The 144,179-nt window shown below is 44.1% G+C and overlaps 1 protein-coding gene across 1 annotated transcript; it reads left to right on the top strand.

Annotated features, from left to right (window-relative positions):
• Positions 1–75,807: 75,807 nt before the first annotated feature.
• CPM (carboxypeptidase M) lies at positions 75,808–141,472 on the top strand. Its single transcript, XM_014860677.3, has 9 exons — positions 75,808–75,889; positions 76,116–76,278; positions 112,521–112,618; positions 121,774–121,946; positions 123,341–123,525; positions 124,244–124,414; positions 127,178–127,330; positions 134,919–135,067; positions 136,855–141,472. The coding sequence occupies exons 2-9, from the start codon at positions 76,119–76,121 to the stop codon at positions 137,095–137,097; spliced, it is 1,332 nt and encodes a 443-aa protein (XP_014716163.1). The 5' UTR covers positions 75,808–75,889; positions 76,116–76,118; the 3' UTR covers positions 137,098–141,472.
• The last annotated feature ends 2,707 nt before the right edge of the window (positions 141,473–144,179 follow it).

Here is a 144,179-nt window from a genome sequence, read left to right as displayed (position 1 = left end):
TATTGGATAGTGCAAAGATGGGAAGTTCCCATTGTTGCAGAAAGTTCTCTTGGAGTATGCAGCTCTAGGAGGGAGTGCCAGCTGGAGGCCCAGATCCATTCAGACAAGCGAAAAGTCCCATTTTCACGCGAGGGCTGCAAGCAGTGGGGGTAAGATCTGAATATTGCTTAGCCTTGTATTTCAAGGGGAAAATGCCAGACCATAAAGTCCTTTCAGCTGGACTCTGAGTGTCCCTGAACTTCCACGTCATTGTGGTTTAAAAAAATTGAAGCATAGTCTAGCCCAGAGACAGGAGTCATGACTTCATTTTGCCAGATCTCAAGATAATGCTTCAAATCTCCCCCAAAATGCCATTTTACTGTTAACCAGTGAGTCAAGCACACACTTGGAATCCTGAAGAATGTTCACTCAGTACCTTGCTGAAGGGTCAAACTTTATGTTCCATTTGAGGGGGAGGAGATTCTGAAGACCCTCAGCCACAAGAATGGGGCCATGCTCCTAGAGGCCTGGGTCCATCAGGTGACTCAGACCAACACCTAGTGCCGTGTGGCGCTCTCTCCTGTCGTCTCACCACCTCAAGCCCCAGCACATTCCCTTGGTCATCTTCAACCCTATCTATTCCACTCCTTGTCTTGCCTCCTTTTATATTCAACCTCTGGCTTGAGCTGTTGGTCATTCTCAGCCATTTCAAGCTCCACCAGTAGACAAGGGATAGGGTCGGGTGGGGTGGAGCGGAGGTATCAGTGCTCCCCAAGGCAGTCTGACTACAGGGCCACAGAATAAAGCACCTAAAAATGAACCAGAACTTCTATATTGTAAAAAAAACCCACAAGCAAACACAAATTCTCCTGCTGGCATGTTGCCAGCATCTCATTATGCATGCTAAGAGTTTTCTGTCCCCTCCCTAGTCTTGAGTTAAATTTTACAAAGCTGCATTTTGTTACTTTAACCTCAGTGGTAGTTGAGCTCTAGGAAAGGAGGCATAAAAGGCTTGTTCTGCCACATCAGCGACCTTGACTAACCCACAGGGTCACAGCAGGGGGCTGCATCCTCAGTGCCAAATAAAGTGGGAGAGGTTTCTGAAGATTCTCATGGGAGAGTCTTAAATTATCCAAGCAAACAAGAATGACCCATTTCCAAACAAAGGGAGTTAAAAGGAAGGTTGTTGACCTGCAGTTTAGTTCAAGGGCTAGTAAACTGCCCAAGTCAGTGTTTGGGAAGTTCTTTACATTTTAGAAAACCAGACCAATAATCCTTCAAGCATCTCTTTGTGCAATTTATATCTTTTCTCCTGGGCCTTGCCATCTCTAGGATAATGTGTGCTCATTCTGGAAAAACCCACAAAACTGTGGAATCTGCTGTGCAAATCTGACCAGAAGCCCAGTGTGTAAAGGAGATGGGAGTGAAGCTGCCCAGGCTGAGAGGGGAGCCCAGCCTGCCCCCTCGGAGTCTCCAAGGAACCTCAAAGCCTTGCAGAGCCTGTTAGAGCCTCGCTGTCCAGCTGGACTCGTTGGAAACCTCGTATCAGACATTTCAATGTCAAGGATGCTCAGATGAGGGAAGATTATCATCTGTCACTTGCAAAAAAAGTTTGTAAAGGATATTGGAAACCATTATCTCCAGGACAAAGCAAGCTCACAGATCCCAGATTAAAAAGAATCATTCTTCCAAATGTTCATTGTTCTTTTGCCCCACTCATGCAGAGGAGCAGATTCTGTGCGGCTTTAGTTTGTTTTAATGAGTCATCACTATGCCTTTTCCTTTGTGGAAGGAGAGGGTGGCTTGTGTACGTGTACAGTCAAGAGCACACACTTGTGTATACTTTCTTGTGCGGCACAGACCACACAAAAAGATTTATAAAAAAGTAACTATCTCTGGGTGAGGTCAGCATTATGGCAGAGTGAGTTCTCTGGGCGATCTCTCCCCTCCACCATACAATGGAAAAGACATTCATACTCCACCAGGGGACGTCCACACAACACAAAAGATGTCTGAGAGACTCACACAGCCCCATGTCAGAGGGCAGAGAGGCTGGAGCCCCCCTTTGGAGGAGGTGGAACAGGGTAAGAGAAAACTTCACTCCCTCCCCAAAAGACTGCAATCTGGGACTGTGCACGGCCTCTGAGAGGGAAAGAACGAGGGAGGGGATGCTCATTCGTGGGAACATCAAAGGTCCCCGAGGTCCCTCACAGCTTAGGGGAAAGCCCCTACTGAAGTGAAAGCTAACTCAGGGGTGACTTCATCAAGCAAACACCCCAGGAGAGCAGATAGCAAGTAAGCCTGCGAGAGCACGCAGAAGAAAACACCTGTCCCAGCAGCGGCTCCAGTGCCCGGGATCCCAGGGGAGCACAGAGGGCTCAGAATACATGGCTCTTGACCCCCAAACAGTGGCACTAGGTGGTAACAGTGACCAAACAATACCACAATGCACAAAAACAGAGCCACACCCTCTAGCAGTATCAACAATTATATTAAATCTCCAGACCAGAGAGAAAATGACAAGTACCCAGAAATCAGTCCTGAGGACACAGAAATATGTAATCTAAATGACAGAGAATAAAAAATAGCTATCATCAAAAAACTCAACGAGGTAAAAGAGAATGTAGAGAAACAATTCAATGAGCTCAGGAGCTACTTCACAAAAGAGATTGAAACTATACAGAAGAATCAATCAGAAATACTGGAGATGAAAGACACAATTGATTAAATAAAACAAAATATGGATTCCCTGAACACTTGAGCAGACATCATAGAGGAGCAAATCAGCATAATTGGGGATAGGCATATTGAAATGCTCCAGATAGAGGAGGAGCAAGAACTAAGACTAAAAAGAAAGGAAGAAAGTCTCTGAGAAATATCCAACTCAATTAGGAAATGCAACATAAGGATTATAGGTATTCAAGAAGGAGAAGAGAAGGAGAATGGAGCAGAAAGTGTGTTCAAAGAAATAACAACAGAGAACTTCCCAAACTTAGGGAAGAAGATGGAAATCCATGCCAGGTCTCCTAAATATGTCAATGTAAAAAGAGCTACTGCAAAGCATTTAGTAGTGAAGCTGGCAAAAGTGAATGACAAAGAAAGAATACTCAGGGCAGCAAGGCAGAAGAAAATAACCTAGAAAGGAACACCTATCAGGCTTTCAGTGGATTTTCTCTGCAGAAACCTTACAGGCTAGGAGAGACTGGAATGACATATTCAAATCTTTGAAGGACAAACACTTTCAGCCAAGAATACTCTATCCAGCAAAAATATCCTTCAGCTACGATGGGGAAATAAAAAACTTTCCCAGATCAACAAAAGCTAAGGGAGTTTGTAGTCACAAGACTTCCCCCTCTACATAAGAAATCCTCAAGAAGGGCCTCCTACCTGAAAAAAGAAAAAGGGAGAAAGAGTTTATAAAGCATGGAGTAAGGAGATAAATAGGTAGACAAAGGCATAAAATTGTAGCTATACATCAGAACAGGTTAGCAAATTCTCAAGTATAACATTAAAGATAAAGGGAAGGAAAACGCCAAAAAAAAGATAACCTTGTCATTCTAACCACAAACTCCCAACACAAGATGGAATAAGATGTGAGAAAAACAACTTAGGAGGGCAAGAGGAGAGGGACTGAATCGGTTTAGTCTAAGGATATAAGAGGCCATCAGAAAATGGACTCTTACCTTCAAGATTTTGAATACAAACCTCAGGGTAACTACTAAACAAAAAAGCAGAACAGAGACACAAATAATAAATAAGGAGAAAACAAAGAAACACAACATAAAAAACTATATAACTCAAATGGTAGATCAAAATACACAGGATGAGAAACAAAGGAAATGCAGGAGAACCAGAAAACGAGTGACAAAATGGCAGCATTAAGCCCTCATATATCGATAATCACTCTAAATGTAAATGGATTGAATTCTCCAATCAAAAGACACAGAATGGTAAGATGGATTAAAGAACAAGACCCAACAGTATGCTGCCTCCAGGAAACACATCTCAGCTCCAACAACAAACACGGGCTCAGCATGAAGGGAGCTACTCCAAGCTAATGGCAAACCAAAGAAAGCAGGTGTTACAATGCTTATATCAGACAAAGTAGACTTCAAGATAAGCCAGATAAATAGAGACAAAGAAAGGCAATACATAATGATCAAAGGGACACTCTACTAAGAAGACACAACACTTACAAATATCTATGCACCCAACACAGGATCACCAAAGTACATAAAGCAACTATTAACAAACCTAAAAGGAGACATTAATAATAATACAATAATAGTAGGGGACCTCAATACTCCACTCAGATCAATGGATAGATCATCCGGACAGAAAATCAACAAGGAAACAGTGGAATTAAATGAAAAGCTAGATCAGTTGGACTTAATAGACATATATAGAACACTCCATTCAAAAACAGCAGAATACACATTCTTCTCAAGTGTGCACAGAACATTCTCAAGAATAGACCATATGCTGGGAAACAAGGCAAGCCTCAATAAATTTAAGAAGATTGAAATAATAACAAGCACCTTTTCCAATCACAAAGCTATGAAGCTAGAAATTAATTATAAGAAAAAAGCTTAGAAAGGCACAAAGATGTGGAGACTAAACAGCATGCTATTGAACAAGCAATGGATCATTGAAGAAATTGAAGGAGAAATCAAAAACTGTCTGGAGACAAATGAAAATGAAAACATACCATACCAACTCATATGGGATGCAGCAAAATCAGTACTAAGAGGGAAATTAATCGCAATACAGGCTTACTTTAACAAACAAGAAAAATCCCAATTAAGCAATTTCAAATTACACCTAACTGAATTAGAAAAAGAAGAACAAACAAAGCCCAAAGTCAGCAGGAGAGAAATAATAAAAATCAGAGCAGAAATAAATGCTATTGAAACAAAAAAGGCAGTAGAAAGGACCAATGAAACAAAGAGCTGGTTCTTTGAGAAGATAAACAAAATTGCCAAACCCCTAGCCAGACTTACAAAGAAAAAGAGAGAGAAAGCTCAGATAAATAAAATTAGAAATGAAAGAGGAGAAATAACAATGGATAGCACAGAAGTACAAAGGATTATAAGAGAATGCTATGAAAAGCTATATGCCAAAAAAAATGGACAATCTAGAGGAAATGGATACATTCTTAGACTCTTACAACTTCCCAAAGCTGAACCAAGAAGAAATAGAGAATCTGAATAGACCAATCACAAGAGATTGAAACAGTAATCAAAAGCATCCCAAAGAATAAAACCCCAGGACCAGATGGCTTCCCTGAAGAGTTTTACCAAACTTTCAGAGAGGATTTAATACTATCCTTTGCAATCTATTCCAAAAAATCAAGGAAGATGGAACACTTCCTAACATTCTACATGGCCAACATCACTCTGATACCAAAGCCTGACAAGGACAACACACAAAAGTAAAACTACAGGCCAATATTGCTGATGAACATAGATGCAAAGATCCTCAACAAAATATTGGCAACCCAAATACAGCAATACATCAAAAGGATCATACATCATGATCAAGTGGGATTTATACCAGGGACACAGGGATGGTTCAACATCTGCAAATCAATCAATGTGATACACCACGTTAACAAACTGAGGAATAAAAACCGCACGATCATCTCAATAGACACGTAGAAAGCATTTGAAAGGATCCAACAGCATTTATGATAAAAACTCTTAAAAAAATGGGGATAGAAGGAAAGTACCTCAACATAATAAAGGCCATATTTGACAAACCCACAGCCAACATCATACTCAATGGGCAAAAACTGAGCACTATCCCTGTGAGAACAGGAGCAAGACAAGGATGCCCACTCTCACCACTCTTATTCAATATAGTACTGGAGATTTTGGCCAGAGCAATAAGGCAAGAGAAAGGAAGAGAAGGAATCCAAATAAAGAGTGAAGAAGTGAAACTCTCACTGTTTGCAGACAACATGATCTTATATAGAGAAAACCCTAAAGAATCCATCGGAAAGCTATTAGAAATAATTAACAACTACAGTAAAGTTGTAGGGTACAAAATCAACTTACAAAAATCAGTTGCATTCTATACTCTAATAACAAACTTACAGAAAGAGAACTCAAGAATACAATTCCATTTAAAATTGCAACAAAAAGAATAAAATATCTAGGAATAAATTTAACCAAGGGGGTGAAGGACTTATGCAATGAAAGCTATAAGACATTATTAAAAGGAATAGATTATGACATAAAGAGATGGAAAGAGATTCCATGAACATGGATTGGAAGAATAACATAGTTAAAATGTCCATACTACCCAAAGCAATCTGCAGATTTAATGCAATCCCAATCAGAATCCCAATGACATTCTTCATGGAAATAGAGCAAAGACTCCTAAAATTCATATGGGGCAACCAAAGACCCCAAATTGGTAAAGCAATCTTGAGAAAAAAGAACAAAGCTGGAGGCATCACAATCCCTGACTAAAATATACAACAAAGCTATAGTAATCAAAACAGCATGGTACTGGTACAAAAACAGGCACACAGATCAATGGAACAGAACTGAAAGCCCAGAAATAAAACCGCACATCTATGGACAGCCAATCTTCAACAAATTAAAAGGATCTTTTCAAATACCATGTCTTCTCAGACAGGGGAAACAAAAGAAAAAATAAACAAGTGGGACTTCATCAGACTAAACAGCTTCTTCAAGCCAAAAGAAACCTGGATCAAAACAAAAAGACACCCCACCAATTGGGAGAAAATATTTGCAAATCATATATCCGACAGGGGTTAATCTCCATAACATGCAAGGAATTCACATAACTGAACGAAAAAAAAACAAAGAGCTCCATCAAAAGACAGGCAGAGGCCAAGGCTGGCCCAGTGCAGAGCGGTTAAGTTTGCACGTTCCACTTCAGTGGCCCGGGGTTTGCCAGTTTGGATTCTGGGTCTGGACATACGCACTGCTTGGCCGTGCTGTGGTAGGCATCCCACATATAAAGTAGAGGAAGATGGGCACGGATGTTAGCTCAGGGCCAGTCTTCCTCAGCAAAAAGATGAGGATTGGTGGGGTAGCTGTTAGCTTAGAGCTAGTCTTCTTCAAAAAAATGGGCAGAGGATATGAACAGACTTTTTCCAAAGAAGATATACTGATGGCCAATAAACACATGAAAGGATATTCAACATCACTCATCATCAGGGAAATGCAAATCAAAACTACACTAAGATACAACCTTACACCTGTTAAAAAGGCTACAATCACCAAGACTAAAAATAACAAATGTTGGAGAGGATGTGGAGAGAAGGGAACCCTCATACACTGCTGGTGGGAATGCAAACTGGTGCAGCCGCTATGGAAAACAGTATGGAGATTCCTCAAAAAACTAAAAATAGAAATACCATATGACCCAGCTATCCCAAACAACTTGATTTCAAGTTGTCTGTGTTGTATCTACCCAAACAACTTGAAATCAACAATCCAAAGTGACATATGTACCCTTGTTCATTGCAGCACTATTCACGATAGCCAAGACATGGAAGCAATTTAAGTGCCCATTGACTGATGGTGGATAAAGAAGATGTGGTATTATATACACAATGGAATACTACTCAGCTGTAAAAAAGACAAAATCATCCCATTTGAACAACATGGATAGGCCTGGAGGGAATTATGCTAAGCGAAATAAGCCAGACTGAGAAAGACAAACACCAGATGATTTCACTCATATGTGGAATATAAACAAACACATGGAGAAAAAAAACCATTCAGTGGTTACCAGGGGAAGGGGCAGGGGTAGGCACAGGGGGTGAAGGGGAGCACGGATATGGAGACAGACAAGAAATAATGCACAACCGAAATTTCACAATGATGTAAACTATTATGAACTCTATTTAAAAAAATGTAAAAAAAAAAAGAACAAATTCCACCAATTCTCCATCACTTCCTGTTCCTGTGCTGTCAGCTCATAGAGCAGCGCCTGGCCTCAGATGCAGGCCAGCTGTGCTCATCCATAGGCTGGCTAGGTAACTGGCCTTAGACAGGAAGCAGGGAGCAAACAAAAAAAGGAAATATCTTATTTTCAATTTACAAAACATTTTAGAGATTATTACTTACAGATTATCACCTTTGCATTTTGTTTAAGAATGCATAGTATTTTGGTACTAGGAGAAGAAAAAGAAGATATTGATGCCAAGAGCAGCTACAGGACGATAGAAAAAGAAAAGGAAAATGATCATGGGAGTTTCGTTGTATTCTTAGAGGTAATTCTCGTGCCGTAAGAAGATTGTTCAAGGCCTTTTCTGCTTTTCTTTATACTTTAAATTACGACTTAAAAGGCTTTGTTCTTTCTTAAGATTTCAACTTATAAATCTTATTGCATTTACAAGTCTAGAAGAATTCAATAATCATTTTAGAGTTTTTACAGCTTAATTAAATAATCTTTTAAGCATTTAAAATGACATTTATAATTTTAATACATTTAATTACTTTATGTTTTAATTGTCTGGTTATCAAACACGTTATCACATGTTTACATAGTTCTTATACATCTACTAAATTAAACTTACAAAAATGGTTAAAATTAAGTTCTTTTTATTATCCAATTATTGCTTATAATCCAAGTAAAATTACGTAATTTCTCTGAGATCCAAATCAATTAACTCTCTCTAAATTGGCATCACAACTTACCAGATACCTTAATATGCCAAATTCTTAAATACTCTAAGTACTTAAAATACCAAATACACACAGACTGTCCTCAACTTCACATGACAGTGTAAATAATTTGGGTTGTATTTACTTCATCATTTCTGTGTTGCTGTCTTGCCCGAGTGCACCGAGGTTCCTGTTGCACCGTCACAGGGCTTGAGTCTTTTCCTTAATCCTAATGGGTGGCTGGAGCCTGAACCCTATCAATGGTGATCATCACTGCGTTCCATAACTTTCAAAAAGAGTGAGTGTCCCTGAGGTGAAATCACATCCTTACCCACTTCTTCCCTCTGTTGCTGGAGATCTGTGACTCCCCTAGTTATAACTGACTCTTGCATTTCTTCGGCTCTCCTAAGATATAAGTGTCACCCTAGTTCATTCTGCTTGTCTTGAGGGTTGGTCTGAGTGGTAACAAATAAAATCATGCTAATTACAAAAAGCAAAGCAAAGTTTTAGAGGACTGAAAATCATGAAATATAAGCCGTATCAGGGAAGCTGTGGAATTAAACGAAATTATGGAGATGCCCTGAGAACAAATAACTTTAGGGACATAACGCAGTCACAGGTTAAGGAAATAACTAAAACACAGTTACTGGGTGCTATTTAAGACCATTCAGACCAGGGTGTGTCATCCAGTGGAATTGTAAGCATGGAACTAAAGAGAGGAAAAAATAATGTTTAATTCTGGGTCAATGACCAGAAACTCAGTTGTGTCAACACTGCTAAATATTTAGCCACATAAATTTATAGCTCTGCTACCTGAGCCGGATTAAATCCAAACAGGAAAGTCCTCTGGGTTGTTATTAGAAAATCTAGGCCACTATTTAAAGTACAGAACATTCTGTTTTTTCACCACAGACCAATTGCATTAGAAAGTGCACATTTCCCACAGCTAACATCATACTCAGCAGTGAAAGTTTGGAAACTTTTCCTCAAAGATCAGGAACAAGACAAGGGTGCCCACTCTCACCCCTCCTATTCAACACAGTACTGGAAGTCCTGGCCAGAGCAATCAGGCAAGAAAAAAAAGATAGCAGAATTGGAAAAGAAGAAGTAAAATTGTCTCTATATGCAGATGACATGATTTTATATATAGAAAATCCTAAAGACTCGAATAAAGAACCATTAATTCTAATCAATGAATTCAGTAAAGTTGCAGGATATAAAGTAACAGACAAAAATCAGTAGCATTTCTATACACTAAGAACAAATTTTCTGAAAAGGAAATAAAGAAATCAATCCCATTTACAATAGCATTGAAAACAATAAAATACTTAGGAATAGATTTAACTAAGGAGATGAGAGATCTCTACTTTGAACACTACAAGTCAATGATGAAAGAAACCAAAAAGGACACAAATAGATGGAAAGATACTCTATGTTCATGGATTGGAAGAATTAATATTGTTAAAATGTCAATACTACCAAAAGCCATCTATAGATTCAGTGAAATCCCTGTCAAGATTTCAATGGCGTTTTTTACAGAGGTAGGAAAAACAGTCCTAAAATTTACATGGAACCACAAAAGATCCCAAATAGCCAAAGAAATCCTGAGAAAGAAGAACAAAGCAGGAGGCATCACACTTCCTGATTTGAAGCTATTCTATAAAGCTATAGTCACCAAAACAGCAAGGTACTGGTCTAAAAAGAGACAAATAGACCAATGGAACAGAATTGAGAGCCCAGAAATAAATCCAAGCATATACAGTCAACTAATATTTCATAAGGGAGCCAAGAATATTCAATGGAGAAAAGTCAGTCTCTTCAATAAATGGTGCTAGGATAATTGGATATTCACATGTAAAAGAATGAAACTGGACCCATATCTTACTCCACTCACAAAAATTAACTCAACGTGGATTAAAGACTTAAACCTAAGACCTGAAACCATTAAACTCCTAGAAGAAAACATAGGGGAAAATATCCTTGACATGTGTCTTGGTAATGATTTTTTAGATATGATACCTAAAGCACAAGCAACAAAAGCAAAAATCAACAAGTGGGACTACAGCAAACTAAAAAGCTTCTGCACAGCAAAAGAAACCATTGATAAAATGAAAAGACAACCTACAGAATGGAAAAAAATATTTCAAACCATATAGCTGATAAGCAGTTAAAAGCCAAAATATATAAAGAATTCGTACAACTCAATACCAAAAAGCAAATAACCAAGTTAAAACATGGGCAAAAGACCTGAATAGATATTTCTCCAAATAAGATACAAATGGTTAATAGGTACATGAAAAGATGTTCAACATCACTAGTCATTGAGGAAATGCAAATTAAAGCCACAATGAGATATCACCTCACCTGTTAGAATGGCCATCAACAAAAAGACAAGAGATAACAAGGGGCTGCCCCGTGGCTGATTGGTTAAGTTCGTGCACTACACATCCGGACCCAGGCTCTTGCCGGTTCAGATCCTGGGCGCGGACATGGCACTGCTCATCAGGCAAACATGCCACAACTAGAAGGACCCACGATTAAAAATACACAACTATGTACCAGGGAGCTTTGAGGAGAAAAAGGAAAAGTAAAATCTTTAAAAAACAAAAGACAAGAGATAACAAATGCTGGAAGGATGTGGAGAAAAGGGAACCCTTGTGCACTGTTAGTGGGATTGTAAATTGGTATGGCCACTGTGGAAAACAGTATGGAGGATCCTTAAAAAATTAAAAGTAGAACTACCATACGATATAGCAGTTCCATTTCTGGGAATATATCCAAAGGAAATGAAAACACCAACTCGAAAAGATGTCTGCACCCCCATGTTTACAGCAGCGTTATTTACAAGAACCAAGACATGGAAACAACCTAAGTGTCCATCAATGGATGAATGGATAAAGAAGTTGTGGTGTATGTATACAATGGAATATTATTCAGCCACAAAAAAAAAAAACAAGGAAATCCTCCCGTTTGCGACAATGTGGATGGATCTTGAAGGATTATGCTAAGTGAAATAAGTCAGACAAAGAAAGACAAATACTGTACAATCTCTACTTATATGTGGAACCTAAAACAAATAAACAAACTCATAGAAAAAGAGATCACACTGTGGTTACCAGGGATGGGGGCTGGGCATGGGGTGAGAGTTGGCGGAAGGTGGTCAAAAGGTACACACTTCCAGTTCTAAGATAAAAAAGTCCTGGGGATGTGACGCACAACACGACGACTGCAGCTCACACTGCTGTATGACATGTAGGAGAGTTGTTAAGAGAGCAAATCCGAAGAGTGCTCATCACAAGGGGAATTAATTTTTTTCTTTCTATTGTATCCATATGAGAAGATGGATATTAGCCAAATCTCTCGTGGTCATCATTTCACAATATATGTAAATCAAACCATCATGCTGCACGCCTTAAACTTACACACTGATGTGCGTCAATGATTTCTCAATAAAACTGGGAAAAAAAGGAACGTGGACTTTTCATGTAACCTTTAATATATCCGTTCTGCTTATTCATCTACTTATTTATGGATATTAGTTACCACTCTTGCCCAAAACAATCAGTGGCTTAATACAATGTAAGTTGAATTCATGGTCATGTCACAGCTTAGTGGGGAGGGGTTGGGTTCTCCTCCACACTGTCATTCGAGGACCCAAGTTTCTTACATCTGGAGTCTTTTATTGAATCCTCTGCATTCTGGCCAGGAGACGGGAGCAGGAAGAGAACATGGGGAACTCTGGGAGAGGTTCATGGGCCATACCCAGAAGTGGGCTTCCTGGCTTCTGCCTGCTTCCTATGGCCAAAAGTTAGCCACATAGCCTCACCTCCCTGAGAGGGCATCTACTGGGCCCAGGAGGAAAACAGAAATAGCATGGTGAGCAACTAGCCAGCCTCTGCTACATTGTGTCATAGATGTAGCTTAATATCTAATGTTTCATTGGGTAATAATTAAACAGACAAAATTATAAGCAGAATACAAATTGATGGCCCTGGCCCGTGGCTGAGTTGTTAGGTTCCTGCGCTCTGCTTCGGTAGCCCAGGATTTCGCCAGTTTGGATCCTGGGCGCAGACGTGGCACCGCTCATCAGGCCATGCTGAGGCGGCGTCCCACATAGCACAACCAGAGGCGCTCACAACTAGAATATACAACCATGTACTGGGGGGATTTGGGAGAAGAAGAAGAAAAAAAAAATAAGATTGGCAACAGATGTCAGCTCAGGTGCCAATCTTAAAAAAAAAAAAAAGAATAAAATTGATGTGACAGAAACAAAGCTGGTATAATTTTATCATGCATGATGGTCACACTACAGCAAGAAAAGTAATGATGTTCATGCTCTTGCATCCCTTAATTTCTTATGCACCACATTTTCACAACTTTTTACAAGTCAAGACTATGTACAACATTGAAATAGACGCTTGTCAAGGTGAACTGTTGTGTTTTTGCTGTTTTAAAGAAGACAGTTATGGTCACATTTCCAAACGGAAAAGGCTATCAGATCACAGTGACTACTTGATAAGAGCTCGTGTTTATGTAACGCTCCACTGCGTGGAGTACGGGCTTGCTAAGAAGAGAGATAATTTACTATGGTTTGTGTTTTAGGAACAAAACACTTTTAGGTGTGAAGCATAGAGAGTGCGGGGACTGAAGACTTGGCGTCTACTGCGGTAGTCTAGGCAAGCAACAGTGCAGGTCTGACTCAGCGCGGGTTTGGCAGTAAGACCTGGTTTTTCGTCCCTGATGCACCTGCTGTTTGCTCTGAGACCTTGGACATTTTAGTTAACCTCTATAAGCTTCAATTTCCTTATCTGTAAAATGGAGATAATAAGACCTTTCAAAGAGAGGTAAGAACTAAACATCTCTTTCCCTCACTAGAATTTAAGGTCGGTGAGGCTAGAAACTTCTTTCTTACTCATTGTCATAATCCTGGCACATGCTAAGTTCCAAATGCTAGGTAGTTTTAATGAAAGTTTAATAATAATTTACTATTATCATTATCTGTATAAATATATCCAGGAGGCAGCTAAAAATTAAAACTTATAATCCAGGAGCAGTGGACGCCTTAGACCCAGGGAAGAGGGGCCCCTGTGCTGGGCTGGGTTTCAGGGCAATGCTGTTCGTGAGGGGGTCCAGGGACCAGTCAGTCCACAAATAGCTCAGTCAAGGAAGTAAATTTATATCGTTTATTTTTTAAAAGTCTAGTTTACTGATTAGGAGAGAAGTTTTATAGGACTTCTTTTTCAAGAAAAGACACGTTCCCAAATGTTAGTAGTGGTAAACCAAATGGTGACAATGGACGTGATTCTGACAGGGTTCACCCTAACTTTCCTCAGAAGCACGATCGCTCGTATACTGAGGTCATCTGTGGCCATCACTGAGGATGAAGTGCGAAAACCACACTGTATCATTCACAGAAATGTCCCAACTAATGAATCAAGGCAATCATCAAAGCTTAAGTGGCTTTTACATACCAAATGCAAGAAATCAGTGAGAAAAGAATTATTTGAAAGAAAGACTATTGAGTTAAAAAACTGACAGAAGCAGATGTTAACTATTTCACACATAAGCAGTGTTGCAGGCTTCTTATAAAGAAGTATTTGGGGCTGCTAAGACCAAGCATTTGCACTGCTGCCAGGACACGAACACAGGGCTGTGTCGAAGATGCTGGCTTAGAAATGCTGGGTGATGCCATGGCAAAGGGGGTCGCTCGAATGCCATTTTCCAGTGAAACTATAGGTCAAAGTATTTGGGAATTGACTAATATGGAAGGCTAACTCTTAGGAAAAAATGAAACTAGCAAAGTATTTTTCATTGAAACTAGATGAATGCACATGTAATACTGTTACTATGCCCATCCTTTTAGTGTATGTATGATTTATACATGACCATGATAGGAAGAAATTGTTCTTTTATTTTCTCAGCTTCACAGTCAATAAACACAACTGCGAACTGTAGAAAACTATAAAGGATTACATTGTCTATAATGTGTCTGGGGTTAGGATTTTGTGTAGGGTTATATTCTGATGGCACAGCTGCAATGACTGGAAAACATTCTGGATTAGTTTCCCAGTTTAAGGAACTTGTGCCAGAATGTAAATCAGCAGACTGCTTCCTTCTTCAGGAAAGTTTCGCCACAAAAGTCAGCTGAACTAAGCAAGGAGAATTTGTGGATCTGAAACGCCTTTCTTTCACAGAAAGATAATTTAAATTTCACTATGATTTCAGAGGAAAAGTCATTGGAACTGACTACTGATGAAGGATGAAGGATTGAAAATGAATTTTGCTTTTTGAAGATGAATTTTTTATATAAAAATTGTAAATGAATAACCTGAGCTTGTTTATACAGATCTGTAACGGAAATGAAAAAAAGGAGGAAAGATCCCTCACGACAGATTCAGAAATGCTGCTTTAGTGATCCAGTCTGGTACGAGGGGTCCGTGGGACCAAGGGAACGTGCTCACCAGAGCCCCCAGTCCTGGGACCCAAAGAATCCCAGCCTCAAAGGTCCTGAGCCTGTGTCAGGACCCATGCCAGCTTCTCCCCTGGGAGCACACTGCCGAGGTGAACAGTGCTTCCAGCGTGCGAAGCCCTGACCCCGATTTTGGGGTATGTGAGCAGAGCTAGGATGTGCAGGCCGTGTGCACAAGGCCCCTCACAGCTCGAGGTGGAAAAGAAGAGGGCAGGCCAGGGGCTCAGACCAGCTCACTCAGCGCCACCATGTTCCAGCACGAACTCCACAGGGGCCAAGAATTCTAAATTTGACCAGATTGGTAAGAAGGTGTATTTGTCAAGGCAGGATGATAGAACGTATTTACTTAACAGTCGCTGGTTTCGTTCATAACTTTAAAAGTTTTAGACATTTGGAATGTGGGCCTCCATTGTGTTCTTTTGTCTTGGCCCCACAAACAGGAGAGGAGGACTTATGCTGGACATGGGTCAAAACTGGAGCCGAGTGTCTGGCAGTCAGCGTGGAGCGGGGATTTGAAGCTGAAGGAGAGGCAGGGAAGTGTAAAGAGTCACATCCTACATCCAGACTGCCAGCTTTGAATCCCTTATCAGTAACCCACTAGCTGAAGAACTTTAGACTCTCTTTCTGCACCTCGATTTTCTCCTCTGTAAAGTGGGGATGTTGATAGCACTTGCTTCACAGGATGGTTTCGGGGAAAAAATGAGCTCGTCCATGTAAAGTGCTTAGAACAGCCTGGGCAGAGAGTAAGCTCTCAGAACCCCGGGGGTAGCTAGATTACCTGGGGAAGGAATAGAGCCTGAACAGAAGTCTAGGAGGACCTTGGGAACAAAGTCTAGAGACACAGAGAGGGTGGAGAGCGCGTCCCAGCACCCAACAGGCCGGGCAGGTGGTAAGTGCAGGAAATGTGGATGGATCTGAAAAGGATGCTGGAGAGGAAATTGAGACAGCGCTCTTCCCACGTGAAATGCACCAGAGAGGGCAGATGGTGGAGAGAGCGCATTGGACTCAGAGTCAGGAAATACCTTTAAAAGAAGTTTCAATCCACAGGAAGTCAGATTGCAGTCAACTGAAGAATGAGTGGGCAGATATTCCTCTTTTTAGTTGAGCTTAGTAACTCCAGTGGAAACTACTCTTTGCAGAAATTAGACTGTTTAGAGAATGAAAGATAAAACAGTAGCTTGAGGGGCATTCACGGTTGAAAGAGAGTTCTTTTCTGTTGGAGGAAACATGGGCAGACTTGTTGCTAAGAGAAAGAAAGCAGTGGAGAGGAAGAGCTGATTAATGGAGAAAGAATTTAGGAGAATAGGAGGAGAAGAAGTCAAGAGGAAAAGCCACAGGGGTCAGTCTTACAAAACAACATTCTGCCTGAGGTGAAAGGAAACAGGATAATCGATAAGAACACAGAGACATTTTGAGGGGTGATGAGTTGAAGAAGCTCTTGAAGTTTACGTGGGGGATCTTTAATTTCCAGGGGAGCAAGCGAACGTAGCTGACTGGGGAGCATCTTCCTTACCCGCTGTGGCAGGTGTGGTAAGTTGCCTCACTCAGCGGGCCCCTGGCCAGCTTATCGTCCTATACAGAGCGGTGGTTGGCAGGCTATGTGCAGCTCATGGGCCAAATTTAGCCTACTGCCTGTTTTCCTGTGGCCTGTGAGCTAGAAACGGTTTTCGCATTTTTTTATTGTAGTAAAATATACATAACATAAAATTTACCATTTTAATCATTTTTAAATATACATTTCAGTGGCATTAAGTACATTCATAATGTTGTACAACTGTTACCCCTATCCATGTCTAGGATTTTTTCAACATCCCAAACAGAAGTTCTGTACCCACTAAACAATAACTCCCCAGGTGCCTCTTATCCAAGTCCCTGGCAACCTCTATTCTGCTTTGTCTGTGAATGCTCCTATTGTAGGTGTCTCATAGAAGTAGAATCATAAAATCTTTGTCCTGTTGGTCTGGCTTACTTCACTTAACATGTTTTCAAAGTTCATCCATATTTAATAGCATGTATCAGAATTTCATTCCTTTTCATGGTAAATAATATTCCAGTGTATGTATATACCATATTTTGTTTATCCATTCGTCCGTTGAAGAACATTTGGGTTGTTTCCACCTTTTGGCTATGGCGAAAAACGCTGCTATGACCACTGGTGTGCAAGTATCTGCTGGAGTCCGTGCTTTCAGTTCTTTCGGGTGCACACCCAGGAGTGGAATTGCTGGATCACGTGGTAATTCTATGTTTAACTTTTTGAGGAACCACTAAACTGTTTTCCATACTTTGCACCATTTTCCTGTCCCAGCTGTCACAAGGCTTCTGACTTCCCCCCATTCTCAACACTTGTTTTTTGTTTTCTATAGTAACCATCCCAATAGTATCTCTTTGTGGCTTTGATACGCATTTCCCCAAAGGCTGCTGATGTTGAGCACCTTTTCATGGGCTTATTGGCTATTTGTATATTTTCTTTGGAAAAGTGTCTCTTCACGTCTTTTGTCCATTTTTGAATTGGGCTGTTTTGTTGTCGTTGTTGAGTTTTAGCAATTCTTTATATATTCTAGATATTAAAGATGTGTGATTTGCAAATATTTTCTCCTGTCTGTGGGTTGCCTTTTTGCTGTGTTCACGGTGTCCTTTTGCACAAAAGTTCTTAATTTTGATGAAATCCACTTCATCGATTTTTTTCCTTTGTTGCTGGTGCTTTTGGTGTTATATCCAACAAATCATTACCAAACCCAAGTCATGAGACTGCTTATGTTTTCTTCTAAGGGGTCTATGTTTTAGCTCTTACATTTAAATTGCACCCATTTTGAGGTAGTTTTGTATATGCTGTAAGGTAAGGGTCCAGCTTCATTCTCTGGCATGTGGAGAGCCTTTTTCCTGGCACCCCTGGTTGAAAAGGCTGTCCTTTTCCCCACCGAACGGTCCTGATACTCTTACTGAAAATCAGTTGATCACGTATGTGAGGGTTTATTTCTGGACTCTTCACATTTTTAGATAGTTGGAAAAAATTTTTAAAAACGTAATATTTTGTGACATGTGAAGATTTTATGAAATTCAAATTTCAGTGCCCATGAAGAATGTTTTCTTCAAGCACATCCTTGCCCATGGGGTTCTGTGTCGTCTACGCTTGCTCTTCCTTTATAACCGCAGAGCTAAATAGTTGTGACAGGGACCATATTTCTGCAAATCCCAAAATATTTACTATCTGGCCCTTTAAAGAAAATGTTTGCCAACCTCTGTTATAGATACAGGATGAAAAGCTATAAAATGTATTTCCCACACTCTCCCACAGCGAGGAGGCAGACAAGGGACCCAGTTTCTACAAATCAGATTTACTCACACAGATTTGCATGAGGAAGTGACTCACAGAGGCAGCCACACGCAGGGAGATTACATTTTCTGGTAAGTAAAGGAGTGGGGCATCCAGCCCTTCCTGGGAAGTTGGTGGAGGGTCTGGCATCTGATTCCTAGCATCATGAATGCTAAGCGGCTGAAGATGGCCGTGATGGTGCCCCACCAGGAAGGTCCTGTGGTGTGTTGCGGTGCTTTTCTTGGCCTCGTTGTTTCTAACTGTATAGCATCAAATCCCAGTTCTCTGTCCACTCGGGAGAATCTGTGAGCTATCTAATATTTCTTTAACAAATCTCTTCCTGCTTCAACAGCGAGAGGGACCTCTGTTGTCTGCAATCAGGAACCCTGCTGACAGTCAGTAGACAATTATGTTATGCTCAGTAATACTTCCTGAAAAGGGAGTGTTTGGTGAGAAACTCTTACTTCTAATTATGACTTTTCTACCAACTTTTATTGCCTATAACCTTCCAAGATCTGTAAAACTGGTTTAATAGAATTTACAAACCACAAGGAGGATATAACGGAGATTAGCCAAGGAATAGACACAAAAAAGTAAGACTCTTAGTGAGAAACCGTAATTAAAATGGCATATTTAATTGTAGGAACGCCACTCCCCAGACACTTTGATTTCATTGCCACTGAAGGAAGAAGAGATACATTTATGAAAAGGGAGCAAAGAGAAGTGCGTGCCAGGACTCTAGCTCGGCCGTCCTGGGAGTATCTCCAGCGAAGGAAGATGGTTTCTCACAGAGTGGACACGGCTTGGAGGTGATGGAGCCGAGCAGGGCGGGACCGAGGTAGCGGTCCAGACCAGACGGAACCATTCCGAATTCTAATCTCAGTTGTTCCTCTTCATTCAGACCTGCTGCCGTTTCTTCCAGCCAATGAACACACTCTTGAAAAACAAAGTGCTCACACTAGAATACGTGTTGTATTGTTATTTGTATATGCTCTCTATTTTCCCACACAGCCGTGTGGGTGAGCGATGGCGACATCACCACAAAAACAGAACTCCTTCCATGAACTCGGCTGCAGGAATGCGCACGATCTTCAGACCCATGCTTCCTTTCCTACGTGATCGATCTCTCTGTTTTTAGAGATTTTCAATTGTTCTTCCTAATTTGAACATACTGGTCCTATCGAGAGAATATTTCTTTCCCATGTTCACCTCTCCCATAAAAAGGAAAAATTTCTAGTCTTACTCCCTGTGATAAAAACTGGGATAGAGAAATGAAGAAAGTAATTTAAAATGGAATAAAGTAAAAAACACAGACACATCCTAAAAGCTGCCAAGATGATTCTTGAAGAAATCAGAATAGATGGAGCAGTAAGAGAGAAGGTAGGTAAGCCAGCACTAAGTGACGGTGATAGGGGAAGATAAAAGGTCTCACCAGAGAAAGCACTCTCCGGCCGAGGTCAGAGGGGGTTCACTCTTGAAGTCCACGCCCAGTGACCGCATCACTGGACCCTCACCTTTCATAGGCAAAGAATGGCCTGAGCAGTTCCGGTGCCACAACCAGCCAATGACAAGCAACATCAGACAGCTGGGAGATAAGTAACTGCTCGCCCTTCATTTTCAACCTACAATTAGACAATTGTGGGTGCAATTATCTGTGTGCGCAGTTTTGTAACAACAGATAATTGTGGCTAAGGAACTACCTGCATCCTGAAAGGCCCCTTGTAACAAGTTCGTCTTTAAAATCTAAGCCAGTATCTAATTTATTAGTGCAAAGACACCCATGACTTCATCTAATTACGTTTTTATACTTTAACGAGAGCTTTCCCTAGCCCATTTGTGGGCCTCACTGCAGCATCACCAACTGGTACAGTCGTCATTAAACTGTCAGTGAGAAATGCCACGTCAACGATGGACGAGCCACGGATCCTATCCAGACCACACTGGTACTCGACAGCCAGCACAGAAGAGGCGCAAATGAAGGACCCAAACTTGAGTCTAATAACGTGCTTCCTGCTTGGAATATAAAGAAATAGTCCAAAGGCGCCACGTCCAGCAATGCCTGGCACGTGGAAGGTGACAAATAACAATGGCAAGTAATAGGATATATTGGAGTCTATGAGGAAGCCTATGGTGTAAACCTAATTCAGCCTGACCTTGTCTTTCCAAAAGGGCCTGACCGTGGCCATTGAGCATGCATTGTGTATCTGCTTTAGATATTCCCTATGGCAAGAACAAAGGCCCTTGAGATAAAGGTGCAACTTCCCTCCCCCTCCCAACATTGGCTTTTCCTTAAGGATTAAGCATCTTTCCTTAGGCTAGGAACTGATTGCTGCGCTCACCTGTGACCACCCAGCTGGAAACAATAGACTTGCCTCCTGCCACACCCACTGAGAGAGCAGACCCACTACCTGCTGTGTCCATCAAGGGCTGTGCCAACAGGGCAATCTTGTGACTATTGTGGGAGGGACATTTCAATCATATGTGAAACGTCCTGTATGGGGTTATATAACCACTCTGTACACCTCACTTCTTTGGTGCCCTTTCTTCCTTCGGGAAGAAAGGCCCCGGGCCATGGTCCTCAGATTTTAGCTCAGAATAAACTCACCCAAATTTTCATTTATAGATTGGTTATGGATTATTTTCGTCGACAAAGGCACACAGGAGTGCTTCCCGAATTGCCACTGTGTGAGAAGTCTCCCCCGCACCCCACGCAGTCAGGCCGGCCCTGCTGCAGCCCTCAGGAGCTGTGCTGTTTGTCCCTCTCCCCGCGCTTAGGGGCTGGTGGAGGAGAAGCCATGTTGCTGTCATCTTTTCTTCTCCTCAGCGTGTCTCGGTTCTGGTGGCAGAAAACGAACTCAAGTTAGCTGAAGTCAAACAAAACAAAAGGACCGGATGACATCTGGGGTTCTCTTTCTGCCCTCGGTCTCCTCAGTAAAGCCGCCTCGGCCCTCCGTGGCTTCAGCACTGGCCTATCCTCTCTCCTGTAGGTGGGTGTCCTCGGTGTGCGAGGCAGATCACTGGTGGCTCTTCAGCCTGACTGCCAAGGCCTGAATCGGCTGTGACACTTACCTAGTGTTGACGAAAATAATCCATAACCAATCTATAAGTGAAAATTTGGGATGAGTTTATTCTGAGCTAAAATGTGAGGACCATGGCCTGGGGCCTTTCTTCCCAAAGGAAGAAAAGGCATCGAAGAAGTGGGGTGAACAGAGTGGTTATATGGGTTGGGAAACACCCAAACAGGGTGTTTCACATAGGATTGAAATGTCCCTTTTACAATAGTCACAAGACTGCTCTGTCGGCACAGCGATTGATGGAAACAGCAGGTAGGTCTGCTGTCTCGGTGGACACAGCAGGGTGGCAGGTCTGTTGTCTGGAGCTGGGTGGTCACAGGTGAGCTGGATGGTTAAAGGTGAGCGCAGCCATCGGTTCCTAGCCTAGGGAGAGATGCTTATGCTTAAGGAAATGCCAATGTGGGGGCAAGTTGCACCTTTATCTTAAGGCCATTTCTTCTTGCCGTAGGAAATGTTTAAAGCAGATATACAAAGCACGCTCAACGGCCACGGTCAGGCCCTTTTGGAAAAAACAAAGTCAGGCCGAATTAGGTTTATACCAAATGGCTTCCTCATAGACTCCAATATATCCTATTGCTTGCCATTTCTATTCATCACTAGAAAAGCTACTTAGCTGCCTTGAGTCTTAGTTTCCATATCAGTAAAATGGAGAAAATAATAATAATACTGGTAAAGAAAAAAAAAAAGAAAGGAAGAAAGAATAGGCCCCTAGTGGCCCCCATGACAGCAAAGTGGGACTGAATTACAGCCCCGCTGCGCCCGGGGAGGTGACCTTCAAACTGTCGCCTGAAATTTCCCAGAAAAGAAGATGCCTTGGCCTAAAAACAATCCTTTCTTTTCTTTTGCTAGTGACTTCCCGGCCCCACCCTCCTTCTTATAAAATGTCCCATTTTGTAGGACCCCTTGGACGTCCGCCCTTCTCTTTGCTGGATGGCCGGGATGCTGTCTGGTTCATGAATTGCTTAACGAAGACCATTAGATCCTCAATTTACTCGGTTGGATTTTTTTAACAATACCTACCTCATTAGATGATTGTAAAGATTAAATGAGATGATGTGTGTAAGGACTCAGCACAGTGCCTGACACACAGAATGTGCTCAGTAAGTGTGAGCTTTGTTAATATTGGTCTTTCTAAGGAGGAGACAGGGAGGTAGATGGGTCTGACTACAGACAATTCTAGACGGATAACATCCCAGCTTAGTGACCCCAAAAGAAAGAGGGAACATTTACATGCCAGTATGGATAACAATTCCCCAGGATAAACAAATTCGGGGAAGGACTTGGATCAGCTAAGACCCCTAGTGTTCACTGTGTGCCAGCACCATGATAGGTGCTCTGCACACGTTGTCTGTCTGTGCATCGTCATAACGAATTTCAGCACAACTCTATGAGGTAAGTGCTGTTTTCGTCCTCATTTTACAGATGAGCAAACCAAGGCTGAGGGAAGTTTCGTACTGGGGGTGCAAAGACTGGCCACCTTCTTCTGTGAACTGGATAGGAAATGTTTGAGGCTCTGCAGGTGGTATAGTCCCAGCCACAACCACTTAAGTCCACGTCATAGTGAGAAGGCAGCAGCAGACAGTATGGGAGCAAATGCACCTGGCTGTATTTTCACACAACTTTCTTTGTGGGTACCGAAATGTAAATTTTGCATAATTTTCACGTGTCACAAAATACTCTTCTTCTTTTGATTTTTTCCAATCCTTCTAAAATATAAAAGCCATTCTGAGCTCAGGGGCTATATGAAAATAGGCAGCAGACTGGACTTGCCCTGGTCTCTTGTTTGAGCCCCTGGTTTGGTTGTCTTCCAAGGCCACATAGCTGAAAATGGCGGACCCAGCCTTAGTCCAGGGGACGGAGCTCCAGAGTCTGCACCTTTAACCACGGCTGCCTCTCAGTTTGTAAAATGCATTATTGTTGAAGAATTGACTCAACAAGACTGAAGAAACATTTAAGACTTTGAAATAAGCAAAAGGGACTACTGGACATGCTTTCAGTGGAATACGGGAAGAGACCAAGGGATACTCTTTCCGCAGAATGCTGGAGCTTCCAGAAACTATCTTTGTTCTGACCAGATTATTTACAACCCTGTAAGTTACAGAAAACTGAAGCGGTACAAGTATTTTTTGTCTATAGATCTGCAAATAAATTCTATCCAGTGGTGGAGGGACAAAAGCCTATTCTGCATCTATTTGCAAATTCATTCCAATATTCCTGATCTGGATTCTTCTTTGAACCATTTGTAACCTCTGCCTGATTCCTTCAGTAAATGATGAGTTAAATAGAAGCTTTAATATATGTTCTTGTTTTTTTTTTTTTAAAAGATTGGCACCTGAGCTAACAACTGTTGCCGATCTTTTTTTTTTCTGTTTTATCTCCCAAAATCCCCGTGGTACATAGTTGTATACATTAGTTGCAGGTCCTTCTAGTTGTGGCATGTGGGATGCCACCTCAACGTGGCCTGATGAGCAGTACCATGTCTGCACCCAGGACCCAAACCGGCAAAACCCTGGGCCGCCGCAGCGGAGCGTGCAAACCACTTGGCCATGAGGCCGGCCCCTATATGTTCATTTTATATCTGAAAAGCAGTCATCATTTTATCTTTTTTTGAAAATTGTCCTTTTTAAGATAAAGCTGGAAATTTTAGCTAAATAATATTATCAGTATTCTCGTATGTGTTCATGATGTTACGCAGTCCATTTATGGCCAGGCAGCTCTACTTATTAAAAACATATTTCATCTATTAAGTCAAAACTGGCAAACCTATAATTTCACCTCTTTGTCCTATTTTTGCCCCAAGAGCTGAATAGAATAATCCTAAAGATCTGTCTTTTTCAAATATTTAAAGACGTGTGCATTTGGGCTCCTATGCCCATTTCTCTGCTTCCAGCTTTCTCCCCCGACAGACCTTCCTTCCATGACCGACTCATTTAGTCCATTTGCTCCTTTCTGGTTGCCACCTCTCGTTATTCAAAAAGAAATTTCTTTTGCTAGAAAGACTGCAGAATTAGGAAAATGTTTTCCATGCCACCCTCTCCTGACAATACATGTGCACGCACACACACTCTCACTCATGCACTCTTAGAGAATTTCAGTTTTAGGCACTATAGGGACAATGATTAAAAAGCAAAATTCAGGACATATCAGAAACACAAGTCTTATGTCACACCCATTCCTGCTGTTTCTGGGCTGTAGCACACCCTCCTAGTTTGCTACTTCTTGTCCTTCAATGAGTCAATTAGTCCCACCCAGCATGCATGGATGAGCAGCTAGGCCAAGCCAATCAGATTGTCTGCCAAGGGAGTCTGGGGTGGCACCAACCTAGGTCTGCTGAAATGTTTTGTTTTACCAGAATCTTCCTCCAGGTATGGGGCACCCCCAAGAGAAGAGGTTCTTATTTCTCACCCCTCTGCCCCTAAATGCATTCTGTAGGTTTCTGAATAGTCACCTCCATCCTGAATAGTCAGCTCTTTGGGCTTACCTAGAATTTTCTCTGATTCCTTTTCTAGCCTTCAGCAGTGGTTTTCAAAGAGTGGTCCCAGGACCAGCAGCATTGGCATCACTTCTTAGAAATGCAAATTCTCAAGCCCACCCCCAACCTGCTGAAACCAGAGGCCAACTTACTTTGACTATACTCAGTTAGCTGTTGTTTGCAAAAATAGTTAGATAATGTACTCCTAAAGCCCAGATAAAGATAACATCTCTGATGCTGGGGTCGCTGTGGTAATGGGTGAGGTGCCTAAGTTTTTCAGGAACAGAGAGTTGACTCCTTGTCCGTTCAGGCCAATTGAGCCCACCTCCTCATCCACTGACTGATCCTTTGATGTCAAGGAGCTGAAAACTCTACCCTCAGATCTTGGTAATGCCGCCGTTTTGTGAACATGCGTCCTATGGAGAGCCATGAAGCTTGACTAAGCTTACGTGGATGTGGGGGACAGGTCTTGGCCACACCAGGATATGTCTCTTTGGCATGGGGATTATTTGGGACAGGAAAGGAGGCTCTGAGGAGTGGAACTTGCTTGCCTTTTGTTAAGAGACATTTACATTGTAAAGGAGACCTCCATCTGTAAAGGTCCCTCCCTCTCTGTACCAGGAAGAAGAAAGGGGATGACCTTATCTCTAGAAACTCTTAATCAACGCCAAAGGCAAGGACTGAAATCTGCATAATAATCTTATTCCTGTTTCTGGTAACCTCCTGTAACTGACTCCCTCCACCCCCAACATCCTCCTTTGTCTTTAGCTGAATGTGATATTTAAGGTGGGGGCTTCAGCCATTTTGGCTAGTTGTTCAGCTTGCCTGAGCCATGTAGACATGTTATAAAGCTTTGTTTAGTTTTCTCCTGCTATTCTGTCTCATGTGAATTTAATTCGTTCTCCAGCCAGGTGAACCCAGAGAGGGTAAAGGAAATGTCTTCCTCCCCTGCATGGATCACCCATTACCTCACTTCTCCTCACCTCCAATCATCTATTCCCACTTCACAGCACCCCCCCCCCCATCCCATAAATATCCCCAATCCCCATTTTGGGGGGAGACGGATTTGAGATTGGTTCTCCCACCTCCTCGCTTGGCTGCCTTGTGATTAAATCCTTTCTCTTTGCAAACTTATTGTCCTGGTTATTGGCATAATTGTGCAGCAGGCAAAATGAACCTGGTTGGGTAAAACCGCCATCCGTGTTTTAACAATCTTTCCGGGTAATTCTAATGCAAGTTCCAGTTTGAGAACTGATGAGGATTTTTAGGCTGGTTAATTTTAAAACGGTTTATGATGAGGATTTTAGGCTGGTTAATTTTAAAAAACTGCAGATGAGAAGCAAGCTCCGAGGATTGGAATTTGCTTGCTCTTTGAGAGATATTTGCATTTGTGAAGGAAGAGAGATGACCTTGTCCCTAGAAACTCTTAATGGGGAAGGCAAGAACTTAAGTTGGTTGCTGTCTGGCAATCTCATGTAACTGATTTAGGGGGGTGGCTTCTAACCTTTCTAACCTTTACTTAATCCGATTTGACTCTTGTCTAAAAGTCATGGGATCACCCAATGACCAGACCCCACCTGCACTGATACCATTTTAACTTTTTTTCATGTTCTTTCCTTTGTCTTGTAAAGAGATGACTCACATACCCATGCCTTATAAAATTAGCCCTAACCCTCAACTCGGGGCAGCAGCGGCGGCTCTGCCTGCCCATGGGTCCTGTCCCCATGCCAGCAGAGGCAGCAGAAGCGGCAGCAGCAGAAGCTCTGACTGCCCATGGGTACTGTCCCCATGCCAGCAGGGGCAGCAGAAGCGGCAGCAGCAGAAGCTCTGACTGCCCATGGGTCCTGTCCCCATGCTATTCTATTCTCTAAATAAAAGAGCACTACTGCCAGATCTTAAGAGTCTAAGAAATCTTTCTTTTGATTCCTCTGCTCACCTACCCCGCATCAAGAACCACCAGCCTACAGCATCTTCACTAGCAGGGGTGAGGTCTGAGTCCACTCCGTGGCACAATCCTGAACTGGTGTCTGGGCCATTGGTCACAATGATGATCATGTGGCCACTTGTCAGAAATGGCCATCTGAAGCCTGTCAGTCTCTCCTCTGCTTTTATTCCTGGCCAACTTTTCCACTTTTTCTGCTTATAAGCAGGGTGCTGACTGGACTGCTCATCAGGCTCCTCCTGGTCTGAGGATGATCGCACCTCAGGCAGAGAGCAGAGGCAATGCATCCTCGTCCCCTGCAGAAGGGCGGCCTTCCTGAGCCTGAGCTCTGATGCTCCAGCCCTCACATCCTGAAAGACATGCTCTCCCAACCGTGTCCTTGTGATATCGTGAGATAATAAGAAATATTTTTGGTCTTCCTCTCCAGTTCCTGGCACAGAGCTCCTAAAACCCTTGTAATTTCCTAAGTTATCAGAGTTGAAAGGAATGTCTTTTGTTATAAGATTTAGTTTTTGTCCCCAGTTCCTGAAATAGCTCTGGAGCATGAAGGTGAAAGGAGCATCTTCTGTTATTCATAACAAGCTCCTTTCAAGCACACCTGAGTGTATGCTAATGCTAATGAGGTGACTTTTGGACCGCACTAAGGATGGGGCTGTTTGCCGGGGAACCAACCTGTGATTAGAGGGTTGGAACTTTCAGCCCCCACCCCCATTTCCACTCCAGGGAGGGGAGAGGGGCTGGAGATGGAGTTTATCACTAACGGCCAATGATTTAATCAATCCTGCCTGCCTAATGAAGCCTCCATAAAAGTCCTAACCGAAGGGGTTCAGAAGGCCTCCATGTTGGTGAACACGTCCAGATGCCGGCAGGGTGGTACACCCAGACAGGGCTTGGGACCTCCGTGCCCCTGCACACCTTGTCCTCTGCATCTCTTCCATCCTGCTGTTCCTGAGTCGTATCCTTTATTATAAACTGGTAAATGTAAGTGTTTCCCTGAATTCTGTGAGCTACTAGCAAATTACCGAAACTGAGGAGGGGGTCCTGGGAACCACCGATTTGTAGCCAAGCAGGACAGAAGTTGTGGGTAACTTGGGGATTGCCTACTTGGGAGTGGCACCTGAAGTAGGGACAGTTTTGTGGGGCTTAGCCTTGAACCCAGGGAGTCTGACACTATCTCCAGGCAGATGGTGTCAGAATTGACATGAATTATAGGACACTGGGTTGGTGTCCACAGAGAACTGGAGGATAGCTTGGAGTGGAAAACCCACACACTTGGTGTCATACGTGTTGTGAATTATTCCTGCTTCCCTTCTTCAACCCTACAAAATAGGGGTGGGCCTCCAGGCTGGTCCTTTAGATGCAGACCAAACAGGAGCAGACTTCTTACATGCTTCTGTATGTTCTGCCTTCCATACAGTGTACACAGATTTTATTTTTAGCGGGGGCGGGGGGGAACTATTTTTCTTTAAAAAAACAAAAATAAAATTGTGACAAGACAATGATCCCAGTTTTGCAAAAAAAAAAAACCAGTGTTTGTGTGTGTGTAAGATGACAACGGCATTGTGGTCATTACCGGTGATAGGATTACAGGTGATTTTTAATGGTTTATTTGCCTTTTCATCACTTTCCAATTTTTTACAGAAGTAAATAAATAAAAAAGAATACATCATGCAGAACATCTTGGCAACACCAGCCCGGGGAAAAGAGAGTCAAAGCTGCAGTCTCAGCTGTGTTTCTGAGGTTGTGCCCACCCATCCCACGATAGGGACCCCTGCTCTTCTGAAATCCCTCCCAAGTTCGGAGGGTCACCTTTGCTGGCCTGCGCATCCTCTCAGCCTTGGCATGAAAGTCCACTCTTCACTGGTGAAGGCAGAGCTCCTGATGCCAGATGAAACCTCATTTCCTTCTTCCTCCATCCACTTGCTCTCTGGACTCCCTGTACCGTGTGTCTCTTGTTGGCGCTGGGTCAACACAGGAGCCTGTGAATGCCTCTTTGGAGAGAAGAAAGTGAGCTGCTCCCTTTGTCCAGCCACTTGGAGGAACCCCAGCAGAGTGGCCAGTCTCCTCCAGTAGCTTATGGAGATGCTAATGCACCTGTTTTTGTTTCTACCTTCTCTCCCCAGGACTCTCTCAACATTCCCTGGTGAAAAGAGAGCTTGATATGTGGTCCCTCTGCCTGACTTCACTGAGTCCTTCCTACTGAGCTTCTCTGGTGGGAACTCCCCACCAACCTCCAGATAGGCCCATGTGTCTGACTTCCCCTCGAGATGGGGACCCCTGCTACACGGTAACTAACATACAGATAGAGCATAATCCATGCTATATTTTTAATTATATCCTTTAATTAAACCCTAAACTTATTTTTTTTAAAGATTGGCCCTGAGCTAATATGTGTTGCCAATCTTTTTTTTTTTTTTTTTTTACTTCTTTCCGTCAAGGTCCCCCAGTACATATTTGTATATTCTAGTTGTGGGTCCTTCTAGTTCCTCTATGTGGGACGCTGCCTCAGCATGGCCTGATGAACAGTGCTAGGTCCGCGCCCAGGATCCAAACTGGCGAAACCCTGGACTGAAGCGGCGCACGCAAACCTAACCACCTGCCTACAGGGCCAGCCCCAACCCTAAACTCTTCAACTGTACCCTCAAGTAATGCGATTTCAAGACGCTTCAGTTCTCAGTCATCCTTTCAGGACACTTTATAGTGTGTCAGTTGTTCAAGAGAGCGTTATTCTGACACTCGCTACAATGGTAAGGAAGACTTAGTCAAGACTGTTGCAACAGAGGTGCTGCAACGGGGAGAGAGACTCAGCTCAACTCCAAAGACAGCCAAGACAGCTGGGGGTGCCCAGCAGACGGGCCAAGTGAGGGCAGTGGAAGGAAAAGTAGTAAGAAGAGACATCAGGCCTGGGAGGATTCCTGCTAAACTGACTTGGCAGGATTCTGGCGATAACAGGGCTTGGTACGTCAAAGATAGGATAGGGCCAAGGTCAAGGCCTAGTTGGAAAGAGAGCTCAGAGGAGCCTGACTAAAGTTTAATCAAGGAGGGAATCTTTGCCACAATATTGCACGTTCTAAAATGTGGCTCTTGGAGCTGAGCAATGTAACACAGAGGCGATCTGGCCAATGCAGGGTCTAGAAGAGTGATGTCTGTTCTTGATGTGGATGCTAAATTCCTCTAGCATTGAAGGTTGACATCAGCTTGCACAGAACCCCATGATATGGTTGGCTCACAATTAAGATTATAGGCAGCTAAAACATGGGTGTTTACTCACAAGAACTCTCCCTTTCCTATCTACCCATCATCTTGCTACCCAAATTATCTTCCCCAAATGCAGACCTGAGCAACCGCCAATTGTCTATCAGATAAAAACCTTAGCACAGCACGTAAGCCCATCACAATGAAGTTGATTAGTTAGAGTGAATTCCCCCAAATTTGAGAATCTCAGGGTCTAATCCAACTGTCTTCCCTGAGGCAGAGTCCTGGGGAGGTGTATTAGTCAGGATTCTCCAGAGAAACAGAACCAATAGTATATATCGATGTCTAGAAGAGATTTCTTATAGGAACTGGTTCACAAGGTGATGCAGGCCCAGAAGCCCCATGACCCGCTGTCTGTAAGCTGGAGAACCAGGGAGCTGGTGGTGTGATTCAGTCTGAGTCCAAAGGTCTGAGAACCAGGGAGCTGACGGTGTAAATCCTGATCTGTGTCCAAAAGCCCAAGAACCAGGAGCACCAGTGTCCTAAAGCGGAAGATGGATGTCCCAGCTCAAGCAGAGAAAGTAAATTCATCCTCTCTCTGCCTCTTTTCTTCTAGTCAGTCCCTCAAGGGATTGGAGAATGCCCACCCACATTGGGGAGAGCCATCTGCTTTACTAAATTCACGTCTTCAGAAGCTAATCTCTTCCAGAAACACTCTCACAGACACACCCAGAAATAATGTTTTACCAGCTCTCTGGGCGTCCCTGAGCCCAGTCAAGCTGACACATAAAATTAACCATTGCAGGAGGGGGGACGCCTGAGGTAGTGTGAGGGCGGTGGGCTCCTACCCAAGGTCCCAGAGAAATCAGGGCACAGATGCCAAGAGCTGAGTCCTGGAGGGTTGCTGAGATCAAAACCAGCAAGCGAGCCCCGGGTGATGGTGGGTGCTGGGCAGAGAGGAGAAGCTGAAACACCAGCTCCCAATGAAGGAGGTTTCAAGGAAGCAGGGGGAGGCAAAGAGTCCCGCTCAAGGCAGGCAGGGGTAGGCGAGGGTTCTGGGCAAATTCTAGAGCTGGAGTCTAGCTCCTGCAAAGGTTTCCCCCAGATTTAAGCATGGGTCTCTGCGCACGGGACAGGTTTAGTCACAGGGGCTGGAATCGTTCTGACAGAAAGAAATTTTGGATTTTTGAGACTGTAAGGCCGGGCACCTGACTTAGAACAGGGAGAGCGAGGAGGTTTTATCTCCTGTGTCAACTCTGGCAGATCATTGGCTGACTGAGCACTGAGCTGAGAAGGATTCTGAAGACGCATTTAAACTCAACAGAACAGTATGTCCAAATGCATCAGTGACACCTGCCAATATCTGAGCGGAAGCGTGGAGTGACCTGGGAGCCATACATCACTATTGCTGTCACTAGGCAGCCCTGGAGGGGCCCAACCACAAAGATCAGCTGGCACGTCTGCCCTAGGGCCTCATGCCCATGAATTTCTAATATTCACCCCCAATATAAGTTTTATTTTATATCCATCAGCTTTTCTTTTGCTCTTATACATATTTATTTCTTCTATAATTTGGTATAAACGTTCCAAAAGTTTCTCCACTTGTGGCACTTTGAGTGTCTGGGTAGGTTTTCCAGTGTCCTTCGGCCAAAACAAATACCTAGTGCTTCCATTTATTAATTAGTTCTAAACAAGTGACAGGAGATTTTCACATATTGAGGTATATGGGGTAGTTAATCCAAGTTCAAAACCCATTCACTTGAACTAAAAAGCCTGACTTATGGCCTTGCAAACATACATTGTACATCTGCTTAACCACGAAAGTGAAGAAGGCGCTCTCTCAAGATAAGAACGCATACTTCCCCTCCTGGCCCTGCTGGTAAGGCCGGGATGAGCTCCTTTCCCGACATCAGGGTCACGTAGACCTGCTAATTTTCAACTGAACACCTCTTTGAAAATGTATCCTCGTGCATTTAATGTCTTCTTTATTCTAAAAAGATATAAGACTACTCAAACCCATGCTTCTCCGAACGCTTTCTAAGGCCTTCCCGGGTTATAATCCTCTCTCTAGCTCAGGTAAACTCACTCAATTCTCTGATCTCGAGAGTGTTTATTGGTTATTTTGCGTCAACACAACTTAATAAATATTTATGTCCGAACAACTTCGGAGCTGTTTGAAAAAAATGTACATATAAATTGAAAGGGAAAACAATAATTTTATTTCATTCTTAAATAACCAAAATTACTTCTTAATGGCTACGTAGCTTGTTGGGCACTGCATGGTTGCTCAAACTTTGTGATCAGACTTGTTAAAAATGATTAAAGAAGAGGAGTTAGGTGACAGAACTTGAACACTCCACGAAGCTCCGGCGCAGTTTCCATTCCCAAGGGCCTGGCGAGTGGCAGAATGGCGCGGAAGGCAGGGAGCTTTAAGATTGAGGAGCAAGGAAGAGAAAATAAACAAGAACAAGGAAATAAGTATGATACCGACCCTGGGTTTGTAGGCTCTCTGTGCAACAGAAACTGACCAGAGGCACAGCCAAAGTTTGGCAAGGCTTCACTGGGGCTCATGCTAGAGCACGAGGGGCACAGCACAGGGGGGTCGGCCCTGGAAGAAAGGCGTCCCGAGGGTTTTATGGGGTGAGGGAGCGGACTGGCATCCCGAGTCCCCTCTTCTGGAGGTGTTCTGCTTCGCTCTTCCCAGTGGGGTCGACTTCTCATGCCCCGTGGGGGCTGTGGTCCCCACCCCCGCCCAGCAGGTCCAACCCGGTGGTGTCGCACACTCCGCTGCCCCAGGAGGGTCCGGTGTGGTCCTCCGAGCCATTGTGCACGTGTGGGGGTGGGTCGCCTGCCTGGGGGCGGTTTTGTGGTTGGAAGGTTGCTTATCTTGACTTAGAAAGTAGCTGGGCTGAGAGGTGCCAGACCTGGTGGCTACAGGTGAAGGGCAGAGGCCATCCCTATTCTGTCTCAAGTATAGAGCCCAGAGTGGGCCTGGCCTTGGGGACCGGCTGACTAGATATCCTGCGTTTGTGGTCAAGCAGAGCATCTGCAGGGACACGAAAGTCATCCAGATTTTGTTTGGCTGACTTGGCTTCCCGCCCCCCACCATGGGCAGGAGCGGCTCCATCTCGGGCCTGGACGGTTATTTCAGCAGACTGGACTGACAAATAGAAATGGCAAGCAATAGGATATATTGGAGTCTATGACAAAGCCTTTTGGTATAAACCTAATTCGGCCAGACTTTGTTTTTCCAAAAGGGCCTGACATGGCCTTTGAGCATGCATCGTATATCTGCTTTAAACATTTCCCATGGCAAGAACAAATGGCCTTAAGATAAAGGTGCAACTTCCCCCGACACTGACATTTCCTTAAGGATAAGCATCTATCCCTAGGCTAGGAACTGATGGCTGCGCTCACCTTTGACCACCCAGCTGGAGACAACAGACCTGCCACCCTGCTGTGTCCATCGAGAGGGCAGACCTACCTGCTGTGCCGACAGCAGTCTCACAACTATTGTAAAAGGGACATTTCAATCATATGCGAAACATCCTCTTTGGGGGTATATAACCACTCTATACACCCCACTTCTTTGGTGCCCTTTCTTCCTTTGGGAAAAAAGGCCCCAGGCCATGGTTCTCACATTTTAGCTCAGAATAAACTCATCCCAAATTTTCATTTATAGATTGGTTATGGATGATTTTTGTCAACATTTCTTGGTGTAGTGATGGCAGGATTTCAGAGAAAGCCACGGGAGACCACCTGGAATCTACACTGAACTGGCATTCAGTACCAATAGGGGCCCATTGAGCCCCCCAGATTACTGCATTCTTCAGGTGACCCTGGTGAGTTCTCCTGAAACCCAGACCTCCTTATTTTAAGTTGACGGTCCAAGAGTTTACACGAGCTGCTTAAGGTCTTAAGACTAGGTGTCTTAAGGGGTACCAGTGCATCCCCTAGGTAAGAGGAACCTCGGAGGAGTTCCCAGGCCCGAGGAGCCTAGAGGACTCTTGGAGTGAATGCGGAAGGCTGACCTTTTTAATTTGGCTTTAAATTGGAAAGAATTATGTTGATAAAGTCTGAACAAACTGCTAGATAGAGAAATGAGAGACTGAACGTGTTCAGCTCCAAAGAAAAGGGACGCTTGCTCCTCCCGGCCTTTACCAAAAGGCGCCCTTAGGTGACTAAGGACCTCAGTGAGAGTGTCAGAGGATCAATCCTCACGATGTGTAGCAGTCCCATAGGGAACTCTACTCTCATTCATGGTAAATAATTACAGGCTGATCCGGGGATGCGCACATAAGGGCTGGTCACCCGACGCTCTGAGCCTCCACAGCGGTGTTAGACTGCCGGAAGGAGAAACTGAGGCACATAAAAGCATGTTTACGACCTTTCTATAGGGAGTAACACTCACAAGCAGCACACTTTCTGACCCATTACCTGTCCTTAGAAGTTGTTCGGACTTTATAACAAACAAAATTAAAAGAGAAGCAGAAAATTGAGCTTCTAAAGCAGCCTGATCAGGTCCCGAATGGGCAGCCTCTCCTCCCGACTCCGCTTGACTTCATGCTGTGACTGCAATTGCGTAACAAAGGGGGATCCCAAGCCAGATCACTAAAGCCAAAAGAAAGAAAGAAAAAGAGAAAGAGGAAAAAACCTGGGAAAACAAGTTTTTCCACTGCAGTCTGCCATGAGGACACCTAACTCAGAAATCTAAGGGGAATCTTTGTTGTTGTCTGTCCGTGTGTGTCTATATATGTTACAAATGTGTGGTATTTAACTCCGGATGGTACAATTTCTAAAGAGCTCTATTCCGTTAACTTAAAGTAAGCGCTTACAAAAAGCTTTTCTAAATAGAACTAACTCAAATGTCTTTCAAGTTAACATGATATAGATTAATCTTTGGTTAGTGAAAGTTTAAGTTTGTTGGTTTGATTGAAAAGGCATGTCCTCAAGAGTTGTCAGTATTTGAATCTGATGCAGACATGCAGCCTGGGTTTACTAGTCAAATAAGCTCACATTGTCTGTTAGAAATTTCTCAGCAAAATAATAGCTTTAAATGATAACTAATTTTGCCTAATGTCTCATGAAGTTTTGCAGGTAATCTAAACATCACTATTGGGAACAAACGGTTTAGATATAAATGAAAAAAGAGTTTATAGATAAACTTTTAGCAATAATTATAGTTTATGGCATGTGTATTTAAAATAACTTCCAAACTCTTTTTGGTAACTTGAAACTTCGAAGTTTTGCTAGGTTAATGTAAATGAATGATAAAATTCATTGAGTATCTAGATCATCTCTAAATAAGATAGGGTATTGGACATTAATTATTAAATATGTTTATCTACTTTTGCCTTCTTATTGCAGAGAGGCTAAAAATGTTTGGGTCTTTTACTGTAAAGTGGGGCATTTCTAGAAATTATGAAACGTGTTTAAAATGCTAATATAAAAGACAATTCATAATTTCTCACCTTTTTGGTGTTTACTAGGGTCTATTAAAGGTTAAAGAGTTCTAATATATGGGATTAAAGCTACTAGAAGTTAATAAAGAAAATGTATTTATATTCAAAGAAAGTAAGGTATAAGTTTTCAGCAAAGAAGGTATAAAGACTGGAAAATTTTGTTTGATTGGTTAGAAAAGATAAATTTGTCCTAAAGTAATAGGAGGGAAAAAGAAAGACTTTGGACAAATTCTGAATGTAAAGGAAAGTTATAGAAGGTGTAGGGGAGGAGGACATTTCCTCTCCCCAAATGGGGGTTCGTCTGGCTGGAGAATGAATTAAATTCACATAAGACAGAATAGCAAGAGAAAATTAAACAAAGCTTTAGAGGAACCATGGCCCGGGGCCTTTCTTCCCGAAGGAAGAAAGGGCACCGAAGAAGTGGGGTGCCAGAGTGGTTATATACCCCCAAACGGGGTGTTTCACATGTGATTGAAATGTCCCTCCCACAATAGTCACGAGATTGCCCTGTCGGCACAGGGCTTGATGGACACAGCAGGTAATGGTCTGCTATCTCAGTGGGCGTAGCAGGAGGCAAGTCTATGTCTGGAGCTGGGCGGTCACAGGTGAGTGCAGCAGCAATCAGTTCCTAGCCTAAGGAAAGACGCTTAATCCTTAAGGAATGCCAACGTTGGGAGAGGGAGGGAAGTCAGTTACAGGAGGTTACCAGACTAGCACAATAAAATGCAGATTTTAAGTCCTTGCCTTTGGTATTGATTAAGAGTTTTTGGAGAGTAGGTCATCTCCTTTCTTCTTCCTGGTACAGAGAGGGAGGCACCTTTTACAGATAGAGATTTACCTTACAAATGTAAACGTGTCCTAACAAAGGGCAAGTTCCGTTCCTCAGAGCCTCTTTCCCTGTCCCAGTTTATCAAAAGCAATCAACCTCAAATAGTCCTGATGCCAAAGAGACATATCTTGGGGTGGCCAATTCCAGGTCCCCACAAAGGTTTGTGAAAGAGAAATTCTGAAAGGAGTTTTATACATGGTCAAGCTGGCTAAGATTGAAATGAATGTAATTAAGTAAATTGGTTTTAATATAAAAAAGTAAACCGGTACAAAAATTAGAATTTGGCTTTCTCTCTTAAAAGGATAATTTTCTAAACTCTTAGTCTGCTCTTGATAAAGAGGTTATAAAAGGTTTTTTCTTCTCAGTAAGTTTACAAAAGATCTGTATTTTGTTAAGATAATTTCCTATGTGCAAAAAGACAGAGGTCTCTCTATTAAGGTTGTTTTTGCTGTTGTCACTTTGGTTAAACATTATTATGAACATTGTTTCAGTGACCCTTATTTCACGATGACAAGATCAGCAACCTCTTGATCTTATTTAAATAAGTGTTTTGAAAGCTTTTGATATTTTAGACAAGCTTCTCCCTCAAAAAAAAGAAAATTCCAGTCCTGAATAAAGACTGTCTTTTGACCTGGAGGAAGGAAGAGAATTTCTCTGAGGATTTTCAGAGGGCCTCTGGGACTTCTCAAAGAAATTTGTTCTCTCTTCCTATAAAGGAGGGATACTAATCAGGCTTGTTTGGTGCTAAATTGCATGGGAAGCATTGTCAAGTAAATGATGGTAAAACTTAGGTTCTATTGTGTAGGTAAATATTATTCACTATTTTAACCCTGCTACCTTGCTTCCAACATCACAAGGGGAGAAGACCACGACTGCATTCTATTATTTAATTTGGTTTACAAATGGGTCTTATTTAAATGATAAACAAGGATGTTATCAAGCTGGATATGCTGTCTGGCCTCAAGAATGCCTGCTATTTTCTATTAACTCTGCTAACCCAGTAAAAAGATTTCCTTCTACAGGCTTAAGAAATCGCCACAGAAGAAAAAATATATATACATAAAGGTTGCAACAAAAGGGAAAAACAACACTTTTGGAAACTTTCTCCCAGTGGCTCATATGGCCTCTACTTGTTGTGCTATATGCCCAAAGTATAATCCAGAGAAGCCACTTCATGAGTCACAAGCCCAGTTTCCCTTCCTAAGGGACCCCTTGAGGTATGACAATGGGACTTTGTCCAAATGCCACCATCTCAAGGATAAATGTATCTTGTAATGATCTGTATGTTCTCACATCGTGTTGAGGCTTTTCCCTGGTAAATTATTATTGAAAAGGATAATTCCTGTTTGAGGAATTCCTACCAAGTTACACAGTGACTGGGGAACTCATTAAATCTATTTGTAACGTTTGGCCAATAATGCAGCATTTCCACTGCGCTTACCATCCTCGATCCTCAGGATTGGTGGAAAAAACTAACGGCACAACCAAACTTAATTGGCAAAGCTTTCAGAAGCATTTACTCTCTCAAGGCCAAAAGCTCTTGTGCTCGTGCTCCTTAATCTTACTTCTATACTTTTTGTAAACATCGGCTGTCTCCTTTGGAAATAATAATAAAACAGCCTATGCAATTAGGTGAAGAAATATATGAACCAACTTTGCTTAAGGGATATATTACATTGTCACGGTCTTATTGAGGTGCTTAAAAAAATGAAAGCTTGGTAGCTGATTCTTTCACAGAGAGCTCCCAGGACTTATGGATCATGGACTATAACCTGCAGAATTTATTTATCGAAAGAGACATCAAATAAAAGACTCTATACAGCGCTGTTGGAAAGAGCCCTACGAGGAGGAGAAGAAGACGACATCTGTTGTTGACAGCTGTCCCAAGACTCGGACCAGGCCTGTTTTCCCGACCTTATATCTCTTCGTTTAAGCCTTTGTTGTGCTTAGACTGTATACCTATTTTATAATTTGTTTGGAATACTATCATACTTAAAGAAAGTGATTTATTTGGAATAGACTGGACTTCAAGGCCAGGCATTTATCGAGTGACTCCTAATGGAACTCAGTGGTTATGTGGAACAAATCTTTGGCCTTGGCTACCGCCTGGATGGCTAAGACACTGCACCCTGAGTTTCCTTTAAAAGCAGGGAAGGAGTCAGGCTGAGTTAAAACCTGTTCCCTATCTCCCTCTCTTTAAGGCCAGATGGGCTCGTTCAGTATTCCACTGGTACGGCTATATTTGCTCCTTCTTTGGGGCTAAAAGATGTCATTATTACATATGAAGACTCTGACTAAATTTACTCAAGAAGCCCTTAATAATAGTCAAGCAGGAATAGGCTTATTAAATACTGAAATGTCTTTAATGAGAAGGGCTGTCACTCACAACAGAATGGCTTTAGATATTCTTACTGCATCCCAAGGTGGTACATATGCAATCATTCAGACTGGATGCTGTGCTTTTATACGTGATGGATCTTCCAATGTGTCATCTCTGCTAAAGCACGTGAAGAAGCAGGAGGATGCCTTGTGTGATCCTACACCCAGTTTGATTTTTTTGGTTGGCTCCGTTTCAGTATTGGTTCCCTTTTTCAATCCGGATTGCAATTCCTATTTCTATTACTTCCTGGAATTCTTGTACTAGTCATAATGCTCAAACTAATTGTTGTTTTCTTTAATCAGTGCTGTAAAAATAGCATACAAACTAGAGTAATGATTGCTTGACTGCCTGAGATGGTCCATCTATCTTATAACCCTGGACAAATTTCCTTTTCTGATAAGAACTTTACCTAAGAACTCATTTTAAACTAATGTTTTCAAATATGTTGAACTATTATCATTGTTACGGTACCTGTTCTGTGATCATATGCAATGTAAATGTGAAGAGTCATAGAAAAGCACATATGCAATGTTTGTGCAACAATCTAAAATTAATTGAAAATTACGTGACACGTGAAATGCTTCCTCTGGTAATACATATACCTCTGTGCTTGTCCACTATTTCCCCCCAACGTGGACAAGTGGGCAAACAAGTGAGATAAAAGCCTAGCACCGAGGGACATGATGGACCCAGGGCAGGCAGCAACCACCCTGGCACCGAGGGACAATATTTTGATCATCAATGTTTTCTATCGAAAGATTATAGATCAAAAGAGGGAAATGACAAATAGAAATGGCAAGCAATAGGATATATTGGAGTCTATGAGGAAGCCATTTGGTGTAAACCTAATTCGACCTAACTTTGTTTTTCCAAAAGGGCCTGACTGTGGCCATTGAGCATGCATTGCATATCTGCTTTAAAACATTTACTATGGCAAGAACAAATGGCCTTAAGATAAAGGTGCAACTTCCTCCCACATTGGCTTTTCCCTAAGGACAAGCATCTCTCCCTAGGCTAGGAACTGATTGTTGCACTCACCTTTGAACACCCAGCTCACCTTTGACCACCCAGCTCCAGACAATAGGCTGCCACACTGCTGTGTCCACTGAGACAGCAGACCTACCTGCTGTGTCCATCAATCACTGTGCTGACAGAGCAGTCTCGCAACTATTGTAAAAGGGACATTTCAATCCTATGTGAAACATCCTCTTTGGGGGTATATAACCACTCTGCACACCCATCTTCTTTGGTGCCCTTTCTTCCTTTGGGAAGAAAGGCCCCGGGTCACGGTCCTCACATTTTAGCTCAGAATAAACTCACTCAAATTTTCATTTATAGACTGGTTATGGATTATTTTCGTCAACAGGACCCACCGCTTACTCTCCACTCCACATTGCTTTGCACATCTCACAGTGACCCCAGCTTGAGAGGATGTGACCTCGTGCAAGGGACACTGCCTCATCTAATGCTGAGGCTGTGAACGACCTCGAGCTCATAGCTGGCAGCACAAGTATTGCTATGCTTCCCTGAAAGTTTTGTAGTATCCTGTTGCACCCAGGGCACCTTGGAGCCTGGGTTGAGGACCACGGCCTCGGTGGGCACTCCATCCCTTGTATTCTGGCATCTCTGTTTTCCCTTTATAAAATATCTTCCCCAGGCAGCCCCGTGGTGTCGTGGTTAAGTTTGCACACCCTGCTTTGGCAATCCCAGGCACAGACCTACACACCACTCATCAAGCCACGCTGTGGCAGCATCCCACATACAAAATAGAAGAGGAATGGTACAGATGTCAGCTCAGCGACAATCCTCCTCACAGACACAATATTTTTATATATATATTTTCCCCCCACTTTCTTAGTTGAAGACTTATTGGCAAGAGTCACTCAACTAGTGGAGTAGGATCAGTGAGAAGAGCACAAAAAGGTGGTGTTTTGGCTATTAGAAGAAAATCTGAATAAAAATGATGAGAAATGGGGAGAAAATAAACCCAAGAAGTCTTAGAAAATGAGACAAGGAACCACGAACTTACTAAATCATCCAACACATGTCTGAGTATGTCATACATGCCATTTTTCCCCTTTGAATGATGGCCAGCTTCTGGGTTTGGCTTTGACTGACGGCTGGGGTGGACTGGAGCAGCAGGGCTGGGTGAGGCTGTACTCTTGGGGGAACTGAGCTTGTTTGTTTGGTTATGTCTCTAAACACCAGGGAAGAAAGGAAGGAGGGAGAAGGACAAAGAGAAGAAAGGAGGAAGAAATTGTGACTCCCCTCACATAGATCTTATTTTAATTACACGTTTGGCAAATATCTATATTTCCTTGCCTAGAGGCAGGCACGTCAGCATCAAATGCTTTGACGCAGGATGTTAAAGAAACAATGCTGGTCAGAGCTTGGGCTAAAAGGATTGAAGAGTCGCTGGGCTCGCAGGAGTGCCTTCCTTCTGCCCTGTCCTGCCCCTGCTTTGGTGAGGGGCCTTGTCCAGGCCTGCTCAGTTCTTCTCTTGTTCCATTTCAAGCATCTCTGTATCTCACTCTCTGGTTCATTGGACCAGAACAAGGTGAAGCGAAGCCACCCAGGGGTGGGGCTGCTCAGACCGTGCAGACTAGGAAATCCTCCATCTTCCCAGGAGTGGGGACTGTTCTTCTTAACCCAAGAGGAACTTTAATTAGCCAAGTGAATGGTGCCCTCATGGGTGGTTCCTTAAAAAGTCCGTGAGTCATGCTATCAAAAAACAGAAATCCATGAGTAAAGCTGCTTTATTTCCAGATCCCCAAATTTAAGTTTCATTCTGTAGAAATCCGAGCTGGTGGTAAAAGGAGCAAAAATTAATGTGTTTTGCGCCCATTGGTCCCTAATCGGCATTCTCTTGTTCTCATCTCACAGAGCAGCTGTGCCGACACTTCAAGCAGCTGGCGCTCATGTCAGCCGTCGACTCAAGGTGGATAATTTCACAAGCTAAGTTCAACGCTCCAGGCTGGCTCAGGAGCCCTGGCAACAAGGCAAGCGCACTTGAAGACAGCCTGCCGGTGAGCAGAACCAGCCCTCAGCCTACGGAGCAGGAAGTTTCCCTTTTGATAAATTAAAGGAAAAAAGGCAAGGTGTCATATTTTAAATGACTAAGTAGCTATTTCACGCTGCAGCCAAAGCACTGTCTGGTAGACTGCATGGTCGCCGTCATGGTTTTGTTTAATGATGTTTGGAAAGTTGGCCATCTCCAATGTGAAATAGTCAACTCGTTCGCACCATCATCAGGACATGCATTAGCGCCGTGGCATGTGGGAGCTGAATGTGGGGCCGTGACACAAAAAAGAAGCATCCTTTGAGTATCTCCCCGGACCCCAGGCAAGCCTCCAGATTTCAGGAACCAGGAGTGACTACATAAGTGGGATTATTGAAGGTGTGGAAGTCAAAACATCTGCCCCAAATGGTCTCCTTTCACTTTAGGGGCTGTCGATCTCCAAAGCCAAGCCGAGGAATGGAGTTTTACAAAGGCACCGGAGAGGACTTGCTCGCCCTTAACCACGTCAGTAGACAAGCCCAGCAAAGGCACTGGAGGGATCCCAACCACAGTGCCAGCTGAGCTCAGGCACGTTCAGGGTGCTGTGGCCCTCCACTCACAGCTACTGTTAGAGAAGGGGGGCTTCAAATGGAGTCCAGGTTAGACTGCATAAGGAAGTGAATTTAGGGACCGGCCCCGTGGCCTAGTGGTTAAGTTTGGCACACTCTGCTTCAGTGGCCTGGGTTTGGTTCCTGAGTGCAGACCTATGCTGCTCATCAATTAGTGGCCATGCTGTGGCAGGGACCCACACACAAAATAGAGGAAGACTGGCACAGATGTTAGCTCAGAGGGACTCTTCCTCAAGCAAAAAGAGGAATATTGGCAACAGATATCAGCTCAGGGTGAATCTTCCTCAGCAAAAAGAAAAAAGAAAAAGAAAGTCAATTTGGAAACAGGGAAAATATAGGTTCTATGGCTTTGAATTTCACCAAAGAAGAGAGACAAGAAAGAAATGTATAGTAAAATTATTATCTAAACCATACAGAACTCTGAGAGTGTATGAAGGGGTGCCAGGAACCACAGGTGTTTCCATGGGGCCGAATGGACAGTGACCCTGCATGATTCCCACATGCAAGTCAGGGAGGAAAGGAATGAGCGGAGACCTCAGATTTGGGATCTTAGGCGCAAAGTCGCTAACAACAGCAATAATAGCAAACACAAACTCTTTCCTCCCTCACGGCCTTTGACCTTGCTCCTCCTTCTGCACAGAGCGCACTCTCCCTGTCATGGCTGGCTGCTTCTAGTCATTCACCCTCCATGAGCTTTTCCTAACCCTGGTCGCTGTCCACCATAACACTGTGCTTTAAGCCTTCATAGCTCTCACCACCACCCGAATTTATCTTATTTATGATCTGAATATTTGTTAATGTCTGTCTCCTCACTGGTGGTGAACATTTAACAGCAGGCTGTGGGGTGGGGGGTGATGGGAAACACATGTAGCACACAATTTCCAAATAATAACAAAATACACGACACTCTTTACTGCAAATTCTGTATCGTCAGTTGACTCTCCCAGAATGCCTTTGAGGATTTTTGCCAAACTCTTGTCTCTGTAGCCAAACTGTGGTTGCACTTGAACCAGGATTTGACAAATAGTGTTACATCCCAATGTGCAACTCTTTTCCCAATAAAAGCATTGTTCTTAAATCTGCTATTAAACTATTTCTCTCCCTCAAACAAACTATCTCCACTAAATTGGCACCTCTTTCAGCGTCAGCACAGCTTCAGCACTTGTTTGCAACAGTGCTAGCCATCACTTTAGACTTGTGTTGTCGCAAGGATTGGAACATTGGTATTAATAGCTTGCAAAATTCCTGAAAATGTAGCAATCCTCTCTCCTGGGTCAACACAGGCTCTGCGTCCCTCCAGCTTGGATGGTCATTAAGTTCTGAGAGGATGAAGGACATCTGGCACGTATCAAATTTGTACAGATCCTTTCTTAATACAAAACTTATTCATATCTTGGGTTTGATTCTCTTTAATCTTTCTATACCTGATTCTTGGTTTTCCTGGGATGCAAAGACTGGGAAGAGTGCCACCATCCCAACCATGGTCACCCAGCTACTAAGGATGGCGGTCCTCACCCTAATTATTAGGGGACTCTAATGATCTGAGATTTTGGTCAGACGTGAGACCCAGAGCTGCAGACCTCCAAAGCAGTTCTTCTCACTGTTGGACGGTCTTTTTATAGACATTGTGTCATGGGTTTCAGAGTGTTGAAAGGGTTTTGGTCTCCTGAGTCACGCTGTTTAATTCTGCCTACTCACAGAAGTCTGCAGCTTCCACCCAGGCAGATCACGTGCCTGGATGTGGCGTTTCTCCAGCTCTTAAGACATGGAGATGTCTTAGTTTGCTGGGGTGCCTTAACCGAGCACCACAAACTGCAGCTTAGACAACAGAAACTTATTGTCTCACGGGAATGGAGGCTAGAAGTCTGGAGTCAAGGTGTCGGTGGGGATGGTTCCTTCTGAGAGCTGTGAGGGAGAATCTGTTCCGTGTCTCTCTCCCCTCTCCTGGTGGTTTGCTGGAGGCTGTAACATTCCTTGACTTGTGGACGCATCCTCCTGATCTCTGCCTTCATCTTCACACGGTGTTCCCCCCAGGTGCCTATGTCCAAATTTCTCCTTTTTATAAGGACACTGGTCATATTGGATCAGGAACCCACCCTACTCCACTGTGACCTCATCCTAACCAGTTACATGTGCAGTGACCCTGTCTCTAAGGTCCAGTCTGAGGCACTGGGGTCAGGACTCAACATACGTATTTGGGGGCCGGGGGCAGACACAGTTCAAGCCAGAATAGTAAACGCTTTTTCTTTTGGTCTAACTCTAAAGATCTTTGAACTAGATGGGATCCTAAGATAAGTAAATGTTATTTTCTATCTAATAGTTAAAAATGTTTAAGCTTTATGAGATCTTGCATTCTTTCATAGCTTCAGGGCCTCACAGCTCTTAGACATATTTAAAGATATCTCACACGGTTTTGTCTGTCTCGTGGTCAGCAACTCAAGACGTCATTCTTCTAACAACCTGGTTTGAGTTGACATTGTTGGATGACGTGCTATGAGTGTACATTATCTTTGAAATCTACTCTGAAATCGCTGCTCCCATAATTCCTCTAGAAATTCAACAAAACAGTTCAGTGATTATTTGCTAAATCACTCCTTTTGTGGGTGTGTGTGAGGAAGATTGTCACTGAGCTAACATCTGTGGCAATCTTCCTCTACTTTGTATGTGGGACACCACCACAGCGTGGCTTGATGAGCAGTGTGTCGGTCCACGCCCAGGATCCAAACCCTTGAACTATGGGCTGTGGAAGCAGAGTGCAAGAACTTAACCACTATGCCACCGGGTCAGCCCCAAATCACTGCTAAGATAAGCATTTTTCCCCACATTTAACGTCTGAAATCAGAATCTGTTTATGATCGCTGGCATTTTGTAATTTAATTAGCAGCACTTTTTCCTTTTTGGTGGAACATGAAGTAACGGTATGATCTTCATTAACGGTGTCTTAGTTTCAATGAGGTACAGTATTGAGGATTGACAATGTGCAGACACTGCTAAGTATCTGGAATATGAAGATTAGTAGCAGCAAGAAGAGGTAGCTGCCTTCACAGTCTCTTAGGAAAGACAAGTAAACAATGGGCTTCAGTGTGGTGATTTGGGGGACAGTTTCTTCTTGTGGATTCCTGATTCTCACGCACCATCCTTTTCATTCCAATTGCATTGTAACTGCTGGTTTTCTTGCTTCTCTTCTCCTCTAGCAGCTCGAGGACAAGAGCCCTATCTTGAACACCCAGGCCCAGAGTCGATGCTAAATGATGAAATGAAGGATGTATCTCTAAGCCTACATTGTGTTGGAAAGTCTCACTAAGAAAACTTAGAATTTAGTCTTAATTATGAAAAACAAGTCAGGTTTAATCACCTACTCAAACAGGACTCTCAAGCAGGACTGCCCAGAATGCACATCTTTAAGGCTTTTTGCTGCAGCGGCTCTAGGTAAAAGTTGGAAAATCATGGAAAAGTGTAGGATTATTCTGTGGTTTGTACTGATTTCACAGCCAGCCATCGACTGGACCGCAGCATCACACAGAAATGTGGGGCTGGGGAGGAATATGTGGAGTGAGGTCTTCCCTCTCCTTAAGGGTCCTATTGTGCTCCACCATGTGCTCAAGTTCAGACAAACTGAAGTCTAGGTGAGTTTTCACTGGCATTTTGAATAGTTCAATAGATGGACAGTTGAGGAACAGACCAAGATTAAGATTTAATAATGCAAGTGCAATGTAAGGCATGCATGTTAGTTTTCTATTGCTGCATAACAAATTATCACAAATTCAGCAGCTTAAAACAACACACTTTTATTATCCAACAGGTTCTGTGGGTCAGGAGTCTGGGTATGGCTTAGCTGGGTCCTCTGCGAGGGTCTCACAAAGCTACAGGCAAGGTGTTGGCCAGGCTGTGTTTTCATCTGCAGGCTCAACTGGAGAAGCAGTCCCATGCTCCTTCAGGTTGTTGGCAAAACTCATCTCCTTGTGTTTGGATGACCGAGGTCCCTGTTTTCTCGCTGGCCATGGTCAGGGGCTGCTCTCTGCTCTGAAGGCCATCTGCAGGTCCATGTGCCCTCCCCGTAGGCTCTCTGAGAACGTGGCCCTGCACTGCAAAGCCGGCCATGGAGAGAAAATCTCTGACCTAAGCCCAGTCCTCTTTAAAGGACTTTACCTGACTAAATCAGGTCCATCCAAGATAATCTCCCTTTCGATTAACTCAAAATCAACTGATTTGGGACCTTAATTACATCTGCAAAATCTCTTCACCTTTGCCGTATTCCCTTGACTAGAAACAGGTCACAAGTCCCCCCCCCCCCCAGACACAAAATGAAGAGGTCACAAAGGAGGTGAACATTAGAAGTGGGGATCGGGGGGCCCATCTTAGAATTCTGCCTATCTCAGCAAATATATCCCCTCGCTGAAACTTCAGGGCAAAGCCATGGAAAAATAATAGCTATGAAGTTAGCTCCATGGGACTCCAGGGTCCGGAAGAGCCTCCAGAGTCATTGTCTGCCTCTAAGTGAATAATCCTTAACCAGACCTGAAAAATGAATGCTTATCCTCCACAGATCTCCAGGGAGAGTGAGTCTCTGTAATCAGTCTTTGTGGATAATGAAAGCACTTCTAGGAGGGGAGAGCTTTCTGATCCCACATGAGGTCCAGTTCCTTGGTAGAGCTTTCTAGCTTGTTGGTGTGTGGAGTTGGGAAGACTGTGAAGCTAAGAGATCAGTGGAGAAGAATTCTGGGATCACTTATGAATGTCTTCCCAGGAAAAGCTAGTGAGAACAAATATATGATATGGATGCCAATAATGGGAAGAGGACCAGGCTAGAAGATCTCTGTTCTAGTCCCAGCTCCAATCTAGCAGGTGACTTTGAATAAATCACTTCACCTCTTGGCCCTTGTTTCTTCATTTATTTTTTTCTAAAAAAATCTGCCTCCTGGGTTTTCTTGAAGATCAGGTGACATAGCTCAGATGAAGATGCTCAGTAATTGTAAATCGTTAAACAGCTACAGGATGTTATTGCCACCTAACTTCTTGAAAGAGATTATTCCAGCACATCTTCTGACACAGCCTTTGTCTCCAGCACCTTATTTCTGCTTTCTTCAAATCTCAGGTGGAAAATACCTTCCTCATACTTGCCCTTAGTGAACTGACAGGTCCCTGGAATAGATGTCTGGCTTCTCTTACTGACAAGCAGGATGACAATGGCATCATGACTAGTGAGTGAACCCAAATGTCTTCTAATTTCTTTGAGTTTGGTATATTAGGATCATGGTTCACCTAAACAAACAAACAACTCTATTTTAATATCATCATGTGAACCCTAGGATTGCTAGAAGGGCGGACTATACAGCTACATGGAGCAATCTTGGGATCAAAAAAGCAAATATTTGTAAAGTAAACGCAGTGCAATTTCCCTGCACTCTTTCTAAATGTAGGAAATGTCTAATGTCATACCTATAGGCTTTGCTCTTATCCTCCTTCAGTAATTGGTTTTTCTGATATCAAGCAGAAAATGCAACAGAAGAAATTACAACCCACCAAACCCTGGCTACTCAGGGTGGTCTGTGGACCAGCAGCATTGGCATCACCAGAGAGCTTGTTAAAAGGTAGGCTCTTGGGCTGCACCTCAGACCTGTTGAGTAAGAATCTGCATTTTAATGTTTAATGTGCATGTGAGAACATTAGCCTTTCCAGAGCAATGTTCCTCAGCTCTCACCAAACAGCTCGGGATATCCAGCCTTTATCAATGGGTCCCTATTTTACAGGAATTACTGGCATTTCATTATTTTTTGTTGTCATTGTGATTTTATTTGTGTTTATTTATTTATTTCCAGCTTTATTGAGATATAATTGACATATCATTGTGTAAGTTTAAGGTGTACAATGTAATGATTTGATATACGTATATATTGCAAAATGACCACCACAATAAGATTAGTCAACACATCGACCACATACTTACAATTTTGTGTGTGTGTGGTGAGAACTTTTAAGATCTACTCTCTTCCCAACTTTTAAGTATACAATACAGTTTAGTTGACTAGAGGCCCCATACTGTACATTAGACCTGCAGAACTCGTTCATCTTATGACTGGACGTCTCTACCCTTTGACCACCTCACCCATTTCCCCCACCTCCTGCCCCTGGCGTTTTAAACATGATCCAAAATCATTACTCTGACTGCTATTTCACTTTGCCGACAGCAATATGCAATCTGATCTATCAGCAGTTTCTATGTAAGACAAGAGAGCACATTATTAGAATTTTGCCAGCTTGTTTTTTAAAGGTTGAACTTATGACTTATTTGTTAGAAACCAGTTCAATTAGGAACTGATTTGGACTCACTCAGTTTCAGTCCAACACCAATTTGGTGGTGTCACAATGACCAAAACGTGGATTCCTTAATGGTTATAGTATATAGTAGAGCATGCACATAGCTCACTCTTGGCCTCATCCGAGGGATATCCGAGGAGCTCCCAAGGAAACTTGTCATCTTCACATCTAGAGCCCTCTAGGCCTGTGAAAGTGTTTTCTAGCAGAAGCTGAATAAATCAGGGCACAAGCCTGGAAGACAAGACCGTAGCTGTAAAAGAGAAGGAAATGGTGGGAAAAGATGGTCTGGATTTCATCTGTCTGTAGCCCAGGGGTCATGGGTCCTGTGAGCAGTCTCTTCTCCAGCTGTGGAAACAGGCTCAGTCCACATCACAGCTGCACTGAGCACAGGCTCCTCCCAAAGCTTCAGAGAGCAGCGCCAGTCTTGGCAGGATTTCGTGAAGGACCGAGAGAAGGCATAGACTGCATCTCAAACTGCAAACGCCCTCATAAGATTCCCCATCGACCTTCTGCTACCCACCAGCTCTCGGCTGCCCTACAGAGTCACTCTCGGTACATTTCCCTCCTCTACCCCTAACTTTTCCATCTCCCCTGCCCCTTAATATTCATCCTTTCCTGTGAGAACAATGTGGCCCTGTCCCCTATCTTTCTTTGAGGAACAAATGACCTGCAGTCTAACCTCGTGGGTCAAGGTTTGGGTTCCGGAGTTGAGATTCTGCTCATGTAAATTACTCAGCCCCTCTAAGCCTCGCCTTTTTAACGTGTAAATAAAGTGTAGACCCTGAGCAATAAGGGCTGTATCTTGGATAACAAAAATAACGCTTATCTTACGCTTTGGGGGAGAGTCAGTCAGATATTATATGAAAAGGACTTCCCTGATCCCAGTGCCCAGCACAAAATAATAAATGGGTTATAATTATTGAATTACTCCCAGTCTCACTTATTCCATGCTTATGAGGGTCTACCAAACGAAACCCTAAATACTCACTCAATGAGCACCTATTTAGTGACTACTGTGTGCCTACTATTGCAAAAACAAAAGAAGGAAAAAGGAAGTAGGGAATAAACATCTCTGAGAGCCATGTACATGCCAGGCACGTCACATCTATCATCTCATTTAGTCCTGCAAATGATGTGGCAAGAAAGATTAGTGCCCCTACTTCTACGGATCAGCAGACAGAGCTCTGAGAGGTATAACTTGTCCAAAAGGCACAGATCTGAATTTGCATCCAGGTCTGTGTGGCTCAGGAGCCCTTTTTCTTTTATAAACTGCAGTGCCTAACAAGTAGAATATATGATCAAACCTTAAATTCTAAAGGAAAGGAGAGAAGGCAGGGGGTAGATGAATAGAAAAGGGAGAAGAAAGAGAGAAAGATAGGAAGGGAAGACAGGAAAGAGAATCAGATGCTGAAGGAGGGGTAAGAGCGCAGCGAGAGGAAGCTGGGGTGGGGGACACCTCCGGCCCCATCCACAACGGGCAGGTGGAGAGCCGGCACTGGAACTCGCCGGGTCGTCTTCGGTGATGCGTGAACTAGCACTGGCTGAAAGGCGTCACTTCTGCAGTTTACCAGCAAGTGCAGCTAGCAACAAATTATCTGGCCCTGTCCTTGGAGAGGCTCAGACAGAAGTACTTTAGCCCTCCATGTACAATTTAATTCTCTGTCTTATTTATAACTTAATTTTGTACATCCCAATAATTGTTTCATATGGGTTCATCTCATCGCCGTAACCAGACTATAAAAAACTCAGTGCATGTACTTGGTTTACTCTTCTGTAAGAAGGTGGTCATGGATGAGAACACACTTCTAAATTTCATGAGAGCTTTCTAACAAGGATCTGAAAAAGACTAGACAGAACTTGGAGTAGAGAGAGTTATTTTAAGAGCAAATAACACAGAACAGAACAGATAGCCCAGACATAAACCTACACATGTATGGTCAAGTAATTTTTGACAAGTGTGCCAAGAACACACAATGGGCAAAAAACAGTCTCTACAGTAAATGGTGTTGGGAAAACTGGATATACACAAAAGAATGAAACTGGACCCCTACCTTACACCACTCACAAATATTAATTTGAAATAGATCAAAGACTTAAATGTAAGGCCTGAAACTGTAAAACTCCTAGAAGAAAACATAGGGGAAAAGATGTCTGACACTCATCTTGGTAATGATTTCATGGATACAACATCAAAAGCCCAGGCAACAAAAATTAAAATAAACAAGTCAGGACAACATTAAACTAAAGAGCTTCTGCACAGAAAAGGAAAACATCAATAATTGAAAAGGCAACTTACAGAAGAGAGAAAATATTTGCAAACCATATATCTGACAGGGAATTAATATCCAAAATACATATAAAGAACTCATACAACTCAATATCAAAAAAAGCAAATAATCCAATTAAAAAATGGGCAACGGACCTGAATAGACATTTTCCCAAAGAAGACATACAAATGGCCAATAGGTATATGAAAAAATCCTCAACATCACTAATCATCAAGGAAATGCAAATCAAAACCACAATGAGATACCACCTCACACCTGTTAGAATGGCTATTATCAAAAAGACAAGAAATAGAAAGTGTTGTGAGGATGTGGAGAAAAGAGAACCCTTCTGCACTGTTGGTGGGAATGGAAAATTGCACAGCCATTGTGGAAAACAGTATGATGGTTCCTCAAAAAATTAAAAATAGAACTACCGTAGGATCCAGCAATCCCACTTCTGGGTATCTATCCAAAGGAATTGAAATCAGTGTCTTGAAGAGATATATGCACCTCCTTGTTCACTGCAGCATCATTCACAATAGCCAAGATATGGAAACAACCTAAGGGTCCGTCAATGGATGAATAGATAAAGAAGATGTGGGGTATACATACATACATATATATATATGGAATATTATTCAGCCATGAGAAGGAAGAAATCCTGTCATTTGCAACAACATTTGCAACAAGGATGGACCTTGAAGGCATTATGCTAAGTGAAATAAATCAGACAGAGAAAGACAAATACTATATGATATCAGTTATATGTGGAATCTAAAAAAGCTGAACTCATAAAAACAGAGAATAGAATGATGGTTACCAGGGGCTGAGGGAAGGGGAATTGAGGAGAGGTGGTTCAAGGGGACAAACTTGCAACTACTAGGTAAGTAGGTTCTGGAGACCTAATGCACAGCATAGTGATTATAGTCAACGACGTTGTATTATAAACTTCGAAGTTGCTGAGAGACTAGATCTTAATTGTTCTCACCACAAGCAAGAAATGATAGTTAGGTGACATGATAGAGGTGTTGGCTAAAGCCATGGTGATCATCATATTGCAATAGATAAATGCATCAAATCAACACGTTGTACACCTTAAACTTACATACTGTTATATGTCAATTATGTGTCAACAAAAATTCAAGAATAATAAAGAGTAAGTAACATCGATTTTAGAAATATATTGCCAGCTCTTCTGAATTGATCTTGTTGGTCCCATGGAGGTGAGGGTGTCCCCGCAGGGAACGAGCCTGGTCAGCTACCCTGGGAAGAGGTCAGTTTGAGAGGAGGGCACAGACTCTGGGGGCGGAGCACGTGGAGGGGCAGGAAGGACATCCTCTTTGTTCTGCGCCTGGCCAACACTTGGCCCAGTCTTAGGTTATGGAGTTGCCTGGAGCACTCCTATTGATGGGAGGTGGCTGCTCCTTGTCACGGGGTGATAACCTGGGAGGGAGGCAGGGTATGTGCAGAGGACAGGGCCTCAGGCACGGTCCTGCCCGTAGCATCTCTGAATCATTCTCTGTGTCACATGTCCTTTCATCATCCGTACAGTCTGTCCTGCACTGGATCAAGGAGGTGTCCACACTCACACCTGGGTCAAGGTGACACAGGGAAATGCCGGATCCTCCCTGAGGTCAGAGGATGGTGCCCGCAGAGAACAACCAGGTTCAGTAGCCACCGACTGTAGGGGTGTTACCTTGAGGAAGCCACTTAACCAAGCGCTGTCTCAATTCCCTGTTTGTAATATGAGAAGAAACAATAGCTACCTCACAGGGGTGTCAGGAGGATTAGAGAAATACATACAGAGTGACTGGAATCTACGTATTCTTCAACAATTATTCCTCTCATCCCACGTTATTGTAATTACACCCCGCCAGGCATCAGACAACAGGAACATGGCAGTGAGCTAGTCAGCCCGAGTTTCTGCTCCCTGGACGTATATTCTAGTAAGGAGGGAGACAGACCGGCAGCAGATAAATACACAGGCAGGGCCTGAGCCGAGGATTTGGGTGCATGACTTATTCAGGAAAAACCTGTGAAGGGTGAGGGGCGCAGGATGGGGAAGGGAAAGAAGCCGAGCAAGGGCGTGCTCAGGTGAAATCTCACCTTGGCTGATGACTAGGGTTGGTGGCGCGCAAACCGCACCCTCAGGGATGTACTTTGAGGCAAGAGGATGAAGCTTCTGCACCCGGTCTCTGTCAGTCCCTCTGATACTGACACAGGTGCAAGTGTCAGCTGCGGTCCTCACGTGACCTGGGCTCTGGGCGGAACATGGCACCACTGACATCCATTCCCAAGGGAAAAAGTCACATGCCGGCGAGGCTGGGAGAGACTGAACATCAGTGACATGGGAGGGACGGGGATTACTGTAGGTTTGGTGGCCTTGAAATGGGGGGTAGATTCAGAGTTTGTAGAACCTGAAGCTTACAACTTGGGGGGCCCGTCTAAGGTAAAAAACACAGCAAATACAAAACTGGTACAAACATGAGGATTTATTGAAAACGAGAAATCCCAACAAATTACAAATAATAAAAGCTAATAAATACCTCAAACACCACAAAATCCAGGAAAAAACCCAACATGATTTTTATATTAACTCCCTGACGCACCTCTACAATACCTTTTCCTACATATTCTGGCTGTCTATTTTTTGATTACCTTCTCATGTGGTCATGATTTGGTAATAGACTCTATTGAGATAATGAAATATTCTGATCTTTCCCCTAAAACAGTAGACCAAAATCATTTTTTTTTTTTGGTTATTGATATTTTTTTTAAAGTTTCTTTCAGCTTCATAACTTGTTCCTCGGTAAAGTCATGTGACTTTTGAGGAAGGTTGTCAAGTCTGGGGAAGCCTCTGTGAAGTTTTTCTCGTGGATGCGCTATTTGGAAAGATGTCCCCCAGACTAGCTTCCGACTCTCCACATCCCAAGCTCACTCCCCTCCCATGCTCTCCTCACCTGTTGGTTTTGGGTGTCATGGGCCATGTTCATAGGGGGCTGCCTGCTTATGATGATAACAGGCGGTCGGTGGCGAGTGATCCAGGAAGTCCTTACTGTGCCAGGACCTCTAGCAATAATGCACCCGCGCAAGGAAGTGACTGCAAACCCCTTAAATTTCCCCTACACTCAAACGAAACAGACCCCTAAATCAACTTGCTCTTAGCCAGGTCCTAAAAATGCCCACAGCCACTCAAGTTCCACCAACAAGGGGAAGAATGAGGGAAGGACAGTTGGGGTAAAACGAGTGAGTAGCCTTATGTTGTGATGATTGGTGTTAAAATATTTTACTTTTGCAACATTTACAAAAACACACAAACCTGTGAATAGATGGCTAGGGTCCCCACCAGGACTCAGACAGGGGCACACGAGTGAGGGGCTCTGATATGTATGCGTCGTTAGCATCACCTTAAATCCACCTCTGCCCGTGAGGACTATCTGAGGAGGTGACATGGAACCGAAAACACTTAGTTGACACTCAATAAATTATTATGGATTGGAGACTCATGGTGAATTCACTGTGGTCTTTGAAGGCAGAAATCCTTGGCTCTGTCCTGAGACTCAGACCACGTGATGACAAAACAGGGACAGAACATTCCCCAGGAAGGCCTCTTTTAAAATAGAAGTCACCTGCATCAGAGACCCTCCCTAGAGTATCCCATTTGTGGTCATTGGTCACGCAGGCATACAGTGAATGGTACCTGTCTAAGTGTCTGCGTGGTGATGTTGGAAGCAGGAAAGACTTAAGTTGGTGCATGGTTTGGCTGTGATTTGCATCTTCTCTTTCTCTGCCAGGTCTCTGGATGAGGGGGTCCCTGTACTGCCAGATGTTGCTGATGAGGACAGGCCTGCTCCCTTACAGAAAAGAGCTGTGCCAGGGCAGGGCGCCGTCTCACTTCTGTGCCTCCAGCACAGAAGGCATTTGATCCATGTGGCGAGATGAATGCATCACCGCCCATCCAGGAATGCATGAAAGAAAGAACGTCATGCCACTAATTTCTTTATTTTATCTCAAATTCCCAAGGACAGGTAAGTTAATACTTGGTTCAGTTTGGTCAGTAATGTAATTCTTGACCCTGAACGACATAAGAAGAATATTTCTGGTTTTCAGGTCATTTGCAGAAAGCATGAGTTACTTTACATAAATAATTTTCACTGTTGCATAGAAAGCATTCACAAAATAAAGGAGAAATAACACACAATATGCAGTTTTCATTCTGGTTACTCTGCACCAAGATATGGAACAGATTCTCTTTCTTATTTTGGAGGACAACAGAGCTGCTTGTCTAGAATCACTTTCCCTTTGTCGATAAATAAAAGATCTTTGTGTCTGCAAGGATTTCACATGATGCACTGAAAAAAAAAAAAAAGGAAAAAGGCATGTAAAGTTTTCCATAGCAAGTGTGCTCACCAAACTTGTACAAACCACCGAATGACCACGGACCCGAGGGCCACACCACACTCCCGTGCAGCTCACGGAAGGGCTGCAGGATGTCCTGGCGCTTTTTCCTTTGGGTTTCCTCTTTCCTCTCTGGCTTTCCCCCATCCAAGAACAATGAAAGCAACAACAACAAATCACAAATTATTTTTTAATTTAAAGTTGAAAATTTAAAGCTCATTTTCAAGTGACTAACAATATCTCACATGAAGCTAAATTAAGAGCAGAGAAAATATTTTTTTTCCTGTATTCAAACTACCAACCGTGTTTAATAGAAAAGCAGGTTAAATCCTTCCTAAACTTTCTAGGGTTCTCAAATAAACCCTGGATTAAGATAAAAGCCTACTTGACTCTGAAGATTTCAAAGGAGTTAAACAATATAAATATTTTTATAAAAAATTAAAATCTAGGTGAATCCTGAAACTAGAAAATGAAGATTAACTCTGGATCTTTGGAAAAGATCTATATCTATCAAACATCTATGTTTGTAAGGCAGGAAGAGCCTTCGTTTAATTGACAAAGGAATAACAGGGACTGGTGAATGGAATTTTATTAAGTAAAAAGTATGTTAAAAATAATAATAAGTTGGGGCCAGCCCCGTGGCTGAGTGGTTAAGCACCGTTCGTCAGGCCATGCTGAGGCGGCACCCCACATAACACAACCAGAAGGACCTACAACTAGAATATACAACTAGGTACTGGGGGGTTTGGGGAGCAGAAGGAAAAAATAAGAAGATTGGCAACAGATGTTAGCCCAGGTGCCAATCTTTAAAAAAAAAGTCAATCCATGTAGCCTCAGATGACAGCCCGCTAACCAACGGTCCTATTTCTAAGGGTAACTGGAATGGTGTTGAAAGTTTTTGCCTAACCCCACTCCTCTATTTCTCTGAGGGCTTGTCTACTATGTATGCAAAAATCTGGCCTCAGCCTCATCACTGGGGTCTGCTAAAATAAGTTAGCTTTTATCAGTCATTAATGCCCTAGTCTGAATTGGCATTCACACTGGCAAAGATATGGAGGCGAGAACGCTGGGTGAGTAGGTGGGCTGCAGGGTCAAGAAAGGTGAACACAAAAGTTCGCAAAAAAGCAACTGTTCCTGGGAGACAGAAATCCTCTTCCTGGGCAGAACCTGTAGACTGAGGTCACCCGTGGGCTGTGGTCAACGAGCCCAGGGCCTGCCATCCTCAAGGGCTCTCCAGGAGATGTAAATAACCTGCTCCTAGGCCCGTGTTCTCTCCGCCCTCCGCGTGGCGGATGTGTCCCAGGCGCTGCAGCCGGACTCACCATTCAGCTACACGACCTTGGACGAGGTGCGTTTTTGTTTCTGCATGTCCACCCCGTTAAAATGTAACTTTCCCAAGAGTGAGGACTTTAGTTCATGGCCATAAGAAGAGGGCCTCGAGCGCAGTAGCTGCTCAATATTCATTAACTGAATGAGCAGATGAAGTATTGCACCTCTCTGGGCCTGGTTTTCTCGTTTGTAAAATGAGGGTAGTAATAACACTCAATATGACACATACACACAGGCAGCACCAGTGTCAAAATGCACGAACAGCGTTGCCCTATCCAAGGGGTCCTGAGTGTTCTTCCTGCTCCAGGAGGACATGGTTTCAGCACGTGCAGCTGGTGACAAAGGGGACGGATGGAGCACGGCAGGTGGGTCCTCTCAGGGTCATTTCATCGTGTTGACTCGGAAAGTCACTCTGAGTGAATCTGGTCCTACAGATGTCCCTATGCTCTTTTTTTCGTTTTCACGGGCCAGCCTCTTAGAGGTAATGAGATGAAAATGACTCAAGATGTGACTGAGGAAGGAAGGGGGCTGGGAGCGAACTTTTCGGTCACATGTCGCAGTTCTCGCTCTCATTTGATTTCCACAACTTGGGTGGGAAAATATTTTTAGAACCCAGTATGGTCAGTTACAAGGAAAGTATAAACATTGGTGTCTTTCCTACAGATGGCTGTGTTCAGTTGGAAAAAATAATGGAAATATTTTTGCAAAAGAAAACTAAATATTAAACATCAATGAATAAACTTAAGAAATATGAGGCCTATATGAAGAATCCTCTACAACATTACTTGGATACATAAAAGAAAACAATTAAATGAAGAGACGCACTTTATTTATGGATGAGAACATTCGTTATTATAAAGGCATTAATTCATAAGTTTATTGTGAAGTTTTGCACAGTATTTTTTTTTAAAGATTGGCACCTGAGCTAACATCTGTTGCTAATCTTTCTCTTCTTCTTCTCCTTCTTCTCCCCAAAGCCCCCCAGTACATAGTTCTGGTTGTGGGTCCTCCTGGCTATACCGTCTGGGACGCCGCCTCAGCATGGCCTGATGAGCAGTGCCATAGTCCGCACCCAGGATCCAAACTGGTGAAACCCTGGGCCGCTGAAGCAGAGCACACAGACTTAACCGCTCGGCCGCGGGGCTGGCCCCTTTCGCAGTATTTTTCCTGGACCTTTCAAAATAATTTTAAGCATCAACTTTTTAGACTAAACTTATAAAAATAACCAACATAATTTAGAAAAACAGGAAAATATGATTAAGAAAAGACTTGTCCTCTCAATTATTTAGCAAAACATATTACAAAGGTATAATACTTAAAGTATAAGAAATAAGACTACTATTTATTCCATGGTCTACTAAGGGTCATGAACTGCAATTTGAGAAACAGTATTTTATAGATATTAAAATGTCAAAAATGGGCAATTTGGTTAAACATATTTCAGTATGTATAGTTATAGTCCAGAGTACAGGCAACTATTAAAAATAATGTGTAGAACTATATTTATTGGCATGGAGAGGTGTTGACAATTTATTGATATCTAAAAAATTCACTAGAATTGCCCCATTTTGAAAGAAAAAAAACAGTACGTGTATACATGCAGAGAAAACACATGGACAGATAAGTGCCAACATATTAACAAAGGTTATAGGCCATTTGTCTTTAGCGTAAACTTTATTTTCAATTTTGTCGTTGCTGTTGTTGTTGAGGAAGATTAGCCCTGAGCTAACTGCTGCCAATCCTCTCTTTTTGCTGAGGAAGACTGGCCCTGAGCTAACATCCATGCCCATCTTCCTCTACTTTATACGTGGGAAGCCTACCACAGCATGGCTTGACAAGCGGTGCCGTGTCCACACCTGGGATCCAAACCAGCGAACCCCAGGCCACCAACGTGGAACGTGCACACTTAACCACTTCGCCATCTGGCCGGCCCCTATTTCCATTTTTTTTGCTATTATAAATAATATTATGATGACTAACATGAAAAAAAAATTTTCCTGGGGCTGGCCCCGTGGCCGAGTGGTTAGGTTCACGCACTCTGCTTTGGCGACCCAGGGTTTCACTGGTTCGGATCCTGGGCACAGACATGGCACCGCTTGTCAGGCCATGTTGAGGTGGCGTCCCACGTGCCACAACTAGAAAGACCCTCAACTAAAATATACAACGATATACTGGGGAGATTTGGGGAGAAAAAGTAGAAAAAAAAAGAAGATTGGCAACAGTTGTTAGCTCAGGTTCCAATCTTAAAAAAAAAAAGAAAATTTCCAAATTTCAGATGATGCCCTTAGGATAGATTCTTAGAATTACCATAATAAACATTTTTAAGGCTACATCACAAAATTATTTTCTCAAAGGGTTGTAGCAATTTTCATTCCTACCAGCAATGTATGAATGGCTGCTTCTTCATACCCTTACTCATATTAGGCATCTCATTTAAAAAATGAATAGCTACAAAATTTTTAAAAAATATTTACTATTTCAATAGGCTAAAATTTTTTCACTGTTGTTTTAATTTGCATTTCTTTATTTCCAGTGAGGTTAAACTCTTTTCCATATGTTAGTTGCTTGTATTTCCTCTTTTGTGTATTGTTGCAAATGCTGTCTTCCCGAACCACTTCCTTCTGAGTAATAATGGACATTGACACCAAGACGATTCATATGACACAGCTTTTCTCACTCCTGGAGAGTATATTATTATGTACTCTCATGTCAAAACTCAGGGTCTAAAATCTTCTCCCATCTAAAGTCCTACCTTATCATAAAGTGAAGAAAAGTTTTCAGATATCTAAGGAACTATATGCCCTACAGATTTATTATAATCATTCATCGCATTTCTCATCTATACTTGGTACTTCAAATATAATGACTTTTAAACTTCCTTTTTCCCCTCTAAATGTACCCCAAAAAAGTAATTTTAACTAATATGTTGGGCCATTAGTTCAAGGAATTTTATTTACACAGCATAAAATTCCTTTATGAACAACACTGAATAAATAAAATTGTTTAGAAAAAAATTGTGTTGTGTTCAACTGACCTAAAAAAATAACCTCAGCTTACTGAGCTGGAACTGACTGTTGGTCTCTTTCCAGCAGCACCCAGGGCGACCATGGAGCTCTCAGGGCGGACGCGTAGTGCCAAAGGGAAGGCAGTCACAACCTTATTTTCATGAGTTGGGTGTTTTATCAAGTAAACACACTTTAGATCACTGTTTTTCACACTGTGAGTAGGTCATGAAATCAGTGAAGTGGGTCAGACTGGTTTTGTTTTTTTTTTAATGAAATAGAATGAAAGGAAAACACGAGAAAGGAGTATGGCATGTAATAAAGGTGAGTATCACTTCCTATGATGAACCAAGGTGCTACGTCAAGTGCGTCCCTACTATGGGCTGTGATCAAATACGTTTAAAAGCACAGGACTTTAAATAATAGCCAGTGTTCTTCTCATCTAAAAAAAATCCTCAGTTAGCTCTATCTTCACCCCAACAATGACTCTCCATTAACATTAGCCTTTAATAAATTTGTTTTAAAGAGGATTATTCATTTGCCGCTCCCATAGGCTGGGCGTTATTCTGGGCACTGAAGATACAGTGGTCGCAAGCTGCGACCCCGCTCTCATGGAGCACCCGCAGAGCGGGAGCACAGGGCATGGGCATCTGCAGGTGTTCCATGAGCACCGAAAGAGGAAGGAGGAGGCAGGTGGCCCAGGTGCAGTCTTAGATAGGAGGTCGGAGAAGGCACCACCGAGTGGGGGACATTTCAGCAGGGTTTGGCATTTAATTTTTAATCTAATATTTTTCAATGTTATTTTAAATTTAAATGAACATCTTGATAAATAAGAGTGAACAGCTGTTGAGATTTAAAATATATGAACTATTTAATTCCCTATTACGATGTTTAACTTTCTGTTCATTTATATATTTCGCCATTTTTTCAACAAATGTTTATTTTGTGCCTACAAAGGGTGAGCTGCTGTGCTGGGCCTGGGGGTCGAACTGAGAAAAAGATGAAGTCTGAGAGTTGCCGTTGCGGGAAGGGTCCAGGCCACCAGGTGCTCAAAAGAGGAAACAGACAAAGGCAATCACAATGCGAGAAGTGTATCTGGGGCACAGGTAGCAGTTCCCGTCTTGGGGATCAGGGACAGCTCCCTGGAGGAAGGGTGACTAGCCTAGGATTTGGAGGGTGAAATAAATTTGTTGTCACTTGCAAATTTTTAGACTCATGCTCATTCAAGATGGTAGTCGAGACCACAGGCATTTCAGTGATGCTTCGTGAGAAAGTGAGTTGTGACAGAAGTGCCTTTAACTTCACAGAGTACTGGACTCATCCTACCCTCCCTTTCTCTCTCTCTCTTTTTTTTTTTTTTTTTTGAGGAAGATTAGCCCTGAGCTAACTACTGCCAATCCTCCTCTTTTTTCTGAGGAAGACTGGCCCTGAGCTAATATCCATGACCTTCTTCCTCTACTTTATACGTGGGATGCCTACCACAGCATGGCTTTTGCTTAGTGGTGCCATGTCCGTACCCAGGATTGGAACTGGGGAACCCCAGGCTGCCGAGAAGCTGGACGTGTGAACTGAACTGCTGCACCACCGGGCCGGCCCCCTACCCTCCCTTTAAAAAGAATGTTCACATTCCTGTTTCCATTAAATTTCAATCCATAATGATTCTTTATCGTGTAGTCCTAAAGGTGTGTTTCTCTCTGTTTCCTGGCAAGGCAGTGTCCCTGTGCTGTTCCGAGGTGTGTTGTTACAGGTGGAGGGGAGGGGTAACCACCAATCTGTTCTCCTTATCTATATGTTTGCTTGTTTATCTTCCACATATGAGTGAAGTCATATGGTAATTGTCTTTCTCCATCTGACTTATTTCGCTTAGCATAATACTCTCAAGGGCCATCCATGTTGTTGCAAGTGGCATGATTTCATCTTTTTTATGGCTGAGTAGTATTCCATTGTATATATACACCACATCTTCTTTATCCATTCCTCTGCTGATGGGCACTTAGGTTGCTTCCAAGTCCTGGCTATTGTGAATGATGCTGCAATGAACATAGTGGTGCATATATCTTTTTGAATCAGTGTTTTTATGTTCTTTGGATAAATAGCCAGAAATGGAATAGCTGGATCATATGGCATTTCTATTTTTAATTTTTGAGAAATCTGTTTTCCATAGTGGCTGCACCAATTTACATTCCTACCAGTAGTGTATGAGGGTTCCTTTTTCTCTACATCCTCTCCAACACATGTTTTTTCTTGTCTTTTCAATAGTAGCCAATATGACAGGTGTGAGATGATATCTTATTGTAGTTTTGATTTGCATTTCCCTAATAGTTAGTGATGTTGAAAGTCTTTTCACATGCCTGTTGGCCATCTGTATATCTTCTTTGGAAAAATGTCTGTTCATACCCTTTGCCCATTTTTTGATCGAGTTGCTCATTTTTTTGTTGTTGAATTGTATGAGGATGCCCACTCTTGCCACTCTTATTCAACGTATTATTGGAAGTCCCAGGCAGAGAAATTAGGCAAGAAAAAGAAATGAATGATATCCAAATTGGAAAGGAAGAAGTGAAATTCTCAATATTTGCAGATGACATGATTCCCTAAAGAATCCACCAGAAAACTATTAGAAATAATTAACAAATACAGTAAAGTTGCAGGGTACAAAATCAACATACAAAAATCAGTTGCATTTCTATACACTAACAATGAACTAGCAGAAAGAGAAATCAAGAATACAATCCCATTTACAATCACAACAAAAAGAATAAAATACCTAGGAACAAATTTAACTGAGGAAGTGAAAGACCCATACAGTGAAAACTATAGACGTTATTGAAAGAGATTAAGGAAGCCATAAAGAAATGGAAAGCTATTCTGTGCTCATGGATTGGAAGAATTAACATAGTTAAAATATCCCTATTACCTAAAACAACCTACAGATTCAGTGCAATCTCACTCAGAATCCCAAAAACATTTTTCACAGAAATAGAACAAAGAATGCTAAAACTTATATGAAATGACAAAAGACCCCAAATAGCCAAAGGAAGACTGAGAAAAAAGAACAAAGCTGGAGGTATCACAATCCCTGACTTCAAAATATACTGCAAAGCTACAGTAATCAAAACAGCATGGCACTGGCAGAAAAACAGACACACAGATCAATGGAACAGAATAAAGAGCCCAGAAATAAACCTACACATGTATGGACAAATAATTTTTGACAAAGGAACCAAGAACGTACAACAGAGAAAGGAAAGTCTCTTCAAGAAATGGTGTTGGGAAACTGGACAGCCACAAGCCAAATAATGAAAGTAGACTATTATCTTACACCATACACAAAAATTAACTCAAAATGGATTTAAAAGACTTGAATGTAAGATCTGAAACCATAAAACTCCTAGAAGAAAACATAGGCAGTATGCTCTTTGACATCAGTTTTAGTATCTTTTTGAATATCACATCTCCTCAGGCAAGGGAAAGAAACAAAAAAAAAGGCAAACGGGACTATATCAAACTAAAGGGCTTCTGCACAGCAAAGGAAACCATGAACAAACTGAAAAGACAACCCACCAACTGGGAGAAAATATTTGCAAACCATATATCAGACAAGAGGTTAATCTCCAAAATATATGAAATTTTTTAAAAGACCATATAAATTTGCATTTTTTTCTTGTGACTCTTCCTGTCCTTCTGACACCTTTGTGTCAGAAGCTTTTCCCTCCTGACTGCTGTACCAGAGCATTCTTTGGGAATGGCTGTATCAACCCAGTAGGCTGAAATGAACACACTTCCCTAATGCTACCGAGGATGATATCCCCAATCCTGATTGCAGAGCCTCTCGAGCAGCCTTAAACTTACTGACTGGGTAGAGTAAAAAGTCAAGATAAGTAGGCCAAAAAGGAGGCTTTGTTTGTTTTTTCTATATACTTTGTCACTGGGAACCCTGGCCCAGGAGATCCTGTTGCCTAGGTCTGTAGTGGGCCCAGGAGTCTGCATTTTTAAGATGGTCCCCAAGTATTTTTGATAATCAGCTGGGCCTGAGGACCAAGCAACTAGAGGGAAGCGTTGAAATATTTGCATGGACTCGTGTTCAGGACTCATATTCTGAGTGATTCTGAAGCTCTTACGAGAGTTCCAAGTTTAAATTAGAAGACGCTTGCTAGGAGAAACCCTTACACTACAAAATGGTGTTAAAATTTTATTTTCTCCTCCTTGAAGATCATAATTACACAAATAATCCGATTTCCTCCCACAGTTGTTATAGGTAATCAGTAAGCCTCACTGAAAGTGTATTCTTACCTGCTATGCAGGTAGGGAAAGGCAGGTTCAGAATGGTCAGTTCCGCCAGATGAGTCAAGCTAGGAGGATCTGAAATGAAGACTTGGGCAGGGCCAGCTTCCTGAGCTCAAGACCTGTGTAGTCACAGAGGGCCCCACACTTAGAGCCTGTTCTGGGTTTAATGCTCTGCCATTGCCATCGTGAAATTCTTAATAATTTTTTAACAAGGGGCCCCTATTTTCATTTTGCACCGGGCCCTGCAAATTATCTAGCTGGTCCAGGATGTAGGTCACTGAACCCCAATGTGATGCGCTAGCCTCAACCAGGGAAGGGCACATGAAGAAAGAAACAGCATTGTCCTTTTTACTCAAGATTCAATGTTGCTACTTTATACATTTTCGTACTGGTTTCATACATAGTAGCATTGCAATACTAACACTGGAATCCACAGTTTAAGAGAAGCTGGCGCACGTAAGAGTTACATCCAAGTTTCAACAGAAATCCTCACAAAAACAGATGTAATTTTCTCATAAATATTTACAAGTTTCAAATTGTTAGATATTAGTCACCCCATTTATCTTGGTGTTTCCTTGTGAATGAAGTGAATGAAGTCCATCCAGTGTCTACATCTTATTGAGAAAAATCTGTGAAGCTAATGCAGAAGGAAGAATCAAGAACGCCAAAAATAAATGTTTCCATCCCAAGCCAAAGAATGAATCACTTGTGCATTCATCGGTTATAGAAAATGCGATTCCTTTTTTCCAGTTTCACAAGGCCAACACCTATCGGAAACACTAATTCTTATGGTTACCGATTTAGACTAGGTCTCGAAAGCCATAAAAAGGCTGTTCATGGAAAAGAACAAAGAACGTATTTGTATCTGTATCTGAGAATTCCCGCCAGAATCCGTTCCAAATCAGCAGAGTAACATTTATTTTCACATTTGTATGTTTTAGTGAATTTTATAAACCCGGAAGCTAACTGACTTTTGCTTGTAAAGTAGAGATAGAAACTGCCGTTGGGGAGAAGACTGGGAAAATGGGCAGAAGTGACGCGTGTGTGCCTTATTTATTACACGTGGTCATCCTTCCCCTCCAGACATCGCCACAGAGCCGCTTTCCCAGAAGGCACTGCGGTCTGAGGTCTGTGCTCTGCTTCTCCCTTATGCCTCAGGCCCCCGCACAGGGCGGGCACAGGGAAGCGCTCACAGACCCTCTCTCAATTCTGGCCTCTGGGGGGACAACCTCCTCCCCTCTGCTAATTTGTCACGCATGCCTGTCCGGACTGGGCAGTGCCCCCAGGTATACAGCTTTTCGTGTTCTCTCTTTCACACTTTCACTATAATTTATTCGTCCTTGGTCCCACTCCTTCTGATTCCCAAAAATGAAAATAATCTGATTACTAACTCAGGCTCGTGTTTCGATGAATTAGTATATTTAAGATAGCACGAGACTTCCATCCTCCTTTAGGTAATATTTTTTACAGTAACAAGGATATTCCAAGACAGTGGCCCGTGGGGTGGCTATTAAAAATTGAGCTTTCTAGAGAGGCAGTTAGCATTTTAAAAGACTTCTGAGTCTCTTAATTTTTTTTTTAGAGTTTCTTTTCTTTTTTTTTTTTGTTGTGAAAGATTCACCCTGAGCTAACATCTGTTGCCAATCTTCCTCTTTTTAAATATTTTTTCCTCTCCAAGCCCCAATGCATAGTTTTATATTCTAATTTAAGTCCTTCCACTTCTTCTATGTGAGCTGCCACCCCAGCACTGCAACTGACAGACACCAGACAAACCTGGGCCACCAAAGTGGAGTGTGCCAAGATTTAACCACTAAGCCATTAGGGCTAGCTCTGAGTTTCATAATTTAGATGGCAACCTATGGACAGGACTGGATCTTTCTAAAAGATATTTATTCATTTCCTTATTCAATCATCAAACATCTGCTGAGGACTTGGCCTGTACCAGGACACCATTGAACAAGATGACCAGCTCCTTGTCCTCATGGAGCTTACATTCTAGGCCTGTGGACAGGGATCTATAAACAAATAATAAGAAAATACCTAGTAATAATAAGTACTATGATGAAAATAAGACATGGTGATTTGAAAAGAAGTGACTACCAGGGCATGTGCTGGGGCCTGCAGCTGATGGCCAAAGAAGGCCTCTCTGAGGAGATCACACTGAAGTAGAGATCTGAAACGATAAGAAGGAACCAGCCATGGAACAGTCTGGAAAAAGAACATGTCTGGCACATGGGCAGAGCTAGTGCAAAGATCCTAAGGTGAGAGGCACTCTGTGTGTTCATGGGTCTTGTGGCTAGAATGTAGGATGACCAAGGGAGATGCAGGGGGAGAGGTGGCCAGGCGCCAGTTCGCGTGGTCTCAGAGGCCAGGAAGAATCTTTGGGTTTGATTCTGTGCGTGACTAGGAGCCGCTGGAGTGAAGCCGGGGATGACGTGTTCTGCTTCTGTTTTAAATGACACTCTGGCATTTGAGTTGTAACTAGACTACAGATGCCAGAAAGGAAGCCAGGAGGGCAATTAGGGCAGAGACCATGGTGGCTCGGGCCAGGATGGCACCAGGGGAGGTGCCAGCAGCACACAGAGTCAGGATCTCTCCAGGAGATGGAGTCAATAGAAACTACTGACGTATTACATACGGCAGAGTGAGTGTGAGATGCTCATTAGATATCCTGGTGGAATTGTCAAGTAAGCAGTTACATATGTAAGTCGGGAGCACAGAGGAGAGGTCAGGGATAAAAATTTAAATTTGGGAGTCATTGGTGTATAGCTGGAAGTTAAAGCCATGGGGTTGGATGCGTTTATCTGAAGAGAGGGAAAATGGAGGTGAGGAGGCAAGAACACCACCACTTGGAGGATAAGCAGAGAAGTCAGGAAAGGAGCCCTTGAACAGGATAAGAATCTGGACTGTGCGTGTCTCAGAAGCCAAGAGAGGGTAACACTTTAAGGAGAGAGAGTGTAAACTGTGCCAGATGTTGATGAGAGGCTGCATAAGATGCAGACGGATGTGCGGCCCTTGGAGGTCTTTGGCAACCTTGACGGGGCAGTTTCAGAGTGATGGGAATAGAGTGAGGGGGTTGAAGAAATATATGCTGTACTCTTCCAGGCTGGGAATACCCCCAGAGTTGTGCTGATCAACAAGCATACGATGTTCTCAAAGGTGTTTTATTTTTTCTAAACTATGTGGCACACAGAAAATACACAACAAAAAATGTTGTGAAGTTTTCATTGCCACCTACGTAGCTCATAAATTTTGAAATGCCATGAAAGAGCTTCTAAATAACCAGCATTCATAATTTTATGAGGTAGCTCTCCAAGACATCATGAAAGAATAACTAATAAAAGCAATTGTAAAAAGTCTAACAAAAATAGAAAACCGGACTGGGACTAACGCACGCCTGATGAATTTCCATGTCGTAATGCTAACAAAGCTGCCATAAACACATGCTATTGACTTCTGTGACTAAGGTGCTTGTACCACAACAAATCCCACAACTAGCAAAACATTTTTCTAGAATTGGGACGGACTTACTTCACTTGTCGCAAAGTGCTACTGAAATCGTATCATATTCCATTTAATTCAACAAGTATTTTTATTGAGCAGATAGCAAAAGGAAGGAGCTGTACTTGCTGCTGAGGAGACACAAAGATGAGTCAGAAGGAGTCCCCGCCTTCAAGAAGCTAACGAGAACGCTCCCACCGCCCAGCTGCCACCCCCATGGGGGCAGGGACTGAGTCTGTCGGCGTTACCTCTGTAACCAACACCTGGACCTAGAAGGCTCTTATCTGAGTCTGTTCAGGCTGCTATAACAAAACACCATAGACTGGGTGGCTTATAAACAACAGAAATTTATTCCTCACAGCTCTGGAGGCTGGCAGTCCCGGATCATGGTGTCAGCAGATTGGCATTTAGCGAGGGCTTCCTGGTTCATAGACAGACATCTTCTTCTTCTTTTTCTTTTTTTTTTTTATTATTTTATTGGGGTCTTATTGGCTTACAACGTTGTATAAATGTCAGCTGTATATCACTATATTTCAGTTTCTGTATAGACTGTGTCGTGTTCACCAAGAACAGTCCAGTTTTTATCTGTCACATACACATGTGCCCCTGTACCCCTTTTTGCCCTCCCCCGACCCCTTCTCGTCTGGTAACCCCTAATCTATTCTCCTTATCTATGTGTTTATCTTCCACGTATAAGAGAAATCACATGGTATTTGTCTTTGACTTATTTCGCTCAGCACACTACCCTCAGCATCCATCCATGTTGTTGCAAATGGCATAATTTTATCTTCTTTTATGGCTGAGTAGTATTCCATTGTATGCATATACCACATCTTCTTTATCCATTCATCTGTTGATGGACACTTGGGTTGCTTCTGCATCTTGGCTATTGCCAATAATGCTGTGATGACTATAAGGGTGCACATATCTTTTTGAATGATAGATTTCATGGTCTTTGGATAAATACTCAGTAGTGGAATAGCTGGGTTATATGGCATTTCTATTTTTAATTTTTTGAGAAATCTCTATACTGTTTTTCATAGTGGCTGCACCAATTTACATTCCCACCAGCAGTGTATGAAGGTTCCCTTTTTTCCACATCCTCTCCAACGCTTGTTATTTCTTATCTTGTTAATTATAGCCATTCTGACAGGTGTGAGGTGATATCCCATTGTAGTTTTGATTTGCATTTCCTTAATATTTAGTGACAATGAACATCTTTTCACATGCCTGTTGGCCATCTGTGTATCTTCTTTGGAAAAACGTCCAGGTAGCCATCTTCTTGCTGTGTCCTCACGTGGCAGAAGAGGCCAGGGAGCTCTCTGGGGCCTATTTTATAAGGTGTTAATCCCATTCAGGGGGGCTCCTCCCTCGTGACCTAATCACCTCCCAAAGGCCCACTTCGTAATACCATCACGTTGGGCATTAGTTTTTCGACATATGAACTTTGGAGGGACACAGACATTCAGAGCAGGGCAGCGCCCAAGTCAGTATTTGTGAATAAATGAGTGAATTCAAAACAGAGAAAGATAAGTATATCTGGTACATAGAAGGTGTTCAATAAATACTTATTGAACTAACATCCCAGGATACCTTACAAAATCAGTAGGAAAAATATAAGCAAAGGGCTATAGACTAGGACTGTCAGAAAACCACAAAAGGACCACAGAAGGAGATCCTTTAAGGAGAGAAGACTCTTCATTACCCAATCACAGGAAATGTGTTGTTTTGAGTTTGTTGCCTAATATTGAGCCAAATATTCTGTAGGAGCAATGTGGCTCAATGTCCTGGGCTGGGCCCACAACAATAACCTGCAGAGAAAGCTCTTTTCCATGAACTGGTGGTACCTACCTCCCCAGCCTGACCTTATCTTTCTGAGAAATAGCAGTTTTGGTTAGGTCACCTGTACATTTTTTTGTTTTAAAGATTGGCACCTGAGCTAACATCTGTTGCCAGTCTTCTTTTTTTTTTTTCTCTTTTCCCCAAAGCCCCACAAAACATAGCTGTATATTCCAGTTGTGAGTGCCTCTGGTTGTGCTGTATGGGACGCCGCCTCAGCACAGCTTGATGAGTGGTGCCATGTCCGTGCCCAGGATCAGAACTTGTGAACCCCTGGGCCACCAAAGCAGAGCACACGAACCTAACTACTCAGCCACGAGGCTGGCGCCCATCCTCTACATTTTAGATGAAGATAAGCAGCCATCCAACCTCAGCCAAGATACCACGAGGAGAGCAGAGCACAAGCCTCATGTTCTTCCGACCCACCTGTAAGCACAGAGGAGGTGTGCCCGGGTAAGCACAGTTTTCCCCTGCTTCCTTTCATGGGGAGATAGCCAGGCACTGAAGACACCTGCCTGTCTGACCAAGTGACAAGGTGGAACCTCCATGGAATGTTGCCCCGTCTGCCCTCTTCCCAACAATTTGGAGAAGGCAGAGTCTCTGGGAGTGTGAAGAGATCATAAATAGGACAAACTGGGGGAAGGTCTTTCTGTCCCCTCTCCTCAGCTGGTGCTCTGCCCCAGAAACGTCCCAGATGAGAGTTTGGAAGCAGGAGACAAGTCGGCAGAGCCAGCCTCAAGGGTGTGGGACCTGCATGGTCATTCAAGGCCATTGGTTTAATGCCGTGGCTTCATTGTCTTGAAATTCTTAATTTTTGAACACGAGACCTCACAACTTCTTTTTGCGCTAGGCTCCACAAATCATCCAGCCAGTCCTGGAGGTGGGAGCCGGCAAGAAGCAGCCTTCAGAGACAAGCACGCTCAGGCCGGACTCTCCTCTGGGCCTTCAACTGGTGCTTCTTCACCAGTTTCTGGTCAAGTTCTTTCTCCTCCCAAGTGCTCCCAATACCAGAACAGAGGGACCTAGGACTCACTCACCAGGGTCTCAGGGAAGAACAGGAGACTGCTCTCCTCAATTGTGACCTTTCTTGGAAGGCTCATATTTTATCCCCAAAAATGTGATATTTGCATTCTGTTCCTTAATAAATCTGTTGGATACATTTTTTAAATAAGATAAGTTTCACCCCCCAAAATAATGTTTAAGTAAGACTGACACTTCAAGAAGATAAGCCTTCTTTATCGCCTGGATATGAAAGCCTCCTGGCCCCCAGATAACCTCCATGCTGTAGTAGTAGGGCACACACAGGTCTGGGAGAGGCAAAGGCCCTAGCCGGCAGACGCCCACTCAGGGGCTTCCAGCTTCCTCTCTCCTCATGTGGCTCCCCATGGCCTTCACGGGCCGTTCTTCCTTGTCTTCTTTTTAAAAAGTCACAGTGAGGACTTCAGCCCTAAAATTGCTTTGTATTTTCACTCCCAGAACAGATGCGCCCTCATAGCCAGGCTAGCGGGCTCCTGATGAGGCCTCCTGGGTCCTGGCAGGCTCTGCTCTCCTGGGCTCCACCCACCACCCAGTCTCCTCCCTCTGCCCTGCCCCAGACACAAGATCCCTCAGTGGTGAGATGAACGCTAACAACAGCGGCAGTCATCGGCTCCCGCTTACCCCTCAGGTTTACACACGCAGCACCCTCTTAAGATGATCAGGGACTCCTACTTGTCCTTGGGTCTCAATGTAGATGGGAATCCTTCCTTGACATGTCCCACCCCCAACCCCAACCCCACTAACCACCAACACTAAGCCGGTCCTCCCATCCTACTCTCTCCTCCCCTGGTAGGGATACTAAGCATCCTATACTTACTAATTCTTGCTAACTTGCCTGTATCTCCCACTCAACCCCAAGCATAATCGGACAGGGACTTGCCTGCCTTGTTCTCCATTGTATGTCCCAAACCTGTCACCCCATTCCCTGAAACATCACTGAATTATAGACAGTGTTAAGTGATTTTCATTTATCTTCTCACAAGGATCCAAGAAGGAAAGGATTAGTGTTCCCATTTAACAGATGGGGAAAGTAAGGCTCAGAGAGATTGAGTAAGTTGCCCAAGGTCACAGAGTTGGAAGTGGTGCCATCAGGTTCAGTTAAGGTCTATATGTTTAACTCCCTGTGCCAGTCAGAAGTCAATCAGAGAAGCAGAACCACTATATATATGTGATATAGAGTGACAGATTTGTTTTAAGGATTGGACCTTGAACGAGCAATTGTTGGAGCTCGTTAAATGGTCTACATAAGGCTATTGCTGCTCCACACCCACCAGGGAGCCAGCGGAGAAGCGACAGTGTGCCTGAGCCGCAAGGGCTCTGGGGCTCTACCCTGACCTTCTGGGCGTGAAAGAATAGATGCTTCACTCCCACCTTCCAAGCCTTGGGCAAAAGCTCTCTTGTGGGCAAAGCAATGCAGAATTCTACAGGGAAAGGAATCCTGGATTTTCTTATTTCCACTTAACTAAGTCCCTTTAGCATTTCTCCTAAAGCTGATTTCTTGGTGATAAACTCCTTTAGTTTTTACTTGTCTGGGAAGCTCCTCAGGAAGGAGTTAAAATAAAAACTTGACCTATGTTTACTCTATATTTTTAAAAATTTTGAAATTATGTTTTTGACATGTTATAGGAGTAATTTGGCCAAATATTTCAAATTTCATGTCAAAGACTTGATTCTAAGGAGATAGGATGTTCTCAAAGATTTAGCTCTAAGAATGTTTGTGGATGTGCTGAGTATAATAGTGAAATATCAGAAACGTGCAACATGAGGGGACCCATTAATACCGAAATTTGTTTCGAGAATGGTTGTTTCTGGGTAAGTGGAATTTTTAGATTTTAAAAATTTCTTTTATCTTGTTCATATTTTCTTATGACACTTGTGGAAGAAGAAAAAAGAAAGCTCGAAGGTCACAAAGTCCAGCTGTGCTGCTCTTCCCTCCTTGTTGATGTCTGCTGAGGTATTCGGGCCCTGGCTGTTGTTCTCTCTGCTCCAATTCCTGCCACTATCTCAAGAAAGGTCAGGGTCCGTGGGCAGAAACACCCCAACCCTAGCTTTTCAATTCCTTATATCCCATTTCCAGTGACCTTCTTCACTTCTGTAATTCACTCCACAGAAATTTTAGATCCAGGCTTCATTCGGAACTGTTCCTTTCTGACACTTCTGCGATTTTTGCTCTGTTTTGCTTTTAGATGAAAAATGCCTTGTTTTTCTAATTAAAAGAAGTAACACACATTTACTGGAAAATTTTTTCAGGAAATACAGAAAGATTCAAACAAGAAAATCAAACAATGAAACCCAGAGCTTACACTCAGTGTTTTTGTACCTTTTAAACTTTTTGCTAGAAATAGTTTTTTGTTTGCTTTGCAAAATGGGATCTTACTATTCATTTTACTTTTATAATTTGCTTTTCGCCACTCAATGATTTATCTTTCCAAGCCAGTAAATACAGCTCTACATCATCATTATTATGGCTGAAAAATACTTTATTGTCTGGCTGCAATATTCTTTATCTAACCCAGGGTGTCTCCACTGACATTTGAGGCTGGATAATTCCCGGTTGTGGGGCTGTGTCATGCACTGTAGGATGTTTAGCAGCATCCGTACACCTCTACCCACTGGGTGCCAATATCACCATCTCCCCATCATAACAATTGAAACCGCTTCCAGCTATTTCCAACTGTCTCCTGTGGGCAACATTGTCCCAGTTGAGAACCACTGATAAGATCAATCTGCTATTGTGTGACATTTGCCTTTATCTACTTTGTCACAGTTAAAAACAGTAGAGTTTAGAAAGATCCTAACACACATAAACTCAGCACTTCTTCAGATTACTTCTACAGCTTAAATTCCTAGCAAGGAAGAGTGTATTTTAACTTTTGATGTGTATTCCCAGACTGTCCTCCAGAAAGCTTGTATTAATTTATAATACCATTAAAACAGCAGAAATGTCATTTCCCCAGATCCTGTCCATTTCCAGGTATTGCCAATCTTTTTAATATTTCTTAGTGATAAGATAAACAAAATATTCCTTCACCCTTTTAATTTGTAATCCTTTGATTGCTAACTGGGTTGGTCACTTCTACTGTGTTTATGGCCATTTGCGTTACTGCTTTTGTGAACTGCCTTTTAACGTCCTTTGCGCCTTCTTGGTTTTGTAGGAGCTATTAATTCTTCCTTCCAGTTTGCAATTTTTCTGGTAACTCTGATGCTGAGTTTCCCTGCACAGAAGGTGTACATTTTTATGTTGTGAATGACCAGCCTTCTCATCGGGGTTTACCCTCAGTGGTGTCATGCTTAGGAAGATCACCTCTGAAGTCTGCAACTTCATTTAGTGTTTTCCTCTATTGGACCAACCTTTTATTCTTCTGCATCTTTCATACTCTAACACTAAACCTTTCTGACCTCTACACTAGTGTGTATTAAATTTGAATGTACATAGAAATCACCTGGAAATCTTATTATAATGCATGTGCTGACTCAGTATGTTTGGAACCAGACAAGGGAGTCTGCATTTCCAGCAGGCTCCCAGATGATGTCAATGCTGTTCCTGGACTGCACTTTGAGTCACCAGATTCGACACCTTCAGCCCTCAATTCTCTGTCCTTCCCACCTCCATCTCTGATTGGTTCTCCCTTGAATTTGCTTCCCTTCCACCTAGTGTGAACCCCAAGGGCAGTCCCCTTTGTTTTCCTGAAACAACAACCTTGGCATTCTCCATCCCAGCGTTGATAAAGCCACCACGGCCTCCAGTCTCCAGCCACGGTGCCACAAGGAACCCATATAACTGCCATGCTTCCATAACAAGGGTGTGATTGCTAAAGTCAGATCAGCCCTCCCTCACTTTGTTCCTAGTCAGTTCTGTTTCCCATTCCTTATAGCTACTTTGCCTGAATTTGACTAATCCCCCCAAGCCCTATTCCCCCTCCTTTCAGGCCTCTTGTTCAGTGAACAACAAGGAAAGGAGAACCTCTTCAACCCATCTAGCGGCAGTCACATTTAGCAAAAGAACTGCTGCAGAACTTTTTAAAGAATCCACTCAAAAACCCAGCATCATGTTAAGATTTTCCAACTCAGAAAATTCTGCTTAAAGATTTATGAATTAGCCTAGACTGGGTAACAAACATATTACACCGTTCTGACAAGGCGCCTGCCAACATTATTCTGGTAGGTTCAATGATTTCCACTTGCAGACCAGGAAACTGAGGCACAGTGAGTTGGCATAAGCACAGAGTCAGAGCAAGGATTTGGATCCCGATCGTGTGACACTATAGTCTTAGGTCTCAAACCGCCCACTCTGCTGCCTGGGGAGCACAGCAGGCCTCAGGGCTCCTAAGAGCTCAGTTCTACAGTGGCATCTGTTTCTGTGATAGAGAAGGGCCAGTAATCACTAATGGTTCTCAACTCTTGGAGGCACATTCAATTCACTTAAGGTACTTTTTTTTGCTGAGGAAGATTGATCCTGAGCTAACATCTGCTGCCAATCTTCCTCTTTTTGTATGTGAGCCCCTGCCACAGCGTGGCCACTGACAGACGAGTGGTGTAGGTCCATGCCTGGGAAACAAACACCAGCTCCCAAAGCGGGCGAGTGGAACCTAAGCAAATTATCCACTAGGCCACCAGGGGGGCCCTCCCTTAAGGTACTTTTTTGGAAATTTTCTTTCTTGAGCCTCATCGAGGGAAATTTTGTTCAATTAGTCTGGGGTGGGGCCCTGGCACCACTGTTTTTAATCTGTTAACAAGAAAAGTTATCCCAAATCAGTGGTTTTCAATATTTTGATAGTCACTGGACCCTTGGCACGAGGCCCCAGTTACTCTGACAGGTAATGTGCGACAGGTGTGTGCCGTCTTTGTCCCACCAGGAACCGTCTCTGGGTTTCAGTGACGCCCTTGTTATCCCCGGTGCAAACACAGACCACCCCAACCTTCCAGAAAGAAGCACATTAGGAAGAGAGAACCGAAATGACCTGGGGAGTATTGGTCGGGGAGCATTGGTTTACGCTAGCGACTCTGCTTTCTTCCGTGTGATTTCCAGTTTTAAACGTAACTCTGATTTAGTCAAATCTCATGCACCATACAACTTTGTCGAAAATTCTCCCGGACTCCTCACTTGTCGGCATTGAAAACGTATAGACACATGTGCCTCTTTCCTAAGTCCCTCGCGACGCAGAGCAGGGCTGGGCGCTGCGGCCGGAGACCCCCGAGATCCCCGCAGCTGCCGCAGCCGGACGCGCGAGTGCCCCTGGCGGAGCGCCTGGACGGGCGGTGCCCGGAGCCCCGGCCCAGCGAGGACACACTTCCACCGCGGGCGCCCGGTCCCGGCCCTCACCCCGCGCTCACCTGCCCGGCGCCGCGCCCGCCCGCCCAGGTGCGAGGGAGGTGGAGGCGCCCGGCCCGCCCCGCCCAGGGGGCCCGGCGCCTGAGTGGGCCGGCGGGACGTCAGTCAGGCGCCGGGGGCGGGGCCTCCCCTGGCCGGGCTATAAAGTCGGGCCCGCGGGCGCTGCAGACGGCGAGGTGCGCCGGGCCTGCAGGGTGAGGTTGCGGGCACACGGGGCGCGTGGGGCGCGGGGTGTGCGGACGGCGTGCAGCTGCCGGACGGTGGGGTTGGGGAGCCGAGGCTCGAAGGTGTCGCTGCCACCTTCCCCTCTCCGGGAGGCGGGGAGGTTAGTCCCGGGGACCTGGGGCCGGGGCGCGGGGCCGCAGGCGGGACGCCCCTCCTTACCTGCTCCCCGCCTTCTCCTCTCCTGCCCGGCCCTAGAACATGGACTGCGCCCGCCTCTGGCTGGGGCTGCTGCTGCCCTTGGCGGCCGCGCTGGACTTCAGGTACCACCACCAGGCAGAGATGGAAGCCTTTCTGAAGGCTGTCGCCCAGAACTACAGTTCGATCACCCGCCTGCACAGCATCGGGAAGTCCGTGAGAGGTAGGGCCCTGCCGCGCGTCCCGCCCCCGGCCGTGTCGCTGGTCAGCGCGCCTTCGCGCCCCGGGCTCCGTGCGCCGCGCGCTCCGGGCGGGGCGTCCGCGCGTCCTGCTGGCTGGTCTGGTCGCGGGGCAGTCGGAGACCTGAGTTTTCCTGTCGTCCCCGCGGGGCTTGGGGGTCGCTGAGTCCTGCGTGTTAGCGCCGTCCTGTCTTTTTGGACCTTGCAGACATGAGTTGCCGGGGATGTGCGTTTTAGTTCCTTTTCTGGATAAAACTTCTGCCAAGAAAGTCCGTCTGTCCGTCTCAGGTTTCCCTTTCTGTCGGCTTCTTCAAATACGGCTCGGAATGTTAGTATCATTTCCAGTCTCTCTTAAACTAAAACAGTGCGGTTCTGTTGGTGCGATTTCTATGTTATGTATAATTAGCTTTAGGGCTTAAAGTTATGCAAAACTATCATTTCTACAAGTTTCTTTTAATCTTAAATAGTACAGTTCTAGTGGTAAGATTTGTGTCATGTGTAATTAACCCTACAGCTTAAAGTTAGGCGAAAAATGGCTCTGGTACTGATTAAAGGCGGGTTTTAAAATTATCCGTTTGAATAAGACGATTGCTGGGTAATACATAGTCGTTGCCAGTGATTGCTACTGCTCCTAGCCTTTTCACGTTTATCATTTAATTGCTTTATTGTTTTAATTGAGAAATTATATATTAAATATAAATATACAATTATATATTGAGTAATTCTTATTTTTATAGATGGGGAATTTGAATCCTAGAGAAATTAAGTATTTTGCCCAGAATCACCCAGACAGGGAGCTTTATCCCCAGGATTGGCACTGAGATCACTCTGCTTCAAGGTTTAGACATTTTGGGGACAAGGCGGATAACTTTATCAGATATTTTATTATTTCTTCATCTTCCTTTCTTGCCTTGGTACTCTGAAAGAGCTTACCAGACAATTTAATGCTTAAATGAAAAGTTTTGTCAAGTCTGTGCCATTTGGATCTCAACTCTTTATAAGGTGTGTTCAGACGCTACCTAGATTTTAGCTCTGAGCTTTTGAGACAATTGGGAGTCTCTTAATTACCATATTCTTTTCTCTTTTTTTTTGAGGAAGATTAGCCCTGAGCTAATATCTGCTGCCAATCCTCCTCTTTTTGCTGAGGAAGACTGGCCCTGAGCTAACATCCGTGCCCATCTTCCTCCACTTTATACGTGGGACGCCTACCACAGCATGGCTTGCCAAGCACTGCCATGTCTGCACCCGGGATCCAAATCAGTGAACCCTGGGCCGCCAAAGTGGAATGTGCGCACTTAACTGCTGCACCAGTGGGCCGGCCCCCTACCGTATTCTTAATTAATCATTTTCCAAAAAAAAGTAAGGTCAAGGTTTTTATATGAAAGAAGTAGTATTCGATGAATTTACTTACATGCAATGCAAAATAAAAATCCTGGGCGATGTGTGTAATGATACTTTCATGTTTAGGCAACATTGCCGAAGAGTCGATGCCAGAATTACTCTATATCGTTCTATAAGCCAAAATTGTAGAGGTCGGAGTGTGAGAAATCATATCTTGAATCAACGTATGGATTCAACCTTTTGAAATTATTTTCCCGTAAGGCTAGAGAAGAGCAATTTAAAAAGATCTAAGAATACTAATTATGTTGATAAAGGAAACAGGACACAACTAGCTTGAGTTATTGTTCAGTCATCATTTAAACCACAAGATGACGAGGATGTTGTTAATTCTAAGTACTAAATGATATGGTAAGTTTTTATTTTTTTCAAGCACAAAGTGCTTGTGAAAGAAAGTAGGGCACTCTCTTAATGTGCACCGGCTATTTTGGTCTCTCCTGCTTGGTATCAGACCACAATAAGAGTGGAAGCCAGCAGGCTTAACTTTTTTACCTTGTATGCACTCTTGTGGTTAGTTAAAGGACTAAGGAGTTATCGTGTAAAAATAAAATCTGACACTAGGGGTCAAATGTTTGTGTAGAGTATGTTCTGAATAATTACTCAAATCAAGAAAAATCCCAAATCTGCTGTTAGGCTCCAAGTGGTAGGTTAAAGTGTGCTGTAGTGACTGGGTGTCACTTACTGCAGCGTCCCTGCATGTTAGCCTGAGCCCTGAAGCCGGTGCTCTTCCCGCCAGACAGGCACTTCTCCCCGGCGTCCTGTCCTCTGGCTTAAGACAAGTTTGCTTCGTGAACGGGGTTTACCATGTGTTATTTATTTTTCTTTTTTTTTTTTTTATAAATGTGGGCAGCCTACCCAGATGGGAAAGTAATAATCTACCTCGCCAAATACATTTTCAGTTTTTGTAAATGCCTATCTCGCATATATTTACATTGCTGTAATCATAGATTCTATTCCACTTTTTTCCCCAATTCACATGATTTCATTCCACATTTCCATGAATTGACAAAGTCCGCAGATGTGAATTGGTTGCTGTATGGTATTTCCCCCTCTTCATGGTGTGAATTTCCTCAGTCATTCACCTCTTTGGGGCGTCTGTGCAGTTTCTGATGATCTCTGTTATAAACAGTGATGCTGTAGACCCATTGATACATGTCATGGTAATTACCTTCTATTACAGTTGGTGATTTTTTTAATTTTTAATTTCGAAATGTTTGAAACTCACACAAAAGTTGAGCACATGTATGCTCTTCACGTGGATTTGGCCCGTGTGGACTGACTGTATACAGTTGAGCCTTTTGAAGGAAACCCCATTACCTAATGACATAGTAAAGAAAATCTTAGGTGAAGAGAGAAGCAAAAAAGAACTCCAAAAAAGAACTGACCAGGGAGTTGAGAGAAATGAGAAAAGGTACAGTGTTCACTGGTTCGTGCGTTCATTCCTCCATTCCGTTAACGCAGCACCTCCCTTTTCTTTTTCACTCCCCACCTCCTTTGTCCAGCAGGATGCCTGGCCCACGTTCAGTCTCTATTTCTGTTTGTTTAATGGATTGAATATGTGCTGAGCGAAAGCCGTGTGAAGCAAGCAAAGCTGTGTGCCATTTGTCCCCTGCCATCAGGTCGCCCCCTTTAAAATACAAATGTATTTATTGTAGATTTCTCCAGCTAGGCTCTCCACACCCCCAAAAATTAGTTATAGGACCATTTTAAATGAGATTTCCTACCATCTCTGTTTTAAGAATCTTGTCTTGCCTCCTGCTAAGTCTGACTTTTATTTACCTGAATAAGGAAGGTTGCAAAGGGGAGGAGTGGATAATAAAAACCTCTGTGATCAGGGCCACCCCGTGGTCGAGTGGTTAAGTTCTTGCGCTGCACTGCAGCGGCCCAGGGTTTCACCAGTTTGGATCCTGGGCACAGACCTAGCACCGCTCATCAGGCCATGCTGAGGCAGCGTCCCACATGCCGCAGCTAGGACCTACAACTAGAATATACAACTATGTACTGGGTGGGGGTGGAGGGCGGGGGGGTGCTTTGAGGAGAAGAAGAAAGAAAAGAAAAGAAAAAGAAGATTGAACAGATGTTAACTCAGGTGCCAATCTTTAAAAATAAAAAATCTCTTATCAAGTGCATTCCATGTATTAGGTGTTTTAATACATTATTTCCATCTCAGCAATTCAAAGTAGGCATTATGCTTATTTATGCAACAGGTCAAATGAGGCATGGAGAAGTTAATTAACTTGCTGAAGATCACACAGCTGATAAGCGTTAGAGGGAGGATTCAAACCCAGATCCATGTGTCTCCCAAGCACATCTCTTCTCTTTAAAGAAGCGGCTTGACGCCGATGTGGATGACTGCATGGAAAGGGAGGTTGTTAGTGGAGAGTTTCCGAGTCATGGTTTGGGCACCTTTGACCTAAGAGTGTGGCTTCTTCCAAGGATCTGGAGCTGTGTTGTCCACTACAGTAGCCATGAGCCACCTGGTGTGGGGCAGTTGAAATGTGACTAGATCAAGCTGAGATGTGCTAAAAGTGACTTTGAAGACAATACAAAAAAAGTAAAATACTCCATTAATAGTATTTTTATATTGATTACACATGAAATGGTAATATTTTAGAAATATAGATTAAATAAAAATACTTAAAAATTAATTTCACTTGTTTCCTTTTTCATTAATGTGGTTATGGTTACTAAAACATTTTAAATGACATATGTGACTTGCGTTATATTTTGTTTGGGTTGTGCTGATCTGGAGAGAAATTTGTTATTAGTAATTTTTTTCTGAGTGCAAAAGGAATCCAAGTACATTTAGAACATTTGGAAGATACAAAAAAGCACCAAGAAGAAAATTAGAATCTCACCATCCGAAGGAAACATTTAGTAGACTGGAATCACTGTGTACACTGTTTTGTGTCTTTCCCGCCTCTCACTGAGCCACATATCTTGTTTGTCCATGCAAACATGTTATTTCTGAAACTTGATTTTTAATGACTGCTTTGTGTTGTCAGTGGACATACTATAGTTTATTTAACTTAAACCTCGTTGTTGGACATTTAGTTTCTGAACTTTTCTCATTATAAACAATGCTGTAGTGAACATCTTCGTAGCTAAGACATCAAAAGTTGTCAAGGCACAGGCTTTGGAACCACAGCGCCCAAGTTTACACTCTAGATCCTGTACTTTGTAGCAGTGTGGAGCTGCTGGTAGGGATACATTTCCTGAAAGGAAATTACTGGGTCTTAAGCAGTTTTACATATTTGATACACATAACCAAATTGCCTTGCAGAAAGATTGTATTGATTTATAGTTGCATGAGAGATGTATGCTGAGAAAAAAACAAGTCTTCCAAATCTTATACGACTCGTAAATCAGTACTGGCATTAGTGGTTTGAAAAATTACTGTAGTATTTGTCAGTAGGTGCAAAGGTTCAGATATACCAGATGAAGATGTCCTCAAGACGGGCTGTACAGCATTGCCTACAGTTAAGATTGTATAGTTAAAATTTTTCTAGGAGGGTAGATCTTGTGTTAAATGTTATAATAATAATGATGGTGAAAGATTGCTGTAGTATCAATTTTTCATTGTTGTGTTTAAAGTATAAAGGAGAGTTTATTTCTCATGATTTTTCCCCAAGAACTCTCACCTTCACATATTCATTCAACAGATTTATTGAATTCTTCTGCCAGGAGTCTTCATATCATTTCAGAAGCTCAAAAATCTCCCTACAATTGGCTTCGATTCCTGCCCCCAAAGAGGCAGGTACTGTGTTCACACAGATCTCTCATTGTCTACTGCCCTTGACTGGGTAAATTTTGACTGAGATTTGCCCTCGGAAGAAACATTGTATATAAAATTTTACCACGACATTTGGTTTTCTGTCACCCTCTGTTCATTTCTCAGGTGTGATCGTTAAGCCAGTTTGCCTGTATAAAATGCTCTTTGTGATGTAAATATTGACATGTTGAGGACTAAATATCAAGAAAGCCGCTAAAATCTAGGAATTTCGGCTGTAATACACATTTGTGATTTAAAGTTAGTACATCGGTTTAGCAAGACTTTCCCCTTCTTGAACTTGAAATGCAAAGTCCTTTTCTGGAACATCTTATAGATATCAGCCTTGCTTTATAACCATTCAGGGTTTCTTAAAGATACTGCCTTTTTTTATTATAAGGAAATAGTTTGGGTTTCCCCTATGTTTGTAGTATAATATTTTAAAGGAGGAAATTGAGACAGAGAATATCCAAAAAGTAATACAGAATTTTACTCTGCTTCTTATATCTAGTAACCATTTTTATTCCAAATTTCAAATATATATAAACAACAATACTCTAGGGGCAAGTAGCATTTGAAACTTAAAAAAAATAATAATGACAGGCAACATCATGTGAGTTTTACTACTGTTTGCCTGGCACTTTATGTATATGTTTCACTTAATTGTTCTAACAATGGTGTGAAATACCATTATCATCCCCCAATGCACGTGTGAAGGGTTGAGATTGAGCGAACTGTCCATGGTTAGTTAAAGACAGGGGTGAATGGGACCAATCTGCCTTGAGCAGAATGGTGGACCCGCACACCTCTTTGCTGTGGAGAAGTTTCCCCACTTACCTTTCTGTTCTTGTCCCTTCTCCCCTCCCCACCCTCCTGCCCCCTCCCCTTGTCACCGCTCCTGTGATTCTGAACCGGTTGGTAGGCCTCCTCTATCATCCAAGAGAAGGCCTGGATTAAGTGTTTTTAATGTGCTGAGTGGGCTGTGGAAGTCCTTGACCCCTTTTTGGTATTCACAATTATTTCCAAAGCAGTTTGAATTCCATCTTTCGCTGTAATCTTAAAATTTTTTCTGTATGCCAAAACTCTGATTTTGAGGCAGAAGGAGAAGGCTGAGATGCTGGTTTGAGCACTTAGGGGACGCTCACCCCACCACCTGCCATCTCCTGAGTTGAGAACAGTGGTTCTCGCTCAGAGCAGTGCCGCCCCCTAGGGGGAGTTTTGGAAATTGGGAGATTTAGGCTGTTATCCTGGAGGGGGACGGTCCTGACACCTCCTGATCCTGTCAGCAGTGTGTGGAATGGTCACACGTAGGGAGAATTGGTCCCCGCCTTTCCCAATGCCCTCTGTGGGTGAAAGACAGCTTACAGTGATCTGAACCTAAAACCGAACTGTTTTATGTACAAACACAACATGCTTTCTCCCACAACTTTAATATGCACTGACCTTTCCAGGAATGTAACTGTACATAAATTGAGGGAAAAGTCTGTTTTGTTTTTCCCTGAACTTGATTGAGAGATATTTAACATTCAGAAAGCCCTGACCCCGTTCCCACACAGCTCAGTGAGGCTGCCTTTGTAGGGACGTCTGCCCGTGCCTCTCAAGAACCGAGAGAAGCATCTGACTGTCAGTGTGTCCTCTACAGGATGGTGCCGAGTATTTACGTACCAATAGTAGATTTTCTTATAACTTGCTTTCCTTTTATTTCTTCTTTATATGCAGTTTAAACATTGTCTTGATCTTTTTGAAATCATGTATGTAAACATGTATTTTCTATGAATTTTATGACAGCATGGGAAAGGAGTTGCAAAATACAGGACAGGAGAAAAGAGGCATCGACTGAGAGGTTAGGAACGACTTCTCTAATATCACAGGCATGGCTGACAAGGACCCGCTTCAAGTTTATGTAGCCAGCATCCAAGAGGGGCTTGGTTTCTGTTCTTAATCAGTGAACAAGTGTGTCTGGAGGTGACACTGGTGACAGCAGTGTCTGGGGTTGAGACGTGGTAACTGCCATTAGCCCCGTTTCCTCCTTTCAGTTTATCTAGAATCCCTCTCTAAGAGCACAGAGGAGGGAAGGAAGATAAAAAGTAAAGGGTTTTAAAAAGATTATGTTGAATACCAGCATGCATGTGGGTTAGTGGAAGGAGATTAAATCAAGTCTTCCTGTCTAGTGACTGAAAATGATGGGTGTCCTCCCAGCTCCATCACGGGTCAGTGTAATATGGTCTAGTAGTTTGCTGAGAGGTCAGGAAGTCCTAATTTGAGTTCCTGTTAAAATAAGACAGACATCAGTTGCACATTAAAAATCTTTCTCTGAGCCGGCTGGTGGCGTAGTGGTTAAGTTCGCACGCTCTGCTTCAGTGGCCCAGGTTTGCCGGTTCGGATCCCTGGCACGGACCTAGGCACCGCTCCTCTGGCCATGCTGTGGCAGGCGTCCCATATATAAAGTAGAGGAGGATGGGCGCAGATGTTAACCCAGGAAGAGGATTGGCAGCAGATGCTAGCTCAGGTCTAATCTTCCTCAAAAAAATTTTTTTTTAAAGTTTCTCATGTCTGTTTTGTGAGCATTCCTGCATGTCAGAGGTTCAAGTTAAAGTACAGATTTTCTGATCTGTGACCCTTCACATACATAGTTCTGTCAAGCTCACCTGGACAGCTCAGTCTCCTCTGCATCAGAAAACGCCACCGACTTCACACGAGTCACCTTCACACTGGCCGCACACACTCATTGTGCCCTTGCCCAGAACTGACGACGTGGCCTTCCTGGGGGGTGTTCAGGCACTAACGACAATGGACGTGTATTCAGAGGGTTTGCCCACACACAGGTTCCGTGCCAGGAACCAGCTAAGTAAAGCCTCCATTGGTTTAAATAAAGAGCTTTCAATTAGTCGCTTTCCCAGTTTTTAAATTTCTCTGATGGGACTCTCTCTGAGGAAACTGGAGCCATACTTAAGGAGCACAACCAAAGTCACATGAGCGAACGGTTCTCCACGTCCGTACCTAACCTCCTGTCGCGCAGAGTGTGCAGGTGTGTTACTAATACAGTCAGCTGAAACTTAGCGCGTCGCAGCTTTAGAGCAGGAGTGGATGTTAGGGACCAGCTGATCGTTTATCAGTTAAGTGAGGCTGAGTTCAAAGGGTTGCCTCCTCCTGGAAGCCTTTCCTAGTCCCCTGGGCGAGCTGGAGTCTCCTTGGCCTCTTCCTGAGCGTCCTCCAGGAGCGCCGTCTCTGTTGCACCTGGAGGCAGGCCCAGGCTTTGCTCCCCTTTGTCTCCTGGGCTGGAATGTGTGCTTATTTTCTGTGACAGGCGCGCCTGGGGTCAAAGCTGAAGAGCTTTTCTGTGCACAGTGAATGCAACGTGAATGTACTTTATACAGGGCAGTGTGTGTTATTCAGTGTGTGGTTCTGTTGTGTAAGTATCCAGTGTGCATATTTTTATGTAAACTCTTATGTAGTTACATATATGTGACTTTATGTAACTTTATATAGTTATTTATGCTGTATGTGGTGAGTACTTCAGTCTCAAGAAAAGGAAATTGTTTTCTTGCAGTATAACCATTTTTTTGCCAGAACTGTTTTACGGTAAGTACGCTGATAACCCGGAGAGGCAGAGTTGCAGGCCTCCCGATGCCCCAGCTCAGGGCGCGTTGCTGAGCCTCAGAGGAGGCAGCAGGGAAGGCTGTGGCTTTCAGGCCGTAGAGGGCTAGTTGAATTACTCACTGACGCACCTAAGGTGGTTCTGTCCCCGCTCCCCTGGCCCCCAAACATAGAAAGAAAAGAGATAGTAAATATAGGCGATACATACGCCTCCATTAAGAGTTTAAGAAATAGCCCTGGTTTTATTTGAACAGCGCAGGAATAATTCAAGTGTCTATCAGAGAATGTGAAAAGAGAGAGAAAAGGATCATGTGATGAAGCCTTCTCCTGCCCCCCAGAAAAAGGTAAGCAGAGATTTGAAACCCCTCAATTTTGTGTCTTTTTTCCCCTTCTGTACTCAGGAATGTTGCACAGATTTGCGATGAAGGCACGGACGTGTGTAATTATGCTCGCTGTGAGCAGTTCAGAAAGGCACGGGTTTGGGACTACCCAGGTGGATAGACTCTTAAGGGCATCCTTAACTTCAATTTTTAGTCCCTGTTAAATAGTCATTCCTTTGCCCATTCATAACTCAGTTGAGCCCACCCATTGAAATTCTTTTAAAGACGGGTAGTCACTCTTGTGAAACTATGGACACCTGGGGACAAAGTGGGGAGCACAGATCATTTAACATGTGGCAATTCCACAGGAGTTTTCCCATTGTTTTTTAATAAGAACGATTGATTTACACCTTGACAGTAAGACGCGGTGCACGTGGAGTTAAATTTCAGATCAAGGTTGCTCAACTAGGGAACACACTTTGTTTATTTCTACTCCTCTTAGGCACTCAGAGGAACAGTCTCACTATACGAGACAGAATCTAGAGTTAGGCCCACCTGGTCTATCATTGGTTACTGGAGAGTTCCTTTCTCAATGTGGGAATACCACATTCTAGCCTTAACAAACAGTTAATTGGGCTTGGTTGTCTTTTGAGTTTCAAGAACATGTACTTCTAAATGTACAAAATGTGTTTTCAGACTCAACACCATACATTAGTTCAAAGTGCAGAGGCAGAAGGCAGGTGCAAAGGCCCTGAGGCAGAAAGGGTTCTGCCGTATTCTAAGAATGGAAATAAGACCGGTGAAGCAGAAGCGTAGGGACGAGGGGAGAGTGGTATTGGATGAAGGTGGAGATGTGTGCAGGGGACAGTGCACAGAGGCCTCACAAGCCAATTCAAACATGGAGAGTTTGAACCAATTCAACCATGGAGAGTTTGAATTCTCCTCTGAGAATAATGGGAACCCGTTGAAGGGTGTTAAGCAGAATGATGTAATATGATGTAGGTTTGAAAAAAGATAACTTTGGCTGCTGAATAGTGAATTAATTCAAAGGGGGCAAGAATAGAGGCAGGGAGAATTACCCAACTATAATAATCCAGGCAGATGTTGATGATGGTGATTTGGATTAAGATGCTATACAGTCCTATATTGCTTAGCGATGGGGACCATTCTGAGAAATGCGTCGTTAGATGGTTTTGTCGTTGTGCGAACATCGTAGAGTTACTTACACAGACCCAGATGGTACAGCCTACAACACACCTCGGCTACATGGTGCTAACCTGATGGGACCACCATCGTGTATGCGGTCCATTGTGGACTGATACGTCATTGTGCCATGCAGGACTCTTTTAGACATGGAGAGACGTGGAAGGATTAGAGATTTTTTTAGAAATAAAACCAACAACACTTGCTAATGGATTGGAAGGGGAGTGGACAGAGACTGGGAAAAAATTTAAAATCCAGGATGACCTTTAGGTCTAATGCTTGGGCAACTGAGTGTATGAGGTGTTATTCACCAAGATGGGAAAAACTAGAAGAGGACAAGTTTGGAGTGAAATCAAGAGCTCTGGGTTAGACAATTTTGAGTAATTTTGAAATCCTTAGGAGACAGCCAGTGGAGGTGTCCAGTAGACAGCTGGGGATGTGTCTGACTGTAGAAAGAAACTTGAGAGTCGGCAACATGTAGATGGTATTGAAACCCATGAGACTCATAAAAGAATCTAACAAGAGTAGAGATCAAGAAAAGGAGGCCTGAATAGAGCTGTAGGGCACTCCAGCATCTAGAGTCTGGTAGACATAGAAGCCAAGAAAAGAGATGGAGAGAAAATCAACGATGAGCTAGGAGGAAAATGAAGAATGGTGTCGCAGACATCAAGGAAGGGCAGCAGTTCCAGAAGGGAGCTGTTTCTGGCTCCCATGACCACCGACTAGGGAATTAATTGCTGGCAGCACTCAGGCTCCATGGGTGCCAGGTGCGCGTCAAGAATCTTCATGTTTACTGGAAACGTTGCTTTCTCCTTGGTACGTCCTGACCCACTGACTGGGGGTACAGAATAACACCATCAGTGAGTGAACATTTCAGAAGTTTAGTGCTCAGAGTTTGGTTCAGGGTCATTACTGTGGCTGCAGGTGTTCTCAGAGATAAGCAAGAAGTGCGTAAAACAGACCAGCTGTGTTAACTCTTTCTTGGCTGAGGTCATGGTTGACCATGCTGAATACTGCTGTAAGTGAAAACTGAGAGCCAAAAAGTTAAGTGACATGTCCTAAAGTCTGGTTAGTTAAATCCTGTTGTTCTGTAGGCAGGTTCATTCAGTTTATTCAGCAAACGTTTATCGAATAGTTTATGGCGTGTGCTAACGTAGGAATATAGAGGTAAAGAACTTAGACGTGGTCCCTGCCCTGATGGAGGCGACAGTCCGAGAGGCAGGTGGGAGGGAAGAGATGTCAGTAAATACAGATGTGATCAGCCCTATGGGAGCATACGGCAGGGGACTCGCCGTGGCCGAGACCTGAAGGATCAAGAGATGTCAGCCAGGTGGCCGGGGGAAGGGAGGCAATAAACAGCACATTCAGAGGCCTGGTGGCGAAGGAGCATATTGACCTGGAGAAAGAAAAGAAGTTCCTTGTGGCTGGAGAGGAGAGAGAGAAGGGGAGAGAGGAGGCAAGGTGGGCAGATGGTGGAAGACCTGTACACTTAGAGACCTTTTCCTTCATCCCAGGGGAGTCATAACCATCCTAGGGATTCATGCCTCATGGGAAAACAACAGAGTTGTTTTCTTGATTGGAGAATTTCTGATGGTTTTACAATTCATTTGTGTTACAATAAAGGTTCCCTTTAAGAAATATGGTGGAACAGCCATTTTGGGGGTGAAAAAGACCCAGAAAATACAAACACCAGGGCGAGTAAACCAGAGCACCAAGAAAATGAAGTATTAAATCTATAAAAATAATAACAGTTGCTAAGAACTACCAGTGTGAAGAGTTCTGATTTAAATATCATAATTGGATCCAATTATTCACTTACACCTTAAAGATAATTTATTCTCACCAATAGAACTTACTAGAACCCTTTCAGTAGCGTATCACACATAGTGCCTTTTGCCCTTACGGAGCGCAGACCTCATAAGAAGAAATGGCTTTTTAATCAGCAGTTTTGGAGACAAATTCTGTGTATGCCAAAGTTATGCTGAAACTGATAAATATGAATTAAATGTGGAAGTCATAGAGAAATGCCAGAATATTTAGGAACAAATATTTTTTCCAGCTGTGTTGAGATGTAATTGGCATAGAACATTGTATATGTTTCAACTGTGCAACGTGGTGAATTCACGCACCTGTGTCTTGCACAGGATTGCTGTGATAAAGTTGGTTATCAAGTCCTTCACCTCACGTAATTACTGTTTTGTTGTGGTGGTGAGAACACTTAAGAGCTGCTCTCTTAGCGGTTTTCAAGTGTATAATATAGTGTCATTAACTGTAGTCATCACGCTGTGCATTAGACCCTCAGACCTTATTCCTCTTACAGCTGGAAGTTTGTCCCCTTTGACCAACCTTTCCCCGCTTCCCTCATCCCCAGCCCCTGGCGACCACCATCTACTCTCTGTTTCTGTGAGTTTGGCTTTTTTAGACTCTGCATGTGAGATCATAGAGTATTTGTCTTTCTCTGTCTGACTTATTTCACTTAGCATAATTCCCTCAAGTTTCATCATGTTTTTGCAAATGGCGTGATGTCCTTCCTTTTTATGGCTGAATAATAATATTCCATTATATATACGGTCATGTGCCACATGACAATGCTTCAGTCAACGACAAACCGCATACACAACAGTGGTCCCATAAGACTAGTAGCACGTAGCCTTGGTGTGTAGTGGGTGAACGATCTAGGTTTGTGTAAGTGCTCTGTGATGTTCACACAACGACAGCATTGCCTAAGAATGCGTTTCTCAGAACGTGTCCCTGTCATGAAGTGACGCCTGACTGTGCGCGTGTCCGTATGTGTGTATCTCACGTCTTCTTTCCCCGTTCATCCATTGATGGGTGCTGCGTGCGTGTGTCTGGATGTGTGTATCTCACATCTTCTTTCCCCGTTCATCCATCGATGGACACTCAGGCTGTTTCTGTGTCTTTGCTAATGTGAATGATGCTGCAATGAACGTGGGGTGCAGATGTCTCTTGGAAATAGTGATTTCATTTTCCACAGATAAATACCCAGAAGAGGGATTGCTGGATCATATGGTGGTTCTGTTTTTAATCTTTCTGAGGAACCTCCATGCTCTTTTCCATAGTGTCTGCACCAGTTTACATTCCCACCAACAGTGCGCAAGATGGAAACAGATACTTTCTATTTTAAAATAATTTCGGGATATTGTTGTTATGAAAAACAACCATTTGTATTTTCAGGTGGAACGAGTGGGAGCTCAATCCTGGTCTCATTTTCTAGTAGGCTGTTCACCAGGAGCAGTGGGGACCGGAGCGGGAAGGAAGTGGGACTGCAATCTGTTGAGAACCTGTTCTGTGCTGGGCCCTTCCCACGTGTCCCTCACCTGAGCAGTGTAGAAACTCCATGATGAGTTATTTACATTTTGTTTTAGAGCTGAGAACAAACAGATTTCAAAGATGAGGAAATTGATGGTCCAAAATTTTATCTTGGACTGACATGTTTGGGTCATTAACCCAGACTTGTCTTTTGGTAATTCACTTATATATTCATTTGCTGAATAGTTATTGAACTCCTGTTGTTGACCAGAACCTGTGTGGGAGGATACGAGGAAGAACGAGATCTGGGCCCTGGGGCCGGCCCCGTGGCCGAGTGGTTAAGTTCACACGCTCCACTTTGGTGGCCCAGGGTTTCGCCGCTTCGGATCCTGGCCACAGACATGGCACTGTTCATCAGGCGATGCTGAGGTGGCATCCCAAATGCCACAACTAGAAGGACCCACAACTGAAATATACAACAATGTACTGGGGGGATTTGGGGAGAAAAAAACAATTAAAAAAAAAAAAAAAAAGACCTGGGCCCTTCTCTCTAGGGGCTGGGCCTGGGAGCCTTGCACCTAATCGCCTTGATGGGAAAGCACGTAGGGGCTGTGAACTTCTAAAGGCCTGGCCCCAGGTGCTCCATACAGTGGAGGAAGGCTGATTAGGGAGCCAGTACTGAACAAAGCTCGAACGTTACCAGGCAGACAGTGAGGTGGGAATGCAGGTAAAGTGAGTAGAAGACAGCCCGGAGCCTGAGGGGCGTGGTAGGGTCGTGCTGTGGAAGCAGGGAGCCCTGTGCTCAGGACACGGCCCACCTTGTCCATGTGGCCGAGGATAATGACGGTGATTTCTATGTCTCTGAGCATCTTAGTTTGTACTCACTGGAAAAGATAAAGTTTTAGAAGTATTTTGTCATTGTGGGGTTCGTTTGGGTTTTTTTTTGGGAAAGAGATTGTTCAAAGAACAGTGATAAATAGGGAAAATATTTTGACTCACGTAACTCTTCACTAAAATTGCAATATTCATAGTCCCGAGGGAACTGTGTGTCCTTAGGACATTCTGTTCTCTATCCTTGGGAAAATATGTTTAAGAAAGGAAATAAAGAGGGGTATTTGAAGATTAGTAATGAAGTGTATACTTTACGAATGCATCCTCTGTCCTGGCTGCTCTCATGCGTTATTTTAAGTCCTGACATCGGTCTGGGAACGAGGTGGTGTCCTCTCTGTGTCACAGATGGGAAACCGAGACTTGGGGAAAATGTGACTTGCCCAAGACAACCCAGCTGGTCGGTGGCAGAGCTGGGGATTCAAACCCAGTTCCTCCACTTTCCAAATGGGCTGTGGAGCTTGGAGGCTTCTGGTGAGGTGACCTGGGACACTTCGGTGGGTAAGGATACAGAAGACAGCTCGGGGTCCTCTCCCTTAAACCAGAGCAGCTTGGCTCTAACTTTTTACATTGGATTTTCACAGAAGATTTTATCGGAACAAAGGTTCCGCAACGGGGGATGGACAGCGAGGTACCTTTGCAAGAAGAGACCGGGGACGTGCCACAGGCACGCGAGTGCCCTGGGTTATCAGTTCCTGCCCTTTGGAACGTGGTATTCTATTGGGACACGTATACATGACACTTTGCAAAGGTCCAGAGCCCTCTGAAATGGATCAAAACAAGATTATATCTGCTAGGAAATAGTGAATATATTCTGTATATCAAGCCAAGTGCTAGGCTCTTGTCTAAATAACTGTGTCTTTGCTGACCACCTATGTGGTGGGTTAGCAAAAGAGCTCTTGACCCTCCTCACGCCTGCATCCTTGCTGTGCTCTGGGCAGATCAGTCTCTGTAAATGTCTCAAAACACTCAGAAACACTTACCCACCTCAACTGACTTGCCTGGGCTCAGGAGGTCCGTCCTCACAACTGAGATTCAGATTTAGACTCCAGCGGTGGACAAGGTGGAACGGGAGAGTGGGGAGCATAGGGGCAGAGTCTGGTTCTCAGGAGCTTTGGTTTTTCCAATGAGCACACACTGAGATGCCTTAGATGCGCAGGCTGCAGGACCCCTGAGGAAGACTGTGCACAAGACGTCAAGCCACTGGATGGGTGGGGCAGAGCCCACTCAGCATCCTTCGTGCCTGAGAGGGGAGGTGGTGGTGCAGTGTAGGAACACTTGAGGTGCCCTGACCAGCCTCAACTCCTCCTGTGCATCCTGGAACGAGACGGTCGGGTCAGACAGGTGACTGTCATTCGTTGCCACTCAGGTCCCACTTGCTAGAGGGGGAAAGCTTTTCCCTGTGTGCTAGAGATGGAGATAGAAGTGAATTCAGGAAGGAAAACAAAATGACATTTTACATTGGGTACATTAGCAGAATCCCAGGCTGCCAAACACTGAGGCTGGCTTCGTGAGCGGTCCAAACTGTATTTCTCTGAGGGAAATATTATGAGCTGTGGTCAGTGAGAAACCGTTTAGTTTTGAGGTGGCAGCTCTAGGGAAATAGAGGAAGCTAGTGGGGTGAGTGCTGCCCAGGACGGGAAGGTAACGCCAAGCATTCGAGTTCCAGAACGTCTTGGACTCATAGCCATCATGGTGTGATCTTAGAGGTCATATGTGACCAAATGAGAAGTTTAATAATGCCTTTTCTTATGTTCACTCTTTATATAGCTGCCTTTAAAACAAGTTATCATCTGGCATCATTTAAATAATAGGTTTTTTAATTAGGTGATGGGTGAAAATTGAATGTTTAGCAAAATAATCTTAATTTTTAAAATTTGATAAGAAAGAGACGTTGGTACTGGGTATTGTAAGTGGGGAGCTATCTGAATAGGGGAAGATACGATATTTAGACCCACGCTCATACCTACACAGACATTTGTAACAATAAGAAGCCCCTCGGATAGTGGTTAAGAACACACCCTGAAGAGTGCAGATTGCCTGCTCAAATCCTGGTTATGCTCTTCAGTAATTGTGGTCTTGAACATGTTTCTTAGCCTCTGTGGGCCGAGTTTCTCTTTGGTAAAATGGAAAATAATATCGACCTCAGAGACTGTCGAGAGGGTTAAATAAGTTAACAGATGTTAAGTGCTCCGAATGTGATTGGCACGTGTAACACGCTAGGAGTCTGTGCCGCTGTTACTGCTGTTAAACTCTTTGGGATATTTGGCAGCTTTGAAGCTTGGCACTGCTACACACTCTGGGGTTTAAAATGCTCGACGCTGCCTTTTCTTGAGGGCGTCTTTGGTGTCAGGCCCAGGAGAGGCAGTGTTTGTACTTTATCTCGTTGAATCCTCACAGTGCCCTGTGAGGTAAATACCGTGGACGGCTTTAGAGACCGACTCTCCTGTGGGGGAGTAACGTGCCCAAGGCCACAAAGCACTTAGCTGGCAGGTCCCCACCAGAGCGCCCAGTCTGCAGAGCGGGGCCCCCACCCCTGCAGGTTTCAGCTCACCTTGTTCCTGCAGCACACCTTGTGACCTGGCCATACGAGTTCCAGCATCCAGGCCAGGCCCCCCACTGCACGGAAGAGGATCATGAGGCCATGGGATTAAGTGAGTTGCCCAAGGCGCCCTCTGATTAGACTGTGAAGTCCAGATTAGGAATTTATCTAATATGCAGGCTGTGTCTCTCTCTGTAGGGTACAATTGCTTATGGTGTGTTTGGCAAAAAAGCCTCAGGATAGGCTGTCAGCTGCCAGATAACTGATTCCATTGGGATCAAGCGTATGTACGCTCAGGTACTGGGTAACAAATTCTCCTTTGCTTTAATTGGCTTGTGTTTATATACTTGACAGCATGAATGAACATAGAAAAATAAGGGTTTTTTAATTTTTCCACTGTTGCATTTGCTTTGGAAAATCCCGTATCTCTTTGAGGTTTAAAATTATGTTTAACAATAATGTAGTAATCTTAGGAAAAGACCAACCCATATTCGTCTTTATTGCTCTTCATTACTGGCCCTCAGCATGTGAGAGCTTTCTATCCTTTAGAGAAACACATTTTCACAAAGTGTGTATGAGGGTATAGATTTATAGCATGATTTACAATAGTGAAAAATGAAAATGGCACAGTCATCTAATTAATGCCATTGAATGGTATATTTAAAATGACAAATTTTGTATTATATGTTTTAACAGAACTTTTAAAAATTGATAATGTAATATACCAAAACCAATGAATTGTACACTTTAAATGGGTGAATTGTATATGTGAATTATATCTCATTAAAGCTGTTCAAAAAAAAACCCCCAAACATTCATCAATATGGAATTGATTATACTGTGCTATGCCTAGTCAATGGAATATTATACAAACTTTATAAAAGAATGAGGTAGATTTTTATGTTTTGACGTGGGAAGATGTCCAGAATATATTGTGAAGGAAAAAAAGTTGGTATCAAACTTTTCTTTGCATTTACGTACACGTCCATGTCTTGTTTTATGGGTCTCGCTCTGAGCATTGTTATGCAAGTTGCCCTTTTCACTTGTGTGTGTCGGGGGTTGCTGGTGCATGTAGACAGACCTCATTGTTGTAAACTGCTTCGTAGGATTCCTGGTTTGATTTTATCACAGTTTATTTAATCCTTTCCATATTGATGAGTATTTTGGTCGTTTACAACTTAGCATATTTCAAACAGTGCTGCGATCGATACCCGTGAACCAGCACAGGAGCTCAGTAACTGCCTGGGAGAGGCATTGCTCAGTCTGAAGGAACTAGAATTTTTTTTTGCCTCGTGGAGGCTGACTCATTGCCCTACAATAAGATGTATTATTTACGCTCCCAACACCGCATGAGTGTGCACATTTCCCCACTTCCTAACCAACTCTTTAAATTTTTTCCAATCCAATGGGTAAAAAAGTCTCCATTTTAAACTGAATTTTCATGATTGAAAATCAGAATGAGCATGTTTTCACATCTATTTAATGCTGAGCACCGAGGTACTCCTCCAGATGCTGGAGACAGTGGTGAGCGGACGTGAATCCCGCCCTGTGGAACTGACGTTCAGACGTTATTGCCCATTTATATTTCCTCATGCCTTTTGCCTATTTTTCTGCTTATTCTTAGGTCTTCTTAGATAATCTTTGTTATATATGTGGCAATTATTTTCACCCATGCTGTGGCTTGTCTTTTAAACTTTGTTTTCGATATCTTTTGCCTTACAGAAGTTTTTAATTTTTATGATGTCATATTCATCAGTCTTTTTTTTAATGCTTTTTTGTTTTATGTCTTATTTAAAAAGGCCTTCTTTACCCCAAGGTCATAAATATAGTCTATACTTTTTTCAATATTTTTATAGCTTTAGTTTTAACATGTAGCACCTGAATCCATCTGGAATCTATTTTTGTGAATGAAGTGGTATGTGGATAGAGTCCACATCCTACAGCATATATTTTTGAATGTTCAAATTTTTTAAAAGTGTGTATGCTTTTGGAAGCAGAAAGAGCCATGAAGATTTTGAAAAGACGCTGAAGGAGTGGATGCCCAGAGGATAAAGATGAAGCAGTGGGGACAGAAGCCTGTGGTCTGTGGGGCAACTTTGGTCTTAGTGGGTCTGGATGGGGACAGGAGCACAGAGTGAGCCCCTGGTGTCCTGGGTGCTCCAGCTCAAATATGAGACGTGGCTCAGCTTCAGAATACGAGAACCAGAGAATAAGCCAGAATGAGTCAGAGACTGGGTTCTTTGGTGTTTCTAGTTGTCATGGAATAGAATTGTTAATCCATCATCTGGGACAAAAAGGAGCTGGAGGTGATACCCTATTTTAAAATAATCCAAGCCTAGACTAGTGATTGGCTTTACCACCACTAATTCTGGCTACCAGAGGTTAGTAAAAGCAGAGGATCAAAGTGTGCAGGCTCGTTAATTAATGTCTTTTAGGTTTAAGAAAGAGTTTCTTCAGAGAATTTCTTTTTCTTTTTTTTGGAAGGATTTTTTGTTTGTTTAGTACATCTGAAAAGAACGCAGACACAAAGAACTGAGACGTGAGGAAGCGCTAGTCCAACACCGAGGAGTCCACGGGAATTAGGATCAGGGGAAGGTGGAGAAGATTGCCTAGACATTTTTAAAAATTGCAAACTGCAACCCAAATAAGCTGATAAAATCCCTGTTAACGCTTGAAGAGTCTTCCTGAGACGCCCTCCGTGACTATCATGAAACCAGAGGGCCTCGCCTGGCAGCTCTGGGGCTCGTCATAGCCAAAACCAAAATAAGAGCATCCCCTGACGGTCGCCATGTTGGTAAATGTTCTCCCCAGCTTCCTAATGACGCAGGTCTCCATCCTTGTCACTTGAGAGAGAATGTTGTGTGGCAGAAACATGGATAACAAATGAGCGAGGCTCAGTAGGCCATTCTTTAAAGCAGGCAGAGTGGGAACCAGTTGGGGTGAATCCACCCAGAATCCCGAGTTCTTTTCTTCCTTTGGCATTAGACCCAGACGGTTCCTTGGTGTCTGGTGACACTGATGAGTTTAGAAACACCTGTTCATCCTTCAAGCGTGTGTGTTTGCTTGCTGTGCGCTGACCCTGTTCTAAGTGCCCACGAGCGTTGGCTCATATACTCCTTATAAGAACCCCTGAGTTACAGTTAAAGCCTTATTTTACACGTGAGGAAACTCCACGTTTCCACGAGCTCCAAATAGTTAAGTAGGGTGCCCAGGGTCTCACCGGAAGTGGCAGGACCTCGGTAATCTGTCTCCAGCTTTACATAACCTCTGTGCTAACGCCACCTCCAAATGGACTCTCGGCAAGTGCAGCCATCAGGAAAGGACTAGACTCTGATAAGCCCTAACGAGAAGGAGCTGAAAAACCTGCATCAGGAAGATGCTCGCAAGGCCTCTCTGTCATCAGACTGCCCTGGAGGGGCCTCTCTAAAGCTGACAGCACGGCTCCCGCGCGTGCCCATTTTCACTCCAGGCCGGCCTTCTGACTTCAGCCACAGTGTGAGTCTGTGGTTCCTGGCAAAGCTTAGCCTCCTGGGAAAAAGTGCCTTCAGATGTAACACATGGCTTATCCATGCAGGGTAAGTTCTGTTTATGCTTCATTCTGGAAGCCAGTGGCTCTCAGTCTGGCTTGCATCACACGATGGAAGCCTGTGCCCTGAGCGTGAATGATTTGCGTTTGCACACTACAGTGTGAGGGAATCGGCTGTAGCGGAGAGTGCGTGGAGTGGGCACGAGGCTGCTTCTCAGGGCTGGCTGCGCAGCTGCGTGTTCAGTCTCTAAAATCCAGGGAGCTGTACGAGGTAGACTTTTCTCGAGGTGCGTCCTACTTCCCTAAAGAGGTTTCGTGTTTCATGGGGTGCCTCAGTCAGCTGAGGTATTGCGGAAAATGCAAACTCCTGAACTCACGTCTGGAGATACCCTTTCTGGGCAGGGCCCAAGAGTTTGCAGTTTTAACAATGACTCTGGATAATTCTGCTGCAGGTGGTCCAAAGAGATACTTATAAGAAACACAGTGATGCTACCGACCAAGTCTGCTGCTGTTCTGCTTAACTCTGGCTGGCCATCAGCAGGACTGTATGAGCCAAGCAAAAGGGTCATTTGGGAATGACTGAACTCACACTGTGGGATTTATCTTACAGGATTTTAAAAAATCCACAAAAATACAGAAACACTGTATAAAATGCCTTCAACAAGATTTCTCTGAATCCGTCCCATGCCCACAGAAGAGACATATAAGAATCTTCCTGTAGGGGCCGGCCCCGGGGCTGATTGGTTGAGTTCGCATGCTCTGCTTCTGCAGCCCAGGGTTCCAACAGTTTGGATCCTGGGCGCGGACATGGCACCGCTCATCAGGCCACATTGAGGAGGCGTCGCACATAGCAGAGCCAGAGGGACCTACAACTAGAATATACAACTAAGTACTTGGGGGCTTTGGGGAGAAGAAGGGAAAAAAAAAAAAGATTGGCAGCAGATGTTAGCTCAGGTGCCAATCTTTAAAAAAAAAAATTCGCTAAATTAAAAAAAAATTTTCCTGCATTTTAATGGAAAGAGGATAAATTCCAGGCCTGGCTCTATTCTACCAAAGTTCACCTCCCTTAGATAGCAGTCATCCATATACGACAGTGTCACCACCCACATCCTCCGCTCCCTCTCTTCTCCTTCCACCAATTGCAAGAGCTGTGTGAAGACCGCTCCTCCCGGCCCTCCCCATGCGCCTCTGTCACGCCGTGTCAGGCTCCCTCACGTGTGGTGAGCGGAGAGGGCGCCTTGAACAGACATTACCCCTGGTCTTTAAGAGCTTGTCTAAGTCTGGCTGATGGTTGGGTATGTCTGACGTGTTGCCTTCTTAGTAATTCTGTGGCTGAGCATTGCTGACTTCTTGAGCAATGAGAAAACCCTAGCAAATCTTGTCTGTGGCCCATCCCCTCTTAAGAATCTGCCTCATTGTTTCAGCCCAACCATTTGCCTGAGCGTGGTAGAGTGAAGTAGGGCACAGCTTGGATAAGGTCCCTGTCTACAGATTTCTTAAACCTAGCCGACATGAATAGGGGCACACTGTCAGCATAAAGGCTGGCCACCGTGTGCTGCACCTGACGGGTGCTGAGCTGTGACTGTCCCAGCAGATGGGACGTGAACCAGGGCTGCCTTGACCTGTTGTGAGAAAGTGTTTCTGGAATGGCTCTTTATAATTATTTGGACTTTTCACCAAGGTTACTGTGTCACAGCCCATGGAAAAGTTGGTGCCTTTCAGGAGGCCTGAGCTTCATCCTGCATTTATGGGCATGAAATCCATTCTCAACCTTCGGACATGGCATCTGGGCCTACTCTTTCTCGCAAATAGTTTGCCAGTGAGCAGTGTGCTGTGTGACCAAGCTGCCCATCCTTGTGAAATTGGCAGGGCATAAGTTGTTAATTGAATACATGCAAGCTAACAAAGATCCAGATAAGATGTGCTGTAATGGGTGAGCAAACCCGGGTGGCTTATTAACAGCTGCATTTCCTCATGCTGCTTCAGAAATGGGCGTTTCTTAACCCACATTTTCAGATGGAGCTGATCTGAGATCAAGCTAATTACGCAGTTTGGTGAAGCTGAGAAATCAGGCCTGGGACATTTTCCGACCTTGAAGTATTCAGTGGAGGTGGTCCGTGTGGTCTTGGGTTTGCTCTGGCAGACAGTTCAGAGGCTGAGCATTCAGTGTTGCCCCTTTGGACATGTTGAACAAAAGCTGCAGCTGTGGATACAAGATGGCATTGTTAAAGTTCTGGTCTCCAGCTTAGGAAAGACTTGGGATCAGTCAGTTGTAAATGCACAGCCAGAGAAACTGTGGGGAACCTTAGCTGCTTCCAAAATAGATGCCGGTTTCTTTGTGTCTGTGTGCACAGGCCTGCATTGCAGATAACGTTGGCTTTGAATGATAAGCAGCTAGTGTCTCAAAGCTCTTACAGACACAGAAGAAAACAAACACACAGTGTTCCAGAAAGCATCTTCTCATCGATGAGTCTACGGCCACCACTGGAGGAGAGACTTCCTAATGGCTGCGTTGGTTGGGTGGGGAGAGGGACGTGGGAGGTGCGGCTCTTGCTTTGTCTGGGAGTTGTGAGAAGCCTCAGCTTCTTTGTTCGCAGACAGGTGAATATCTGTTGCATCTGGGTGGCAGCAGAGGCAGTCCTCCTCCACGGTGGGGGCGAGGTGCGGAACAAACGCTGATCTCAGAGTAAAACGAACAGAAAACCAGTTCAAAGCCCCGGCTGTCTGAGCACCTTCCCTCATCTGTACAATGAGAATGGAACAACCGCCTCATCTATCTCCTGGGGTTTCTGTGAGGATCAAATTATAAGATGGAGTGTGTGAAACACTGGGGAAATTGTGTAAAATATTAGTATTTTAAGAGAGATGATTTCCTGAAACCCTTGAGTTCTTCCTCAGATTCCATGACTATGGCCTCATTTAGATTTTCTGGCCCCTCTGTAACCCTAGCCATCAGATTCTCAGGGAGGCACTAGAAAAGCCCCAAATCACTAGAAATCCCTACTGAGGCAGTTCACCCCAGACGCCCCTCCGTGAGTGGTCGTTGCTGATGGATCTGCTGTGTCAGCTCGAGAGATCCGCCGATCGTGGCTGCAGCAGGCGTGGCTGCAGCAGGCGTGGCCGTGATGGGAATGCCTGGGCGCTGGTTCTTGTTCTGTTTCTTTTTAAAGTGAATGTTTATATTCGTATTGACTTTGCAACAGTAGGTATGGCAAATTTAACATGCTACTTTGTGACAGAAATTAGCTAGCACCAGCTCATGGTTTAAATGATCTAGAACCACAGTGTTAAAAGTATGCTCACAGTCTTGACCACATTAGAAACGAGGGGGCCAGCCCCAGTGGCCTAGTGGTTAAGTTTGGCTCCCTCCACTTCGGCGGCCTGGGTTTGGTTCCTGGGCACAGGCCTACACCACTCGTCTGTAGTGGCCACGCTGTGGTGGCCCACATACAAAAAGAGGAAGATTGGCAGCAGATGTTAGCTCAGGGCGAATCTTCCTCAGCAAAAAAAATGCACAGAAACAGAATGTAAATAAATCTCATGTTCACACTCCTTTTAAAGACGATGAGTGTTTATCACGTGCCTTCTTAAGTCTGTTGACAACAAGTATTTGCTGGGATTTTGTTAAAGGATAAATTGGGAGGATCCTTGAAAGTCACACACGCGCAGTCCTGCATTGGTGTCTGCTGGGTGGCGCTGGGCTTCCCCTGTTCCAGGCGGGGTGACCTTCAGGCCTTTCTTTCCCCACTCTCCTCCTTGGCAGCCCGCCTGCCCCGCCCACCACTTCCTCTCCTGTAACAGTCTTGCTGCTCTGTTCTGCCCAGAGCCCCAAGGGGAGTGGGGATCAGGTCAGGCAGAGGGAACAATCCCAACCGCTTACATTCCTTTCTTTCCCCATCCAAAGCCCAATCCTGAGGAAGACATGGAAGTCATTACTAAAACTTCCCAGCATCCCTTATTCTTAGCCTACATTAACCACTTGGCCTTTGCTAGATTAATGACTCGTTGACCAGCAGGTCAATGGTCACAAAAATTGTATTATTTAAAAATATTTCTGTAGTTTTTTTTCCCAGTTGTAATAAAAATAAAAAGTGGCTGTCCTTTGGTTAACCTTCACATTTGCAGCGAGGTGATTTTTCTTTCTCGATGGATACAGAGCTTTAGTAAGCTCCTGGCCGTGGGTTTGGGTGGTTCACGCGGTCATCCTTAACCCTTTTCCGGTTACGGTGCTCTGTTTCCCTTGGAAGAGGCAGCCTGTGGATTGCCGCCATCGGCCCCACTCCCGTCCTCACGACTTCACCTTTCAGGTGAGCAGCCCTGGCCCCCAGGCCCCGCATCTCACCTGTACAAGTGGCAGAGGCTGGGGGATCAGGCCAGGACTTTTTAACTTGACCTTTTTTAAAGCTTTCCCCCAGCTTTTTATTCTGAAAATGTTCAAACCTATAGAGAAATTGCAAAAATAATAAAATAAATACTCAAGGAGTCTTCGTGTAGATCCACCTGTCGTGAATATTCGGCCACATCTGCTTTCTCCCTCTGCTGAGCTCTGTCTGCAGATTTTGCTGAACTCTTGGAAATGGTGGGTAGCGTGCTTCTTTACTAAGCGCTTGAGCGCACATTATCTAAAAATGACCTCTTCCTACCCAACCACAGCACACACTGTCAAACAAAGAAAAATAATAACCACTCAGTGAACGGCAGACTCCGTTTTTACGGTTCCCCAAGAATGCCCTTTCTCACTTATTTTCTCTGAGAATCCAACCAAGGCTCACACACTGCGTGCAGCCTTGTGTCTCTTGAGTCACGTAACCAAGGCCGGTCCTCCTGCCCTTGTGGACATTGACCTGTTCACTCTGAGCCAGTTTTGCGTCACTGACCGATTCCCTTATCTGCGAGCTCTCGGGTCGCCCTCGGACAGTGGAGAGTGTGAGATCTTCTGGAGCGTACGTTTCTGCTGACTGCTGGCATAAGTCTCTATCCACGTCTTATGGACACTTTATCTTTGAAACTTTTCTTTGACTGCTCTGATGCTGCATCGTCTGCTGGGGTCTGTGGTCTCTCATCACCCGATTCTGCGCACTCAGCCCTCAAAGCCAACCTGTGCTCACCCTGTTCCTGGCACAGTTGTAAAGCTTGTGAGGATTAAATGAGATAGCAGCCCCATGAGGTGTGGGTACCATTAATCCCACAATACAGATAAGAAAACTGATCCACTGAGAGATGAAGCAACTCACCCAATTCCACCTGGCTCGTAAGTGGCAGAGCTGGGGTTAAACCCTGGCAGTCTGACTCTCGACCCTGCACGTGTCATTACATCCGGCGCCCTAAGGGGATACGGCATCTCTTTTAAGAAGTCTAAATGTCAAAGAGAAAGTCTTCATTCTCCAAAGTGGCTTATGAGGAAACTACCAAAGTAATTGCCATTGTTCCTGCCACCGAAAGCTGAGCTCTCTTATGGTAGCAATAAAGAGGCAATGAGGATGAGCAGGCCTCCAACAGACTGGGTTTTTTGGGGCAAATGGATCTGAATTGACCTCATAAATTACAGCTGTGTGACACCCACAGAAACTCACAAGAAATAAAAACACCACTGGGGAGAAAAACAAAACATCAGCGCTGAGCCAGAATGCCCCTGACAAGCCATAAAAGAGAGCCCTCAAATGGACAGGAAGCGGATAGCGCCGGCTGTAATGCGTGCATCTCTGAAGAGAACGTTTAACACTCTCAGGTCCTTGTTTGTACTTTAAGATGACGTTCAACTTGGCTATTATTGCTGAACTTTCTTCAGAAGGTTGATCTGGTTTCGTTTGACTTCTCTCCCCAGGGACCAAGAAGGGAGGTTCTCAGCTTTTTATAGTATGAGGCCTCTAGAGAATTTTACTTCAGGGACTTATAAAAGCAAGTTTCCTGTCGCTGGATGAAACATAGAGAAATTAGCATGGTTGGGATGTAAGAATTATGGCTCATTATTAAAACTCAAGTTTTTAAAAACTTCTTACAATTTTATAGCTGAAAATTTAAAAATTTGAGAGGAAGGGGAACAGAGTTGTCAGCCTCGGGCCTGGGAGTCGAGTGGGAGGAATCAAGAGGGTGGGGTTGCGAGAGGAGGAGGGCAGAGGCACTTCCTGCCACCTTCCTGTTGGGGTGATGGGGGTGATTACGGAGACAAGCCGCTCCACTTCTCTGGGAGTCTTGACTACTGAAATCAGAAAAGAAGAAGAAGAAAAAATTTATCCCAACTCAATGCATCTTCATATTTTTCCTTTCCTTTTATCAGTTGAAAAAGTGGGCCCTGCCCCGTGGCTGAGTGGTTAAATTCGCACGCTCTGCTTTGGCAGGCCAGGGTTTTGCCAGTTCGGATCCTGGGTGCAGACATGGCACCACTCATCAGGCCACGTTGAGGTGGCGTCCCACATGCCACAACTATAAGGACCCACAACTGAAAATATACTACTATGTCCTGGGGGGCTTTAGGGAGAAGAAGAAGAAGAAAAAAGAAGATTGGCAACAGTTGTTAGCTCATGTGCTAATCTTAAAAAAACGAAAGAAAAATGAAATGTCCCTGAGCAATCAGAAGAATCCAGATTTAGAAATTGAAATCCCCAAAGCTCCCCCTTCGCCTGGTCGGGAAGAGATCAGTGGACCCTAACCTGTGCGTTTCCCAGGTGTCATTTCCCAGCATTGGTGCCGTGGGGGCAACTGTAAGCAAATGAAACCCCATCTCCCGTGATGTCGGAAGAGTCCTACTCGAAGCCCGCGTTTGGTTGGGGCTTCGGCACGCTCTTCTACGGATACTCTGAGGGGGGCCATCGACTCTGCAGCTCACCTAGATGTTTGGATGCTTCTCAGAGCCCACCCAAGACACACTTCGTAGACCAGCTGCAGACTTTTCCATCAATCCTGGAAAACAGCTCCACTGAATCTCTGGACCAGGGCTGACCCTGGCTCCAACCGGACGTCCCTAGCTGTTAATTTAGTTGTCATTTACCAGTCACCCACTGTGTGTGCCAGGCACCACACCACGTGCTGCAGGCACGGGGCACACGGTCCCTCGCCTGCGGGAAAGCCTGTGGTTTCCGAGTGTTGGGAGAGGGTTGCAGATGTACTCTGGGAGCTCAAAAGGGAGAGTGACTCAGGCTGGTACGGGACAGGACCGAGGAAGGAGAAGGGTAAGAAAGGTGTTGGTGTGAGGGGGCTTTTGGTTGAGCCTTGAAAAGGCGGGTGGAAGTGGCCTGTGGCCAGGTGCACAGAGGACTGTCCACGAGGAAGAGAAAGCACGCCTTAGCGGTCGGTGTAGCGGCGGGTGGTCGGCACACGTGGGACTGCACGTAATTAAGAATGGCCAGGGCCTGGCGTGCGGGGTTGTGGTGGGAGGCTCGAGGCAGCTAGGGGACAGACCGTGGAGGCCTGGGTGCCACACAGAGGGCCTGGGCTTGCCCTCGATGTCTTGGGAGCCACTGCAGGACAAGCAACAGAGCCGGGTGACCCGACTCACGTTCGATTAACCCCAAGTAACGGAAAGTTTACCAGCGCTGTACTTCCTTTGGAGTTCGTTTTTTCAAATGATGAAAGTAATGTCAGAAGTACAAAATTAGTGTTTTTCAGGGCAATATAATCGGTTAGTGATTTACATCTCTTTCAGCTGACGGAAGGCCAGGCTCAGGAGAGGCATTCAATGCATGTTTGTTGAACGAATAAGTGAGAGAGTGAATAGTTAAGCCTTTGTACAGCATGGTGGCTTATACAGTGAAGAGGTACCTGAAGTTTTTGGAGTTCGTACCAGGGTTTGCAGACGGGTCTGGTCACCTGGGGAAGCCACATCTGACCCACGGGGCTGCAGTTGCTGGCTGCTGCTCCCGGCTTGGCCCCATTGCTGTGTTTAGCCAAGGTCTTGCCGTCCAGTTTCTGGTTCCTGGCGTCAGGTGGGCCAGGTTCCAGCAGGTCACTGGATGACCGTTTGTCCACAGTGTTTCAGCGCATCCTGAAGCGGCCTCCTCTGCTCACCCCGCCTGGGGTTGCCCCTCTTTACGTACCACGTGGCAACTTAGGCCCTTTTGTTGTTCTTTCTTCTCTGTTCACGCCCAGCTTCGCGTCCTAGAATTCAGGGCAGTCCTTCAGCTCTGGAGTCACATCTGTCCACATGCAAGTGCTGTTTGCTGGTGCGTGCAGGTGTCATGAGTCACCCAGGAAACAATTCCAAGCCATGGGCTTCGCCAGTGAGGTCTCACCATGGTATTCCTTTTTAATAGAGTGTCTCCAGTGCATTTTAATACTGATTTATTATCTGTCACTGTCAATCAGTAGATCCCGTGAATGCGCACGACACCTTCTGGTGCTATAAAAACAAAACTGTACGACATGGTTAGCAGCCAATTGTTTGGACGGAGAAGCAGCAGCTACACATGAGAACGTTATTAACGGAGGCTTTTGTAGGATCCGTGCCACATGAGTAGTTTTAAAGCCTAGTTCCTAAACTTTCCTCACTTCTGGGTCACCTCCCCAAAATCTTAGGGTTCTGGGCGTCCCTGCCTGAAGAAACACTCGTATCAGCAGTAAGAATAATGAACATGCGGTGGAGGGAAAGATAATTTGGGGTTGGGGTCAGTGCAGAGGGTGCATCAGACAGGGCAGGCTGACTATACTGCAGAAAGAAAAGCCCCCCAATCTCAGTGGTTTATAACAGCAAGATAAAGGTTTCTGTCTACTCTCATTACACGTCCTTCGTGGGTCAGTGGCGACTCTGGTCTCTGTCACCTCTCCTTCAGGACCCACACCGACAGAGCAGCCTCTCCTGAAATGCCTGTCTTATGACTGAGGGAAATGAGATAGAAAGCGCACATTGGCTCTTAAAGTTCCTTTCCAGAAGTGAAAGGAGTCATTTCTACCTACAGTTTATCGGCGAGAACAGGTGACCGCACCTGAGTTCAGCAGGGCGCTGAGTGTTGGACCACCAGTGATACAGAGGCCCCTGCTGAGAGGGGACCTGAGCCCTGTGGAGGACCCTGATTTACTGAGCAGACACACACACACAGCAGGGAGGAGAAGGCTGGGACGGCCTGGGCGGTGCTGACGGGATCGTTAAGAAAGTAAGACTTGTCCATGTGAAACCCTTAGAAAACCAACTGAAAGGCAGGATGGTGTTTGATTATTTTCTTGACCAGAAGGTTTTCAATGGCAAAGCTTGTGATGTCATTTTATAGAAATAGTCTAAAGAAGGAGAACTCAGGGCACGTCAGAGTAGCCTGCGGACACTTCTGGGGTTAGGTCTTATGGGATCCTAGGGTTTGAAAATCCAGTGATGCATTTATTGATGCAATTGAGGACAACACGGCAAAGATGAGGCTGGGCCTGTGGTACGGAAAGGGGCCCGATGCGGGGGAGCGTTTGTGTAGCGGTGTTGGGAGCAGGGCTGGCACCCTCAGCTGCTCGAAGCCTCGTCGTCCAGGCCTGGCCCGTCAGTGTGTGAGATGATGGGAACGCTGAGTCTGCAGAAGGTGGCCGTGGGCATCTACAGCTGGAGGACCAGTTGGGAAAGCAGGCTTGACACCCATGCAGGAGCCCTGGTGACCACTAGGTCCCATAGCCTCCCCTGGGCCCAGGCCACACTCATATGGCAGGTGCCCACCCTGGACCCTGCACAAGGTCTCTGTGCGGAGGACATTCCGGTGCAGCAGACATTGGAGTTCAACACCTGCCTCTGAGTTCCAGGATGCCTCCTGTGCCCGCCTCATCCCCATATTAAACTGAGCCACAAAACTCATGGTGTGAAGTAGAATTTAGAATTGCCCCAGGCAAAAGAAACAGTCAGCCCATTGTTGGCTTCCAGGCCATGGAGCACCTGCTCTTCCCACAGGAACAGCCGGACCTGGGACACCCAATTCCTCTGAACCCCTGACAAGCTCCTCTGTTCCTACACAAGGTCAGGAATCCCAGCCACCACATGGGAAATGGCAGGTAAGCTGCGTGGGGCTCAGGCAGCTGACTTGGGGGTGCATCGCATCTGTCCGAGTTTGGGTTCTTGGCTTTGCAAGTACAGAAACGGGCAGAATGGGTGTTCACGGTGTCTGCCAGAACCCCTCAACTCAGTACAGAAGCCACGGTGAACTCTGGGGCTTTGCCCAAGGGAGGGCATGTGCGCAAATGTCGTGTCCCAGAGGCGGGACGTGTACAGAGAAGGCGGTCTGTCCACATCTTTCCTGCTCTGGCTGCTACTTCCCCCTCCTACTTTTGCTGCCTAGTCTTTGTTGACTACTCACCAAACTTATCTCAGGGAAAACCCTGATGCGCCAGGTCCCTGAAGCCTCTCCAGATTCCATGACCTGGGGCCAGGTCTCGAGGCCTGCCTGTCGTCTTCCAGTGATGACCAGTCTTGGGACAAAACTGTGTACCCGTTTGCAAACCAGCTTTGGATTTGCACACCAGAGGGAGGAGATAACAGCTTTGACTTCCCAAACCGTCCTCAGAGCGTCCTGTCAATCTCCTCCTGCCGTTCCCGATCCTGCAGAGCGGAGAGAGAAAGAAATCTCTACGCCGGAGATGGTTCATAGCAAGCTTGGGGCACGGTCCACTTTTCTTTGATTTTTCTTTGATTCTGTCTTTGATATTTTCCATCTCTTAGGTGACTAGAGAAGTGCAACGTAAGGTTAAGAACAGAGCAGGCTCTGTAGACAGACAACCAGCTCCACCCCTGGTGACTGGTTCTTTGGTGTGTGTGAGCATCCCCGGAGAGCTCATTCAAGCAGACTGTGCATCCTGACTCCAGAGTTTCTGGCTCAGGACTGGAGGGGGAGCCTGAGAGTGTGCACTTCTAACTAGTTCCAGGTGACGCCGGTGTTACTGGTCCTGGGACCATACTTGGAGACCCGCTGCCTCATGAGGTCACTGCAGATTGTGTCCACCTGTGTGAGAGGACAGTTGTCAGGGTTAAATGAAGATGGGTCCAATGCTCCGAGCTGTGAGTGATTCTGCTATGCAGGCATAGCCGACCTGGAAACATGGCCCATGCCTTTTCTCCCTGTTTTGTGTGCTGCTTGTGTTTTGTTTTTGTAATGAGCCACTTAGCAGGATCCTCTGCCCCCATTTCAAAGCCAGAGGACCTGTGACTTTGGAGGCTGTGTTTGCCCTGAGCTAGGTGACGTGCTCTTTTCGCCTCTTCTGGAGACGCCTCCACTATCTGATGTGGACCCTCGTACACTCTCGTGTGATGAGCTCCGTGTGTGTGCAAATGGGAATGTGCACACATGAAATTGAAGGTTTGGTGTCAGTGCTGTGGCTCCTTCTTAGGGAAGGCAGAAGGAACTTGCCAGCCTTACAACAGTCCAACCAGTAGAGCTGCTGTTCCCACTTACGTATGAGGACGTTGAAACTGGCACAGTGGGCAAGCTCTCTCAAGCTGTGACTTAGGTCAAAGGGTAGCTGTGAGGATACATGGAGAGATGTGCAAGTCTGGGACACCAGCAGCTGCTCCATCACTCTGGGTACCAGAGCCTCGTGGACAAGACCATACATGCAACAAGCCTCGTGAACTACGGACACGTGCCCATCATCACTGCAGCTGTGCTCCCTGGACCCGGCCACACGGGCAGGTCTCTGCTTCTCTCTGGGTGTGTCCTCCTGAAGCTCTCAGAGTAGACAGTCTGACCAGGGTTGCTACGGCAGCACTCAGCATGGCGTGGTCCTGCAGGGTGCCTCTCAGCTGTCTGGCCCTGGCTCAGTCAGTCACAGCCAGGTATCAGCCTGGACCCTGCTCCAGGTGCAGACCGTAGCAACACGATGCTGAGAGAGCTGCCTGGGAGCCTTGCCCCAGCATGGAGTGGCTCCTGCCTGTCTGTCTGTCCGAGGTGACTGAGGCAGCTGGGTCCTCGGAGGAGCACACAGTTTGGACTCAGACAGACCTGGGGCTGAGCCTGGTTCTGCCACTTAAGTCAGATCCTCAACAATAAATTGTGGCTGTCGCCCACCACACAGAGGGCTTATAAAGACCAGTAACAGTGCTAGCATCGTGCCTGGCACACAGTGTCTGGACTTGATGAATAATAGGACTTGGTCTTTTATCTAAAAAAAGCTGGAAAGATGGAAAAGTGAAAAAAAAAAATGAGTTGGCTCTATCACCCTGACACTTAGCCCTAAACACTGACTGTGCTGTTTTCAGTTCTCGTGGGGACTCGTCCGTTGTTTAATTTGAAGCTTTATGTGCTGTGGGGCTATTTCCGTCCATGGTTTTTTTTTAATGAACAGTCTGTTTTATGTGGTTGTAGTTGTATAATTTTGCGTTCAGATTTCTTTCACATGGTAAAATATTTTTATTGTAAGTTCTGTACGTAATTTTGGCAGACGCGCTATAATTTACGTAAAATTACCTATTGTCGGACGCCTAGCAGTAGAACGTTGGCTGACTAAGTGGTAGTGCATTCCTATGACAAGATGCCGTTTAAAAAGGTGCTTCCATATCAACAAGTATACTTCTGCTGCACGTTCATGATTGTGTGTAAAATGAGACGATTTCCCTCCCAGCTCTCTCTGGACGGTCACTGCCCCGGGCTCAGCAGCGCTCACCCTTCAGTGGGCCTCACAGCCGCCCAGGGAGCCTGTGGGTCCGGCTTCACCCCTGGAGTGTGGTTAGGAGCCGGGGCTCAGGCATTGGCGTTTTTGCGAGCGTCTGGGTGACTCTGACGTGGGAATGGCACTCCCCCCATTTCCACCTTTGAAGCCGTACTTAATTCTCCCAGCTCCCACTTTCTCCTGAGCTCCCCCAGTGCTTTCTTGTCTTGTGGATTTTTGTGAATCCTTCTGGAGCGTAAAACTTTTCTCCATCCTCCAAGCAAACCCATTTGGGCACGCACGTCACACCGCCGGGACTTGTGTCAAGCCCCGAGTGAGTTCCTGAATATAGATACTGAAGCATTTGGAATCCAAGTTCCATTTACTTTGTCGTGAGGAGAAAGAGGCCAAGCATGTCAGAGCTCTTTAGCACACCTGCTGTTACCAAGAACTTTGGGAATAAAGGGTAACCTTTCCAACCTTGATAGAAAAACAAAACTCTTGTTTAAATTACCCTCATCTTGGCAGGTGGGCTGTGAAAAGTAAACACCTTGTCCTTTGTGCATCTACTCTGGTCTAAGCCAGAGATAGCCCGTGTTTGTTGGAGAGGGTGATTAAAATGCTTCAGGAGGCCTGTCGTTCCAGAAGCATTGCGTGAGTATCTTCCAGATTCATTGTTTGGTTTTCATTCCTAGACTTTGTGCCATTGAGGTTATTCAAGGTGAGTTTCTCATCTTGCAGTTCACTTAGGGGCCATTGGTGCTAAAATTGAGATTGAGTTACTCACCAGAGTACTTCTTCATTCAGGGTTTATTGGTTTGATTTCCCTCCTTCCTTCAACCTGATCGTACTGGGTGTCCATGGTGAGTGAGGTTCCTGTTGTCTCTCACTGTCCTTTATGTGACAGGCCGGCTGTGGCAGGTGGAGAGCTGTACGTATAACGATTGTAAAGGTTCTGCTGAGATGACATGGAATGTTTTCCCTTGGTTGTGCAGGACTAGACCAGATTCTGTACAAATCTGTGATTATTCCAGCTTTAAGAGCATTAATAGCTACAGAAAAGAATTCCCCAGGGGCCGGCCCAGTGGCGCAGCGGTTAAGTGTGCACATTCCGCTTCTCGGCGGCCTGGGGTTCGCCAGTTTGGATCCCGGATGCAGACACGGCACCACTTGGCACGTCATGCTGTGGTAGGCGTCCCACATATAAAGTAGAGGAAGATGGGCATGGATGTTAGCTGAGGGCCAGTCTTCCTCAGCAAAAAGAGGAGGATTGGCAGTAGTTAGCTCAGGGCTGATCTTCCTCAAAAAAAAAAAAAAATGCCCAGAAGGAAACCTGAAGAGCCGGGTTCAGTAGCTCGCTCAGAAAAAGCTCTGCCTTGCTTCACATGAACATGTTAACCTTGTGGAATTGAAGCTCCAGGTGACCTGAGAATTGGTGCTACTGGGGAATGGAAGGTTCTGGTTAATGGAATCGTTCTGGTGGGAAACCACGGGAGGGACTGTACTTGTACACATGGCACACTCAGAATCCTCCTTCAGAACCTTGTTCAGAAGTCAGCTTAAAACTCTACGTCTGTAAAGCTGTACGTGATCCCCATCCTTGGAAACTGTTAACCATTTCTTCTTTTATTCCACATCCACAGCAGTACCTTACACACACCTCTGTGATCCTACATGTCACGGTCCGGTGGAATGATCTGTTTGCGCGTTGCTATTCTCCTCTAGATCAACACCTCACTGGGCGTAGAGAGTGTGACCCGCCTGTCCAGCGTAATCATGGGTTGAATGCCTGGATTCAGTGATACTAAATAAATGGACGGGTGAATGAATGAATGAGGATTCTGCACTGAACAGGTGGCATCAATCAGATAAACTGCATTTTATGGGTGTTTTCTGAGAATTCCTGCAGTTACTAAATTTAAAGCGTCACCCTGCCATGACAAATTTCCCTAAAATATTCTTATAATAAATTAAGAATAAATAGTGAAAAAGACAAGTCCAGTATCTGCTTCTTCCTGGATTCCTCATGGCAGCTGAGTGTTCCCCAGCCTGTGGGACCCTGACTTAAGGAACTGGATCTGGATTCTGCAGAAACCTGCTCCGAGGTAGCCCGTTGGCTGCCGTTGATTCTGTTCCCGGGCTGTGGAATTCCACCGAGGGCTCAGGTATCACAGAGGTTTGAACTTTGTAACATGTGATGGATGTGAAGCATACATTCCCCAGTCTCTCATTTTAAAGCGTTTGTATTAAAAGGGCCAGATGATTTTAGATTTGAAAGAGATCTCTTCACCTCACTGATTAGGACACCGAGCCTCTTGAGACGGGCAGCTTTCGTCTGTGGAAAGAGCGTCAGAATTGAAGTGACAGGGGCCAGGACTCAGATCTTGGCTTTGGGGCTCAAATCACAGCCTCTTCCAGGCCGTGTGATCATAAGCAGTTTATGTAGTACTTTTTGGTGATCAGTTTTCTCATTTGTAAAGTCTGGTTGAAAATCCATCTCCAAGGGTCGTGACAAGGGTGAACGAGGACCAGCTGTGATGTCGCACAGACCAGCTGTCTCTGCCCATCCTCGCCTGGATCACAGCATCTGTGGCGCAGGGAGGCGTTGCCCCGAGGCGTTATTAGGGTGGACTGTGGTTCCCAGGTCACCTGACAGGACTCACGGATGTCAGGGACACTCACTGCAAAGAGCTGTGTTACACCAGCATCTGAGTACAAGATCCGGGATTTCTCACTTTAAAAGCCATCTCCCTTCTGAGTCACAGGTTTTATTGCTGTTGCTCTCTTCACTTTCCTTGCAGGGAGAGTTATGGCAACCTCTCAGTCAACCAGCCACTATAACATAAGTTTATATAATTGTGTGAACTGGCAAGATCATTTCTATAATGCGCTAAGAACTCAGAGCAAAGTATATACGTATTTGGAAAAATAAGATCTACCTAGCTTAAAAATTTTTTAAGTCACATTCTAAAATAGTTAAATATTTGTGCTAAATTGAAAGGGTTTTGGCAGGCAGTGAACCAACTGCATTTTAAGCACAGAATTTTTTAGGTCCCCATGAAACGTCACTCGGGGGAGAAGCTGCACCCTTTGCTTCCTGTTCTTATTCCCCCAGAGTTCGTTTATCATTTTAAAAGACAGCTTATTTTCCTCCCTTTTTCTCTCCTGTAAAGGCAGAAACCTGTGGGTTCTTGTTGTGGGGCGCTTCCCAAAGGAACACAGAGTTGGGATTCCGGAGTTCAAGTACGTGGCAAACATGCATGGAGATGAGGTATGTATGCGGCTTGAATATCTGAAATGTCACCAGAGGAACTTCCCCTCAGGTCTCTGGAGCTCTGTGTACCTGCTGAGGAAGCAGCATAAATCGTAGCAACGAATCTGGAAAGGCCATCGTGTTAGGCCTTCTGAGAGAAGCAAGGAACCAGGGTCCGGCACCCCTCACAGCCGTTTGGTTGTTTGCCCGGTGCCCTGGGGGGGTTACCTGGAGCTTCTCTGTGCTGGGTGGGAAGAACAGCCAGGCCCCAGCTCTGCACTGTGGCCGCGTCCCTCACCTCCTCCTGGTTGATCCTTCCACCTCCTGGTCCGCAGCAAGGTGAACCCAGCAGAGCAGCTGTCTTATGTTTCAACTCAAAACAATCAATGGATCTCTAATAGCTGACCAAACTCCTATTATTTGGCTTTTTAAATGCTTTCATTGCTTTCTCTTGATCTAATCCTCAATGTTTTCAATGCTCAAGTGTAGACTTAGAGAAAGTTCTCTCGTACCCACCATTCAACAAACACTTACATTCCACAACAGGAGCCGGCCCAGGAGCGCAGCAGGTAAGTGCACACAGTCCCCTTCGGCATCCCAGGGTTCACCAGTTCAGATCCCGGGTGCGGACCTACATGCCGCTTGGCAAGCATGCTGTGGCAGGCGTCCCACATATAAAGTAGAGGAAGATGGGCACGGATGTTACCTCAGGGCCAGTCTTCCTCAGCAAAAAGAGGAGGATTGCCAGCAGATGTTAGCTCAGGGCTAATCTTCCTCAAAAAAAAAAAAAATCTGCAATAATGTCTTGCCTCTTTTCCAACTTAGCAGGGATAAATTCTGTTTTGTGTTATTTATTTTATACTTTGCAAAATACTGTTTTACCTCTCCTGCCTGCATGGTCCTTCTGGCCAGGCATTGGAAGATGCTCACCTCTGTTTCTCACCTGACTTCCTCAGAGTGTTTAAAGAACATGACAACTGCAGTACTTCCTGTTAGCGAGGACCCTGTACAGCTGGGCAATCAAGTGGAAAGGAAGACAGTTCCGTCATCACAGTAAAGGAGATGTATGTGGGGACATGCGTAGCATCTGACAGGACGTGCTCAGCTTCGGGGAGTGGCAGAGTCAATGCATATTCCCGAGTACCACCTGCTGGCTTGTTAAAACACTCCTGAATTTGCAGCAGTGTGGGGGGCGTGTCTATCAAATGCTGAGCTTCCGGTTCTGGCCTAACCCTCCCCAAACCCAGGCTCTGTAGGAACTGGATCCACCCCTCGTACCACTCACAGCCTGCCTTTTCGAGGCATACCACCCCACCCACCCTGCCTGGAGAGGGGGCTTCCTGCAGCTGGAGCTAAGATACAAACACCTGCCTCTAAGAAAGGGCTTGGTCCTTCAGCCTGATTTGTGGGTGGGTGAAGTTCAATCCCCCTGTGACTTTTTGGAGCATAACAGGCTGAACTTTAAGAGACTTAATCTTACTGGGAGTCTGACCAGAGCTGTTTTTAATAAAACAACTGTTCATTACAGACAGCAGTCCAGATGTCCTAGTCTATTGATTAAGGTGCCGTGGAATCCATTTTTAATAAGAGACATATGGCCCTCATTGACATGAGTAGTTTATTTACTGAATTCCTGGCATTTCAGAGGTTGCAGCTTGCTGCTCAGAAATTAATCCTCTGAACTGACATTTGCAAAGAGAAGCAGGAGTCTTTCCCTCACTCACCCCTGAGTTTGCGTATTCCTTCCACGTCCTCTCCAGAGTTCTGGCATCTTGCTCTCCCGTTCATTCCTGTATCCCGTCAGTCAGGGCTCTCGTTCACCTGCTTCTCGGAGGAGCACTAAGCAATGAGATGAGGCAGGGGGAAAGGTCCCAGTGTATTTTGGGGTAGGGACCTGAAGTCCCATTACCTCTGTGTGTCCCACTGATAGCAGTGTCTGGAGCTCCCTGGGCCATTGAGAAACTTATTATCCTGAATCTGAGATCTTATATATTCTGCCCCCAGTGCCACTAGCTGCTGGGGAAGGTGATGGCTTAACCCAGGAGCAGAGGGTCTAGCCACCTGACTCATCTTTTTTCTCTCAGATCTTTTGGAACTGAAAGAGCATTTTCAAGAACCCACTATTAAAAAGCAACATAGCCAGCATTTTAGGGCAGTGGTTCTTAACCTTCTTTGGATGGATTTTTGGCTCTTCTGGCACAAACTTTGAATGCTGACCTCGGGGTCCACGGATCCTCTAGGAGTTTGTGGACCTCGTGTGCAGGATCCCAGCAGGGGGCAGATGTGCTTTGAGTCGCACGGTGGACAGAACTGACCACACTGTGTTAAAAATGTTTCTTCTTTTCCCTGAACCCCACCGCAGAGTGTGTGTATGCATGCGTGCGTGTCACACTTAATACCCTGGCTGGGTCACAGTAAGCAGTGGCAGCAGAAGGACCCAGTTCTGTTGGTGATACCTGCTGTTTTCCCCCATGAATTTTTACCTCATTTTGCCTTGTTTTAGAATTGCCTTTTTTAAATTAAAAATAATGTTATTAATACAATGTTATTATTACAAAATCAACATATGTGCATCTTAGAAAAAATACAGATCAACAACAACAAAAAAGAAAACATTGTATACTGACCTTCCAAAATTTAGGACTATTAATTCTTTCTTATTTATCCTTCCAGATATTTCTATGTGTGTGTGCACTTTTTACCAATGAGCTGTGCTAATTTGCTATTTGTAACATTTTTTAAATATTAGCTACTCTTTTCATGTCAATAAATATTTATTCTGTTTTCATCTTATACCCCACTGTCTAGTTTCCCCACTTGTCCTCAAAGTGTCCCCCAGATTGTCCAAATCGGGATCCAGTACAGGACCACGCATCACATTTGGTTGATATATTCCGGAACCTCTTTTAACCTAGCTTTTAAAGCATCTTTTCATGACACCAGACTTAAGAAAGAGACTTGCTCAGTTGTCCGACCTCCAGTGTTTCCCACATCCTGGCTTTTGTGTGTCCATCATTGAACTTGGGCCTCTTGTCCCTTTGTTGACTTAAAACTGCATGTTAGATCTAAAGGCTTATTGGATTTAGGTGAAACATTTTTGGCTGATATACAGCTTAGCAATTGTGAAGATGGGTTAGTCTGGCTGATGCTAAGGATTTGGGCTAATTAATTAGCGTAGCTGACTCAGGAATGCCAAAAGCAAACGGGTAGCAAAAGCAGCTTAAAATGGCCCACTTGCAGATAAGTATTGTTACAAAAGAGGTGCAATTAATCCTACTCTTGTTCTGTATGAATTTCCCTTATTCTTTCATTTTTACGAAGATCATTGTCATCCTACGAGGGGTAGGGCCACATGCTGGATGTTCTGGTTGTCACACTGGCTCACTCTGCCACGTTGAACAGGCTGGCAGGTTACCTTCTATATGGTGCTTTACAGCAGAATAACGACAGTCACCCTTTACTGGAGGGACCACGCTGAGTGCTTCATGGGCATCGCTTCTTTTGATCCCTTTGCAGAAGGCGAGTTCGTCAGTCCCGTCCCATTTACTGAGAGGGGGTCCAGGCTTGTGTTTGGTCTTAAGCTGTCAGAATCCGGAGCCTGGACACCGAGCCTTCCCCAGCTGTGGGTCTGCCTCCTCCTCTCTCTGCTGCCTTTGAAATGTTGTTTTCATTGCTAACATTTTTACATGTAGACCTGTGATCTGTCTCAAAGTAATTTTGTTTGGGTGGATATCTAGCTGTGCCAGTGCCATCTGATGAGAAGATTTGGGCTCATTCACGGCGTAGAGGAGTGCCGGCTCTTACTGGGGTTAGCCTTCCAAGTTACCTTGCTGGCCCTTCCTTCTGCCCTCTCTCTGCTGCCCCCTCCTGCACGGCTGCAGAACCACACCCGGCCGCTAAGAGCACCGCCGGCCTTTGATAAGCCTTTGTCCCCTGATGGTCACGCTGTTTCAGAACAAGGGAGAGAGATTTCTGTGCTTCCACCTTTCTCATTTTAATAAGACTAGCAGGTGTTCTTCTGGGTCACCCAGGCCCTTGTTTGCACACGCACTGGCATGTTTCGCTGTAGAAACCCCAGTTCTAGGTGCAATCTGTGTAGGCTTCTAGGCTCCTGGTTGGCAGTGCGGAGACCCCTGAAGTCTAATCGTTTTAATTAGAAGGGGTAATGCCAGCCCACTGAGTGGGGAAGCTTGTTTTGTGCCTATCTTGTATCCCATGTTTTTTAAACTCTGTAGAAAAAAAATTCTTAACCTTGGTAATCTCTAGATTGTTAAGACTTTCCTAATTCCTCTCTCATGGAAATATTGAAGCGAGGCTTGACTATGTGCTTAAAAGGTTGGGTGCTCAGTTTGAAGCTAACCCGGTGCCAGATGAAGTGCGGTCAGAGCCAGGTTGCCTGGGTTCCCTGACCTCAGGGCCCACGGTCTCAAGTAGATGGGAGCCAGGAATTGATGTGTGTTTGTTAAGTTTAACTGAATTGCCAATTCGGGTTCTTTTTTCCCCATAGAGTTTCTTTTAAGCTCTGTTTCTTAAATATCAATGAATTATTTTTACTGTGATGGTTTTTTTCACGTATACGCTTTTCAAGTATCCACATCACACTCAGAATTTCACACTTGGTGGCATTAATTTATAGTTTATTGCATTACAGATAGATAGGTTGAAAGGAAAAACAGTCCCTGGATGACAGTGACCATATTTTTCAGTCTGAAAACAAAGGATAAAGGATAAATGATTTTCACACACTTTCTAGGTAGGAGAGAGAGTTGCGGAGATGTAGCGTGTAAATGTTTGTATTTAGAGAGTATTTTCATGGTTAACCTGAACAGTAGGACATAACATCTGAAATTCTGCCCCTCCTGGAAAATCCAGGATGTGTAGTCAGCGTGCAGCAGAGGTTCTGAACTCACTAAAACAAAACAACAAAACATCAAAGCCTGTCCTTCCCAATGCCGCTTCCCGAGCAATTTGTCCACCAGCGCCCCAGCTGAGAGGAAAATGTCCTCAGTTACACAGTGGGGCTTGCACACTGAATTCTTTGTTTTTGGATTTAGACAGGACTGATCTTTATTCCAGGTGAAGCATCTAATTGCCTTTAAGCATGTATTAAATTCCTCATATAATCGTCCTCTTTCTCTTCATCTCTCTTTTTGTGAGGCTGGGCCATGGTCGCCAGATACCCTGAGTCCTTGCCGTGATCTCAATTGTTAGCCCCCAGCCCTGTAAAATTCCCTCAGTGTGGAAAATCCTTCAGACGAAGTCCCTTGATCATTTGTACCTCTCCCCTCACTGAGAACCTTAAGTTCTCACGTTTTCAGAAAGCTCCTCCTCAGCATGTCTTGACCTTGTAGTGGGTTTGTCAACAGTAATCAATAGTCGCTCATTGAGTATGTGATATGCCAGGCGCTGGGTGGGACTCAGGGCTACAGGGGGAGCTGGTCCAGGTCAGCCGGCTGTGTAAGGTGTGTGAGCAGCATTAGGACGGCGTGGTGTGGGGTGAGGGACCACATAGGCAGGTCAGGGAACCCCAACTTCGGAAGGCCAGGAAAAGTGTGCTAGATAAGGTAGTATTTAGGCTGATAGTTGAAGAAGAAGGATTTAGCCAGGCAATCCAATAAACGGATTAAATCTTTAGCACGCTATTGTGGAGCCCCAGAACTGACAGGCTCCTTTGTGCCCCAGAAGCTGCATTACAGGGTAGCGTTCCAGAAACAGAGTCCACCGTCAAAATAGCTGAAGTTTCTGCGCACCTTGTGCTCTCTCAGACAACACACTACTATGTTGGGGACTGTTTCTTCAAAAAATTTCTTCCATTTTTTGGAAGCATTCTGTGAAGAGCTAGAACACTCATTTTTATCTATCTAGCAAATTCCAACATAATTTAGTTCAATGTGAATTGAGCTAAAACTGATAGAGAATTTGTTCTCTGCTTTCTGGGTTATCACCATTTTAACTGCTGGATGAATTGTCAGCAAAATACACGGGAGCTGCTGTGCTGGTCTGGCCTCGCAGCCCCTGCGTGGGATCCCTTCGTTCAGCCTGCACTCTCCAGGGGCGGAAGGCAGTGCACCATCTGAAAGGCTCCTTCAGCTCATGGGACCTGTTTTGACCACATTCTTTTTTAAAATTGGGATTCTCTAAGCTTTCAAATTCAAAGACTTAATTTTAAATGAAGGGAGGTTTATATATAAAACATGAATGAGTGCTTGACACATTTATATTAAGTTTGGGAAGAATTCATTTGAATAATATTTGGCATAAATCTGCTGTTAGAGGCAGCAAAATACGGCCTGACAAAAAAAGAGGACTTTGTTTCACTTCTTCTGAAATTTCATCTGTTTACTTCAGCATTTTTTAAATTATCTGACTCTTAGTTGGTTTTTTATCACATCTCCAAGATTTTTATTTACCCTCTGTAGTGAAGAACTTACGATTCATTTTGGAATATGGAGGCACACAGAAAATACCTTGGTTACACATTTGTTTCCTTGAAATTATCATGATTTTATTGGTTTTTTAAAATAACGTGTTTAATTTAGAAGAAATTAGACAATAGAAAAATAAGAGGAAATAAAAATCATTTAGAGTACTGTCACTCCAAAATAACCATGACTAATACTAGCCAGACATCCTCCTAGGCCTTTCTATACTTATTTCTGTAGTAAGAGGATGAGAGGAAGTAAAAGGGTATAAAATAAAATGTGTGTCATATTATATATGTTATTTTTAAGAAGTATGAGACTTAATTTTACTTGAATTTAACAGAACCAAACTGAAGTGAAACTAAAATAATTGGTCAACTTAATAAATATTTTCCTCAAAAAAATTTATTAGAAGATTCTTCTAAGGAAAAAATTAGGAATAACTTTGAAATTGTAGTCATTTCAAAGATGTACTTTTAACTTTTGTCGTATCTTATGACCCTTTGCCACGAGAAGTGAAGAAATTAGCGCTTTGAAAAAACCTCTCTCCTCTCGCCCGGCCCCACCCTCTCTGTTAATTAGAAACCTTAACCTCACGTTCTGTTCCGTACCCAGGCTGTCACCATGGCTTAATCCAGTTCTATACCTTAACCACAGCTCCTTTACTCTCTGTTTTCATTTGCTTTCGGTTGGGTGAATTTCATTGCCAACTCGTGTCTTGAGTTCTGATGCTTGAGAATGGATGGCTCAGACAGTTGGGAGGGAAAGTCGCGTGGAACCACATGGGGATTCTGATGGGCCCCCTCCGGGCTGCACTTGGGACTCAGATCATCCTCCAGTTCTTCCTGGTTCGTCCCTCTGATCGAACCATCCTACGGTCTCCAACCAGCACTTGGAAATCTCAGGAGCTAAAGTGGTTCCTGCCATCCCTCCTCCCTCTGCATAGCTTCCGCTCTTCCCCAGCCCCTTGGCAGAACAGCTCCTTGAATCAACCACTTTCCACACGTGAAGTCGCCTTTCACAAATTAGCGTCCACGACCCCTTCTCCACTGTTTCTAGGGAGCCAGTGAGCAGCTCGTGGAGGGTGATTCCAAAGAGCTGGAGCTTCTAAAACACGGAATTGGAAACCCAGCGTGTGGGTTGCTTGACTTTTTTGATTATTGGTCTGTCAGGACTTTTTCAAGTGAGATTTTTAACCATAAAAATAAAAATCAAGGTAGTGGAAGGAGATAGAAATGAGTAGGAAAAAAACAGAAGTCAGAATCGAGTATATTTCCACTCTGAATTTTCAAGCTACCTTTGAATCTGTAATTCACATATTCTAAGTTTTCTTAGTCCCAGTTTCAATTATTCTGAGTTTGTCAGGATAACGAATGCATCAAATGCGGCCTCTTTGCTTGCCAGTGAGGGGCACAAAGTGAGGGATTGCTCACCTTTTGTCACAACAGTGAATTCCTACCGTGGAGCTGGGACTGAAACCCTCTTCCTGCCCTCTGCCACATTAATGCCTCTGCAGCTCTGTCCTCGTGTCATCCCCTGCTGGCCCTGGGTCCCCACTGACTAACCCTCTGCAGCCCCTCATCTCACGTCGGAGGTAAACGTTCCACACTCAGAAGCAGATTCCTCGAACCCAGGACTATAGGGAGAGCTTGACGTAGCCTAGTCAAACCTTTCTAAAATAAGGCTGAAATGTGAAATACTTTTTTTAAGTAAGAAAAATAGTAAATCTCTCCCTTGGGAATTGTATAGCAATCACTCTTTCTCACAGGTCCTCAGTTTCCCAGTCGGCGGTGGTACATAAGATAATTTCAGGTGGATGTGACCATTTTTATTTTCATGGTCATGCTTTCACTTTAATGTACATTAGAAACATATATCTAACAAAACGGTAAAGACACAAAGGTTTTCATGTTTAATGTAAGTAAAAATTGAGCCAATTTAAAGAAAATATAAACTAAACAATAGCACAGATAATATGCAGATACGGCAAAAAATTGTGAGAATGATGTGCAGATGACTGGAGTTTCAGAAACAGGATGTGAAGATCAGAAACACACAGATATGGCAGAAATTGCACAGATGTGCAAGAGGGAAATTTGGAAATAGGGGAATTTGGAAATCTGAAACCTAGTTAAATTATGCTTGCTACAAACTTGGATTTTTCTGTATTAAAATCTACGTACATTGAATGCAGTGGTTCTCAATCTGTTATCCAGCAAGACATACGAGACAGCTTTCATACACACCATGCATGCTCGTGGGCACAGAACCCCACGCCTTCTGAAACTCTAAAATTTAGAAAGCAAGTAAATTATAAGAATAACCTTTACTCCACTCTAATTCTTTTTTTGGTGAAGAAGATTGACCCCGAGCTAACATCGGTGACAGTCTTCCTCTATTTTGTCTATGTGTGATGCTGCCACAGTGTGGCTTGATAAGCGGTGTGTAGGTCCACACCCAGGATCCGAACCAGCAAACCCCGGGCCAGCGAAGTAGAGTGTGCAAACTTAACCGCTGTGCCACCAGGCTGGCCCGCAACTGTTTTAGGTTTTTCTTATAACTTTTACTAACAATTTTCAGCATTCCAGAGTTGATCGCCACTTGCCAGAGTATCAATATGCGTGAGAAACAGTGGTCTCAACTGGTTTTGGTCTGAAACGTCATGTGCACATCGCTCGTTGGGGAATTTGTGCTTTGGGGACTGTGTTCATCTGACCTAATAACACCCCATTATCTCGTCAACACGCGCAGACTGTGGGGCGGGAACTGCTGCTCCATTTGATCGAGTATCTCGTAACCAATGATGGAAAAGCCCCCGAGATCACACGTCTGATCAACAGCACCCGCATTCACATCATGCCCTCCATGAACCCGGACGGGTTTGAAGCTGTCAAAAAGCCCGACTGTTTTTACAGCAATGGCAGGTACGGGGGGGCTCATCTGTCTTTATGTGAAAACAGAAAACAGAAAGGCCCCCGTCAGCTTGTCCCCCTTGGTGCTGGCGGAGGAGCCGGGGAGCCGTCTCAGAGCCCGCATCAGGTCACTGCTGGGCTGAAACCTCCTCAGGGCTGCCTGTTGCCATCAGATGAAAAGTGAGACCCTCACTGAGGCTTCGGGCTTCAGTGACCCCTGAGCCCACCCGCTGCCCCCTTCACCCCCTCGCCCCTCTGCTCCCGCTGCCCCACCTCCCCCTCCTGGAGCTGCCCGCTTCTTTCTCCCCTCAGCCCTTTTGCACAGCCTTGCCCACTCCTCAGCCCACCCCTGCTCACACAGCATCTCCTCAGACTCCTCCCCGAACCTGTCGTATGTTAGGTCCCAGTCACGCTGGCCTGCCTCCTGGCGCCTTATCTCCATAGCACAGTTTTAAGGTCTGATTTCCTGTTTGATGTCTCTCTCCTGGCTACAGTAAGCTCCCCGAGGGTGGGAATCCTGCCCTGTGCATTGTGGAGAAATCCCCAGGGCCCGACCCTGAGGCCCTCGGTCGTTACTGGTTGATTTTTTTAAGCCAGTACAAGAACTAACCACAAAGAAGAGTGAGTCTTGTCGGATTTCTGATTTAAGCAGCTCGTTTTGTTTCAAGCTGCCTCAGGAAGTTTGGAACGCCTATGTCTAATATACATTTATATTTGTGCAGTTAAAAATTTATTGGCTTTTACCAAAAATAAATAAAATCTCACCACTTGATTCCCTTCAAGTTTTTCTAGCATATTGAAACACGGCCAGTCCACTTTTCAAAAATACGTTTGTATGAAGTGGCACGTTCCTGTTGTTTCTGTTATCAATTGCTATGTAGCAAACTACCCCCAAATTTTAGGTACTTAAAGCAACCACCCTCGATTCTGCAAGTTCGGCGCTTGGGCAGGGCAGGCCGGCACGGCTGGTCCCTGCACCGTGAGGTCTGGGCCCGGCTGGGGCTGGCCGAGACAACGAGCCCGGCCCAGGTGTCTGGAGTCTCTGTTTCGGCTGTCGCCTGGACTCCTCCTTTCCCCGTGTGGACTCTCCACGTGCCTGACCGTGGGGTCTCAGAGTTCCAAAAGGGAGTGTTTCAAGAGCAAGAACCCAGAATGCACACACTTACCAATCCTCTGCTCACATGACGATAGCTGCTGTCCCACTGGCGAGGGCACGTCACGTGGGAGGGGACCACACACTGCGTGGACGCCAGGGGTGGATCGTGAGAGGCTGCCCAGGCGAGCACCCACCACCCTATGTTTATCTTTGTAAAGACACCGGGAGCCCACGCCAGAGGGCTGCACACTGAACGAATCCGCTCCCTCACGTGCCATCAGTAAACCCTAAAAAACTCTTTCTTTTAAAGGGAAAATAACAACTACTATGACCTGAACAGAAATTTCCCCGATGCGTTTGAATCTAATAACGTGTCACGGCAGCCTGAAACGGTGGCGGTCATGGAGTGGCTGAAAACAGAGACCTTTGTCCTCTCTGCAAACCTGCACGGCGGGGCCCTGGTGGCCAGCTACCCGTTTGATAATGGGGTTCCAGGTAAGCACACGGGGCGGCTCGGGCGTCCTCGGGCTGGACTGCAACTGTGTACTCAGCCTCGGAGTGGGGTACCCTCCTCCTCTCCCCACGTAGCTTCTCGGGCAGGGCTAGAAAGCCTTATTTTCCCAACCCTGAGCCATCCCTGCTACAACCTGTAAACAGTAGATGACAATGTGGCTGAACTGACAGCCAACAACAGGGTTACGTGACACTCGTCGTGAAATAGTAAAATCGGGCATTTAGATTCTCTCACAGGAGAGACAAAGAAAATAAAAAGAAATGAAAGAAAATAAAACCAGAACAACCTTGCTTTCTTTGCTAATTATATGAGTAATAATTGCTGACTCCCCTTAAAACTCTGTGGGACGAGATGTGTACCAAGGACTTAAAATATCACAGTGGCTTCATTTAAGGCCGAGGGTCCCCGAGGAAAGGTTACTGCCCTCCAGAAATTCGCATGAGTGTTTGAGGACATTTAACCTCCGGGCTGATGTAGGAGGAGTCTGGATGCGTAGATGGCTTATTGTGCGTGATGCCGCCATGTGTACGTTCATAGGAAGAAGAGTAGAGGTGACACTCATGGAAATGGGCGGAGGATTTCTCTAGGAAATTGGCAGCTTTGTGTTTGATGTGGTGATGTACTTGCCCATTAGTGTCGTGCGAGCTTCCTCTTTCCCGAACGTCAGCTGACAGGTCTTGGTCTGTCCTTCACGTGCAGCAACCGGGACATTACACTCCCGGAGCTTGACCCCCGATGATGACGTTTTTCAATACCTCGCTCACACCTACGCTTCGAAAAATGCCAACATGAAGAAAGGAGATCACTGTAAAAACAAAATGAACTTTCCTAACGGGATTACAAATGGATACTCTTGGTATCCACTCAAAGGTGAGTTTCTCTTCATGCTACCGTTCTCCTGTTGCTGTCGCCCAGAGATGCTGGCTGGTTTTCGTTGACCCCAGCAGTTGTCAGAATGCGTTAGGCACGGTGCCGTCCCTTCCAGCATCTCTGTCGGCTAACACCACAAAAGCAGTGGAGGTGACTGACGGTTTGAGAGATGCTCAGACACGTCCCTCTCTGCCACGCCTCCTTCATCCGTTCAGATGCTCCTTCAGCATTTACCTGCTACGCGCCAGGAACAGTGCCAGGAAAGATGAACAGGACACAGGTCTTCCCCTCCAGTTTAATAGGGAAGAGCGACATGGAAAGAAATCATTGTAGTGGCAGTGTAATTAGAAGAAAAACAGAGATTTAGAACAGGTACAGTGTACCACAAGGGTATACAGCCAAAATGCAATAGGGAGTAGTGAAGACCTTGGAGAAATGTACTGTTTATGTCTCATCCGATGGGGACAGATGCTACTTAGAGCCAGTTAATTATTGCCATGTGGCAGTGCAATCCCAATACTGCTACATCTTCCTGTTTGTAAAACAAGCTGGATTTGTCCGTGAAGTCTCATGACTTTCAAGCCACTTGCAGGCTGAACAAAAGAACTCTTCAGGCTGATTCAGTGCGAGGGGGCCCCCAGTTTTCCCCCCTTGCAACAGGATGGCCAGGTGAAAGAGTGGGGGATGAGACTGGCTGTGGGAACATGGGAGGGAGATGTTCTTCTCAGGAGGAAAGATACGAGCAGAAGCCCAGGGGTGTCAGAACTCATCCTAGTCTGGGAGCCAAGAGATAATAGGAGGGACCTAGGATGGAGGGGCGAGCGGGGAGACGGTTTCCATTGCCTCAGTGGAAGTGCCCCCTCGAGCCTGGCCAGCCTGCCCCTACCAGCGGCAAGCTGCAGGCCGCCCCTCTGCATCCAGGCCCTCCCCCAGTTGCCTCTTTGACAGCACAGGCTGTTGGGTATTCTTGCACAAGCTGATACATTCATGTCTGGGTGGCTCTCTGCCAGCTTTCTAGGTAATATAAACAAACAGAGACCATGACTGATAGGCAGCAGGGCCAGCTGGACACCACAGCATCCCAAACCTCTCTTTGCTGTCCAAGATGCAGCCTCCCTACCCCACGCCAGGCCTCCAGCCAGCCCCTGCTCGTCACTCTGCCTGGGGAGGAAAGGACCCCTCCTGCCCGATGGCAGAGCTGTCCTCCGTGTGCACTGTCTGTAACTTTCCAGACAGATCCAGATGTGTGGGAAATTAGCGAGGAACCTAATTTTGCTGTCAGGCATTGTTCCCAAGTGTACCTGTGTGTAGGCTGTGTATCCTTCTGAGAAAAAATGCGGGCCAGGCCAGCGATTTGAGGAGCTGACGACAAAGCATCTGGCTCAGCCTGGAGGTCACGCAGCCAGGCCTGACGGCCTCATCCAGAGCCACACATGCTCTCCATGCCTGGCAGCCTTGGCCCGCAGCCTTGCACACTGGCCATGCCGTTTAATTCTTTCCATGTAGGACACAGCCATCCAGCCAAGGGCTTTTTTTCCACGTCGTTTCTCTCTTCCTTTTTCCCCTCTTCTATTTCTTAGTGAAAATTACGTCAGAGAGAAAGACAAAACTTATAAGTAAAGGAAATAAAAGGATGGAGAAGTTCTTCCTGGCTGAAATCTGGACCTACAAAATATTTAAATAGTATTTTGATATAATATTTTGACTATTTTCTTAGCATAAGATTTTTCTCTCCTTCAGTACTTCCCAAATACCCTAATGGAATTGAGAATATGCATCTTATTGGGCAGGTAATCAAGTATAACAAATTAAAATCTGGCAAAAACTACCGCCTTCAAAGTTTATATTTCATCAAATCCAAGATGCCATTGATTGTAAAGTACACTGTACTGCCAAGAAAGAAAAACTATTTCCAGCCAAACCAATGACACAATGAAGTTTTTCAGCCATCAAATTTAAGACAACCCCAATTCAGAGATTTTAAAATATGAAAAGTTTTGCATCTTAGAAAATACGAAGTGTGATTATAACCCTTTGAAATCCTGTCTTCGGAGGTGAGGTCTGCACAGGGGGCTTGGGCAGCGGCCACCCCCTCCCGAGTCAGCCCAGCGCCCCCCTCCGTCCTCAGAAGCGGCCCTGTGTAACGGGCCAGAGCTCGGGACCCACGCCCCGCCGCGCACAGGCTGGAGTCCTGGGCACGGGGCTCCCCATCTGTGATTAAGGCTCCTCACCTGGAAATACAGGGAATGACTACTGTGAAGATGGAAGTGTTGATACGGAGCCCCTCAAACAGTACCCGGCAACAGGAACGCTCGGTCAACGGCCATTATTATCCTTCAAATTAACGTACTTAGCCTTATGTAATAGATGTATTTATACATGGTTTGTGGAAATATTTTTAAAGAAATCTCATTCCATATCTGTTTAAAATGTAATTTGGGGAAGAAATGTAATTTGAAGATTCTTTTTTGTAATGTATGGTTTAAAAAAATGACCCTTCCCCATCCCCCTTAATTTTGATGCACAATTGAACTTGATTCTGCTCCGGTCCAGCTACCCAGATAGGAATACTCTGGAGGGCCTGGTCAAGCCTGGGAAGGCAATGTCGAGCCCTGCCTTTACATGCTAATATGGCAAACTCATTTCTTCCTGTTAATATGCACTTTCCTTGCATCTGTCTGATTTGCTTGTCTCCAAGGTACGGGATATTGGGTACATTCCAACTTTAGACCTTAAAAAAAGTTAAATATGCTTGTGTTTTAGGTGGAATGCAAGATTACAACTACATCTGGGCCCAGTGTTTTGAAATTACATTGGAGCTGTCATGCTGTAAATATCCTCCCGAGGAGAAGCTTCCATTCTTCTGGAATTTTAACAAAGCCTCGCTGATTGAATATATAAAACAGGTGCACCTAGGTTTGTAAGATTTCTCATTAATTCCTGTCGACACAAAATATAGCATCTGGCAAAACCTTTGGGTTGAGAAAACGCAAGCCCCTATTATGTTTTCTAGCTTGTAGCCTCATTTTCAGCACCAGAACCAATGGTTAAGAATTCTGTCTGCGTGAACGCCTGCAGCGTGTGGGAAATGCAGCTCCTATCAGAGGAAGTGAGACGTATGTTACCTTAATGCAGGCTGTAAAATCCAGAACACTTCTGATTTTACATGTTGAATGACCCGGAAGTCTGGCAAAAGAGCAGGAAAACAGGTTGTTACTCTGTTGCATCATCACCCATTTAGAAAAAGCCAAGTTTGCTCGTCACTCGCCACACGCTGTCAAGACCCAGAGAACACTGGACGTGGATTTTGCGTTTTTTCTGGAACTGAGGGGGTGACCTAGCAGCATTAGCTTCAACCTGTCTCAGCCCTAAACTCTGCCAAATGACCCGGCAGTGGAAATCTCCCCAGCCAGTCTTTTGACGGCTGGCTGGCCTTTCTCACGATGGACAGACTAAATGTGGCAGAGCATAGTTCTCAGACATGTGTGGTGGACCCACCAGGAGGGTTTTTTAAACACATGTGGCCATGCCCCATCTGTGTGTCCCTGCGTGAGTGGGTCTCAAATGGTGAACATCTGCCCAGGGGATGCTGATGCTGCTGGTCCAGGGACCACACTTGAGAACCACTGCACTAGAGAAACACACTGCTTGTGATGAGGATGGAGTCACGCACAGTCCAAGTTTATTGAACCGGTCTGGGCCTCTTCTGGCAGGGTGTGGACAGCTCTTCTGTTTTGCCAGAGTTAAAGATATTTTTCTCTGTTAAAATGGCTTGAGGGAAGAAACATATCAGGAAGTGGCACAGTAGTCGTGCTACCACATCAAGCCAAAGTGGAGGGTGTTTGTGCTGAAAGGTTTACATCATGGGTCTGCTGCACAATTGCGTAATTCCTGGAATTTTCTGCATGCTTCACACCAAAGCTTTCCACCTGCTAAAAAGAGATGGAGGGAGCTGAGAGAGGGAAAAGTCAGAAGCACAGGGGTCCAGGGCTGAGTACAAGGACAATTAAGGGCTTCCCTTGGCCGCCCCTCCCCCTCCATACCCACGTCCCCAACCCCCAGTGCCCCCGACCCTGAACACGAGATTATTAGTGAGCTCACAGGGCTGTGTTGAACCAGTTGGTTGCATGAGCTTGAGAAGGTTTTTAATAATCCAGAGCCTTAGCTTCTGCACCTGTAAAACTGTGGTGGTGACGCTGCCTGCCTCGTGGAGTTGACATGTGGATCCGTGAGAAAGCGCACATTAGGCACTGAGCATAGAGCCTGAAATATACTCACTGCTCAGTAAATAATTGCTCCTGTTATTAGTAACAGGACCCCAACAATCGAGTCCCTGCTTCCAAGCAAGCTTGTGATTATAATTTTGTTTCCCAGGCAGTTTGCCCAACCATGTGACAGAACTATTGATTTCCTTGCATAGATAAGTATCTTATTGTAAATGAAGACGTGGGCATTTCTGAGTTGTGTTTCGGATTTCATGGAATCCACCCATGGCACTCTTGCAGTACAGCTGCAGACTGGGTGAACAACTTGGGAAGGAAGGAATGGGTTCAGACTGTCATCTATGCGCTCTCGTTTTGATCATATGTGCTACAAATGGAAGATTCAGCAACAAACCAATTTAAGCTGTAAATCACATTTAAACTGACTGTATTTTAAGTTACATCAGAAACAAGTTTACTGAGTCCCAGGTCAAGATGATGATGTAGGAGGATCCTGAACTCACTCACCTCCTCCTGTGGACACACCATGTCTACAGCTACATAGGGAAGAATTTCCTCTGAAAGAAACCCAAAAACTGCCTGAGCAACTCCTACACCTTAGGCAAATGAGAAAAAACTCATCAAAATAGGTAGGAGAGGCCAAGACACAGTCTCACCATAAACTCCATCCCTGGCATGGTGCCCACCATCAGGAGGGGAGTTACAACTCCACGCTTCTCCCTGAGGAGCAAAGGGTGTGCACCCCTCAGCTAGCACCCCAACTGTGAAGACCTACACCCAAGACGAGCCCCCAAAACATCTAGCTTTGAAAGCCACGGGGTTTACATCCATGAGACCAGCAGGCTGCAGCAAACTGAGAAACGGTTCTTAAAAGGCTTGTGCCCACGGTCTCACCTGGCTACCACCAGCAAGGCAGCCAACTGAAAAGTGACCCGTCTTCCTGTGAAAAAGGCCTATTCCCATGTCTTCATAGTGGTGGCCTGAGGGGTAGGCTTTTAATTAAACACACATCGAGGGACCAACTACAATGCTCTTAAGACAAGGGAGGGTGGCAGGTGCCATCTTCACGCTCTCCCTCTGCCCCACCCCAGGTCCCCAGTGTCTCCAAGAAAGGATCTTGTGTACACATCTCTTGATCACCTGGTACTGTTGGCCAGCAGGGCTTGTGTTCACAGGCAAACAAATAAATAGTTCTTAACTAGCTATCACCCCAGGGCTCAGTGCAGAGGGAACAGACAGAAAGTGCTCATCTCCCAGTCTTCCCCTGAAAGAGGTATATTGCATACCTTAATAGCTGCTGCCTGAGGGCCTGGCTTCCCATCAGCCTGAATCTAGATGTTGACTAAGATCCTCCCCTTTGGGACGGTGACAGGTCTTGGCACACCCTCAACTACTGGAAACCACTAAAAATAAAGCCGGCTGCTTGGCCAAGCACAAAGATATGAGAGGCAACCAAGAGATGGGAAAAGGTTGAAGGATAAGGTTCATCTCCTACACGAGGCCATGCCTTCAAGACTGGGAGAGGAGGCTATTTTATCTAATGCATTAAAACCAATACAGTCAAAGAAAATGAAGAAACAGGAATATGTTCCAAACAAAAGAATAAAGTAAAACCTCAGAAAGACTTTAATGAAACAGAGGTAAGTGATTTACCTGATAAAGAGTTCAAAATAAAGGTCATAAAGATACTGAGTTCAGGAGAAGAATGCATGAACAAAATGAGAATTTCAACAGAGATAGAAACTGTAAGACAGCACCAAATAGAAGTCACAGAGCTGAAGAATACAATAACTGAATTGAAAGATACACTACAGGGGCTCAACAGCAGACTAGATGAAGCAGAAGAAGGGATCAGTGAACTCAAAGACAGGGCAGTGGAACTCACCCAGTCAGAGCAGCAAAAAGAATGAAAAAGAATGAGATAGCTTAAGAGACTTATGGGACAGCATCGAGTGGACCAGTACTCACATTATAGGGTCCCATAAGGAGAAGAGAGAAAGAGGCAGAAATCTTATTTGAAGAAGTAATGGCTGACAACTTCCCTAACCTGGGAAAGGAAAAAAACATCCAGATCCAGGAAGCCCAGAGAGTGCCAAACAAGATGAACCCAAAGAGACCCACACCAAGACACATTACAATGTAAGTGTCAAAAGTTAAAGACAAGGAGAGAATCTTAAAAGCAGAAAGAGAAAAACAACTACTTACATACAGGGAACTCCCATAAGATTATCAGCTGATTTTTCAGCAGAAACTTGGCAGGCCTGCAGGGAGTCGTGTAATATATTCAAAATGATGAAAGAAAAAAGTTCCAACCAAGAATACTGGGAAAGTTGTCTTTCAGCATTGAAGCAGAGAGAGTTTTCCAGACAAGCAAAAGCTAAAGGAGTTCATTACCACTAACCCAGCCTTAGAAGAAATGTTAAAGGGACTTCTTTAAGCTTACATGAAAGGGCAATAATTAGGAAAACATATGAAGGTATAAATCTCACTGGTAAAGGTATAATATATAGTAAAATTCATAATAATTAATGTTGTAAAGGTAGTGGATTAATCACTTATAAAGCTACTATGAAGGTTAAAAGATAAAAGAGTAGAAAAATAACTATTGGTACAATAAGTTTTTGATGGGACAACAGATAAAAAGATATAAACTGTGACATCAAAAACATAAAACATGGGCAGGGAAGTAAAATTGTAGAGCTTTAGAATACATTCAAACTTAAGCTGTTATCAACATAAAATAGACTGTTATAAATATAAGTAGTTTTATGGAAGTCTCATGGTAACCACAAAGCAAAAACCTAGAGCAGGTTTTTACAAAAGAGAAAGAGAAAGGAATCTAAGCATACTACTATAGAAAATCACCAGATCGCAAAGAAAGCAAGAAGAAAGGAACAGAGGAACTAGAAAACAGCCAGAAGACAATTACCAAAATGGCAACAAGTACATTACCTATCAATAATTACTTTAAATGTAAATGGACTAAATTCTCCAATCAAAAGACAGAGAGTGGCTGAATGGATTAAAAAACAAGGTCCTTCTATATGCTGCCTACAAGAGACTCACTTCAGATGTAAGGACAGACACAGACCAAAAGTGAAGGGTTGGAAAAATATATTCCATGCAAATGGAAACCAAAAGAAAACTGGGGTAGCTATACTTATGTCAGACAAAATAGACTTTAAGACAAACACTGTAAAAAAGATCATTATATAATGATAAAGGGGTCAATCCAACAAGAAGATATATTTTAAATATTTACGTACCCAAAATAGGAGCACTTAAGCATATAAAGCAAATATTAACAGACCTAAAGAGAGAAATACACAGCAATGTAATAATAGGGGACTTCAATACTCCACTTTCATCAATGGATAGATCAGACAGAAAATCAGTAAGGAAACATGGCCTTAAATGATACATTAGACCAGATGGACTGAACAGACATATAGAGAAGATTCCATCCAAAGAACAGACTACACATTCTTCTCAAGCACACATGGACCATTCCCCAGGGTAAATCATATGGTAGGCTGCAAATCAAGTCTTAATAAATTTAAGATTGAAATCATCAAGCATCTTTTCTGACCACAATGGTATAAAACTAAAAATCAATTATAGGAAGGAAACTTGAAAAAACCCAAATAAGTAGAAGTGAAAGAACATGCTACCGAACAACCAATGGATCAAAGAAAAAAATCAAAAAATACCTTGAAACAAATGAAAATGGAAACACTACATACCAAAACTTAGGGATACAGCAAAAGCAGTTCTGAGAGCAGAGTTCCAAGCAGTCCTATTATCCCAAGAGGTGCAGAGAAAGCATTTGGCAAATGTCAATATACATTTATGATTTAAAAAACTCTCAAAGTGGGAATAGAGGGAACGTACCTCAACATAATAAAGGCCATATATGACAAGCCCACAGCTAACATCATACTCAATGGCAAAAAACTGAAAGCTTTTTCTCTAAGATCAGGAACAAAATGAAGATCCCCACTCTCACCACTTTTATTAGTATTGGAAGTCCCAGCCAGAGCAATTAGGCAAGAAAAAGAAATAAAAGGCATACAAATCAGAAAGGAGGAAGTAAAACTATCACTATTTGCAGTTGAAATATTATATATAGAAAACCCTAAAGACTCCAACAAAAACTGTTAGAACTAATAAACAAATTTAGTAAAGTTGCAGGATACAAAATCAATATTAAAAAATCTTTTGCATTTCCGTACACTAATAACAAACTATTAGAAAGAAAAATTAAGAAAACAATCGCATTTACAGTTACATCAAAAAGAATAAAACATCAAAGTGGTGAAAGACCTGTACACTGAAAACTATAAGACACTGACGAAAGAAAGTGAACACAAATGAATGGAAAGTTATTTTGTGTTCATGAATTAGAAGAATTAATATTGTTAAAATGTTCATAGTACCCAAGGCAATCTACAGATTCAATGCAATCCCTGTCAAAATTCCCACAGTATTTTACATAGAAATAGAACAAAAATCCTAAAATTTGTATGGAACCACAAAAAACCCTGAATAGCCAAAGCAATCTGAGAAAAAAGAACAAAGCTGGAGGCATCATGCTTCCTGACTTCAAACTATACTACAAAGCTATAGGAGTCAAAACAGTATGGTATTGGCATAAAAAAAGACACACAGATCAATGGAACAGAATAGAGAGCCCAGAAATAAACCCACACATATATGGTCCATTAATTTAGGACAAGGGGCCAAGAATCTACAATGGGAAAAGGACAATCTCTTTAATAAATGAGTTGGGAAAGCTGGATAGCCACATGCAAAAGAATGAAACTGGACCACTCTCTTACACCACACACAAAAATTAACTCAAAATGGATTAAAGACTTGAATGTAAAACCTGAAACCATAATATTCCTAGAAGAAAACATAGGCGGTAAGCTCCCTCACTTCAGTCGTGGTAATGATTTTTTGGATTTAACACCAAAAGCAAAGGCAATAAAAGCAAAAAAATCCCAAGTGGGACTACATCAAACTAAAAAGCCTCTGCAGCAGAGGAAATCAACAAAATGAAAAGGCAGCCCACCAATGAAAGAAAATATTTGCAAATCATATATCTGAAAAGGGATTAATATCCAAAATATATAAAGAACTCATACAACTCAACAACAAAAAACAATCCAATTAAAAAGTGGCTAGAGGATCTGATTAGACATTTTTCTAAAGAAGACATACAGATAGCCAACAGGTATGTGAAAAGATGCTCAACATCACTAATCATCAAGGAAATGCAAATCAAAACCACAATCAGATATTACCTCACCCAGGACAGGATGGTTATTATCAAAAAGACAATCAAGTGTTGCTGAGGACGTGGAGAAAAGGGAACCCTTGTGCACTATTGGTGAGAATGTAAATTGGTGCAGCCACTATGGAAAACAGTATGGAAGTTTCTCAAAAAGTCAAAAATAGAACCACCGTATGATCTCGCAATTCTACTTCTGGGTACTTATCCAAAAGAAACAAAAACACTACCTTGAAAAGATATCTGCACCCCTGTGTTCACTGCAGCATTATCTGCAATAGCAAGACATGGAAGCAACCTAAGTGCCCACTGATGGATAAATGAATAAAGAAAATGTGATACACACCCACAATGGAATACTATTCAGCCGTTAAAAAAAGAAGGAAATCCTGCCATTTGCAACAACATGGATGGACCTTGAGGGCATTTTGCTGAGTAAAATAAGTCAGATAGAGAGAGACAAACACTATATGATCTCACTTATATATGGAATCTAAAAAAAAAAAAAACCTCATAAATACAGAGAACAGATTGGTGGTTACCAGAGGTGGGGGGGTGGGGAGTGGGTAAAATGGATGAAAGTGGGCAAAAGGTACAAATTTCCAGTTATAAAATAAATAAATCCTGGGGATGTAATGTACAGCATGGTGACTATAGTTAACAATACTATACTGCATATTTGAAGTTTAAGTGAGTAAATCTTAAAAGCTTTCATCACAAGAAAAAATCTGTAAGTATGTTAATGACATATTGTGATCATTTCACAGTATATACATATATCAAATCATTATATTGTACATCTGAAACTAATACAATGTTATATGTCAGTTATCTCTCAATTTTTTAAAGAAGTTTACTTTCCCTTCTCAAACACTTTATTAACTTAGCTAATAAATATTGAGCATATTTTTATTAAATAATTACAAAAATCATTTTTCATATGCCATGAAACATGGTATTAACATTTAATTCTCTTTTTGTCTTGCAGGTGTAAAGGGTCAAGTTTTTGATCAGAATGGAAATCCATTACCCAATGTAATTGTAGAAGTCCAAGACAGAAAACATATCTGCCCCTATAGAACCAACAAATTTGGAGAATATTATCTCCTTCTCTTGCCTGGGTCCTATATAATAAATGTGAGTATACATCCTGGTTATTATTATTAAAGTATTAAAGAACTCACAATACTTACTCACCCAGTAGGAATCTAAATAAGTCTGGAAAGTCCCGAAGTAGATTCATGAGGACAGAAGGAAAGGACGTCAGACCTGCATTTGGCGGGAGTGGGAGAGGTGGGAATGATGGTAACAAACAAAAAAGTCAGGTTTTTTCCCAACTGGCAATTAATTTTTTTTTAATAGAAGCCAAATCCTATTTCTTGTGATACCTTTTTTTAAAAAAAGGGGACAAACCTTATTAATAGTAATTAAACAAGAAGGTCGAAGTACTTCCAAGCTTCATGGAATACCATTTTAATGCCCAGTCCATGAAACATAATTTCTGCTATTAAAAAATAGATTGGGACACAAGTAAAACTTGATCCACAAATGCTACCATTCTATTAAGCAAGTGATAGACATATTTTGCAGCCCTTTCATAAGCAAATGATGGTGAGTTTTCCAATCGTGCATGTAAAATTCCAGGTAAGCTGTGTGTTTCTGAGTCATTCCTTCCTAGGAGGAGGCATGGACTGGTGTAGCCCAAGTAGATTTACGTCCATGAACTAAATGAATAAGTACCTGATTTAGTTGGGCAGATTGTGCCTCTCCTCTTTGATAGGATTTCTCTAAGAAACTCAAGACTCTTCTACTTTGCTTAAGTGGGTCTGATGCCAAGCACAGTGACTGTCTGTACAGAGCTACTCCTGGGAGAAGGTCATCATCATTCTGTAGTAAAAACTGGCTTCGTATTTCACTACTGCATCATTAGGACATAATAAAGGGCATGGTTTTCAGTGTATAAACTGGGATGCAGGGTCTCCCTGCTCACAGGTCACCCCCACAGCCTCCTCTCGAGACTCTCTCCTCCTCCTGAGAAGACGGAGAGAGTGGGAAAGACCTCAACTCAATGTGAATCTACCTAAAAAGACCCTTTATTTTCTTATTATTTACTGGGACATTCCTACTCTATTGAAAAAAAGGGTTTTCTTTGTAGTGAATCTAAGTTATTTTTATGCAACTCCATATAGGCCACACCTTTTATAAAGTTATGAATTGTTCATTTCCAAGTAGGTAGACTAACACAGTCCACGTTGGCTCTGGCTGCTAGTTCTAGGACAAGACTGGGAGACAAGACTCTGGAAGCTGAAATGAATGGCTGAATACCAGTGAGTGGTTATGTAAACGTCATTCCCTCTCCCACATATGTAATAAAAGCATTTTTCAGTGCACGTGACCTATGGTTAGTTTAGCATTTGTCCCATTTTTCCTGATCATTTCCTCCACCAAAAAGACAAATCTAGCTGAAGATTCAGACTCATGAACAAAACCAGGTAAAATCCAAGCTTTTTAAGGAAGCAAGAAACTTGGACACTTAGATGAGCTGCAAGGAAAATGGAATAAATTGAGAAAAGAATATTAGGGACAGCCTGGGGCCTCAGCCCTCTCTTTACCTCTGCTCTCCATGAAATGAGAGGGCAGAATCGGTCTATTGCTTCCTTCTCCTGACTTGTCTCTCCAGAGAAGGGACCTGTCTTCATTTCACGTTGTAATTCTTAGCGACAACATCAACAACTGTGGTCCATACCAACAGGCACTGGCTAACTCCTTCAGCCAGCGGGCCTGAAGCGTTACTAGCCGTGAGGCCTGGCCGATGGTTACATGTCTCAGAGAGGCCACATTGTGGTGTGGATATCGGTGTCTTCAGTGCTGGCAGCACCAAACATCTGCAGTCACTCAGATAATTGTTCCTTGTTTCCTCTCAGGTTACAGTCCCTGGACACAGTCCGCACCTCACAAAGGTGATTATTCCGGGAAAATCCCAGAACTTCAGTGCTCTTAAAATGGACATTTTACTTCCATTCAGAGGACAACTGGATTCTATCCCAGAATCAAATCCTTCATGCCCCATGACTCCTCTGTACAGTGACTTGCCAAGCCACTCGGCTGCAACAAAGCCCGGTCTGTTCTTGTTTTTGGTGACTCTTTTTCACCTGTTGTTCAAGTAAAGCAAAATCTGAGACTCAGCCGCCATTACCACCTGGCATCGGGGACTGCTCACTGCCCCTCTCACTCCTGGGGGACCTCGACCAGGTAACCGCCATGGTCCCTCCCTAAGGAGAGAAGCGGTTGTTTCCAAACCCTGCGACAAGAAGTGTGTGGCGGTGATGGTGAAGGGAAGACGCCTACTTGGCGAGCACTGCCCCCTTACACCTCACCTGGAAGTTGTCTCAGAGACTTGTAAGAAGTTAAACTTGAGAAACAAAAAAGAAGTTCCTGCAAGAAAAAAAGGAGCTCCTTTTGTAGACAGGGAGCCAGATGAATATGGGCAATGAAGATGAACATTTATCGATCGTCTCCTACATGCACGACCTTGCCACGAGTGCCACCTGTGAAGAGATGGTGCCATGTGTAATCAGTTCTCAGCACGGGGAGAAATGGTGATGGGCCGGGAATATTTGGTTTCACTAATAAGGAACAAAATAAGGAAATATGAGAGAAAACAGGTCAACCGTGTCTCAGTGGCCAAGAAGATACAGGCCTGACGGGATGACAAGGTTGTGTCTGCAGAGCCCCAAAGCAACAGGTCGGTTAAGTAAGTGTCCCCGCCTTTCTGCACCTGATGCCACAGTCCTGTAATGCTGACCACCCCAAGGCGTGACTCTCACCTCTGGCCTGAGCTGCAGACTCACGTCGACTGCCCGCTGGACCTACCACCCGGGTGTGACCCACAGGTACCTCAAACTCATCGTGTTGAAAATTGAACACACTTTTCTCCCTAGAGTGGCTCTTCCTCCCATCTTCTGTCTCAATTCCTGGCCCCACCAAACTAGAAACCTGGGAGTCATCCTTGACACTTCCTCCTCCCTCTTCACCCGACAGATGCAGCCACTGAAGACGCATGCTCATTACGAATGTTGATCAACTCTCCCCTCTCTCCATGGCTACTGACACGGCCAAGTGCGGGCCGTCGTAGCTCGCCTCCACCACTGCAGCCGCTTGCCTGGTCTCTTGACCCCAGGTTCCTCCCCTTCGGATCCATCCTCCACGCAGCACTGGGGAAGGGGGTCTATTTAGAACAAAAATCAACAACCAACTGCTTGTAGTTGCCACACTCACACCGTGGGTCTGGATCCCTTGTCTGGAATGCCCTCTGACCAACCCCTCCAGGAAGCCTCTGCTGAGCATCACCCCGTTCCATTCCATTCCACCCTCCCAGTCCATCTGGGGACGCTTCCTCTTTGCTCCCCAAATTAAATGGGTCACCTCTGTTTTTGGATTTACATACTGTATTATGGTCTACATGTGTGATTTTCACTGGTAAAGGTGAGCTCTTTGAGACCTGGCTATGTTTAATTTGTTTGAAAAATTCGATTTTAGCTCCTGAGCCTTGCAGTCAGTAGGAACTGAATGAATGAATGAATGAACGGTTCCAGCAGCCTGCTCCCGTCTCTTCCAGAAACTGTACAAAGCTTTGAAAGTCATTTTATGAAACTAGGTCCTATGCTTTGGCAGTCTCCCGCTCACTGGTAACACTGACAGAGGACTGTTTGCATGTGTATCGAGAAATTAATTCAAATACCTGCTTTTACCGGACTGCACGTTTAATGTAAAGGTATTACATTACCTGTTAACAACATTACAAGCACCCTTTTTTATCAGGAAACAAAATTTTTCCCATTAGTACTCAATTTGAAGCAACTGTTCTCCACTGGAATGAGAGTTAACCTTTCTTAAAACATTATATGTAAGAATTAAGGAGGGGCAGCATCAGACAGACGTAAGAGCAATTCTGGTGAGCAGGTTTCTGAGTGCTGTGTGTTGCTCATGGGAGGCGAGTTTCCTTGGCGCTTGCTTTAAACTGAAAGTTCCTAGGATCTGAACAGGAAACTGTGCTGGGCTCGTACCTGGTGGATGCTTGAGCAGCACAATGGAGGGGAAACACACGGGCATTCGGGAGCTACTCCTGTGCAAGCCTCTGCTACATGCACAGAGCCATACATGTTAACGGAAACAGAATTTGTAGTCTTTTGATCACATCTTTTAAATTTGGTAATAACCTGAATACTTTGATCATTTTTATTTAAATAACCAGTAATTTATTATATACTTGAAAGTGAATATTAATATAATATTGCAGAAAGTGATTTTGGTATAATATAGAACTATATAAAACTACTTGATTTATCAAAGCCTCATCAATTTTCCAGTCAGGCGTTCTGAGTTCTAACTTTTCCTTTTCCAAGAAAGCAATTTTTGAAGGGACATGAACCAAAATCTGAATTGGTTCATGAGCCTTAATGTAAATTCCTTAAGGAAATAATGTTTTTAAAATCAGAAATTTTACCTGAACCGAACCTAAAATCATTTAGAGACAAGCAAAACAATTAGAATAATCTCCAAACCAAACGTAAGGCAAACCTGAATTTAATTCAGAGCAGGTTTGGGGTACCTATTTTGTGGTGATGGCCCTGTGCTCACAGGTCCAGTTAGTGGCCAGGGTTTAGTATGTAGAACCCCAGCTCCACCCCCACTCATCGCGTGAGGCGTCAGAGGGAAGAAACCAACTTGGAGTTCCGACCGTAGTCCGCCCAGACCCCAGTGTCCCTGCATAACGCCTCTCCTACTGTCCGCACCCTCCCAGGCTGGGCCTGTGGGCCTCGCGTTCCAGGCTCAGGTGTAATTCCTTTTGTGGAGACACTAACCCAGCAAAGGTCTTCAAGATGGGAGAGAAGACGACGGCATGTGGGGTAAAAGGATAAGTAGGAGGCAGGAGCCCTAGGTTCAGACCCTACTTCCAGTTCCCTGACTTGTGAAATGAAGCCCTCTCGACTGTGGCTCTGGACGCTGCAGTGTCAGATGCCACACTTCGCCGCCGATTTTGGTGCTTGCCCAGGTGGAGGAAGGACAATTAACACTCAGGTGGCATAAGTCTTTTGAAGGCAGTATAACATAACTTATTAAAGACCAAATTTTTTGCCTCAGATATAAACAGAATTTGCCTGAAAAACATTTGTTAGCTAGAATGATCACTGCATAATATTTAAGCAAATTTTCATGAAGTAACACAGCTTTTTTCATGTACCTACTCAAGTGATGATAAATGTTAACATGAATGCATCTAAATGGGGGGGAGTGTTTTAGAGAAACCTTGAGCAGGTAAGTGCCTGTTGATTTCGCTGCTTACTGTGTCACCTTCAGACTTGCGCTGTTGGATACGTCAGAAACGTCAGTATAGGAAGTTAGCTCTACCTTTAGAAACTACTTATATCTGACATTGGATTGGAAATAGCTTTTCCTAGGGAATCCAGAAAAATGAGCGTAGCATACCGTCTCCCTGCAACAGGAGAAGCTGCTGATGGAGAAGCATGGTTCTTACTCTACACGGTGACGATACAGTTGATGTCTGTTTTATGACAGATCCTTTCTATCTTCCTCATGGCTTTAGATGGAGGGAGGAGGAGAGAATGAGGATGGTTAAAGAGCAAAAAAAAAAAAGGTCCAAGCCCCTAACAGAGAAGTTTGGGAAAGGGGCTGACTTCTTCACGTCACCAAGCAGCAGGGACTGGACTGGGCGGGACTGCTCACAAACTGCCTGGTCAGACTTTAGCACGAGAACGACTCCACAGCCTCGTGGATGCTTCCAAGCTGATTTTACAAGTTTTCTCAGTGACTTTCTTTTGTACTACATTTAACTTAAAATGCACAAATTGTCTAAGACTGTAAAGTTTTATTGGGCAGGGGCCATGACTACCTCTGAATTCACTAAATTTACAATATTTCTGATTCTCAATAAAGAATTAATATTCATGTAAATAATGAATGCTGGATTTTTTTGTGAGGAAGATTGTCACTCAGCTAACATCTGTGCCCATCTTCCTCTATTTTATGTGGGACGCCACCACAGCATGGCTTCATGAGGGAGCGGTGCTAGGTCCATGCCCAGGATCTGAACCTGCAAACCCCAGGCCACAAAAGCAGAGCACATGAACTTAACCACTACGCAACGGGGCCAGCCCCAGAATGCTGTTTCTCTCCATAACATTCCCTTGAAAAGAAGTACTTTTGCAAGTACAACAAAGTCCACAGACTAGAGCGGACTGATTACCACCAAATAAAGCCCGAGAAAGAACAAATGTAATGACCTTTTATGAGGCAATAATATTATAATAACTCTTCCAAGCCCAGATAGTCCTTCCAGAACAGTTTTTATGGTATCAACCCATCCTAATATGCATGTTATATTCCAAATTAATTTGTACATGGAGCAGATGATGGATGAAATGTGTGCCTTCTGGTAAAAAGAAAAGCAAAACAAACTTTGGAACATTCACAATGCACATTACTGTAGTAAAGGATCTGAAAAACCAGGCAAGAAAGAAATGGATTTCCCAAACATAGTTAGCCAAGGAACCATTTTCTTAAATAATTTAGCCTAGTACCATCCCTTTGAACTTACATTCCTAGATTTCCAAACACAGTTTTGGAAATGCTGATATAGGGAGAAGTTTTTTGTCCTGAATAATAAATGTTATTGATTTCAAAGTGCCTTTGAAACACAGAGCATAGTTATAAACAGAGAATCTGCCTGCTGTGGGAACTGGAAAAGTGACAGCCCTCATGCTCACCCACACAGCCCTGATAATGTAGAGTTTCCAATAGGACAGAGGTCAGGCTCAAGTGTATGTCCAGCCTCTGAACCACACTAAAGAAGCAACGGAAATGAGACAGGCTGCGGAGGAGATGGCTAGCCTACAGGTACCAACTTCTAAAAAGTGATAAGTATTGCAATTTGGAAAATAAACTGGGAACAGTTTTTCTGTTTTCAAAAGAAAACTTATTATATAGGAACCCCTTGGTGTATTTTAGCCAGACATCAATATTTAACGTGCAGCTCCTTAGAGCATCCATTACTCCCCACCTGCCACCCCTGAAAGCAAGGCATGATTTTTAAATGAACGAAATTTTACTTTTTTGTTTTTTTTGAGGAAGATTAGCCCTGAGCTAACATCCGCCGCCAATTCTCCTCTTTTTGCTGAGGAAGACTGGCCCTGAGCTAAGATCCGTGCCCATCTTCCTCTACTTTATATGTGGGATGCCTGCCACAGCATGGCTTGACATGCAGTGCATAGGTCCACGCCCGGGATCCAGGCTGGCGAACCCTGGGCTGCTGAAGGGGACTGTGCGAACTTAACTGCTGCGCCACTGGGCCGGCCCCTGAATGAATGAAATTTTAAAATATTAGACATACGAAAAACAAGCGAATGAAAGAAAGCATAAACAAGTAATCAGCCTATTTTGGGAGAATAGAATGTTTTAGTTTCTCCTGCTTCATTTTTGAAATTTTCTACTTACTAATTTTATAATGAAAGAAAAGCAACTGATTTAAAGAACGGAACAACAAGTTTTAGAAGCCCCAGTTTACACAAGTAACTGCTACACCTATTCTTACATATTCATGAAACATTTCCAGAGTTTATACTTAACTAACAGTTGACTAACTTAGGCCAAAGTTAATAAGAACGCTTTCCTCCTAATTGAGCAAGGACATCTGTGCTTCAAACACTTACGCGTAGTATTTTTCTGCAGTGCTCATCTCACGAGGCTCTGAGGGATGAGCCGTGAAGGATTTCAGGACTGAAATGGGAAGTCTGTTTTCTCTAAAAACTGAGACCAGAACTCCTGCCACTTCTTTGCTGTCTAGCCCGGCAACCTCTCCTCCGCGGTTCAGCGTCCCCCTACATTAGTGGGTGCCGTGGAGAACTCCCAATGTGGTGCTGCCACCTTGGGTTAAAACGGTGCTCAACTAAAGAGATCTGGTCTTCTGACAGGCCTCTTTAAAAAGAAACAAAATAAATGATAGTGAGAAAAGTATTTTTTTATACAGAGGGATGCTTTGTTTTTTAAGGAAGCTTTCCCAGTTCTGTTACATTTCTGACACCCCATCAACTTTTAAAGACCGTTGTTTCCTTAGAATGTTTCTCTCCTGCCATTTAAGGAATTTATTGCATGGACGATATTTTCTCAGGTGTTTTAAACTGTCTTTTCCTCTTGTAGAGAAGACGCACAGCTGCTTTCCTTCAATCCACAGCCTTTTCCAAAAGCCGGCTGTGCCCACAGTGCGTTCTGTCAGGCACCCGGGGAAGGAGATACAAAAGGAGAGAAGATACACAGCGACATGTCAGGGAACATAAGGGGACAGTATCTCAGGGCTGGGGCCCTGTGGAACCAGAGACAGGGTTAATGAAGGCCACCTCAGCTGGGTGTTGGAAGTGGTGATGGCCGTTGAATGGAGGCAGGCGGAGTATTATTCAACAACTGCCAGTGTTAGAAGTTCCACTAGCCGCCAGACCCCATCTGAGACTCCAGCCACCTCCTGTCTCTGCTTCTATCATGGAGCAAGGAAGTTCCAGATCTGCTCTTTGAAGTTAGCCCTTCCCACTCCACCAGGATGAACATGAAAAGGAGTCATGGGAGAGGGGAGGCAAAAAAAAGTAAAAAGGGTAAGAAGAGAATGGTGAGAAGAAAGCACCCATTTCAGAGAGAGCTCTGAAGTCCAAAACGGTCAGGCAGAACATTTGAGCTAATATCCAACAAGCAATAGAATTATTGAAGGTTTTTTTCAATATTTACATCAGCGGAGCGACATGAAGATATCTGTAAAATAATCTACAAATGAACCAAAACTGGGGGACACCAAAGGCAGTGAAGCCCATTTCGGCAGATGTACCACGATCTTGGAGGAGGGCGTAAGCCAGGGTCTGTCCTGGGAAGGTGTGAACCAAACACACACGCACGAAAGTGCTAAAATTTAACCAAGACAAAAAATGAAATTCACGTAACACGACAGTAACGTGAAAAATAGGAAGAGTTGAAATTTTGGAATCTGGAATGATATTTTGGTAACTTACGTTGCCGGCAGAGCACGTACGCATGGTATTCTGGAGGCAGGTCCGGGGACTGAAACAAGGACCAGAGGAGGCCCAGCGCTTCAAAGGCGCAGTGGCCTTCAGGAGGTTTCCGGCGCCCCTGAAACAATCAGTTAGGGTTCTGTTATCCACAGTACTAATATTCTAAGACGTCATCATCA

The sequence above is a fragment of the Equus asinus genome, chromosome 22, assembly GCF_041296235.1.
Source record: "Equus asinus isolate D_3611 breed Donkey chromosome 22, EquAss-T2T_v2, whole genome shotgun sequence".
Taxonomy (NCBI): Eukaryota; Metazoa; Chordata; class Mammalia; order Perissodactyla; family Equidae; genus Equus; species Equus asinus.
Note: the sequence above shows the minus strand (reverse complement) of the source record. Positions and strands in the feature narration are given on the sequence as shown.

Excerpts from the sequence above, each read along its gene's own strand:
- CPM (XM_014860677.3), top strand. The coding sequence starts at position 76,119 with ATGGACTGCGCCCGCCTCTGGCTGGGGCTGCTGCTGCCCTTGGCGGCC. Across the intron at positions 123,526-124,243 it reads GTTTGATAATGGGGTTCCAG|CAACCGGGACATTACACTCC; the intron begins GTAAGCACACGG and ends CTTCACGTGCAG. Across the intron at positions 124,415-127,177 it reads CTCTTGGTATCCACTCAAAG|GTGGAATGCAAGATTACAAC; the intron begins GTGAGTTTCTCT and ends CTTGTGTTTTAG.